The sequence below is a fragment of the Camelus bactrianus genome, chromosome 18 (assembly GCF_048773025.1).
Source record: "Camelus bactrianus isolate YW-2024 breed Bactrian camel chromosome 18, ASM4877302v1, whole genome shotgun sequence".
In the NCBI taxonomy this organism is placed as follows: Eukaryota; Metazoa; Chordata; class Mammalia; order Artiodactyla; family Camelidae; genus Camelus; species Camelus bactrianus.
In genome coordinates this window covers 13,654,711-13,776,606 of record NC_133556.1, presented here as the reverse complement: position 1 = coordinate 13,776,606, position 121,896 = coordinate 13,654,711, and the positions used below count along the sequence as shown (strand labels likewise).

Genomic DNA, 121,896 nt, shown 5'->3' with positions numbered 1-121,896 from the left:
AAGAGCTTTTAGCTATTAAAAACGTTCATAGTTTATAAAAAAACTTTTATCCATTTTACACTTATACATTAATAACTAAGTTATAAACTTTCTAAGTGTTTGTAAAACTCTTGGATGAAAATACAGGCATAAATCTTCATGACCTTGGATTAGGAAATAGATTCTTAGATATGGCTCTTACAGCACAAGCAATAACAACAAAAATAGACAAATTAGACATCATCAAAATTAAAAATGTTTGTACTTCAAAGGGCACCATCAAGAAAGTAAAAAGACAACCCACACAATGGGAGAGAATTTTTGCAAATCATAAGGAACTTGCATCTAGAATACATAACTCTTACCACTCAACAGCAAAAACTTAACCCAATTAAAAAATGGGCAAAGGATTTGAATAGACATTTATCCAAAGATGGTGTCTAAATGGCTAATAAGCACATGAAAAGATGCTCAACATTATTTGCCATCAGGGAAATGCAAATCAAAAACCACAAATTAACACCTACTAGAATGGCTATAATAAGAAAAAAGACAGATAATAACAACTGTTGGTGAAGATGTGGAGACATTGGAACATTCATACCCTGTTGGTGGGAAGGTAAAATCATGCAGCCACTTTGGAAAGCAGGCTGACAGTTCCTTAAATGGTTAAACATAGAGCTACCATATGCTTCAGCAATTCCATTCCTAGATATATACACAGAGAATTGAAAATATGTCCACACAAAAATGCACATGAACGTTCATAGCAGCATTACTCACAATAGACAAAAAATGGAAACCCAAATGTCCATCAGCTGATGAATGGATAAATGAAGGTGGTATATCCATAAAATGGAATGTTGTTTGACAATAAAAAAAAGAGTGAAGAACTGATCAGGCTACAATATGGATGAGCCTTGAGAACATTATGCTAAGTAAAACAATCAGTCACAAAAGACTACATTTTGTATGCCTCCATTTACACGAAATGTCCACAATTGGCAAACCTACAGAGACTGAAAGTAGATTAGCCATTGACTAAGGCTGAGAGAGGAGTTTGGGGAGGAACTGGAATCAATAGGGAGTGACAGCTAATAGGTGTGGAGTTTCTTTTGTGGAAATGAAAATATTCTAAAATTAGATTGTGAATATACTAAAAACCACTGAACTGTACACTTCAGACAGGTTAATTGTATGGTATGTGAATTATATTTTAATAATGCTGTTAATTTTTTAAAAAGTCAGACTGAGTTCTCAGGGAGCAGGAACTAGGGTATGGGATGCTGATGGTGTCAGAGAAGGGGGACCAAAATCAAAAATCAAGTCAGTAGTAAACAAAAGTTCTGCTTCCAACCACCACTCCCCCAGTCTGGTGTCTGTTTCTCTCCTGGAGCCCTTACTTTTAGACTTTGGTCCCAACCTGGACAGGAAGGAGGCCTGGGGTCTGTGCTTGTCCTGCTATGGGAATGGGTATGAGCAGTGAGTGTCCCTGGTCAAACTGGTGCCCTCTTCCTGCAGCCATGACACCCTCGTCCCTGCTGTTGCCATGTGCACACTTCTCACCTTGTTCTGCTTTGGAGAACCAGCATGAGGGCCTGGACATGACAACACTGTGTGAGGCCCCTGACACCAAGGGGATACCTCCAACTTCTGCTCCAGGTGCTACCTGGTGTACCAGTCCTGGGCTATGGCCAGGTACTTCAGAGTCCCCCATGACTGGCATGTGCATCTGGAGATGGGCTGCACATGGACACTTCCTAAGGCTGCCAACTTAGTGGCCTCCAAGTCCACAGATAATAGGATGGGAAGGAGAATATGGTTCACTCTGATTTTTGGCTCTGTTTTGGCCCTAGTGGCTGGAATTTATAGTCCAGAATCAGTTCTTGGGTATCCTTCCAGAAATATCCTATAGGAATTTGAGTACTTATGAGTAATTCAACCCAAATAGGAGCATACTCTACAGTACTTTGCACTTCAGTTTTTTACTTGACATATTTTTTGGATATTGTTCAACAAGACAGATTGATAAGCCTCATTTTTTAAAAACAGTTAAGTAATGTATTTTATAGTGGCTTCATTAAGTTAGTCCTTTGCTAGTGGGCATATGGGGTGTTCACAGTTATCACAAATTTTGCTGCACCGAACAATCTTTTATCTTCAGTTTTGTCACAGAAGTGGGAAAAGAAATCTGTGGTGTAAATTCTTTGAGGTGTACTTGCTGAGTCAAAGAGTTTATGCATTTAACTATTTTTTAAAATGTGTGTTTGATTACTTTTTTTTCCCTCTTCCAGTTTTATTGGGATGTGACACAGCACTGTATGTTTAAGGTGTACAGCATAATGATTTAACTTACATACATCATGAAGCATTTAACTTTTGATAAACATCAAATCATCTTCCCAAGAAGCCATACCAATTTATACTAAATGTGGGGCCTCATTTTTGTTTTTTGAAAAATTACTTTGCAAGGTATGTAGCCATCCAGAGTATGGATATAACTGTAAAGTTATTTAACAGCCTATCCTTTTCCCACTGATTTGAATAATCATATTTATCATAAAATACATTCCCAGGAATAGGGCTGTTTTTGAAGCCTCTCCCTCACTTGGCTGATTAACTTACTCTTCTGTCATTATTTTCCTTTTATTCCAGTGCTTTGGTGTTTGATTATCTAGTGTGTCAAATACATCATCACTACTGTTGTTTTTTTTAAAAACATATTGTACAGGAATTTAGAATTTTTATGTTCTGTTAAAAAGTCCTTTTGAATGGCAATGAATTTAAGGATTAAACTGGGGAGAAGCAACATCTTTTAATAATCTTTCCATTCAGGTATACGATATGTCTTCATTTAGTTAGGTCTTGTATCCTTCAGGACAGAGATAGCATTTTCTTCATATAGATTTTGCATGTTTTCTGGTGAGGTTTAGTCTTTTGTAGTTTATGGGTTTTGTTGTTATTGTGAATGGGACCGCAAGTATATTTCCTAATTTGTTATTGCAATTTATAGGAAATATACTAACTTTGGGCCTCCGTTTATTATTTGTAAAAGGACAAAAGTAGAAGTACTTAGTAAAAGGTCAAGTATGGACTCAACAAAGTTAGATAGATTTGTTCATTACAGGACTTATCAGTGACTTTAATTACTTTGATTACCAAGAATCCCCAAGAAGGGTACAGGAATTTCCTGTACTTACTTAACCATGAAACCCTTGTCACAAGACATTCTGAAACATATTTGGAGAAAATGATGCACCCCAAAGACCCTTCTAGTTTCTAATTTGTCAGTCCAGGGATCTCCACTGAACCTTATCTAATGCCCAAACTCCCACTCACTTAGCCCCAACCAGAACACAGAAGACAACCCAATGTCAAAGTGAATACTTTAATGAATGCTGCTCAGAGAGCCATGTCTCTTACTAGCTGCTGCCAGCCTCCACTGTCCCCAGCTATTTGTCAGGAGGGTGAGCTAGCTGCCTGGGGTGCAGAGATGGATCTGGAGTCTAAAGAGCGAGCTGGGACAAAGGGATGTTCGGGAGGCACCCTGTAGGGGCTCAGCTCCCAGGAGTGTGGCGGAGGGGGCATGGGCCTCAGGCTGGCCCCTCTTCAGGCATTCCTAGCAAAGCCACAAGAGGCTCGAGGGGTGTGGGGGTCCCGATGGGCACAGGGTGGGTGCGTTCGTGCTTGCGCAGGTCACTGGCACTCAAGAAAGCCTTGGGGCAGTGAGGGCAGGTGTAGGGGCGCACAGAGCTGTGGGTGCGGCTGTGCTTGCGCAGCCCAGCCCGATCTGAGAAGCTCTTGCCGCACTGTGTGCAGGGAAAGGGCCGGAGCTCTGGGTGTGAACGCTCGTGCCGTCGCAGCAACGTCAGCGTGGAGAACATCTCCTTGCACTCCCGGCACACAAACTGTGGTGGTTTCTCGTCCACCTCCTCACCCCCGACCTCGCCTGCCGCCCCCAAGGGACCAGGAGCCTCCCCAACCCCAGCATCTTGGCACTCCACGTGCTCCACTGTCATGCCCACAACTTGCCACTGGGTGGCCACCACACCACCGGATTCTGAGGGCAGCCCCAGCAGCCCAGCTGGAGGGTCTCCTAGCCCCGTCCCTGCTGCCGGGGCCGTGGAGCCCTCCCCTGCCACGCTGACGGGCAGCGCCAGCCCCACTACCAGCTCCTGTTGTGGGGGCGCCCCTGCGGCCTCGCTACTTCGATGGGTCCGCTCATGCTTCCTTAGGCTTGACGAGACCACGAAGGACTTTCCGCAGGCGTTGCAGTGGAAAGGGCGCTCACCTGAGTGCACCCGGCTGTGCTTCGTGAGACTGGCCCGCTCCGCGAAGGCCCGCCCGCACTCTTCGCAGCGGAAGGGCCGTTGGCCCGAATGCACCAACGCGTGCCTCTTGAGGTCCCAGGACGCCACAAACGTCTTGTCACACTGCAGGCACTTGAACGGCCGGTCGCCAGTGTGTACCCGTCGGTGCATTGCCAGGTCGGCCGGCTGCCGGAAGTCCTTGCCGCACTTCTCGCAGCGGTAGGGCTTCACGCCCTCATGCGCCCGCTGGTGACGCCGGAAGCTCGAGGGGTCGGAGAACATGCGGCCGCAGCGCGGGCACAGGAAGGGCTTCTCGCCCGAGTGAGTGCGCTCGTGGCTCTGGTAGGAGCTAAGCTGAGTGAAGCCCTTGCCACAGGCCGGGCATCGGTAGGGCTTCTGCGCCGCATGGATGCGCTGGTGGCACGTAAGCGAGGATGAGCGGGAGAAGCTCTTCCCGCACTCTGAGCAGAGGAAGGGGCGCTCACCCGTGTGGGACCTGTGGAAGGGCGGAGGCCCAGCATGAGGGTGGCGGCCCATCACCTGACCCCGCTACCTGTCTGCACGGTAAGTTAGGGCCCCTTAACATCGCTGGGGCTTTGGCCTAATCCCCTAAGGGCCACAGGGCTGTGCCCCAGAGTAAGATACCTTCAGGCCGGGCGTCTAGGTTCCAGACCCATCTGTACACACAACACATCAGGCCCCACTCGCTCCTCCTGGACTCCATTAGAGACCCTCTGAGCCGCCCAACTTCAAGCCCCGCCCCCTGTGGTCCAGGAACCCAGGCCAATCAGACCCTAGTTCCACCCTCCCCGATAGTTCCGCCCCACTCATCTTCCTATTGGCTCATTCTGCTCTGTGGAACTCAATACCTCCACCCTATTGGTACACGCAGCCCAACCCCTTCAGCCGCCCACCACCCAGCCCCACGCCCTCACCGCTCGTGGTTGCGAAGGTCCTTGAGCTCAGCGTAGGCTTTGCCACAGCGCTCGCAGCTGTACGGCCGCAGGCCGGCATGTGTCCGCCGGTGCTTGCGGAACACCGAGGGGTCGGCGAAGCTCTTGCCACAGTCGGCACAGGCGTAGGGCCGCTCACCCGTGTGACCTCGCTGGTGGATCTTGAGCTTGGAGAGCGCGCCATAGGCCTTGGGGCAGTGCGCACAGCGGAAGGGCAGCTCACCGGCGTGGGAGGCCAGGTGCACCCGCAGGCACACAGGCTGCATGAAGCGCCGGCCGCACTCAGGGCAAGGGAAGGGCTTCTCACCTGTGTGGCTGCGACCATGACTGCGCAACTCAGGTGCCGTTTTGTAGGCCTTGGGGCACAGCGGACACGCATAGGGCCGAGGCTTAGCCGCTGCACCTGACACCTTGTCCCCACTGGCATCCTCCACTTTGGGGTCTGTCTCTGGCTTCAGCTTCACCTCGGCCACCTCCTCTGCGCAGTCTGCAGGCCCATGTGTGGCAGCGTGGCGTGCTGCTCGGGGTGCATTCGGAAACGTCTTGGTACAGGACAGGCACTTATAGCGGCGGCCAGCGCGTTTATAGCCAGGGGCTGGGGACCGGTCCTCCACAGACTCTACCTCCATGGCCTTGGTGGGCGGGGCTTCTGTGAGAGAGGCAATGTTAGGCAGAAGCCACACCCCTTTCCCATTCGCCAAGGCCGATCTCCTTACCAAAGCCCTCTGAGGCCTCAGAGAGAACTCTGTCTTATCTGCATTCCCCACACAGGATGCACATCCTTCCTTACAAACATTCCTGCCTCTCTGAGCTCAAGTTTCCTCTCCAGTCTGTTCATTGATGAAAGAAGCTCCACCAGGTGACCTCAGAGAAGCTAAGAGAGGGGGCTGGTGTCTTCAGAAGGTTCACCTGAACTTCCCTCCCCAGCCTCTAGGCTTTTCCAAACCCTGTAGCATTCCCAGAAGGCCCAGGCTCCATTCATCTCACCATCTTCCTTCTTCAGTTCAGAGGCCAAGACCTATGCAAGGATGCAGACACGGAGGCTACCCAGATGTGGATCTGGGCTGAAGGTCTCCAAGTGCCCAGGGAAGACAGAGGTAGGTCCCGAAAAGGGCAGAGCCAGTGGGCTAAATGTAGTGATTAGCACCATCTGTCTGGAAGGGGTAGGTCCCTAGTGTGTATATTTTGTCTTTTCCTTCTGGTTGGTTAGCTTTCACAGGCAGCAACTGTTCACACAGAATTCTGGCCTTGCACAGATGTAAGGTACTCCACCCCAGATAGGAATCCTGGTCCACCCTCTGCTGTGGAATGGCTGTATGGTTCTTGCTCCCATAGCTCTGGTAATGGGGAGCTCAGTTACTCTCAAGGCAGCTTGAGCCATTGCTAGCAGAAGTTAGAAGCCTCTGACTCATACTCAATGCATCTGCTCTAGCCTGGCCTCCTGGGACACTGGCCCTAGCTAAGGCCTCTTCTTTCTCGGTTCAGAGCCCATACACCCTCCACCCAGCTGCTCCTGGGGATCATGGCTGGGAGGAAATAGGATTAACGGCTGCATTAGTCTTAACACCAGCTCATCCTCCCTAGGGGATGAAGGGAAGAGGATTATGGCAGATCCACTTAAGGAGTGCTTGCAGCAGCTGCTGGGGGCAGAAGGGTGGGGGGGAAGGTCAGTGTTATAGAGAGGGGAGGGGAGCCAGGTGTGCCCAGAAGCTGAGCTGGGAGGCATGAGGCCTGGATTCTCGTGCTCCTTTTCAGGCCTGTTTCTTCATCTGTACATATCAGGTGTTGGTGGCTTCTAAGTTATGACCCAGGAAGGACACAGGAGCCCTTGGGGTGAGTGGCAAAGGCTGTATCATTAGAATCAAAATCCTTCTGCCTGGTGGCCCTGCCTCAGTCCCCCACCCCTACACACACAATCTACTGTGCATAGGCAGCCAGAGTCTTCTTCCTGAAGTACCATGTGATGATGCTCTGTCCTCCGCTCAAGAACTTTCCATGGCACCATCTTATCACGCAAGATTCCAGGCCCTTCCTGGCTGTTACAAATCCTTCCTTTGAGCCTCACTTCCCAAAAGAAGCTCTTCTTTCTCCTTTGGTTTTTTGGTCCCCTTCCCACACAATTCTTTTCTACCCTCAGCTTGTTTTTTTCACTTTTCCTACTAAATCCTGAGGCTGGAAGATAAGTTGAAGGGCTTGAGGCCCAACCTTCCCCATGGCTTGAATTCCCCCTACAGTTTCTAGGGGAAACTGTATCTCTGGATGAGGCCCTCACTACCTCCCTTCCAGGCTATCTCTGGACAATCTGACAGATAAAGTTTTTCCTCAATAAAAATGGTAGCTCACATGTACTGAGCACCTACCTGTTAAATAACAGGCTATATCCTGAGTCTTTACATGTATTAACCCACTTGATCTTCATGTCAGCACCATGAGAAAAGTTCTATTATCACTCACTTTCATTGATGAGGGAACTGAGGCCCAGAGAAACAATACAGCATTGTAGTTAAGTGCAGTCTCTGAAGCTAAACTGCCTGGCTTCCAATCTCACCTCCCTCACAGAAAAGCTGTGACCTTGTGTAATTTCCTTCACGCCGTAGGAGCTCAGTTTTCTCATCTGAAAAATGGAGGTAATAATAGTACTTACTTCACAGGGTCGGGTGAGGGCTGAGTGAGATAAGAATAATTACTGCTCTCAATTACTGAATCTTCTCAGAGCCAGACACTCTGCTGAGTGTGCTACCTTATTCTCTCATAGCTTCCTGAGATAGGGATTACTGTCCTCATTTTACAAATAAACTGAGGTTCCAAGGGGGTCAGTGATTAACCCATGATCACACAGCTAGTATGTCATGCGGCTGGGACTTGAATCCAGGTGTTTAATTTGCCTGGCGTTACTGGGCCCTCCCAGACTTGTCTGCTGCCTGGGCCAGTCCCACAGTGACTAGAACCCTGAGCCTTCAGGGTTTCCCCGCTGCCTTCTCCCATGGGAAAACTCTTTTGCATCCTTCAAATACACCTTCAGGTTACACTTTTGTCTTCTCTCATCCCATAGAACTGCCTGGAAACCAGAGCCACCATCTTTATGTTTCTGTTTTCCTCTCAGAGGGCTGGACCCATGGGTTCTGAGCTCTGGGCCACTGTTTTCTTACCTGTGAGCCAGAAACCAGATAGCTGAAGGGGTAAATCCCTCCTCTGAAGGCACTTCCTAGGGGAAATGGTAGGGGAGTCCCAGGTTGGTCCCAGCAGGCCCCAGCTCCATGAAGTAGAGGGCCAGGTTGGTTAGGGCCCTGTCCAAAACCCCACCATCAACTCCTCACTTCACTGTTCATGAAGGAATCTTCCACCCACCCACCACTCCCTAGAGTGATTCTGTGAACTCCCTGCGTGACAATAATCATCCAGGGAGTGTGGGGTAGGACTCAGAAATCTACTCTCTGGGTCATTCCAACCAACACTTAACACTTAAGAACCAAAGTTACATCCTTAGGTCTTCACAAGCTTCTAGGAGAGAGGCATTTTTACTAAGTCTCTTTTTCAGATGTGGAGATTAAGGCCCCCATAAGGGGGAAAAAACTTGCATTAAGGATACATAACTAGTCAAGGAGCCCAGACTCAAACTCAAGTCTTCAGGTCCCTGGGATGGGCTCTTTCTTTACTAGCCTTCATTTATTTAAGGTTTATCAGCCAAATCATGAGCCTTTCCACTGTTCCTGGGGACAAAGACCAGTATCTTTTTTCCGTGGCCAGCAAGGCTCTGAACTACAACTCACCTCCCACTCCTCTCCGCCTGGCTCACTACGTTCCACTCACACAGGTTCCCTTTTTTTCCGTCAAAGACCTAAATTCCTTCCCATCTCAGGCACTCTGCACTAGGAGTTTCCTCTGCTAGAAAAACGATTCCCCAGTTATCTTTATGTCGCTATCTCTCTGATTTCATTTGGGTCTCAGCTCCCTGCCACCTCCTTAAAGAAGGCTTTGCTGACCACCTTTCTTAATGCTATCTGCACTCCTGCTGATCACTCTGTATCCGCCTCCTCTTTAATTTCCTTTATGTTGTTCAACTGGATAACAGTCCTTGCAAATTTACCTTGGCCCAGGTATCATTCTAAGCATTTTATGTGTACTACTCAAGCTAAGCCTCACAACCGTCTGGAAGTCTGTTATGGACTGAATACACGCATGCATGGAAGGAAAGCCATGTGAGAACTTAGAGACAAGGTGGCCATTCAGGAAAAGAGCCCTCACCAGGAATTGAATTAGCCAGCACCTTGATCTTGGACTTCCTAGCCTCCAGAACTATAAGAAATAAATGTCTGCTGTGTCTCCCAGTCTGTTATGGTTTTTTTGGTGGGGAGTTGTTGTTGTTTTTGTGGTAGCCCAGACTAAGTTAAAGAGGTCCCCCCCCTCATTTTACTGATAAGGATACTGAGGCACACAGCAGTGAAGTAACTAATCATGGTCACAGCCAGTATTCAAAGCCAGGTGGTCTGCCTCCCAAACATCTGCTCTCTGTCCTCTGATTATCACTTTGCTAGTACTTAGACATTTTGTGGTTCAGTTGTTAATTCTCTGTCTCCAGCCCAAGAGTCTAGGCTGGCAAAGAGCCAAGAACCTTTATTATTCTGTACCCTTTACACACAGAACCATGCTTGGTGCCCCAAAACAAACTGAGACGGTATTTGAACCCAAGTCTATAGCCTCTGCCTCCCCCATAGTAGGAGTTTGTGAGAATGTCGGTCAACAATTATTTATTAACTGAATTTCTCTGCCTCTCCCAGTTCACAAAGTCCAAAAATCCCCCCTGTATCCCACAATGGATTCATTGCTTTAGTGAGGGAGACTTGTCTTTGGTTTACTATTGGACTCTTATGAGGGGAACGACGTCCTGCTGTCTGAATAGGCTCTAAATGCCAGGGATGCAGAGATTTACTTCCCAGAGAGTTTAGCCTAGAACCCTGTGGCAGGGATGAGGTGAAGAGCCACTTTTTATCCTCTCTGTTCCTCGGTCTCCCCATGTCTAAACAAGTAGTCACCAATAGGTCTCACAGGCCATGAGAGATCTGGTGAGATGGCAGAAGGGAACTGTGAACTATGCAGAGATGACAGCTAATCATCTCCTAGGCATCCAATCTGGTTAGTCCACAACCTAATCCCAGTCTACTTTTCCAGCCTCACCTCCAGCGGCAGGGTGCCGCTCCTGACAGCGACCTTAGCTCCAGGCACAATTTTAAAACTTCCCCACCTAAATGCATCTCCACAGGTAGTTCTCATTGCCTTCTCCCGTGGGAAAACTCATTTGCATCCTTCAAATACCTGCTTCCCCAGTGCCCTCAGGAATACTTAATAGGCAGTAGAGATAAGGGCGCCACGGCACTCTGAGCCTGTTTCCTTATCAGTAAATTGGGGTCTCTGAGGGATGCAGGAGTTTGAAGGGCGTTAGGGTCGAGAGCTGCGGAAACCCTGCCCTTCTCGTTCCCTGTCGGGGCCCCCGCCAGACAGACAGCCCCGCAGGGCAGGGCCCTGGCTGACTCTTCTCGAAGAAGGCCCTTCATCGGAGACTGTGGCAAGAAGGAGTGAACGAAGAATGACAGAATGAACAAATGAATGGACCAAAGGCCGACTGTGGACAAAGGCCTGCAAGATGGCGTTCTCTAGGACCGCGGGAGGGGCGGCCAGGACCTCGGCCGGGGAGGGGGGCTGCAGGCGCCGAGGACCGTGCTAGGCGGGCCGCGCGCCTGGGACAAAAGCCCGCAACATGGCGTGCTCTAGGACCCCCGGGCCCGCAACGCGCAAGGCGGGCAGCCGTGCCGGCGGAGGCCAGGCGTCCGCTGCAGCCGGTCCGCCGGGACAGCCGGCGGGTTCTAGGACCCGCTGGGCCCAGAGCCCGCCCGCGCCCTCCCGGGGCCGCACTCCTCCCGCCCCGCCCGCGCCGCTCGCGCCAGGACAACCCCATCCGCCCTCTGCACCCACAGGGAAACTGAGGCCCGCTCGGGTTGCGTCCGCATTGGGGCTGCCCGGGGGTCCCTGCGGCTTCCCGCCAGCGTTTCCTACCTGAACGGACTTGGGCTGGCTTCGTGGCGTCAGCGGCAGCTCCTCTCATCGACGGATCCCGGGACACAACCAGGGAGGGGCAGGCGCTAGGACCCAGCGGGCGGGGTGGAGGGTGAGGGAGAGGAGGCGGGGCCGGCGAGCGGAAGTGGAAGGGAGCTTTCCCGGCTAGGGAGGAAAGCAAAGTTTCCGAAGCACTCCCAGTTGAAGGTGGCGGAAAAACAGCTTGCAAGGGGGTCTCTGTGGGTGCTAATGACAAGGTACACCAGACAGGCTTACGGGATGCAGCAGCTATTGCTAGCCTGGGGCTAGATCTCCATGAACTAGAAGGTGGGAGGACAGAAAGGCCATGTTCAAGATTTGTAGTACCGAAATCAGCTTATATTCCACAACATTTCCCTTAAGAACAAGGAGTGACTGAAGCTTCCTACGTCTGTCTTGGGAAGTTTTTCAGGCAGCCCCCCACTTTCGTGCAGTGTCTCTAAATTACTGAGACCAGGTCTGCAGAACCCTTTTTTTCCCCTCTTCTGCGCTCAGCCAGCATGCACCGGAACGATTTTAGCGGCTCTTCCCGGAAGTGTGGCTAAGGTTAGTGCAGAAACAACGCAGCATTCTGACCTACGTGGGCGGGGTCAGAGTCGCGCGTCAGCGGCTTTTTACCCAGCGCCGGAAGTGTGTTTGTGTGGAACCGCTGCTTGGAGGCGGGACAGAAGTATTCTCAAGGCGGAAGTTTCGCGGGGAAGCTTTTGAGGCCAGGACACTTCCTGTTTCCTAGTAACAATAGGAAGTGTCCGCGGAGCTGGGGGTAGACTTCTGGCTCGTGCCAGCTGCGTCCTCTTTCCTCTACCTCCTTCTTTCTCCCCCTCTTTTATCCCTCTTTACCTCTCCTCCCACCTCCCAGGAGCCCTGGCGGAGAGTGCGTGTGTGGGAGCGCGAGAGACCCCCACAGCCACCCCTGGGGCGCGCGGCTGCAGTTAGGGTGAGGGTCCCAGTGCGCAGGCGCACTCCCGTTCGCGGTCCCCAACGGACGCACCCGCGGCGGGAACGAGAAGGGGCCACTGGTGCGAGGTAGGGGTCCTAAAAGAAAATTGGCCAAGGAGATAAGTGAGGCAAGTGGACCTCTTTGGTGGTTGATTAGGAGAGGGGACTCTTGAACGAAGGACCTTTGTGAGGTGAGAATTATGGGAGCAGGTTCAGTAAGGGGTTTAGAGTCGGAGATAGGAGTTGTATTAGGGACCCATGGATATGAAGAGTCAGAGTCAGAGAAGGCCAAGGTGATGTAGGAGTCATGGGGGCCTGTTATGGAAAGAGCAAGGGCTTTGGAAAGATTGAGTCAGTGAGTTTGCTCATATGTAAACTGAGATAACAGAGACAATTGCTGTGTGTTGTGAAGATTGACACAACGGATATTCTTTACTTAGCATAGTGCCTGGCACTTGGTAATGCTTAGGTAGCACAGGCTGCTGTTGTCATCAGTATTATGAGAGGAGGTAGAAGGAAAAATGAGAAGGGATGGTGGGGGTAAAGCATGAGAAAGAGAAAGAAAGGAGGTGAAGAACCAGAAATGGATGGAATTTCCAAGATGGAAAATAGTTTGGGATCCAGGGAACCCAAGAGAATCTTTCAGAAAGGAGACTTTGTGGCCTTGAAAGGAGTAGGGGAGGTTGGGAAACAAGCCAGCCCTTCCTCTGAAGGTGGCCTCCTAACCTCACCGCTCAGTTCCTTCAGCTGTCAACTGCAGAAAGAAGCTGCTTTTTCAGTGCCTCTAGGCTACTCTGTTTATTTGGGGAATGAAGAAGGGAGGCTTGGACTTATCTTATTGAAAATCCTAGAAAAGGCTCAGGTTTCCTTTTAAGACATCACAGAAGATAGGTTGTTTGTTTCAGGACTACAGAGAGCAGAGAGTTAGGGACAGTAAGACATTTTTCAGAATAGGTCTGTGATCAGAGATAGATTTCATTCCTCTAGATGTTAGTTTCCTCATCTATACCTCTCTCTAGGGGTGAGTTAGGTCTAGGGGAGCTTCCATATTTGAGGAGCTTGTGTGCAGGGAAGCTTTAAATGGTGGTGCTTCCAGAACAGATCTAGTAGGAAGCCAGTCTCTGGGCATTGCTGCATAGGGGACCTCTCTGTGACCTCTGGTGAACTTGTTGCTCATAGAACCAAGAGGCAAAGTTAACTCAAGCCTTCTTTCTGACCACTACCTCCTCTTCCTAGGCCTTGGACCATCCACCAGAGGAAGATGCTGCTGCCACCTGCCTGCTCTTCCTGAACCTCCAGGTTTCTGCCACACTGCCCCATGGAGGACACGCCCACCTCACTTAGTTGCTCAGACTGTCAGCGCCACTTTCCTAGCCTCCCGGAACTGTCACGGCACCGCGAACTGCTCCATCCGTCTTCTAATCAAGACAGTGAGGAGGTCGACAGCATCCCTCGGCCCTACCGCTGTCAGCAGTGTGGGCGGGGCTACCGTCACCCAGGGAGCCTGGTCAACCACCGCCGAACCCACGAGACTGGTCTTTTCCCCTGTACCACCTGTGGCAAGGACTTCACCAATCCCATGGCCCTCAAAAGCCACATGAGGACTCATGCTCCTGAAGGCCGCCGCCGGCGCAGGCCCCCCCGCCCCAAGGAAGCCACTCCACACCTCCAGGGGGAGACAATGTCCACTGACTCCTGGGGCCAGAGGCTTGGCCCTAGGGAAGGCTGGGAAAACCAGAAAAAACACACTGAAGAGACACTTGGCTCTGAGTCTGGGCCTGACCCTAGGGCAGCTCTGGGCACTTGGGAGGATCCACCTTCCAGACTAGGAGAAGGCTGGGAAAGCCAGCCAGATCCTGAGGAAGGCGCAGAGGGCTGGGGGCCCACCACCAACTCTGCCAGAGACCCACCACTCCCCACCCCAGCTAGCAGTCTCCTTAGCAATTTGGAACAGTATTTGGCTGAATCAGTAGTGAATTTCACTGGGGTCCAGGAGCCCACCCAGTCCCCTCCTGCTGAGGAGGAGCGGCGGTACAAGTGCAGTCAATGTGGCAAGACCTACAAACATGCCGGGAGCCTCACCAACCACCGCCAGAGCCACACCCTGGGTGTTTACCCTTGTGCCATCTGCTTCAAGGAGTTCTCTAACCTCATGGCTCTGAAGAACCACTCCCGACTCCATGCCCAGTATCGGCCTTACCAGTGTCCCCACTGCCCCCGCGCCTTCCGGCTCCCCCGAGAGCTGCTGGAACACCAGCAGTCACATGAGGGTGAAAGTCAAGAGCGGCTGTGGGAGGAGAAAGGGATGCCCACCACCAATGGACACACAGACGAGAGCAGCCAGGACCAACTCCCTGGTACACGGATGCTGAATGGCTCCAGGGAGCTGGAGGACAGCGGCCTGGAGGAGTACCGGCCTTTCCGCTGTGGGGACTGTGGCCGTACCTACCGCCATGCTGGAAGCCTCATTAACCATCGCAAGAGCCACCAGACAGGTGTCTATCCCTGCACCATCTGTTCTAAGCAGCTGTTCAACGCAGCTGCCCTCAAAAACCATGTGCGGGCTCATCACAGACCCCAGCAAGGAGCTGGAGAGGATGGGCAGCCATCGATGCTGCCAGCTCCCCTGCCCCTGGCTGAGACCACCCACCAAGAGAAAGATGTACCCCCTACCACTGTGGACCACCGCCCCTATAAGTGCATTGAGTGTGGTCGGGCTTACCGCCACCGGGGGAGCCTGGTGAACCACCGCCACAGCCATCGGACAGGAGAGTACCAGTGCTCGCTCTGTCCCCGTAAGTACCCCAACCTTATGGCCCTGCGCAACCACGTGCGGGTACATTGCAAGGCTGCCCGCCGCAGCGCAGGCTCAGGGGCTGAAGGTCCCCCCAGCCACCTTAAGGTGGAACTCCCGCCCAACCCAATGGGAGCAGAGGCAGCCCCACACACAGATCAGGGGCCTGGGTGCAAACATGAAGGGACGACCACTGATGTTCCCCCAGCAGCAGATCGGACTGCACCACAGATATGTAGCGTGTGTGGAATGCTCTTTGAAGACCCTGAGAGCCTTGAACGTCATGGCCAGACCCACGGCAATGGGGAGGACAGCAGGACGGAGACCAGGGTGTCGCCTCCTCGGACATTTGCCTGCCGAGACTGTGGAAAAAGCTATCGCCACTCAGGCAGCCTCATCAACCACCGGCAGACCCACCAGACAGGAGACTTCAGTTGCGGGGCCTGTGCCAAACACTTCCACACCATGGCTGCCATGAAGAACCACTTGCGTCGCCACAGTCGACGGCGGAGCAGGCGGCACCGGAGGCGGGCCAGCAGCACCAGCGGCAGTGGGGGAGAAGCCAAACTCCCGTCAGGTGGAAACTGGGCAACAGAGCTGGTGGAAGACAGTGAGGGCCTGGACTGTCCCCGAGACCCTCTGGGGGAAAGTCCTAGAGGAGTCGAAGGCAACATGAAAAGTGATGGGGGCTGTTTGCCGGTTGCAGCTGAAAGGGACGAATGTGGGCTTGAGAGGGATGAGGCCTGTTTCCAGGGTGATAAAGAGAGCAGAGGCACTGAGGAAGGCCTGGAAAGGAAGGAGGCCTGTTTCCTTGACAACTTGGACATCCCAAGCGGTGAGGAAAGCAGTGAGACTCGCTTCTGTGATGGCCTCCCTGGGGTAGAGGAAGATCAGAAACCAGCCACTGGCCAGTCCAGCTCCCCTCCCTGCTCTGCCGAAGCCGCTGATGGCTGGCAGGCTGAGGTCTCCCACACATGTTCTGACTGTGGGCATTCTTTCCCCCATGCCACCAGCCTGCTGAGCCACAGGCCCTGTCACCCACCGGGCATCTATCAGTGCTCCCTCTGCCCAAAGGAGTTTGACTCCCTGCCTGCCCTGCGCAGCCACTTCCAGAAACACGGGCCTGGGGAGGCAGCTTCAGCACAGCCTTTCCTTTGCTGCCTCTGCGGCATGATCTTCCCTGGGCGGGCTGGCTACAGGCTTCACCGGCGCCAGGCTCATGACTCTTCTGGCATGACTGAGGGCTCGGAGGAAGAGGGGGAAGAGGAAGGAGCAGCAGGGGCAGCCTCCACCCACAGCCCCCCACTGCAGTTCTCGGAAGCAGAGCTGCTGAATCAGCTGCAGCGGGAGGTGGAGGCACTGGATGGAGCCGGTTATGGACACATCTGTGGCTGCTGTGGTCAGACATATGATGACCTAGGGAGCCTGGAGCGTCACCACCAAAGCCAGAGTTCTGGAAATACTACAGATGAGGTTCCCAGCTTCATTCATCACCCGGGAGAGTCAGGTGATGCCACAGGGATGGTTGCAGATGGCGTCTTTGAGGGCACGGTGACCTCTCTCTCTGGGGAGGGTGAAGACACAAAGTCTGGAGAGGGGGTAGGTGCTGCGCTTGCAGACAGCCTTTGTGCACAGGGTGGAGAAAGTTCTCTGGAGGCCCAGCCCCGCCCCTTCCGCTGCAACCAGTGCGGCAAGACCTATCGCCATGGGGGCAGCTTGGTGAACCACCGGAAGATCCATCAGACCGGAGACTTCATCTGTCCCGTCTGCTCCCGCTGCTACCCCAACCTGGCTGCCTACCGTAATCACCTGCGAAACCACCCACGCTGCAAAGGCTCTGAGCCCCAGGTGGGCCCCATCCCAGAGGCAGGAGGCAGCAGTGAGCCCCAGAACAGGGCAGAGGAGGGCCTTGGGCAGGTTGAAGTGGAGAAGTTCCAGAAAGAACTTAAAGTGGAGCCCCTGGAGGAGGTGGCAAGGGTGAAAGAAGAGGCCTGGGAGGAGACCACTGTGAAGGGGGAGGAGATGGAGCCGAGGTTGGAGACCGCAGAGAAGGGCTGCCAGACCGAGGCAAGCTCTGAACGGCCCTTCAGCTGCGAGGTGTGCGGCCGGTCCTACAAGCACGCTGGCAGCCTCATCAATCACCGACAGAGCCACCAGACCGGCCACTTTGGCTGCCAGGCCTGCTCCAAAGGCTTCTCAAACCTCATGTCCCTCAAGAACCACCGGCGCATCCACGCGGATCCCCGGCGCTTCCGCTGCACCGAGTGTGGGAAGGCCTTCCGCCTGCGGAAACAGCTGGCCAGCCACCAGCGAGTCCATGCTGAGCGTGGTGGGGGTGGGTGCACCCGAAAGCTGACTCGGGAAGATCGGCCCTTTCGCTGTGGGCAGTGTGGGCGGACCTACCGCCACGCCGGCAGCCTCCTGAACCACCGGCGGAGCCATGAGATGGGCCAGTATAGCTGCCCCACCTGCCCAAAGACCTACTCCAACCGCATGGCCCTGAAGGACCACCAGAGGCTGCATTCGGAGAGCCGGCGGCGGCGTGCTGGGCGGTCCCGGCGGGCAGCTGTGCGCTGTGCCCTCTGCGGCCGGGGCTTCCCTGGCCGGGGATCTCTGGAGCAACACCTGCGAGAGCATGAGGAGGAGACCAAAGGTGGTCAGGGAGGCCCAAATAGCCCAGAGGGCGGTGACCAGGGACTAGAAGACAGACTGGGTGGTACTGATTCGGTGCCCCAGTTGGAGGATGTAGCCACAAGGCCAGTGGAGCAGACTCAGAGCCCCATCAGGGCAGCAGGTTCAGAAGCCACAGATCCAATGTCCTGGGGCCCAGGGAAAGCAGATGGGTGGCAAGGGGACGGGGGATCCGTGAATCATGATGGAGACTGGGTTCCTGGGGGTCACGTACTGACCAAGCCAGAAGACAAGTCAGGGTACGGTGTCCCCAGGAGTCCTTGCCACCTTGGCAACAGCCAGCCCAATGGACCTAGTCTGTTTCCCATGGATAGCTGGGACAGTGGAGACAGCAGCCCTCAGCCCCAGCCAGAGAGCCACTCCTTTTCCTGCAGCCATTGTGGCAAGTCCTACTGCCAGTCGGAAGGCCCCTTGAATCATAACACCCACAAGACAGACCATCACTATTGCCTGCTCTGCTGTAAGGAGTTCCTGAATCCTGTGGCCACTAAGAATCACAGCCACAACCACATAGCTGACCAGACCTTTGCCTGCCCTGATTGTGGCAAGGTCTTTCAGTCCCACCATGAACTAGCCAGTCACCTGCAGACTCATGCTAGGGGCCTCAGTCAGATGCCACCCCAGATAGAGGAGGCCAGAGGTCCCAGAGCTGGGGCTGTGGAGGATGAAGTGGATCTCCCTGGTCAAGGGAAAGCCCAGAAGTCTCCATCAGAACCCCCTGGTGCCCCAGGAGAGAATGCCGGGAGAGCTAATGGAGGCCAAGGCATAAAGTCCACAGGGGCTGAGGATGAGGAGCGGCCCTTCCGCTGTGCCCAATGTGGGCGCTCCTACCGCCATGCTGGGAGCCTGCTGAACCACCAGAAGGCCCACACGACTGGACTCTATCCCTGTTCCCTCTGCCCCAAACTCCTCCCCAACCTGCTGTCCCTTAAGAACCACGGCAGGACCCACACGGACCCCAAGCGCCACCGCTGCAGCATCTGTGGCAAGGCCTTCCGGACAGCTGCCCGACTGGAGGGCCATGGGCGGGTCCATGCACCCCGGGAGGGGCCCTTCACCTGCTCCCATTGTCCTCGCCACTTCCGCCGCCGCATCAGCTTCCAGCAGCACCAGCAGCAGCACCAGGAGGAACGGACAGTGGCCAGCTCTGGTACGGGGGCATGACAGGGTGTGGGCATAGGATTGAAGGGTCCCAGAGGAGGTGGGGACACAGTGGAGGGTTAAAATTGGTCCCAAGGTGCGGGGGAAGCAAGTAGCAAGAGGATCACATGGGTCCCAGGGAGTGGCAGGGGGCTGGGATATGGAGAAAGCTAGTTTGAGGATGCTACCTTTTGAGCGGCTGAGATCTGAAGCCCTGGGTCAGGCGAATAGCATGGTGGGCTGGGGCAGTTGGGGGTGGCAGGGAGTGGTCAGGAGCTGCCCAGGCTCCTCTGCCTTGCTGGAGCCAAAGAGGAATGGTCTGTTTGGGGAGGGGAGGTAGCTGGGTACCATCTAGCTGCTATATCTGGAAACCCTCCTGAACCAGCCAGTTAAGTAATAACTTCCAGAGGAAAAGATGGTCTAGGGTCTGCTCCTTCCTAGAGTAGGCAAGGAGGCAGGGAATGAGGAACAGGGCATGGGAGTCCCCAGACTGGACCGCTTTGTGGCTTCCACGCCGACTTGGTCAGGGAAACTGGGTGGCTAGTTGGCACCCAGCTCCCTGTCCCTCTCCCTGCGTCTTATCTCTGCACCTCCTCTTTTCTTGGCAACTAGACCCTTGGCGCTTTCCCACCTATGTTGCCCCACGTCTCTTCTCCTTCCTGTTTTTCAATCCTCCTCTTCTTTCTTTGCTGCATATTTCCTTTTTATGATCCAATCAAATCACCCTTTTTACCTGCACACCCTGCTCCCCATCAGCACACCTTTAACTGGAACTGAGTCACAGATAATTGTTTCTTTGAAGCCAGGCTCAGCTGTAGTAACAGCAGTCATTAGCCCCTATCTCCTGTCCTCTATCAAGGGGACTCCCCACGAAAGGCACCTCGGCCCAGCCTCCACAAGGCTGTGGAGGAGTGGGACAGCCTGTTCCCTCAGCAGGTCCTGGTCTCGCTCTCCACCTCCTCTAGGGGCCCGTAGCCCTTCTCCCAGGGCCCCTTCCATTTAGTGGCCACCAAAGGTGGGTGTCCCTAAGATGGTGGGCCCTTGAAGGGAGACTGTCAGGGAAGGAGGGGACAGTGGTGAGATGCCCCTGAGAGCGCTGACAAGAGGACTTTCAGGATAAAAGATTTTTTGTGACCCTAAGGGAACGAGCGAGGAGCTAGTTAGCCAGGTCTGGGAAGATAATTGGGAGTTCTCATACAGGCCTCAGGGGCCATGGGCGATGGGGAGTGGCCTGCGGGGCTAGGGATGGGGGTACAAGTTGTATGGAGTTTGCCCCCTCAGTCAGTGACCTCCTCTCTCTCTCCCCAGGATCCCCAGAGGCACCAGCGGCAGGCAGAGGGGACCTGTCATTGCCCCCTCCACCCACCCCCACAGCCCCACACCTGGACCCTTCACCCCAGTGGCCTGCAGACCTAAGCTTCTCCCTCTGAACTTCAGTTCTCCAAAGATCAGAATGTGGGGTGGGGGGCAGGTTTGCAGGGAAAGGCTTGATCTCCTTGTTTTGCTCAGGAGTAGTTTGGGCATCCCCAGCTCTTTTCTCCTCTCACCTGGCGAAGAGGACCCAGATCTGGCTTCTTTCCCAAGGAGGGGGTGAGGTCTTCCTCCTGTCCTGTCCTTGAAGGACCCCCTTTCCCCCAGCCTTTGTCACCACCTTCTTCCCTGTGACCAGCTCTGCAAGTAACCCAGTGGCAGGCTCGGCCATGATGCTGGGCCCCCCTCACCAGCCAGATTCCAACACCAGGGAGAGGCAGATTCAGAGAGAGCCGCAGGTGGGAATGTTGCCTGTGGAAGGGGAGCCTTTTACTACAATTTGTAACTTATTTTCTAAAATCTATTTTGTAACAATTTATTTAAGTTTAAAAAAAAAAACAGGAAAATTGCTCCCCCCCAAAAAAGAAATTTTCAAAGTATGAGGCTGGTGTGATTGTTTCTGAGGGGATGAGGAATAGGGAAAGCTGGGGATGCCTGCGTCGGACTGCAGAGCTGGGTGTGGGGGAGCACCCACAGGCCTCGTCTCCCTGTCCTGCAGGGTGGGGAGCAGGGGCAGCTGCGGGTCGGGGCAGGCTCCTTCCTAGAGCCCATTGTGCCCACCTTTGGGCCTGCCTGGGTGTGTGTGTCAGGGGGATGGGGTAAGAGCATGGGAAAAGAGATGTGGGAATTGCTTCCCTGTAACTGCGGCGTCCCAGAGCCACCTGTCAACAGCCGGCTGGTTGGCCTGTCAAGGAGAGGAAGGAGGGTGGGGTTGATCTTGTCCTCACAGCTTCCCTCCCTCCCTCCAAGGAAGAGGTAGGCAGTGCTCCTTAGGCCCCATGACAGATGGGAAGAGTGAGGTTTGAAGAGGTCAAGAGGCGTGCTTCAAGTCAAACAGAGACGAAGAGCCAGGACTTGAATCCAGATAGGTCTGTCCTCTACTCCACCCCACCCAGGGAAGCTCCAGGTGGGTCAGGACAGATCCTGCCCTAGATCGAGGGAGAAGCGATCTGGAGAGGCAGATGTTGACAGGGAGGCCCCAGGGCCACATACTCGTGTTCACAGGGCAGCTTCCAGGCTCAATCTCAGGCTCTGGCTCCTCAGCGAAGTAGACCTGCCAGTCCAAACTGCTGACCCAGTTCTCATAGGTGGGGAGCGCCGCAAAGACAGCAGGCCTTGCAGGGCCTTGGCAGGCATCGCCAAAGCTGTGCAGCCCAGCCAGGAACCACGTGCCCCTCACCTCATGCACCAGCGGTGCCCCCGACAGGCCCTGTCAGGGGTTAAGGGACACTGAGTGACTTCCATTTCTCCCCAGGTAGCTGCAGGGGGCAGAAGGGGCCTGGGCTGAGGCTCTGGCTACTTGGGAGCCAGATGGCAGAAAGGCTGATTTAGGTGAAAGGTGGGTCTGAGCGCGAGCATGGCAGGAGGTCTGTTCATGAGTGGCAGCGTGAGGGGTCTGTGGAGTGAGGTTTGGGGGACTGGGGCTCACCTCGCAGCCAGGCGGCTCACCCACAACACTGGTACACACCATCCCTGACAGAATGGGGATGCTGTCGCTCCCAAGGGCCGCATGCAGGCGGCTACAGGCCCTGGGCCCCAAGATGGTCACAGGCACCGTCTGAGGGGAGCTGGTGCCTGCAGGACGAGGGAGAAGACCCAGCTGCCTCCATGGCCTGTAAACTGGATGCACAGCTGCTGGTGGCCCTGACCTACCTACATACCTGCTCCTTGGCGGGCTAGCCCCAGGACCCAGCCGCGTTCCCCATCAGGCAGGCGGTGGTCATCATAGGGCAGGCATAGGGGCCGCAGGCTGGGACCTAGTGTTACGGGCTGGGCCAGCAGCAGGAGGGCCACGTCGTAGCCCCCTTCCGGGTGGGTATACGCCCCATGCAGGATGACTTGCTTCAGGCCCCGCTCCTCTGGTTCAGCTGCCAGGCCTACAGTCCATTCCTCTGGGGTCTGGCGCCTGTGCAAGGACAGAGTTGACAGCACTGGGTGGCAGAGCTGCCGGCAAGGGTGCAGGCACAAAGATGAGGGAGACAGGGCTCACCCAATGAAGCAGTGGGCAGCAGTCAGCACCACCTCCTCTGACACTAGGGCTCCGCCACAGGCCAGCTTCCCTTGGTGCTTCAGCCTGGCGTCCCAGGGCCATGGGGAGGGAGCTCCTGCCCGAGGGCCTTCTCTCCTCAAGGATCCACAGGCTGAAACAGACAGATTACATCATCTGCCTTCTTGCTAAGTGCTCACTGCATGCCAGGCTCTGAGCTAAGCGTTTCCCACGTGCTATCAAATATCCTCACAATGTCCTTTTAAGCTGAATATTTGTTACCCTCATTACCAAAGTTATCCAAAGTTTCAGAGAGGTTAAGTGACTTTCCAGCTCAGTAACCACCAGCAGGTAGCCGACTAGGGATTCAAAACCCAGGGCCTAAGCTTTTAACCCCGATGGTCCAGTCTCATGGGAGTGGCCTGCTCATCCTTCCCCCACCCCACCTGTCTGCACCCCTCTGGGCTTGGACTGGCCCCAGAACTCCTGGCTCATTAGTGCTTCTCTTACCATCAAGACAGAGCTTCCTTCCTGGGAATTACTTTACATGCAATTTGCATGTTAGTCACTTAATGCCAAAATTAATGCCCGACTGAGCAGGAGCCCTACCCTGTCCAATCTTGCTGAGTCCCTGCTTGGAAATATGTAGCTTACCCCTAAACCATCAATCAGATCTCAGAAATCCCTCCTTACCCAAACTACAAGTGGATAAAGTTCCAAGGCGTCTATGCCTCTTAGCCTCAACGGGGCTCTTCCCATCCTAGGGGTGGAAAGGGGCCTTAAAAGCCTCTTCGTTAGCCCCTGGCAGTGTGTAGACACCCTGTACCAGTTCTCTATTCTGAGCTGAAATTTGTTCCACTGTGGCTTCCACTCACTGCCCGGAAGTCCTCATGCAGGCCTGGGGAAGGTCCCCACATGTCCCATTCCTAACACCTGCTGCTCATACCTACACAGCTGTCCTCATCACTGATCTCCGGGGTCTCAGGGTCCTGAGCTAGGAAGGCTGCCCCCTGAGCTCGAGCCTGCAGCCAGGAGCTGTGAGTAGCCGTGTTGGTCAGCAGCACAGGAGTGTCTTCCTGGGCACAGCTTGATGCGAAACTGATGATCCCAGCTTGAATCCAGTGTCCATCAGGTTCGCGGCACAGCACTGGGCCCCCGGAATCTCCCTGGAGCCAGGCAGTGTTGTCAAGGGCAGACACCTGAGCACCCACCCTGGGTGGACACCCTCTACCTGCGGTCCTCCCACCCGTCCCTGTGGATTGAGGCTAGGCTCCCTCCCCTTCTTGTCCCCTGTCATCCTCCTCAGACCTGACAGGGCCCCTGCACCCCGGGCTGGGGACCCCCACACAGCATCCCAGACCGGGCCGGGCTGGCCAGCAGCCGCTGGTGCAGCCGATTGTAGAGACAGTTACACGTAGGGCGGCTGATTAGACGCAGGTGCAGATTCCGTAGGGTCCTGGGAGCTGGCAAAAGAGAAGGGGTTGGGACCAGAGAGGGCTCTGTGGAGCAAGGGAGACAGGGAACAGGGACATTTGGCAGCTGAAGCTGTGTGACCCTGGGCAAGTTCCTCTCTGGGCTGTAGTCTGGGCCAGCACTTACCATCATTGGTGTCCTGATCCCAGCCAGTTGCCCAGCAGGAGGTCCCAAAGGGGAAGCGATGGGCAGGTTGGGGCAAGCAGATGGGTGTGTGGGCCACGGGGTGGGCAAGCTGTAACAGGGCCAGGTCTGAGCCCTGGCTATAGTGGTTATAGGCCCTGGGCAGCTGCAGAGCAGTCACCCCCACCTCCTCAGCCCCTGGGCTTAGCCCCTCACGCTGCAGAGATCCCAGAACAACTGACCAGGAGTTCAGTTCAGTCACTGCCGCCCTGGAAGGGGAGGGACAAGACCCAGGCATTGAGTGCAAAGGGGGACACCATGGGAGGCAGCACAAAGTAGGTGAAAGAAGGGCCAAAACCTGTGGCTTTAAGCAAAGTCTACCCTTCTCCCAACCTGTTTTCTCATTTGTAAGGCTTCTACCAAAAAGGTTGTTAATAGTTGTTGATAGTATGTACCTAGCACACAGCGTGTTTTTAATAAATGGTACTTCTTTATTCTAGGGGCAGGGCTCAGTCTTGTGGGGTTTGGGGACAAATCACCCACCCTGAAAGCCAGAAACCCTGTTTGACCGCAGCCATGACTCACTTTTCAAAGCAGTGGGCTGCAGTTAGGACCCAGGTGTCCGCCACCAGGGAGCCGCTGCAAATGTGGACCCCCTGCTGCCTCACACTGGCCTGCCACGGCCACTCGCCAGCCACCGTGTTGCCCTCCTGAGGCTCGGGGGGGCCGGGGCCACGCTGCCCGCATGCTGTGGACAGGTGTAGGTCAGGCTGACAGCAGGCCCCTGTTCTGCCCTCACCCCAGGCCCAACCCAGACCCGAGTATGACCCAGGCCCCATGGCCCCAGAGCTTACCACGCTGAGCTGCTAGAAGACCTGGGGAGAGAGCGACACAGGTGAGACTTGGGGGAGGGAGCCTCACCTGCCTGGCCCAGCCTTGGTGGAGGGGACAGGTTTGGGGGACTTGCCTGGGTCCTTGCCTATGACTCTGGGGCTACCTCACCAGCCCCTCCCAGAATGAAAATATTTATATGAGATCAAGAAACAGTTTTTATTGGAACCTATTCAGAGTGTACACTCAGTAATTAGTTCTCTCTTCGCTGTGCTCAGCACTCTTGGGCCCGAGGGGCAGGGCCTGGGGTTCATCTTGGGGCAAGGCCAGCCCTCCTCCAGGCTTCAGAACCCCCAACTCCTGCCCCTGCTGCTGAGTCAGGGAGGCAACCTGTGCATGTGGAGAGCATTAGCTTAATTGTGCCCTTGGCTGTGGAGGCCTAAGAGGAAGGATTAGAGGCCTGCGTCATGTCCAAGTTGGGGAGGGCGCCGAGAGATTGAGACTCACCCCACCCCTGTTCTGACAACTCAGACTCCCCCACCTTTCCAGAATCTGCCAGAGACTCTACCAAAGGGTTCCCTGCCCTGCCTTTTCCCCATCACAGACACACACAAACATGCCCATTGAACATCTGAGCCAGGAGAGGTGGGTAGTAGGTAAAGACAGGGAGACTGAGGCCAAAGGGCCCCAGAACTTGCCTAATGCCATTCTGGAAGTAGAGAGGTAGACGGGGGCACAGGGTGCACACAGGCGTAATGACAGTTCCCGCACATGTAGACTGTAATCCAGCTCAAGGAAGTCACACCCCTTTGGACACAGGTGGCCATATACACCTCCCCATGCACAGCCAGACACAGTTATGTGCCAAACTGTCACCCCACAGGCAGGCTCCCTTCACACACCTGCAGGGGCTGCTGGGGCAGAGGATGGCTTGTGAACCCCATACCACTTCCCACCCACCCAGATACGGGTGACTCACCCTCTACGAGGACCACCATTCCCAGGATGAGCAGCCTTGGTCCCCAGCTCTGCTTCATGCTGCTCCAGGGCACTCTGCCGCCTGTGCTCTGGTTCCTGGAGAAGCCACCTGGGTCTTCCTAGCTCCACCTTTGCTCCACCCCCAACTTGCTACGACTCAGGTGTCATTGCTTTTCTTGGGCTGGAAGGGAGCCAGCAGTTCCTAGCTCTGGGGCTGTGGTTGTGACCCTGGGCTCTTCACCACCTCTCCCTGAGCCTCTGCCATGCCCAGACTGGGTTCAAATCCCAGGTCCCCCACTGACTACTTGAGTGACCTTGGACAGCTAACCTGCCTGTGCCTTATCTGAAAAACTCAGAATTGTTGAACATAAAGATGTTTAGACCGAAGCCTGGCAGAGTAAACTTGCTCCCAGCATGGAAGCTGTTCCCCAGGAACAGGTGAAGGACCCTCCCAGTTCTCACTTTTCATTTCTGCTTCCCTGCCTCTCTCCCAGGCCTGGGTCCAACTGGATTTTGCATACCTTCCCCTGCTACGTTGCTTCAGAGGCAGGGTGTGCAGGGCTATATCGAGGTGCCAAGGCTGTTTCCTGCTAGGTATGACACCAGCAAATCTCAATGCCTCTCTGTCACCTTCCCGGGAGACAGGGTTACACCTCATAGGTGCTGGAAGACTCAATTAGGAGGGAAGAACACTTGGCGCACCCTTTCTCCCTTCCTGGCTTCTAACTTGGGACAGCCCAGACTGTTCAGGAACCCTGACCCCAACCCAGAGGCAGCTGTGGCTCCAATTAAGAGTACAGATACTGAAGCCAGATGGCCCTGATGGATTCAAGTCCTGAGGGCTCCCTAACCCCCTCCCCAAAACAAGCTGTGTGATCTTAGGCAAGTTACTTAGCCTCTCTGTACCTCAGTCTCCTCATCAAGATAGGGATACAGTCGGTCCTCTGTATCCACAGGTTCTGCATCTGTGGCGGATTCAACCAAACATAGATCAAAAAAAAAAAAAATCCAGAAAGTTCCAAAAAGCAAAACTTGAGTTTGCTGCATGCCAGCAACTAGTTACATAGCATTTACATTGTATTTACAACTATTCACATTGTATTAGATGTAAGTAATCTAGAGATGACTTTAAAGTATAACTTGAAGTATATGGGAGGATGTGTGCAGGGTATATGCAAATTCCATGTCATTTTCTATAAGGGACTTGAGCATCCTTGGATTTTGGTTTAGGGAGTGGGTAGGTCCTGGAACCAGTCCCCTGTGGATACCAAGGGGTGACTTTAATAATAATACCTACCTCATTCCGTTGCTATAAGGATTGAATGAGTCGACACATATCATGTTATTAAACAATGCTTCACATGTGGATGAGTGCTTAGTACACATTTGGAAAAACAAAACAAAACAAAACAAAACACTCACAACCTGCTCCTGGCCCTCTAGGGCCATCAAGACTGGCTTGAGGTGGCAAATAAGGCAGCTGGAGGGATTAAATTTAGACTATAGGAAAAATTTCCCAGCAAGCATGCACAGAATCAGAAGCGCAGCTCACCCTTGCAAATGCACGCTTGGCCCTCCCAGAAGACGAGGCCTGGCTTCTGTAGGCAGCAAGGACAAGCTGCCAGCCTGTTTCCTGGGGGTGGGGGCTGATGGCACCCCAGGTCTTGCTGACTCCACATCCTGGAGAAGGGACTAACCATCCTTCCCAGGTGGGCCCTCCTCTCCCTCTGACTCGTATTTTCTGGTCTGGTCCCAGAGGAGGAAAGACTGGAGAAGGCCCAACGCTAAGGTCCCTGGCCAACAGATGGCTCAGACTTGATTAATTAAGAAATTTTATTGTTCTGAAACTTCCCTCCTTGGGCAACAGCAGGAGCTTTAGAAATCAGCCCTTGGGGACAGAGCCAAAGGCACTAACATGGAGGAAAGAGTGTGGCATGATTGGTCCATTGTCCTGTGGGGGAATATGGTGAGGGCAGGGTGCAGACTCTTCTAAGGACCCAGACCTGGCCCCCTTGGGCAAAGGTCACATGCCAAAGCAGAGCAAATGAGATCAGCCTGGCTTGGGGTGAGGGCTCAGTGCCCCTTGACTTTGCCCTGGGGTCTCTGGACCTCCCGGAAGCTGAGCATCATCAGGCCCACATTGATGGCATAGGTGGTGATGCAAACGATGCAGAAATCATACAGCACGAAGAACAGGATCCAGGCCAAGTAGACAGAACCAGCAAGAGACACCAGGGAACTCAGTACCAGGAGGATAGATGCCCAACGGCCCTGTAGGCAACCTGCAAGGCAGAAAGGGGTCAGTCATGAGCTTCAGGGACTGGCCACCTCTAGAACACTGCCATGACTCCCTGACAGCCAGGGCTACTGGGGAAGAGTCTCTAAAATGAGAGGCTCCCACAGGCCCTGCCAAGGCCTTGGTTCTCTTATCTGTTTACCAAACCCTGGGACCCAAATAGTGAATTTTCCTGCTGAGCTCTACATGAAATGAAAGACAAGCAATCCTTGGATTCCCCCAGAAAGGAACTTCTGAGTCTTTTCCACAAAACTGGGCTCCTAGGAAGTCTTTAAGGTCCCATCTGGTTCTGACAGTAAAGATTCCTGTTAGTTCTCGCCTCCAGGGTGCTCTTTGATGAGCAGTTGGCTGTCAGATGTCTGGGTCACCAAGATTGCGAGGGATGGGCCTGGGCTGGCTAGGAGGGGGGGAGGCTGTCATGAGAGGGTGGGGGCCACTCACCTAACAACAGCTGTATTGTGTAGAAGATGCAACCGAATATGCTGTTGGATTGATTGAGGATGCTGTCCTTGCCCAACACGTGTTCCACCAGTCCAAAGCCCTGGCCCCACCTAGTAGAGGGGAGGGTCCAGGTTAGGAGTGTCAATACAGTGCCGTGAGCCTTGTCCCGGGACGGTGATTTCCAAGAAGCCACCTGGGCTGTCCTTCCCTTTCTCCCCCTTCCCCCAACCCCCATGAGTCCAAGGATCAATGACCTCCTGACATAGCCTCCCTTTGGCCACGTCAGGATTCCATGTCAGTGCTCCTATCCCCACTTCAGGCCTGGCCTTGGCTCCCCCATAGGCCCCTCTTTTCATCCTAGACCTTCAATAATTAAGATGTTTTGCTTTGCATAGTTACCAGACACTGGGAAACCAGGGCAGTATCTCTCTCGCCTGGACGCTGCCTGCTCCCTTCCTCTGCTTTAGGTCATCCCACTACCTAGGACCCTCAAGCATAGCCTGACCTGGCCACCCTATCCCCAGGCACGGCGGCCATCCTTAAGAACATCATCAGTCCCTATATACGGCCCCAGCTCCCTGTCCTGCCCCGTCACTGTTATTCCTTGTCATCAGGATCCATGTGCACTCCCCTGAATAACCCCAGTTCCCAGCACCACCTGCCCCCCTTCCCCACACTCATACTTCAGAAACACCCGTTTCGCCAGGCCACGCCCCCTTGAGCAGCCAGGCCCCCGTGGGTCAGCTCCTTGGGGACCCCGATCTCAGACTCCAGAATCATCTGGCAACCTGGTCGCCATGCACACTTGGTCCACTTGCACCGCTCCTACGAGTAGCTGCTTCCCCCTAAGCCTTCCTCTCCCGCGCAAACCTGGAGGAGAAGACGCGCGAACAGCTGACCGCGGTGCCCACGTCGCAGAGAGCGCGGTAATCCCGGTCTCGGGCGCGCGCTGCCTTCACGTGCAGCGCGTAGAGAGAGAGCACTAAGCCCGCGAGGCACAGCGCGAGCCGCACCCATCCAGGGCTCCGCCAGGTAGTCCCCATGTCGTCTGGTCCCACCCGAGGCACCAGCGGGAAGGGAACCAGCCACGGAGCAGGCCCCAGGAGCGAGAAGGGAACCTGCCAAATCAGGCCCGGCCTCTCCCGCCACTCGGACTGGGCGATTGGCCTGCTAATCTCGCACTCCCTGATCCAATTGGTTGTTTCTAGGACCTGGCAGGCGTGCTGCCTGCGTAGGAAAACTGTTGAGGAATGCTGGGACTGGAAAACCAGCTTAAGAAACGTGGGTATTTACGGCTTTGGCGGCCTGCCGGGAATGATGGGAGTTGTAGTCAGAGCGGCCGCAATGCCTCAAGGGTAATGGAGTTTCTGGAGTTTTAAAAACTATATTAATCTCAGAGTAACAGGATATAACGCTGTTCTATGCCAAGCCTTGTTCTGACTTTGGAACATCAGGACCTAGAGACCAGCGGATCAGGGAATTTAGCGAATACTGTAATCGCATCAAGAACCTAGCATTTCCCCTGAAATTATTATCAGACACTACTACGGCTATAACCTCCAATCAGCCTAGCTTGCTCAGCCTTTCCCTCCTGCCACATCAGCGCCTCCTGCTGGCCGATCTCTCTCTCTCTCTGTTTCTCCCCTGCATTCCCAGCTCCATCACCGTGGCCATACCTTGAGGGTATCATAACCTGTGTTCCAGTGAAGTGGCGCCTGGCAAAACCTGAGCCCTGGTCAACCCAACTGTCCCTCTTTCCAAGCCTTCCGTGAGCTAGCTGAACTCTCCCCTTCACAGACATCGCATCTATTGATGACCCATCTCACCCATACCTTTCCTTCCTTCTCATCTGCATCGAAACTTTTCCCCATTTTGGAAGCTGCCACAAATACCCTTTCACATTCAAGTTTTGGGAGGAAAATTTAACGCTCCCATCCTTTACTTCCTCACTTCCTTGCTGCCCAGCACACCATAAACTAGCTCCTGCCCCCTAGTACTCTCCTGACAACTAATAGCTGGTGTTAATATAGGGAAAATGGGGCACTAGAGGATGGTCATGTCCCAGGTTTCTGGGATGCTCCCTGCCAAATGAGGGTCCTTGGCTTCACGCAGGAAGGAATTCAAGAGCGAGCCATAGTTGGGTAAAAGTTGATTTATTTAGAAAGATGCACACTCCATAGACAGAATGTAGGCTGTCTCAGAAGGCCAAAGAGGCCATGAAGCGTGGAGGGATGTTAAGTTTAAAGTAAAAGTAGAAGTAAAAGTAGATACTCCATAGACAGCGTGCAGGCTATCTCAGAAGGTAAGAGTGAGAGAGGAGGTGCGGGGTTGTTAGTTTTTATGGGCTTGGTAACTTCATATGCTAACAAGTGGGAGGATTATTCCAACTACTTTGGGGAAGGGGATGGGATTGCCAGGAACTGCGCCACCACCCACTTTTTGACCTTTTATGGACCTCCGAACTGTCATGGCGCCTGTGGGAGTGCCATTAACATGCTAATGTATTACAATGAGTGTATAATGAACCTCAAGTTCTACTGGAAGCCAAATCTTCAATTGCTGTGCCATTCCTTTAATGGTTGCACCCTGCCCCCTTCCCTCCTGTCTCAGTGTCACTAGGATGCTAAATTCAGTGGATATTTTTCAGTTCTAATCATGCTTTTATTAACAGTATTAGTCACTGTTGGCCACTCATTCCTGGGAATTCTCTCTTCTTCTGGATTCTGTGATATTTCACTCTCCTGCTGGCCCTCCTCCCTCTCTGGCTGCTCCTCACACCCACTCCTCTTCTTCCAGACAGGGTGGTCAGTGGAATAATGGTCCCCAAAGATGTCTGTGTCCTAATTCCTGGGGCCTGTGAACATGTTACATGGCAAATGGGAATTAAGGGAGGAGGATATATTCAAGTGGTAAAACACATGCCTAGCATGCATGAGGTTCTCGGTTCAAACCCCACTACCTCCTCTAAAAATAAATAAATAAACCTAATCCCCCCCCAAAAAAAGATGGGGAAAAAATGGGAATTAAGTTTGCAGATGGAATTAAGGTTACTAATTTGCTGAGTTTAAAACAATGTAATTACAAGATTCTTTAAAAATGAAAAGGGCAGCAGAAGGGTCAGAGGGAGGTGTGACTACAGAAAAAAATCACTGAGAGATGCAATGCCTGCTGGCTTTGAAGATGGAGGAAGGGGGTGATGAGCTAAGGAATGTAGGTTACCTCTAGAAGCAGAAAAAGGCAAAGAAATGGATTCTCCCCTAGAGTCTCCAGAAAGGAACTACTGACATCTTGATTTTAGCCCAGCGAGACCCATGCCAGACTTCTGAACTACAGAACTATAAGATAATAAATTCATGTTGTTTTAAGCTACTAAGTTTGTGGTAATTTGTTATAGCAGCAATAAGAAGCTAATACAGAGGACTAGGACTTAGGCTAGTTTCTTACCTCTTCCCACAGTCTCCTGGAATGTTGCTTTTATCTATGGCTGACTTCCCCAGAATGAGTGATCTCAGAGGGAGCAAGTTGGAAACCACAGTGTCTTTATGATTTAGCCTCAAAAGTTACACTGTCACTTCTTATTACCCTATTGGGTTGGGTCAGCCCTGTTCAATGTGGGAAGAGGCTTCAGAGTGATACAGCCCACCAAGAGGTGGGAATCATTGAGGATTTATTAGTGTTTGGCAAATAACCACAAACATAATGGCTTAAAACAAAAACAATTATTTTCTTTTCTCTCACAGTTTTTATGGATTAGAAATTTGGGACAAGCATTTTGGCTGGGTAGTTCTGGCTCATATCACTGCAGTCAGATGATGGCTAATGCTGAAACAATGGGAGACTGATAACCTGGCATCTCTCTCCTTGGGGGTCTCAGGGCTATTCGTGAATCCATGTAGCCTCTCTATCCTGATAGAGGCTAGTTTGGGTTTCCTCATAGCATGGCACCCTCCCAGGCTACAACACGCAGTTTCCAAAATTGTCCTCAATGATTTTCACCTCCATACCATTGTGTAGTTTATTCCCATACTAAATAGGACTGACCTGACCCAATAGGATAATAAGAAATGATGGTTTGTGACTTTGGAGGCTAAGTCATTAAGATATTGTGACTTCCATCTTGCTCCCTCATAGATCACTCCCTCTGGGTGAAGCCAGTTGCCATGTCATTAGGACACTCAAGCAGCCCTAGGGAGAGGTCCACTTAGTGAGAAAGTGAGGCCTCCGGTCAACAGACAGCACTAACTTGCTGGGCATATGAGAGAACCACCCTGGAAGTGGATTCTCTCACATCAGTTGAGGCTTCAGGTAGTTTCTGGCACCATCTTGACTGCAACATCATAAGAGACCCTGAACCAGAAACACCTTGCTCGGCTGCTCCCAGATTCCTGATCCAAAGAAATTGTGTGAGATAATGTTTATTGTTTTGAACTGCTGTATTTTTAGGGTAATTTGCCACACAACAATAGATGATTAATATAGGGCAGTCAGATTACTTACCTGGCAGCTCAGGGCCCCAGTAAAAATGCTCTAGGGAGCCAAGTGGAAGCTTTTATGATCCAGCTTCAGAAGTTATCATATAGTAGTCCCTCCACTGTAATCACAAGTCTGCTTAGTTGCAATGCAAAGGAACAGAGAACTCCACTTCTTTTTTTTTTTTTTTTTTACATTTTTTTATTGAGTTACAGTCATTTTACAATGTTGTGTCAGTTTCCAGTGTAAAGCACAATTTTTCAGTTCTACATGAACACACATACATTCATTCAGAACTCCACCTCTTGATGCAAGAAGCAGCAAAGTCATATTCTAAGATGTTCATGTGAGGTGGAGCATCTTTGGAAAATACAGACTGCCACATGAGGCAACATTATTTCCTCCCATGTCTTCTCTTACTCCCTACAGGTCACAGCTTCTGAGCTCTGACCTGAGCCCAGATGTCTCTCCTGGGCTCCAAACCCGATGGTAGAAACATCTCTTAAACGTCACCACCTGAATGTCTCACAGACCAATCAGATGGGATACAATGCACCCAAAACTGAACTCCTTACCTTCCCCAACCCCGTTCCTTCTCTGGGGTTTCCCATTTTAACCAAGTCCCCCCACCCCAATCCACCCAAGTCACTGTTCCTGGACTACTCTCTTACTCCTTGTAATCTATGCAGACCACTACCCTGGTCACCATCATCACTTCCCACCTAGATAAAGGCAGTGGCCTCTTCACTGGTCTTTCAGATATATTTGTCCCTCACCTCAAGATACATTCTCCATACAACAATTGAAATGCTCCTTTAAAAATGTAAAGATGTAGTATTGTCACTCTGCCTTTCAATAGCATCCCATTTCAATAGCTCAGAGGAAAAAGCCCCAAATTTCTTTCATTTGTTTAACAAATGTTTATTGAGCACCTGTTATGTTCCAGGGATTGTGTTAGAAACTCAGGATTAATTGGTAAAGCAGACAGATATTCATACTCTTGTCTTTCATTTTAGGAAAAAAAAAAGAGCAGTTAATATAATAAATACAAAAAGTATATAGTACATTGCTAGTGATAACTGCTACAGATAAAGGGTAAAACAGAGTGAGGGGAATGGAGGTGATTGCAAATTTTAAATAGGATGATCAGGTTGGGCTTATTCAGCTGACATTTGGATAAAAGCTTAGAGGAAGTGAGGGAGTAAGCTATGTGGAAATCTAGGGGAAGGGTGTTCCAGGCAGAGGGAACAGCCAGTGAGAGGCCTTGAGGTGGAATGTGTCTGCTATGTTTAGGGAACAACAGTGGGGCCAGTGTGGTTGGAGCCAGGAGTATGGGGGGTAAGGACGGAAAGGAAAGAGGTGGATGAGTCGTTAAATCTTTCTGGGCCTCTATCCCCTCATCTGTGAAATAAAGATAATAATAGTACGTCTCTCAGAGGGTTGTTATGAAGATGGAATGAATACCTGTAACAAGAGTGCCTGATCAACGGTGAGTGTTCTGGAGGTGGACTCGTGGAGTGCATGTCTAATCTTCACCGCCGGGGGGCAGCAGCGAGTCCCCGTCTGGTACTTGTCCAGCGCGCAGGGTCGAATGGGGTGAGGCCCTTGCTGGATGCCTGCCGCCTCTGTGGCAGCCACAGCCGCGGTCTCCCGCACTCCCCGCCACACCGCGGCCACGTGGGCGTTAGAGTCCTGGGACGCTGCAAGCACTCCTTTGCTTCTCTGCGCACGCTGGCATCCCCACCGGGAGCACCCGCCCCACTTCCTTCTTCCGCTGCTTCAAGCCCTGCCTGCCTCCCAGCCGCCTCCAGAGCAGAGTGGCCTCCCAACTTCACTCCAGGATATTGCCAGGATGTGGGGGGAAAAGGGTGGGAATGGTATGCAAAGAGAAAATCAAGACACTCAGGGATCCCCTTCCTGATAATCTATGCAGACTTTCCCCCAATTCCTCAGGCAGGCTAGCTAGTGGTGAAGGTTCTAATTCTGCTGAAGTTTAAAGATCACTTTGGGCTCCAGAGATACCGCCTGCTTCACTTACCCCTTTATTTTAAAATTTAAAGATATTTATATAGCACAAGGAACTATATTCAATACCTTACAATGGCCTATAATGAAGAAGAATATGAAAAAGTATATACATAGATATGTATGTATAAATGAATCACTTTGTTGTACACCACAAATTAATGTAACACTGTAAATCGATTATACTTCAATTTAAAAAAAGATACTTAGAAAACACATAACCATGGTAAAGAAAAACCCAGTCAGTCCATATACACACACACATACACACACCCCCTGAAAAGTCTCTCTCTCATCATCTCCTGCTTGGAAAAAGTCTTTTCACTGATCTCTCTATATTTGGTCTCATTGATCCAATCCCTACAGCCAGAGTGTTCTGTCTAAGGAGCAGATCTATCCAGTCAAAACCCTTCAGTGGCTTCTTAATCCCTCAGGACAAATGTGATTCCTTACTGTTCAAGACCTGGTTCTGGTCACTCCATTCAGTCTTTCTCCTCCCAGACTCCACATGGTTCCAGGCTCTTCTCTGTCCTGCCATGTCCTTCCTACTCATGCTGCATCTGTACCAATGTCCCAGTCCCCAACTGATGCTTCCATGGCCTCCTGTGCTGCTCTTAGCATGACTGATGACACAGAATTTGTCTTCCTCTTTGGGACAGGGCAGGGTCTATTTGCTTAATTCAACACCCAATCTCTTCTCCTAACATAGAAAAGTCACCTAATCAGTGTTTGTTGCCAGAATGAATGAAATAATAATAATAATAATAATAATAATAATAATAATAATAATAATAATAATAATAATAATAAGTGTTAATTTCATGCCTGGCACTATTCTAGGCATTCTACATATATAAACACATGTAAACACACAACCTCAAGTTTGATACATCCTCGTTATACCAATACGGAAATTCAAGTATTGAGCAGTTTAAGTAACTTGCCCCAGATAATAAGTGGCTGAGCAGGGGTTTGAACCAGGCAGTCTGGTTTTCCACAAATGAATCAAAGAGCTAGAAGGAAATGGACTGGACCTCAGGAGGAATCCAGGTGCGCTTTGCATCTAAGGGTCTTTTCCCATTTGTTTCCCAGGGACCCCATTTTATAGAGCAGAAGACAGAGGCCCAGAGAGACCAGATAACTCCGGGAGCCCTGTGGAGAGAGCTGTGGTATTTATTTGGGGGGGGGGGGTTCCTGGAGCAGGGTCATAGCCCAGGTGGGCTGGTGCCAGGGTTACTAGTGCTTCGTTCCGAACTACAACTCCCAGGAGGCACCGGGCTCCTATAGCCCACGCGACGTCACGGCCGCCTAGGGCGCAGGCGGCTCCGCTAGCCCGGCCCGTAGTCTGTTGGGCCGTTCCGCTCGGACCCCGGCCCTGGCTCTGGCCCCGCGGTAAGTGGAGCGACCCGCGCAGATCTTCCCGCAGAGGCTTCGCAGCTCGCGCCCGCAGCCTCTGCCCTTGCGGCCCTTGCGCTGGATCGCTGGAGCGCGCGTGGACCGGGTGTGGGGGTGGGGGGACTGGCATCTACCATATGGAGGGGACCCGGGCAGAACCAAGTGACCCCGCGGAGGAGGGGACCCAGACAGGGACTCCCAAGCCCCTGCTTTCACGCAGCCGACTTCGGGTGCACAACTGTGTGATGCACGTACGCAGGCCAGGCTCCAGCCCGGGTCTGAAGGCGCCGGATTAGGGGTCAGCCCCGCCCCCTGAACGAGGGTTGCTTGGGACCAGAGGGAGCAGGGGCGAGGTTTTTAGGCTGGTTGGTTCTAAGGATCCCCGATCCTCCAGACTACCGGATAGAGCTTCAGGTTGAAGAATAAAAGCTCTGGAAAGCAAGGTTGTCCAGGCTTGGCCTGTGTTTGGGGACGTGGTTGAAGGGGTGGGCAGAGATTGTCCAGGTCTGAGGATACCAGTGCCCACATGGAGAGATCCTGCAGATTCAGATCCTCACAACTCCTCCTTACCCCGCCCTGGTAGATGGGAGCTGCTCCCTGGGGGCTGAGCTTGTCAGCATCCTCGACCGACCCGTGCCCCTGAAGTCAGAGAAGAGCCCCTGCCTCCCCGCACCCCTCTTGCCCCGTTTTGGGGTCGCCTCCATCTATCGGGTCTGCAGCCCGAGTGGCCCCCCAGTCCGACAAAGGAGCAGAAGAATGATACTGGCATCGGTGCTGGGGAGCGGCCCACGGGGTGGGCCACCACTCTGGCCTCTCTTGGGTCCCGCACTCTCGCTCCGGGCCCGCTCCACATCAGCCACCGATACCCACCACGTGGAAATGGCACGGGAGCGCTCCAAGACCGTCACCTCCTTTTACAACCAGTCGGCCATCGACGTGGCAGCAGAGAAGGTGCGCAGCTAGGGCAGTGAGGCCTGGGTCCCTAGCTGGAGGGCAGTGTCCAGGGGAGGGGTGGAGCTAATGTGGTGGGGGCAGGATGTTGGAGATCTAGTGCTTAAGGCCCCTCTGCTCCTCCAGCCCTCAGTCCGCCTCACTCCGACCATGATGCTCTATTCAGGCCGCTCTCAGGATGGCAGCCACCTTCTGGTAAGCTTCCTGCCCATATTTTTCTCTTGGCCCCTGGACCTCTGACCCAGCCACTCAGGTCCAGTCCCTAACTTCCCTTCTTTTTCTTTTTTCTAGAAAAGTGCCCGGTACTTGCAGCAAGAGTTGCCGGTGAGGATCGCGCACCGCATCAAGGGTTTCCGCAGCCTTCCTTTCATCATTGGCTGCAACCCCACCATACTGCACGTGGTAAGCTGGCCTCAAGGGGACATAGGTTCCCCTAGTAGAGAAGACCTTAGATCAGTGTGCTCACCGCCCAGGGGGTAAATGGGGAACCAGAATGGTAGAGACTTGCCTACCAAAAGGTTTCAGAGCCTTAGAGGACTCAGACCCAAGCCTTCATGGAGGCTTGAGAGGCCATGATGGGGTTTGAACCAAGTGCATTGGAATGAATGGCCATCCCCATAGGTGGGCATGGGTGGCTGTTCTCTACCTAGTGCCCAGAGCATCCCTGTGAATTCCCACATCTCTCCCTTGCAGCATGAACTGTACATCCGTGCCTTCCGGAAGCTGACAGAATTCCCTCCGGTGAGGGCTGGGCCAGGGCAGGGTGAGGGGCTGAGAGGTCAGGGCTGGACCATCCACGCTCATGACTCTGGCCTGCAGATCAAGGACCAGGCAGACGACGCCCAGTACTGCCAGCTGGTGCGACAGCTGTTGGACGACCACAAGGATGTGGTGACCCTCTTAGCTGAGGGCCTGCGTGAGAGCCGGAAACACATAGAGGTCAGGGGTAGCGCGGTGGGGGCCCAGGCCTGTTGGAGAGGCTGGGAAGGGCACAGGGTTTCTGAGGCCCCACTCTTTACAGGATGAGAAGCTCGTCCGCTACTTCTTAGATAAGACACTGACTTCAAGGCTTGGGATACGCATGTTGGCCACACATCATCTGGCGCTACATGAGGACAAGGTGGGGCACTGGGACCTAAGGCCCACCTGGGAACCTCAAGTGGGACAGAGGGGACTGGGCCTGGAGCTCCCTTGGGCTGGGGACCTGGGTTGAGGGCCTGGGGAGAGGCTTGGAGCTGCTTCAGTAGTCCAGAGGTGGCAAGCATTTGGTGGCCAAGGTATGGATGGAGGTGATCCTGACTTTCTTTTTCCTGTCAGCCTGATTTTGTTGGCATCATCTGCACTCGCCTCTCACCAAAGAAGATTATTGAAAAGTGGGTGGACTTTGCCAGGTGAGGCTAAAACAGCTAAGGGGATGGACGTCTTCGGGCAGTGAAGGTTTGGGTCTGAGCCCTTGCCTAGGGCATGGTCTAGGGCAGGGTTTTTCAACTGTGGCACTATTAATGTTTGAGGCCAGATAATTCTTTTTTGTGGGGGCCTGGCCTATGTTTGTTAGGATGTTCAGAAGGATCTCTGGCTTCTACTCACTCGATGCCAGTAATATTCTGTAGTCGTGACAAGCAAAAACAACTCCAGAGATTGTAAAATTTCCCTGGGGGGCTGGGGACAGCGTCATCTCCAGCTGAGAACCACTAGTTTAGGGCTGAACCCTTGCTCCTATCCGCAGACGCCTGTGTGAGCACAAGTACGGCAATGCCCCCCGAGTCCGCATCAATGGACACGTGGCTGCCCGATTCCCCTTCATCCCTATGCCACTGGACTACATCCTGCCCGAGCTGCTCAAGAACGCCATGAGGTGGGCTGACTGGATATGTTGGAAGGGGGCAGACAGGAACTGGGGTGAGACTGGGGTACCACCACCTACTGGTCTTTCCCCCCTGCATAGAGCCACAATGGAGAGTCACCTAGACACTCCCTACAATGTCCCAGACGTGGTCATCACCATCGCCAACAATGATATCGATCTCGTCATCAGGTTTGCCCTGACTGGGAGTTGAGGTGGGGTAGACAGGGGTTCCAGGCAGTTTCTGACTTGCTCTATGACCTCAGGCCAGTACCTGCCCCACTCTGAGATTTAGTTTCTGGTTGGACAAGATATTTTGCTGTCCTGAGATTGCCATGAGCTGGACATGAATGAATCTGGTGCCAGCTGTGGGCTCTGGGGGCTTGTCTTTGTCAGTAATGTAGGGGCTTGGAGTAGGCAAAGTGTCAGAAATAACCAATCTGTGATGCTGGGCTGAGAATAAATGTCAAGTCCTGCAAGAAGTTAGAACTAGTCAGTGGCAGAGGTGAGGATGGAAAAACAGCTTACAAAAATCAAGGCCCAAGAGTCTAGGTGACCACATTTGAACAGCAGGGTAGACCTAGCATTGTCTGTTTGGGGGTTGGTGAGCCCCACCGAAGCTGAGCCAAGCCTGTTATCGTCATCCTGCCAGGATTTCAGACCGGGGCGGGGGAATCGCTCACAAAGACCTGGACCGGGTTATGGACTACCACTTCACTACAGCTGAGGCCAGCACCCAGGACCCCCGGATCAGCCCCCTCTTCGGCCACTTGGACATGCACAGTGGCGGCCAGTCAGGACCCATGCACGGGTGAGGCCCCACCTGGCCAGAATGGAGGGGTGGGGGGCCCCAGGAGACTCAAGCCTCTGAAGCCCGTGTCCTATCCCCCTGCCCACCCCCAGCTTTGGCTTCGGGCTGCCCACATCACGGGCCTACGCAGAGTACCTCGGTGGTTCCCTTCGGCTGCAGTCCCTGCAGGGCATTGGCACAGATGTCTACCTGCGGCTCCGTCACATCGATGGCCGGGAGGAAAGCTTCCGCATCTGACCCCATAGCCCATGGCCTGCTTGCTTGCCTGGGCTGGGTCATATATCCTGCCAGGACCTTCCAGGCCAGGCAGGGTACCACCCTGCTCCACACACTGCTGCACCTGGGGTCTCAGGGCCCCAAACAGATGGACTTACATGGAGCCAGGTACCACCCTCCTCAATGGGATCCACTGCTTCCCTGCCTCCAGACCTCAGAGGGGAGGAAGTGAGAACCCTTGAGGTCTCCAGCACCAGCTCCATTATTCTTGTTCCTGGGGAACCCCCAACTTGACCTGCTGTTTGTTATTAAAGTTCACATTTTGAATGCCCTCTTGGGCCCCACATATGAGGAAGGCAGGTGAGCTTTTGTTTCTGCCCCCATTCAGGTCCCCTGGGCCCTTTGGGTTTAACAAGTTCATGTCCCAGTCTCTAACTGTCCTCAGAGCCTGTCAGACCAGGAATAAAATTGGCCCCGAGTCTCTTGCACATTAGATTTGGTGGGAGTTGGGATGACTTGGGCAGGTTGTGCAAAGACCTTTTATTCATTTCATTTACCAAGTGTTTCTGGATCCCGGACAATATTGAAGGGCCCAGGTTGGCCCAGCTTCAGGTCGCACTTCTGACACTTCCCTTCCCGGTAGTCACAGTTTGTGGAGGTGAAGGTCAGCAGACTGAGCAAGTTTCTGAGCCACCTGATTCCTGAAGCTGAGTACGGTTAAAAAGTGCTGCCTGCCAGCTGTGCCTGCTACTGCTAAGGAAAGAAACACACAAGATTGCGCCCTGGCAGGGAGGCCAAAAGGAAAGGGCTCCAGAGAGCAGGTGGTGAAGTAACCTCCCTGCGCACCTTGCTAGGGAAGGAGAAGGCCTGAGGGCCTGCTTGGTAGGACTGGTGATGGAGGTGGAGGATTCAGGGGAGACAGGGATTATATCTGGAGGTCAAACTCCAGGTGGTGGGAGACTGTTGTGACTTGCCAGGCTGAAAATCTGGCTGGCTGCAGCACAGAGGCTGGAGAGGTAGGCAGCAGCAAGGCTGAAAGGCCTTAAATGCACAGCCAAGAAGCATGGGTTTTATCCTGGAGGCATCAGGGATCATGGAAGGGTTTTAAGCTAGGAAGGGAGGTTTCAGGTTGGAGTCCCTAGAAGCCGCCCTTAAGCGGAGGATTTGTGTCCAGGTGATTTGTAGAGAAAGTGCTCCCAGAAGGGAGCAGGGGAAGCAAGAAAGGGAAGGACAAGAGGCCTGGCGAGAGAGCTAAGCTCCATAGTCACTGATGAACTCCTCCACTTGAAAATCATTGGTTTAATGTCTGTGTTTGAGTGGGGCTGGGGAGGTACTGAAAACTTCTGGGCTGAGAACTTCTGTTTCCAGCTCTTTTGAGGCAAAATAGCTCTATTAGCCACAGGGGCACTTCGCCAAATAAGTCTCTGGTGCTGGCTTCTTAAAGCACATCAAAGGTTACATGAACACAAAGAAGGAACAACAAAAGATTTTGGGGAATCTGAGTGAATCATCATAGTTCTAGGGGTGGGTGGAGAGTGAGAGAAGGTATAATTTTAGTTTTTAATTTTTTCTTGCCTGACTTCTGTTAATTTTTTGTTTCATATGCTGCCAGCCACTGGCATTTATTGTCCCCTCCCAACTCCTTTATTCCCCAAAGCCAAGTTACCAGCACTGCCATTTTCCACAAATACTTAACTTAGATATTTCCTCATCTGTAACCTCATCCTTAGGTCTCGAGCATTCCACCCCTCTTAGAATTGTTTCCAAGCCCAATAACCAAATTACAAGTCAAAGACGACTCAGAGTAGCCAAAAGGAATGTTTATTGGAGGTGTCCCCTGTCTGGCATTGTGCAATACACTTGTTTTATAGGAATAAGAGATAGATACATATATGGTTTCACCTTTATATAGTTATATGGCATACACAGTTTAACCTTTAACGATGCTCTGGGAATGGACACACTTGTATAACCAGGGATTCCTCATTCACTAAGCCTAAGACGCTCTCCATTATATCCACTGCCTTAGGCTGATTTCTGTTCAGGGGACATCTGGTTTGGAGTCTGGTCCTTTCTTTAGAAAGGCTTGATTCTGTGAGAGTTATTTATTGGCTATCCCAGTACACACTCAGTCCTGATTCCCACACCCCAAATGTCTCCTCCCCCCCCCCGAACAAGGAGGGCAGTTTCTTCAGTCTTCAAAAACGGGGTGACTTGTATTTGGCTGAAGGAAATGGGCGGCACCGGGTGGGTGTTGATTCCAGGCTCACCGCCCTAACACTAGGCTTCCAGGGGTGCTGCTCTGGCTCCGCATCGGTAAAATAGGGGCAGCGCCCCCTGATAACTGGCACACCTTGGCTTCCTCAGGCACAAAGGCCTTAAAAAGATCGAGTTGAGGCATCACATCAAGAAAGCCTTTCTCCTGTTTTCAACTCTAGGGTGCAGCCGTAATTCAAAACGGAAAACGAGCAACTTCAGGACAACTGGCACAGTCAACGTCTTCTGCCGCGGAGACTGCCGCACTAGCCAATGAGCTCCTGCCACGTCACAGACCGCACCCTCCAGCCTGCCGCGGGCTCCTCCACGCGTAGCTGACCCGGAGCTAAAGACACTGCGCGGCGCGGGATTCTGGCGTCATTTCCATTACAGCGATGGCGGCGCAGGGAGCAGCTGCGGCGGTTGCGGCGGCGACTTCAGGGGTCGTGGGGGAGGGCGAGCCTGGGCCCGGGGAGAATGTGGCGGTCGAGGGGACCGCTCCATCCCCTGGCCGCGTCTCTCCTCCGACCCCGGCGCGTGGTGAGCCGGAAGTCACCGTGGAGATCGGAGAAACGTACCTGTGCCGGCGGCCGGATAGCACCTGGCGTGAGGGCGGGGCCCGGGGGCGGGGTTTAAGGGCGGCGGCGGGGCCAGAGTAGGGAGAACCGGGAGTTGCGGGCTCTCTCCCGCTCCGCCTACAAACCCCACCACCAGTCGCGCGTTCGCCAAATTCTTCCTGTTGTATCCAGAGCTCCCATTACACTTCCTTGCCCAATCTTAGGCTTGATTCCCTTTTCTTGTTAACACTGCTTGCTCACTGGTCTCCCTTGTCTCTGTGACTTCCCCTTCTGTCCGTCTCCTACAGTCGCCAGCGGAGAGGACCTCCTAGAACACGAAAATGAGCTTCCCCTTCCCTATGTTGCTTTGCTTCATTTTCACATAAACCCCAAATTCCTTAGAATGGCATTGATCTTTGTGGCTTCTCTGGTTTTTAGCAACCCTAGCAAAGGTCATTGCCAGACCAGACCACACTACACCCTATAAAGACTATATGCCTTTTATCGCTGATGCCCTCTGCTTGGAATGCCCTTTCTTCTGTCTCTCCTTATTCAGCTGGCTAGTCCCGCTCATGCATTTAGCATCATATCCCCTGTGATGCCATTCTTGACTCCCTTCAGGCAAAGTGAGTTGTTCCCTTCTGTATGTTCCTGCAACATTTTCTTCATACCTCAGCCACAGTATATGTACCATTATGTTGTTGTCTGTCTGTGTCCTACTTACCCCATCACCGTGGGAACTTCTGGAGGGCAGGACCACTCATGATCCATCCTCTGTATCCAGCAGCAACCCAGCACAGGGTCACACATGCAATGGTTGCCACACTCATTTATTGAATGATCTGCTAATTGTCAGGTGCTATACTGAAAGCTTTAGAGGCATTAACTCACCGTTTGAGGTGGACACTGTTATCCTTATTTTACAAATGAAGAAACTGAGGCCCAGAAAGCCAGAATAACTTGTTCAGGTAGATACAGTTAGGAAGTGGGGCTCTCTGATTCCACAGCTAGCCCTTGTAACCCCTGAACAAATGAACGACGGAGTAAAGTAAAACAAGCATTGAATTTGGAACCAGGCCTAAACTCAGTTAAGTATTAGCTGTTAACACTTTTCAAATAGATGAGCCTGGCTAAACCTTAGTTTCCTCATCTCTAAAGTAAGAATAACAGCCCCAGTCTGGCTCATCTCGTGGGCAGTGATTGAAGGGACTGGCAGGTATGGGCAGATGAAGTTTGCTTACATTTGGCCCCGGAATCTGGGAAACTGCTCCTGAGTGAGAAGGATCAGCCCTGCCTTCTTTCCTGGTGATCCTAGCATTTTGCCTTCACAGATTCTGCTGAAGTGATCCAGTCTCGAGTGAATGATCAGGAGGGCCGAGAGGAATTCTACGTGCACTATGTGGGCTGTGAGTGACTTGGGGTATCCAGGTCTGGGTGGGAGGAGGGGAGGGGGAAGGGCAGCCCCCTCATGGCCCATCCTCACAGTTAACCGGCGACTGGACGAATGGGTGGACAAGAACCGGCTGGCACTGACCAAGACAGTGAAGGATGCCGTGCAGAAGAACTCAGAGAAGTACCTAAGTGAGCTGGCTGAGCAGCCTGAGCGCAAGATCACTCGCAACCAGAAGCGCAAGCACGATGAGATCAACCATGTGCAGAAGGTCCGGGTCCCTCCCCTTCCCCAGGGCCCCAGGAGGCTTAACTGCCTCTGCCAACTCCCTTGGGTCCCAGTGCTGGAACCACAGCAGCTTCCATTTCTTAAGCTCCTACAGCATGTCAGGGGCTTTACCACCTCTTCTCGTGTATTCTTCACAGACAAGAAAACTGAGGCTCAGAGAGGACAGGGGCTTGGCTTCAGTCTCATGGCCAGGAAATGGCACAGCAGGGACTGGAACTCGGGCCTCCTGCACCGATAACCTTTTTTGCCCCCCTATTGGCTGTGCCACATTGATAAATCGACTTGAAGTCTATAAAGGGGAGGAAGAGAAAAAGTGATTTGGGGCACTTGCTTTTGCTAAGCAGCTTGCTGACTACTGTATGTGTGTAAGCTCAACAGATCCTTCTTGACAACTCAACACTACAGGGATCATTGTTTCTCTGTGAGAAAAGCAGGAAGCAGGCTCAGAGAGGTTAAGTAACATGCCCAATGTCACACAGCTAGTAAAGGGGTGGGCCAAAATAAGAATAATAATGGCAAATGTTTCTTGGCTTGTGAGTCACAGTATTAGGCTGAGTATTTTAATACATGATCTCATTGAAGTTTCACAGCAACTTCACACAGTAAGCATTCTATATCCCCAGTTTATAAGGGAGATACAAATAGTTTTAGGAACCCAGTCGGGAATTAAATTTGCCAACTAGATCATCCTACCTTGGGGCACAAGCACTTAACTGTGACTTTGAAACATCCTAGAAAAACTCCTGCCATTTATTTCCAAAACTTGGATTCTTTTCATGAAGCCAGCGTGCCCCTGGTGGGTTACCTTCCTCCCACTCTGAGCCTCAGTTTCTTGATTTGTGAAATGGCCTGTGCAAATGAGAACAGGATTCACGGAGCTCTCAAGGCACCCAGTCATTTTCAACCAGGTTGCGATTTCATTCGTCTGAATGTACATCATGGGCTTTGCAGCAAAGGTTTGCAAACTGTGGGGCACAACTGTTAGGTTGCCACATTAGTTCAGTGGGTTGTGACCATTTAAATTTCAAAAATGGAAAAAATGGAATAGGACAGAAAATATCAGAGTGCATTGTACTTTATTAAAGGTAAGTATTTTCAGGACCTTTTATTTCCCACGTAAATACGTGTGTGTGTGTGTGTGTGTGTGTGTGTGTGTGTGTGTGTGTGTGTGTGTGTGTGTATGTATCAACATGCCCATTGGTTTACAGTGCTGTGGTTTAAAAAAAATTGAAATGCCCTGGATTAGAAAGATCTCTAACATCTTAGGCAGCACTGTCCAGTTGAACATCCTGTGATCAGTGGAAATGTTCTGTATCTGTGCTGTCCAGTACAGAAGTCACTACCCACGTGTGGCTGTTGAGCACTTGAAATGTGTTTTGTATGACTACGAGTGCAACTTTATTTGAATGAAATGAACTTAAATTAAGTAGCCACACATAGCAAGTGGCTCCTTTAGTGGACAGCACAGATCTAAGATTTTCTTAGCTCCCCAACCAGGTTGCACTGACAAATTCAGTATCAAAGATATACCCCTAAGCTGGCAGTCAGCAGGGTGGAGGACAATGGGCCAGTGGTGATAAAATCAAAGAATGAATAATCAGCGAGTTAACAATTAGCCAAGTTGTTCAAAACCAAATTAATGTTTAATTCTAAATAAATTGCAGCATTTAAGAAAAGTAGTGTTTTTGTAGTTCTTTACCGCATTTGCAGAAGAGGATTGTGTTTTGTGAGTTGGAAAATGTGTTTTAAAGAGACAGGTGAGGAGGGAAATCTTCCTTTCCTCATCTTTGCAGGGGTTAGGCTTGGAGTTGGACAGACCAGGGCCCCAGGCCCAGCTGTGCTGAGTACCAGTTCTGTGACCACACCTCTTTGTGCCTCAGCATCCTCTTTTGTGCTGTGCAGATAATGAGCACTCCTGTCTCAGGCTCGTTTTGAGGACTAAACTTAAGTAATGCCTCTGGAGTGAGTGCTTGGCACTCGGAATAAATGGCAGCTGGCTAGTCCCCAAGGGCAAGTGACCTCACCTCTCCCTGCCTGTTTACGTTTCTGTAAAATAGAAATAAGAATGCTGTATCTCAGTGTTGCCCAGAAGGTTTTATGAGGCCATCCAGGTGAAGTGCTACATGTAGAGGGTTCTGGGTAAAATGCTGGCTCCTTTCTCCCTTCTCAACTTAAGGGCAAGGCTGCCGTCTACTCTGGCAGAGGTTATAGGCCTTCCACTGTCAGGCTGGACTTGGTTTCTCCTGCAGCATCTGACCTAGGAACAGGGTGTCCTGTGGGTGCAATGTGACTTGTAGTCCCTGCCTTCCAAGGACTTGGAAAATAGGGGAAACGAAGGAGGGGCAATCAGAGGGCACTGTTGTTGACCACTACATTCCTGACTTGGGAAGGAATGTATTCTGCTTCGGAAGAATCCAGTGAGGGCTTCTGGAGGGGATGGGAATGGTGCTGGGCCTTGAAGGACAGGAAAGAGCACTGTAAAAACAATTACATGTGATTGCTTGCAAAGCTCTGCCTCATCACACACTCACCTGGCTCATGCTTAGGCCAGGCTGAGTAATCATTTGCTGGCAGCAGTAGGAGAGGGACGGGCATTCAGGGCGGAAGGAACTGCATATGCAAACGCATGAAGACCGGAAAGAGGAGTGTTGATAGTGGTGTGGATTTGAAGGTGCTAAGACTCGAGGCTGGGTCTTTGCAGAGGCCTGGCCAACTGTCCAGACCTGAGATGGTGGCAGTGGCTATTTGGAGTGGGGCAGAGGGACTGATTCCAGAGATGACAAGGAGGTAGAGTCGACAGGACATGACCATTTATCGAATGACAGGCTGAGAGAGGAGGAGGAGTCCTGAGATTAGGCTTATTGGTCTTGGGCATCTGGACCGAGGGTAATGCTCCCAGTGAGATGGGAGACCCAGGAGGATGGACAGGTTTGCAGGGAGGAATGGCCGAGTTCCTTTCTGGACACCTAGAGTCTGATGTGCCTGTAGGAGGGGCCTCTGGAAGCAGTCCCATGGCAGGAAAGGGGTCCAGGCACATTGGGGAGTCTGTACCAGTTCCTGCAATGGGTGTAGAAGACCAGATCCATTATTTCATCTGTCTCACAACAACTTTGGCAGAGCTGGATTGATCCCATTGTACAGCTGAATCCAAGGACTGGAACCCAGCCTCCTGATCCTGGCCCTGTTCACCCGGCAAAAGGTCCAAACTGGGGCATCAGAGATGTCTGGGTGGGTGGGCAGATGGGAGAGGACTTGGACCAGCTAGCTTTAAAACCATGTAAAACAAGTGTGCTGTTTGTATGGTGATTACTGTCACTCAGGGGACGAGGTCTAGAAGACAAGAGGGATGCACTGGGTTGTGGGACAGGGGAGGGGTAGCCTGACCACCACTTTGATTCACCTCTGTCCACTGCTCTTTCTTGCTCAGACCTATGCAGAGATGGACCCCACAACAGCAGCCTTGGAGAAGGAACACGAGGCGGTAAGCAGGGGAAGGGGTCCTAACTGTGGGCACCCCCTCCTCGCTGCTTTCCTTGCCCAAACTGAGCCACCCACTGCCTGCCACTCCCACCCCACCCACAGATCACTAAGGTGAAGTACGTGGACAAGATCCACATTGGGAACTACGAAATTGACGCCTGGTACTTCTCACCGTTCCCTGAAGATTATGGGAAACAGCCCAAGCTCTGGCTCTGCGAGTACTGCCTCAAGTACATGAAATACGAGAAGAGCTACCGCTTCCACTTGGTGAGGCTGGGCTGGGCCGGGCCTGGTGAGCTGGGTGGGCGTCAAAGCTGAGGGCTGGCTGAGGCGGTGGCGCTGGGGAGGAGAATCAGACCTGAGCTGTTGAGTCCCAGGACAGGCTGCCCCCGGGGCGGGAGACTTGGGTTCCAGGCCTGACTCTGCCTTTGCTGGAGTGACCTTGGCCCACTTGCTGACCCGTCCTGGTCCTCAGTTTCCTCTTCTGTGGGATGGGGACCCTCTGGGGTCCCTGGCTCTTCAGCACATGTTTACCAGGGCCAGGTTCCTCTGTGCAAAAGAGGAAGGAAGCCCAGCCCCGAGCAGTGGGACCACAGGGTGTGGACGGAGGGAAGCACTGGTACACAGGAGCCGCCAGGGCTGCACAGTGGGGTGTTTCCCAAAGCGTAGACTGCGGCCAATGCATGTGGTTTAGGAAATGCCTTGTCATGGATGGCAGCCCTCCAGAGTCCTCTACAATCACTCTGATCTGGACTTAAAACCATCTAGTTGTGTGCTGTTCGAGCCACACACTTAGCCTCTCTGTGCTTCAGTTTCTCCATCTGTGAAATAGGATGTCTCCTCAGAAGGCTGGGAGGATTGGGAGAATTACTCCACATAGGTAAAGGGTGGAGCCTGGTGTCTGCTGCTGGGGAAGCAGAGGGAAGCAGAGGCCTGCTTCCAGACACACAGGGTGGCATCAGCCCCCCGCGGGGAACCTCCGGGCCTTATGCCTGTGTCTCTGCATCTCCACCCCCAGGGCCAGTGCCAGTGGCGGCAGCCACCAGGGAAGGAGATCTATCGCAAGAGCAACATCTCTGTGTACGAGGTGGATGGCAAAGACCACAAGGTGAGCCACACGGCGGAGGCGCTGTGGGAGGTGGAGGGGATGCACTGGGCACTTCCTGACCATCCTCACTGTCGCCAAAGGGTAGAGGCCAGCCTTAGCATGAGAAGAGGGCTGTGGGCATGTACTCGGCCTGGCACTCAGCCTGTGGTCAGGTGTGCAATAAACACGTGGCCCTGTGGTGCCAGCCTTGGGCACAGGGTTTCCCTTCTGTCCCCGGGGACCTTTCTTCTGATGGGGTAGCTTAGTTTGGGCAGATCTGGAACCCAGAGTGGAGATTGTCTTGCCTAAGGCTGCTCTTAAAAGCACTTTCTCTTTCTGCCTAAAGAAAAGGTGTTTGTTTTTCCTGGGAGGGAATTGCTTTGTGTGAGATTTCCTGCCTGAGAGCTCAGTGGCTCAGACAGCCAAGTTCCTTGTTCCTGGAGAGACACTTCAGTGGGGCAGGGTGGGGCCTTTGGGGCCTACTTTGCTGTCATTGAGAACTTGGCCTTTGCCTAGTCAGTCTCAGAAGGTCTCCCCAAGTGTCCCAGTTTCCCCTGGAAGGGCAGCGGAGTGTGAGACAAAGAGGGCAGGCTTCTGAGTGGCTCCTGGCTTCAAATCACCCTTGTCATTTCCTGGCTGACCTTGGACAAGTTACTTAAGGTTGTTTGTTCCTGTTTCCTCATCTATAAGACAGAAGTCATGGTAACATTTATCTCCTTGGCTGGTCAGTGGAATAAATGAGATAGCACAGTCAAGTACTTAGCACAGCACCTGACATGCAGTAGGGGCTTTGTCAGCATGCGCCTTTGTTATTATTGGTGACCTCTTGGCGCGCAGCCAGCGTTGTGATAGATAGCTTGAGGAATATCCATTCTTAGCCTGGCCCGAGCCTTCTGCTCTGTCTTCCTGAGCGTGAACGGGGGGAGTGGCAGAAAGGGCTCCACCAGGAGACGTGGGTGTTCTTTCCAGCTCTACCCTCTCCAGTTTTGAGGCCTCAGGCAAGCACTTCCCAGCCCAGAACCTCAATTTCCTCCTAAGCTAACTGAGTGTAGCAATGCTGGGCTCACACAATTGTTGGGTCAAATGAGAGTGGATGGGAAAGGTGTCCTTAGTCTGTGCCATGGAGCCAACCTCAAGGTCTTCTGACGTTGGTCTCTGGCCTGGTGGAGCCAAGTGGGCCAACAGCGCAGACCTCAGTCAGGCTCAAGGGTCATCAGTTCAGCAAACGTATGCATGATTAACGTTGTGCTGGGTGCTGGAGACACAGCTATGAACAATCAGAAGTCAGATACCAAGTTGATCCAAAATCATGCTAAGGCTCCTTCCAATTCTAAACATGACAGTTCTGGTGAGGAGCCTACTTCTCACTGGCCTGGCACCAGCTGCTGTCTGGAGCTTGGCACTTGCAGGGCAGGGTGGCAGCTCCTGCCCAGGCCTCAATGGGGCTGAGTGGGAGAGTTGTACCTGCTCCCTGAGCCTGCTTCCTTCTCCCCAACCCCTCAGATTTACTGTCAGAACCTGTGTCTGCTGGCCAAGCTTTTCCTGGACCACAAGACGTTGTACTTTGACGTGGAGCCCTTTGTCTTTTACATCTTAACTGAGGTGGACAGGCAGGGGGCCCACATTGTTGGCTACTTCTCAAAGGTACTAGGTTGGGAAGCCCAGGTTGAGAGAGGGAGGGAGGACTGCGTGGGGGCTGAGCCTCCCCAGAGGCCCTGAGCGTGCACCCCTGCAGGAGAAGGAGTCTCCAGATGGAAACAACGTAGCCTGCATCCTGACCCTGCCCCCCTACCAGCGCCGTGGCTACGGAAAGTTCCTCATTGCTTTCAGTGAGTGGTTCCTGGCTTGTCCAGGAAGGGTGGCTGTGGTGAGGGGTGCCAGGGTGGGGCTGAGTCCTGAGGGTCCTCATCTCCACTGCCACCAGGCTACGAGCTGTCCAAGCTGGAGAGCACTGTAGGTTCCCCTGAGAAGCCGCTGTCTGACCTGGGCAAGCTCAGCTACCGCAGCTACTGGTCCTGGGTCCTGCTGGAGATACTGCGAGACTTCCGGGGCACACTGTCCATCAAGGACCTTAGGTGAGAGAGGCATCCTGGACCCTCAAGGAGGCAAGGACTCTCCTCAGATTGGCCATGATCCCATCTCCTTGCCCCCTTTTGGTGTCCCAGCTAAACCCCACAAGAGAACCCCCTACAGCATCTGCTCTACTCCCTTCCTGCAGCCAGATGACGAGCATCACCCAAAATGACATCATCAGCACCCTGCAGTCCCTCAACATGGTCAAGTATTGGAAGGGTCAGCATGTGATCTGTGTCACACCCAAGTTGGTGGAGGAACACCTCAAAAGTGCCCAGTATAAGAAGCCACCCATAACAGGTGGGTGGGGGGCTGCCCAGGGTGTGTGTGTTGGGGGGGTAGGTGTAAGGACTGCTGGGAGCCAAGGCCTCCTTTTTGCTGTCACCTGATCCCAAACCAGTCTGACCAGCTCCCAGGACCGAAGCCTGGGGCAGGCCACTCATTCCTGGGCTTCCCTGCCCCGCCCCCGCTAGGACTCAGCCTGCCCTTGTTCTCACCTCGGGGTGAAACCTGGCCTGGGCCCAGGGCAGAGCAGCCAGTGTGAGCGGGCCGGGCCCGGGGGCCCAGTCCTCCTCTCACGCCTCTTCTCCCCGCAGTGGACTCTGTCTGCCTCAAGTGGGCACCCCCCAAGCACAAGCAAGTCAAACTCTCCAAGAAGTGAGCGGCCTGTGCCCCCGCTGCTGGACCTGTGCCTCCTTGCCCCGTAGCCTGTAAATATGTACAGACCGGTTTCATCATTTTTTTTTTTAATAAAGTAAGTTCTGCTGGTGGCTGTGGACTTTGGAGGTAGGAGGGAGAGACTTGGAACCGATGTCCTTCATTTCATGTCACACACACATAGCCAGTTTATTCTCATAACATTTTACTCCTTCCTGCTTCATCTAGCCCCCAACCCCAGATGCGAGTCAGAGCCCAGTTCCGGCGGGGGCTCAGTCCTCCGGAGTCAAGGAGTTAGGGCTCAAGGGGGGCAGGGCAGCCAATGGGGCAAGACTAGGGCCTTTTCTGTCCTTGAAAACATGCTGCCCAGAGGCAGCCCCAGCCCAGAAGGCAGTATGAGGGTGCAGTGATGGGGCTCATCAGGCAGAACGGGACGTGCTGGAGCCAGCCCTTCAGCAGCAGTCGCCTGGGCAGTCTTCTAGAAACAGGTGGGCAGCCAGGGCCTGTTTTCATAGCTTAGGGTCCTTGGGGCTCCATAGGAGCCCAACCAGTAGGCTTGTGGACAGATGGAGGTGGCCAGAGGTCCTCACCAGTACCACAGGCAGGAAACTCCTGTGGTGGAGGTTATAGTCCCAAAGAACAACTCAGAAGAGTGGGTCAGAGGTCAGGGTGGTGCTCTGAGCTGCCACAGGGTCCTGGGAGGAAGGAGCGGCCCATCAGGTCCCAGGGCCAGGGCCATCCTGGGGCCAGGCATTTGTCCTCAGGTGTGATGTGGAGGTCCTGGAAGCAGCTCGGCTCCCAGAGTGAGTAGCTCAGTGCTCGTGCCATGGGCGGAGGAGGCCCAGGGTCAGACCTAGTGGCAGCAGAATGGACCACCCCCAGCCCTGGGCTGGGGCAGAGTTTAAGGCCCCATAGTTGCTGCAGAGGTCGCCATCAGGCTCGGACTCCTGGATTTGGGGCACCACTTGAGGCTGGAGCTCTGCCACTTGGTGGTGAATCCAGGAGGCATAGCTGGAGGTCAAAGTGTACACACCAGGCCTGTTGGGTGCCCCACAGGCATCACCCCAGCTTACAATGCCTGCCAGGTACCAGAGGCCCTCCACAGGGCAGGAGAGTGGGCCCCCAGAGTCACCCTGAGGAGAAAAGCCACACCAAAGCTGTTAGGACTAGGTCCCAGGCCTCTAGTCATCCAAGTCAGCGCCATCCAGCCCTCACCTCCCAAGACACACGTCTTGTCTGTTCCCCTGGACCCCTTGCAATTACCTGGCAGGCATCCTTGCCCCCGTTCACGTAGCCAGCACACACCATGTCCTGCTGGATAACGTGGGGCTCATTGGGCTTGGCGTCGATGTTGTAAAGGCAGTTACAGGTCTCACGACTGATCAACGGCACCTCGAGTTTCTGCAGTGGCCTGGGGGCCTGGAGGCTCACTGTCGAGGCAAAAGATGCTTACCCAGGGCCTCCTGCCCTGAGGTGGCTCCCCTCTAGACCTCAGCGCCCACCTCACCTGAGGGGGCCACGTGGCCCCATCCAGTGACAGTGCACTGGAGCCCATTGGGGAAGGAGGCGTTGGCAGCGGGGAGGCAGATGGGCCGGATGTAGCGGGAGAAGGTGACGGGGCTGCTGAGCTGGAGGAGCGCGATGTCACCCTCGGAGCCCTCCTGGAGGTAGCTGGGGTGGGAAATGACCTGCGCCACGGTGCGGACCTCTACCTGAGAGTTGTAGTAGTCCAGCTCGTGGGCCCCCAGCTTTACCTCATAGTGGTCTTTGTGGTAATCCCTGCAGGCGGAGGGGTGAAGGCTGGGACCTGAGAGACCTGTCCCGGTTCCCTGGTCCCTGTTGCCTGTGGCACCCAACCTCAGATTCCGACCTTACAGGTCCCTCACTGCATCCTAGTTTTATCCTGTGACCTGTGACCTCTGGCCTTCCCTCCCGACAGATCCTTCCAGATTTTATTAATAGTCCTCGACTCAACCCAAGAACCCCAACCTCTGACCTAGAGTGACCCCCTGAACTTTCACCTCCAGCCCACTTTTGACTTCCCCACCCTGCCCCCCACCCAGCTCATACCTTGGGAAGCAGTGAGCGGCCGACAGCACCCACTGCTCAGACACGAGAGAACCGCCACACACATGGATGCCGTCGTGGTTGATGCTGACCTGCCAGGGCCAATGGCCAGGGCTTGCATTGCTACCACCTGCGACACGTGCTTGGACGGCCACGCCGCAGGAAGCTGCCGGGGAGGAAGGGGAGGGGGTCAGGCCCTCTGGGGCCCACAAACTGCGTCCTTAGCCCTGCCACTCCCGACACAGCCCAGGAGGTCTGGTTTGGAGCTGGGGAAGTGAGTTCATAGAAGCCTTTGTCCCCATCCCACGGCTCACCAGTCATGGTCAGTTCTGCCCCCTTGCTCTCCTCGACCCAGGACCTAACTAAGGTCTCATCCAGCTTCTCTCCTCTCAGGACTTCCCGCCTTCCATCTGATCCATTCCTTACAAGTCTGAAGATCTTTATGAACCACAAACCTGGCCAGGTCATACCGCTGCTTAAATCCTCCCCTTGCTCTGCACTGCCCTTGAAGGAGATTCCAGCCCTTCCATGGCAGTGCTGTCTACTCCAGCCCTCTGAACACTTGCTATCACATTGGGCCACACACTTGTTCATCTCCAGACCTTTATTCAGATCACTCTGCCTAGAATAACTTTCCTCACTCCTACTTTGCTCAGCAAACTTCTGTTTGCCTGCAGAGATGGTTCAGACATCAGCCTCTCTGCAGCCTGCCTGACCCTGCTGGCTGAGTTAGGTGATGCCTTGGAGCCCTGGTCCTAGGGCCCCTGCTTCCCAGACACGGTTGTTTCTAGTTATGACTGTGCTTCAACCATACCTACTTGGGCATTCCCTAGGGGCAGGGACTAGGGCAGATCCTTGTGTCCCCAGAGCACAGCACAGGGCTGGGCACACAGATGGAGTCACGGATGTGTGTTGAACAAATGAACAGAATAGCTGGGCTCTCAGGGTGTGAACGTCTTGTTTCCAGGACAGCCCCACCCCTGCTAAGGCCGCTGTTTGGAGCAGGACCCAAATGACCTTCAAAAAGTCACCTTCCCAGAAGCAGGGAAAACCGCCCAGCCAGGCTCCTCCTCCTCTCCTCATAAAAGGAACAATAGCTACCATTTAGGGACCAATAGTTCTAGCAATGCCAGGCCCTGAAGGGGCTTTCACTTCCTTTATCTTGCTGACTCCTTGGACAGCCCCAGGAGATAGAATCAACTTCATTTTAGAGGTGAGGGTTCGGGCACCAAGATGCATGGTGAAGCTGGGATTACAAACCTGACTGGCAGTGGGGAAGTGTAACAAGGAGACCCTTGGTCTGTTCCCCTCAAAACAAGCCACCTTTGGAGTCAGACCAGGATTTAAACCCCAGCTCTGTCACTTACTGGTGGCATGCCCTTGGGCAAATCACTTCTCTGCCCGTTTCTTCATCCATAGATCGAGGGCTATAATCACTGCCTCACAGAGATCTCAGGAGACCTAATCATGTTGATCACCACATTACCCAAATCTAGGTGACAGCTGTGTTTCCTCAGGGGCACCTGATCCACAGTGGGCGATCAACGTGATAAGGCAACAGGAGTGGGCGAGACAGCTTTGCAGAGAGAGGGTCAGGCACTCAAACGCTCCAGGGCAATCTGGGTCTGCGGCCCCGCCCCTTCCCCTCCCCCCATCTCCCCCGGCAGCCTCACCTTCGGACCCTTCAGCTCCTGGAGGGAAAGAGAAAAAGGGAGGGTAAGGAGGGAAGTCTCAAGTTCCCAGACCCCTAAGCACCTGCCATTTCTCTGGAGGGCTGCCCAGGAGGCCAAAGCTGAGGGGAGAGGCCAGGAACTAGGGAGGCTAAAGCCAGGGGTTCCTGAACCCAGGATAAAGGGATATGCCCCAGAAAAGGGATAGACCCTCGGCCCCGGTGCACTACCCAGCCCCGCCCCTACCCCGCGCTCCCCACCGGCACATACTCACCCATCCCATTCTGGAATAATCCAAGCAAAAGCGCGGTGGCCACAGCCTCCGGCCACCTAAGCCCCAGGCGCATCCTCTGGGCCATGGCCCAGGGACCAGGGGCCCTGGGAAGGGACCAGGCACCCAAGGGAAGGGACCTAGGGTGGGGTTGGAAGGCAAGATCCAGGTGTCGGGACCAGAGGGAAGAGGGAGCAGGCGTCAAAGACTGGCTTCGGAGGCAGGAACGGGGCATCAAGGGAAACGCTGGGGTCTCCGCCGCCGGCAGTGAGGACACGTCTCCAGCACGTCCTGGGTCTGCAGTACACCTTCCGGAGTGGCAGCTCCCTTGGAAAGGGCACCTACCTGCCCGCCCGCCCCTCCCCTGGCCCCGCCCTCCTCGCTCAGCTTGGCTGGCTTCTTTTGCCGCCACCGAAGTCCTGAGTCCTTCCAGACACCTCGGCTGTGTGTGCTGGTGTGCGTCTGCGTGTGTTGGGGTTTGAGCAGCCCCAGGCAGGGCTGGAAACCCTGATGGCTGGACTCCCAACCCAACTGCTTTTGGGTCCTGTCTTTCTGGTCTCCCGGACCAGTTATGCCCCCCAGCGCCTGGCCCAGACTTTGTTATTGTGGGGCCACAGCTGCTCCTCCCTCCTTCCCTCCGGAGGCCTGGCATTTGAGCCCAGGACACCTGGGTCTGCCTCCGGGCTAGGGCCCTTTCAGGCCCTTCTGTAGAGCCTGCAGCCTCACCTGCATGTGGTGAAGTGTGAGAATGTTTGGCAGTGCTAATCATTCCACAAATATTTACTGAGCGCCTAGTATGTTCTGGGGCAGAGGAGACCGAGCAGACACCCTCCCTGCCTTTCCTGAGCTCATAGTGAAGTAGGGGTGACGGACTTGAATCATCTAATCACATCAGCAATTACAGAATAATTTCAAACTGGGAACTGTGGTGGAGGAAGAATGGGGGCTCTAGAAGCCACTTACAGAGCTTGACCTCGGCTGGCATCAAGAAGGTCTCCTGGGAGAGACGGTTAGCTATAATAGCTCAGTAGTAGAGTGGGTGCTTAGCATGCATGAAGTCTTGGGTTCAATTTCCAGTACCTCCATTAAAAAAAAAAGGGGGGGCTCCTCCAGGAGGTGCATTTAGAATAAGGCAAAGATGGGTAAGGGTGGTCCAGGTGAATTGCCCTCACGTGGAGGATGCAGGTGGCGCGGGTTCAGGGAAAGGAGGCCCACGTGCCTGGGTTGGGGGTCAAGTGCATCCTCTGTGAGTGTATGAATCTGGGGCAATTGAGAATGCATGTTGGCTTCAAGCTTTAGAAAAAGAGCCCCACTTCCCTACCTACCTTCCATAAGACTAGGTGTGTGGCCTTCTAAGCCAGGACTTCAGGGCCTGGGCTGGAGGGCAGGGAATTCCTGGAGTGGGAAAGGGGACAAGGCTGATTCTGGAAGGGGTCTAAGCTGGGGAGCAGGGGGCAAGACCCTGGACATTGTGAGAGGACTTGTGTAGATTATAGGGTATATTAAGAGTCTGTGGTATATGAGTGACTGACCAGGGATGGGGAGCAGGTTAGGGGTGTGTGTCCCTGTGGTGATAGGTACAGGGGAATTCTCTTTGGAATCTGGCAGCTAAAGATAAGCCTGGTCATTTAAGAACCTCTGTCCATCTCACTCTCCCTAGAACTTCCAGCTTCCCTGAAGTCTCTCCTCTCCAAACTGCTGCCTACTCAACCCAGAAATGGTGACTCCAGCCCCAGAGGAGACCCCTCTGCCACCCTCACCAGCTGGTTTCCACCCCACACGCCCCTCCTGCCCCCGATGTGTCCCCACTGCCCTTATTCTATGCTCAGATATCACCCCCTCTATGACTTTTTCCTGACCACCAGCCAGGGGTGCCCACGTGTTCCTTACTATATTGGGAGCATTTTGCAGGCTTGTCAAAGCCCCTGCTGTGCCATGACTTAGCAGTTAAGAGGGAATGTGGTTGAATTAATGCAGGGAGGTGCCCTGGTAAGTGGTGGTGGGTGAGGTAGTAGCAGATACATACAAGGGACTTTTGATGGGGCCCAAACCCTGGGGGCACTGGGCAGGATGTGGTGGACACTTGAAGGGTACAAATGTCGTGTGTGTACTGGACACTGGAGGTATACACTTTAGAGCACTATCTATAGGGTATGTAAATGGCAGTGGCTCCCTGTGGGTATAGGATACAGCAGACAGACGCTAGGCCCCCAGACTCCTGGACCCTTCCTCTGACCTTGACTCTCAGTCTTCCTTGCTCTAGGGGGAGGGGCAGCAGGGCCGAGGTGACCAGCAGGTGCTGGGGATGCTGATTCCACTGAGGAGGGGGTGACACAGAACCAGCTGTCTGCCCAACCTCCCCCGCCCTGGGGCAGGAATGAGGGACAGCTGCCACGTTATCAGGGACAAATTTCCTGGGAGCCCAAGGCCTGACTCACGGAGGCCCAGGAGGGAGGGGCCGATCCCTGGGGCTTTCCCCTGGCCCCTCAGCCTGCCCCCAGCGATGCCACAAAGCCACATGTCTGTGTTTACACCTTTATTGTCTGCTGCCTCCCACTGCCAAGGATGCCAGGGCCCAAAATAGCTGGGCTCTGAGGCCCGATTACCAGAGCCGCTGCAGTCTAGGTGGGTGGGGCGCCTTGGAGGTTCCGGGTAAGAGAACAGAGCCAGTTGGGCCACATTCCAGCCCCACTGGGCGGGAAGTGGTGGAAAGCTGGAGGAGGTAGGGGAGGAGAAGGGAAGGTGATGACGAAGGTAAGGTGGCCCAGGGACCCAGGCCCCCTCAGCCCTGGATCAGGGGGGTCAGAAGCAGCAGGAAAATAGCAGCCTGAGGGGAGCCTGAGGCCCCAGCCATGTCTGGGGGGCAGAGGTCACTGCTTTCAGGGGGCCAGAGGGGGAAGCCACTGGGGGGCAGGAAATGGGCCTCCCCCACTGTCTGGGAGATCCAGGTCTCTTCAGGGCCAATGGCGGCAAAGAGCTCCCGGCTCCCTCGAATAGCCATGCCCACGAGGACCCAGGAGCCTCCCTCAGTCTGGCACAGAAGCGGAGGTGCTGAGGTCACCTGCAGTGTCAGAGCCAAGGCCAAAAGGGTCTCTTACCCTCTTACCCTTCCCCTGGTCCCCTGCATCTTTCTAGGGTCCAGTCACAAAGCACTGCTTATTGCCATCCTCAGACAACTTGATCCCTAGTCTCTCTCAAAATCCAGCTTTCTTCCCATTCGGGGCCCAGCGCCCAAGAATTCCAACCCTGCTCTCTCTCTGGGGTCCAGCTGCCTAACACTGCCTCTCCCCTCCCTGGCCCAGGATACACAGCCCCCCACCACCCCCGTACCTCACACCTGTCCTCCTGCCCCTCTGCATACAGAACACAGAAAGTTCCAGGGGACAGAATGCCCTGATAGAGGCAGTGACAGAGTCGCGGTGTCAAGATGGAGACAGAAGCAGCCACAGGGACTAGAAAGAGGAAAGAAGATTGTCCTGGGGATGCTGGCATCCAGCTGCTTCTTACCCCCAGGACTCAGGGCTCTCACCTCGGTCCTGGGGGTCCTTCCAGCCCAGCACCCAGCAGCTGGACCCCAGGGGGATACCCCCTGGGTGAAGGCAGATGGACAAGGCTGATGGGGAGGGCTCCACCCGGGAGCTCAGCTCTAGGAGGGCCAGCGGGGGCCGAAGTCCCAGGTGCCGAGGCAGGCGGATGCTGATGACTGACCGGGATACCTGATGGCTCTGTGGGAGGGGGCTGGCCCCCGCCCGGCCCAGGTACACTTCAATATAAGGCACTGTTGTAGAGCCTGGCCTGTTGGAACAAGGTCCAATGTCACTTCATGTTCCCCCCTTGCTGATTAAATCCTTCCCAGTCCAGGGGAAAGGGTGGAATGAATCTCCAGGGTCATTCTACTAATTCCTTCATTCTTCCTCCTTCCATATCTCTCTTCTGTCTCAAAACACTTCGTAGCAGTTTCCCTGTGCTATAAGAACCCTAAAGGGAGAACATCCCACTATCATAAGAGTTCTTTGGTCCATCTCCCAATTCTTTCCTCTGGCCCTTAGGGAGATGGGTGAGACCCACCTGAGGACACAGTGAGTGGCTGCCAGGACCCAGCCTGGAGCCACGAGGATTCCAGTGCAGACATGCTCTCCAGCTACATGCACCTCTGCCAGCCAGGGCCACAGGACCCCCACTGGAGCGGGCTCTGGCTGCAGGCCACAAGCTAGGGAGAGGAGGTGACCCCCTCAGTGGGGGCCCCACGGCTGACCCCCAAAGCCTCTAACCTAGATCTAAGCATCCCCAGGAGCCCCTAAGTCCCCCTCCTCACCACCATGCTCTGTGTGCGGGGGACAAATGTGTGTCTCAGTCTCCTCCCCCTCAGGGCCCCAGTCCCAGGCCAGCTGGTCCTCCAGGTAGGCTCCCCGAGTCACATGGCTGATCCACGGGCCGTGGGTCTGCAGAGGGTAGAAGACTCTGGGACGTAGGCAGTCGCTGGGGAAGTTTCTGATTCCAGCCAGGAACCAGGTCCCCTCTTCCCGGCACAGAAGGCTCCGATGAGAGTAGTTCTGCAGAGAGTGTGTTACCAGCCTCTACGGGTGTGTGCAAGTTGATGAGGGGAAACCAAAGCTCCTGGGGCTTTCCTGGACTCCCCTGTACTGGGACATAACAAGTCCCATCTCCTCCAAGCCAGGCTCCAATACTAATCTGTAAGTCGGCCCTCGCTATAGGAGTCATTTTAAACCTAGAGGTAGCGAGAAGTCCCACGGTCCCCCACCGCCGGTCTCAGCCCCTCCCCGAAGTCTTCCAGGGCCAGGCCCCGCCCCCAGGGCATTCCGGTCGCGTTAACCCGGTCTCCGCCCCCCAGAGCGCGGCGCCAGGTTCCCCTTCCCTCTCAGGCCCCGCCTCCAGCCCGCCCCTCCCTCCTACTCAGGCCCGCAGGTCCCGCCCCTGCCGCTCACCCAGCAGCGGCCTGCCACCGCCTCCTCTTGCTGGTAGGCGGGGCAGAGCGCTTGCGGGGGCTCTCCCGGCGGTGGCACTGTCGCCTCCTGGCGGCCGTACAGGCAGTGACACCACCAGGTCCCCAGCAGCTCCGCCTCGAGCAGCGAGCTGGAGCCGGGTGCGGGTTCTGGGAGGGGAAAGGAGGGAACCAGCGCTACGGCGGTGTCCGGCCCGGCTTCGCCCCGCCAGGCCCACGGCGGGCCCCTACTCACCCCCGCGGCCCCAGTGTGCCAGGCGGCAGCGGCTCCCGGGCAGGAAATAGTGGTCTGGGTGGGGTAGGCACACTGGCCGCGGGGCCGCGCCCAGGTTCACGGGCTCGCGCAGCTGCAGCAGCGCCAGGTCCGAGGCGTCGTCCCACGAGGCGTTCTCGTGCGGCACTAGGCGTGCCACGTGCTCCGCGCGCGGGCGCGAGGGCAGTAGCACGCGCCAGTTGTCCAGGTCTCCAGGCTGGTGGTCTGAGCTGATGCGGCTGCGGGATGGGGAGACTGGGGACGTGGGCCGGATCCCACACACTCAGCTCAAAACCTCGCGCCTGTGGCTTAGACTCCGAATCTCTTGGCAGGATTCTACATCCCTGGCCTGAGAACTGTGCTCTCAGACCCCCACGTCCTGGGTCGAACTTACATTACCTCTCTGTTTGCCCCAGAGAGACTAGGACCCTGATTTTCTAGCTGGATCGTGCACCTCCCAGAGGAACCCCACATCACTATCCCTACCCCAACCAGGGAAGGGGATGGGGCCAGTTAGTGTCTCAGACTGATGAATAAAGGGGCAAGAATCTGCCTGAGACTGGGTTTTCACTCACCCCAGAAAGCAGCTGGCAGGTGCCAAGACCCAGCTTTCAGACACCAGTGCCCCATAGCAGGGTCTGGATCCCGGAACCATCACCTGTGCTTCCCAGGGCCAGGCCCCTGGCCGCGGGGCCTTACCGCACTCTGAGGGGTGAGAGGCCTGAGTCAGGGGGCCTCCTGAACTCCCCAGCAATTTCTACACAAACTCCAATTTCCCATATCCAGGTGACATCCAGGGGTCCTGCTCCCCTCACCTGGAAGGGCGATGGTGCAGTTCTCATCCGTGGGCTCCGAGAGGACTGACTGGGGCTGCGGGGACTGGGAGGGAAAGGTCGGTCCAGGCTCTGAACCCATCACCTGTTCCCTTATCCATGCCTCATAGGGAGCCACAGCAGTGAAGACTCCGGGGCGGTTCCTCCGTCCACAGCCAAAGCCAAAGCTGGTGATTCCTGCTTGGAACCATCTGCCACCTTCCTCGCAGACCAGGGGCCCTCCAGAGTCTCCCTGATGATAAATAACTCAGTGTCAGGAGGTCAGCCCAGGGACACACCAGCTTTTACTGGACCACCTCTCAAAGGTTCTACACGTCTTCTTCTTGGCCCTGCATGAAGCCACCTTCTCCTAGAAACCTGTCGTTGGCTGTGCTTTGTCCTCTGTATTTCCTACAACTCTAAACAGAAGAAAGTCTTGTAAAGCAGAATGGCTAATGAGTCGCTGAAGCAAAGAGCACAAAGCTAATGCATTAAGGGACATGCCCGCCAGACAGGGCAGCAAGTCTCATTCAGAGCCAAATGATTCTTGCTCAAGAAATAGTTTAAACAAACCCTGTCTTTGGTTTCTTAGTTGTTAGAGTTCATTGTTAACTTATTAAAGCAAATCAGAGATGCCACCATTCAGGAGGAAAAGTCTGTCAGAAATAGGCTAAGAGAAGGGGGAGTATTATTAGATCAGTGGTAGACTGCATGCTTAGCATGCACTATGTCCTGGGTTCCATCCCCAGTCCCTCCATTTAACATTTAAATAAACAAACAAATAAACCTAATCCCCCCCCCCAAAAAAAAACAGCAAAGAAGAAATAGGCTAATAGAAAAGCAGCAAGAAGCGAAAGTTGAAGGCAAGTCAGGAGGAAGAACTACAAGGAACAGATACTAAAGCAATGGTTCTGGGGCCATTTAATGCTGGAGCATTGCTCCTAAGATATCAGTGTAATCCAGGCCAGGCATCTTAGTGACCTGAGGAGGGTCACAAAGAATCATCTAGAATTTGTGCTGTCCAATATGGTAGAAAACTAGCTGATTTAATTAAAATTAAATGAAATTCATCAGTCACACTAGCCACATTGGCTATTGAACATTTGAAATCACTAGCCACATTTCAAATATTCAGCAGCCTAGTGACTAGCACACTGGACAGTGCAGATATAAACTATTTCCATCATCATAGGAAGTTCCATTGGACAGCGCTGGCCTAAAGGAAGTTGAATTGTTGGAATTCAAGAAGGCAAGGATTATGTCCATATGTCCTGGAGCCTCATAATTGGGAGGGACACTGAAGACCATCTATCTTGAATCCCTATCAGCACCATGCATGCTTGAACACCCTCAAAAAGTGTCTCATTTGAAGACTATTTCTGGGGAAAAATGGTTTAGGCCTTCAGCAGCTTATCTGGAAAATTCCCTTCTCTGAAGGATTAGTTCATTTTAAAAAATACTTATTGAGTATCAACTAAGTAACAAGTACTGTGCAATAGGCTAGCATATGAAATGATAATAGCTAATACTTATTTAGCTCTTACTAGGGACCAAATTTTTTTGTTTGCTTGTTTTTTTGGGGGAAAGTAATTAGGTTTGTTTGTTTGTTTGTTTATTTTTGTTTTTAACAGAAGTATTGGGGATTGAACCCAGGACCTTGTGCATGCTAAGCACACACTCTACCACTGAGCTGTACCCTCCCTGCCAATCTTGTCCTCTTTGTGCAGACGAGGCTCAGAGATATGAGAGAGATGGGATTTGTCTATTCCTCATATTGCCTCCAATGGATTAGGGCTCTGCCTGGCCCCTCACCTGGCAGGTGTCCCTGTGGCCCTCTGCGTAGCCAGCACACAGCATCCCCGGCAATAGCTGGAAAGTGAGATTGAAGGGACCGGGCCGGCTGTAGAGACACTGACAGGCAGCCTCTCCCAGCAGCCTTAGCTCCACCTCTTGTAGCACCCAGGGTAGAGGCAGCGGGTCTGTGGGCAGAACCAGATAAGAAATGCTGTGAGGCAGGAATGGAGTTCCCTGTTCCCCAGGGCTCAGCTTGGTCCCCTTCAGCTGCCTCCTGGACATCTCTGTCTAGATGCCCCTGGCACCTCAGCCCACCACATCCAAAACCCATCAGTCTCCTCCCACTCCTCTCTGCCCTTCTTCCTACAACCTCAACTCCAGAATGACCCCATCAAGCATCCAATGAGATCTGCCATGGATGGTCCTGTACTGCACAAAGGTATCACAAAGGATTCAGGTAGGGGTGAGAATCACTGAGCTGTCAGCCCTGAAGGGGCAGCCCTTTCTGCAAAGATGTGTATAAACTATGTGTGGTCCCATACTGAGTTTCCAAGCATGGAATCTGGGGGTTGCCCCTGACCCCTGTCTCATCTTCTCCCCAATCAGTTCTCAAGTCTGGAAAGCCTCTCATTTGTGACTTCTTGGCATTTTCATGGCAAATGCCCTGAAAGTTCAGGAGGCATGACTTTGGACCAGGACAATAGGCCCAGTTTCTCACTGGTCTGTTCCTCAACCCAGCATTTACTTGTTGCTGCTAGAGGAATGTTTTTAATGCTCAGCTCTGATCTTACCAAGAACAATCAATGGCTCCCAGTGTCTAAACCTGAGGCCTCAGTCCTTTACTTATGTGAATATACTTTTGATGGAAACAAAAAGGGGTGGGAGAAGTAGACAGAGTTCCTTCCTTCCCCATCCAGAACCCTGAGTCAGGTGACAGCTGAGGCTGTACTGGAGGGTCAGACAGGGAGGTTTGGGGATTGGCCTGGGGCTCCCTGGAGCTGGTGGGGTACCCTGATCCTCAGTCTATCCTTGAGGCCTTCATGGACCTGCCCCAGCAGCTAATGCAGTCTCTGTTGCTGCTGCCCCCTGACTCTAGCCTGGCAGCCTGGCCCTTCTCCATCTAATATGCCTCACCTGGGTCCCCAGGATGGCTTCCATCTCCTCCCACATTCCTGTAATGCCAACTTCTATCCTCTCTTCACAAACAGTCCCCAGAATCTCCCACTCTGGGGGCCCATTGTCAGGATGACCTGGCCCCATCCACACAGACTTCCTAAGTGCTCAGAGTGATCCTCCTATGTCACCTCCTGCCCTGATGGAGTCCCTGCAAGCCAAGGTTGTGGCAACTCCTCCTGAAGCATCCTCCCCAAAGCCCCACACTATGCAGGTCTGATCACAGCAGGTTTGGAATTGTGGGGGCCTTGCAAACAAGGGAAGGTAGCAGGGGATGATGGGAAATGGAAAAGTGGTCTGTTTCCCCCTACACCTTCTAATATAAGTGCTTATTTGTTGGCTCTCTGTCTACCTACTAGAATGTAAGCTTGAGAAGGCACGGATTTTTACTTGTGTTCATTGGTGTATTTCTAATGCCTCACATAGTGCGGAATGATGTAGTACTCAAGAAATATCTGTTGCATGAATGAAAAAAGGTCTGAATGAATGAGTAGGGAGAGGACAGGAGCAGAGGGAGTAGAGAGATGGTGGAGAGGATAGAATGGGAGGAAAAGGGACAGGAAGAAAGGACAAAAGCTGACATTTGCTGAATGCCTACTATATGCCCAGGACTGGGCGTTAGTGCACAGATGACCTACGGTAAAATATCTAAAGTATATTAATTACTGCTATGTCAGGCACTGTGCTATGAACTTTACAAGTTTTTTTCTCATTTAATACACTCAACAACTCCATGAAGTGGGCACTCTTCGTCAATTTTCACAGGAGGAACTCGACCCGGTGAAGTGCTTTGGCTGAAACAGCAGAGCTGGGATGGGAACCCTTGCCAGATCCTAAATCCAAGAAAGAAAAACTGAAAGGTGATTCAGTAGTCTTAGTTTGATAGCTGTTGGCGAGGAGATAGATGGAGATAGATAGGCACGTTACTTACCTGTGGCCTAGCAGAGCGCCCCTCTCCAGGCCCGGCCAGAGGCCAGGTCTGGTGGATTCCACCTCCCGAGGCCCCGCCCCATGGGCCCTCCCACCCGAGGGCCCAGCTTTTAGGACACGCCCCTGAGGTCCAGCAAAGAGGAAGGCTCTGTAGGTTCTCAAATAACCCTCCTCCCCGGACGCCCCCCCTTACTCACCCTCCTCCTGGATGTCCCCCCAGCCCGTGGCCCGGCAGGCAGTTCCATGAGCGAAGCGGTGAGAGGCGCGGGGCAGGCAGACGGGCCGCACGGCAGGGCCCAGCCTGGCGGGCGAGGCCAGGCGTAGCAGGGCCACGTCGGCGCCCAGTTCCACGCTGCTGTAGTTGTCCGGCACCAGGATCGCGGCCACTGCGCGGACGTGTGCGCCATCCAGGGGCCCGTTCTGGGAGTGCACGCCCAGCACTACCGTCCACTCGGCGGCGGGCGCCAAGGTCCCGTTCCTGCGCCGAGGCCAAGGCGGGAAGGGGTTAGGTGGACCCTATGGAGGGAGCAGGCCCTCGTGGGGGTCAGAGCTTAGAGCCAGGGAGAAGGTGGGGTCAGCGGGAACCCAGGAGGGGCGGAGTCCGATCCAGATTTGGGGCTGGGGCCATCGAGGTTGAGACAGACTTCTAAAACCGGGAGGAGCGGATCCGATTTGGAGGTGGTTGATTGGGGGCATTGGAAAGATGGAATTCCGACTCCGATATTTGGTGGAGTGGTGGGAGTAGTCGGCCGGCGGCCTCACCACACTCAGAACCTGGATACCCTGCAGAGCACTTGGCTTCGGGGGAGGGTGGGGAGGCGGGAGCAGCTAGGTTCCAAGTTAGCCTTGAGTATGCAAGGTCAGCTGCGTGCAGGCTTGGCTTTTGAAGAAGAGGAGAGGGGCTGGAAGTGGGCAAATACTCACGTCACAAAACAGTGAGCAGCGGAGAGGACCCAGGAGGGGGCTATGAGGGAGCCCCCGCAGATGTGGCCTCCGCCCTGATGCAGGCTCACCTGCCACGGCCAGCTGCCCGGCTGTGCATCTGAGCCCCCCATGATTCGGGCAGAGGGCTCAGGGCGACCACAGTCTGCAATGGGGTACCGTGGAAGTCATAGCCCACCCCTGTCCCCCATGCCAGAGGCCCAGGTAATTTAGGACAAAGCCCCATCTCCCACCCTGCTTCAGTCTGCCCCTCTGATCAAAGAACAAAGAGAATTTCTGATCACTTCTACCTCCCTCATTGCCTAGCCAGCCTTAACCTCCTTTAAGATCTGAGGACACCACACCTCTTCCTTACCCAGGTCTTCAGGTTCTTCTTGGGTAGGACTGAAAGCTGGGAGTCAGAGAGTAAGGAGAGGAAGATACTGGTGACATCCAGCCCCCATCTTCCTGCTCTCCATCTCCCACCCCCTACCTTCTTGTTCCTCATTCCCTGCCCTTTCAGCCCCCCTGCCAGCACCCATACTATCCCTCCCATCTTTTCTGCCTCTGCACATGACATTCCCCCATCCAGCTGCCTTACCTGAGTCTGGGAAGGCTCCAGGGATGGGGCTGATGGCTGGAAATATGGAATCAGGAAGAGGTTGGAGACTTACACTTATGCAGTGCCCTCCCTGATACAGCACACACACACCCCCCACCCCACCACCAAAGCTTTATAGGTACTCCATCCCTCCATGGCAGGCAGGTCTCCTTTCCCCCTCCTCTCATATACTATTCCTCTCCCTCCTGACACCTCACTCCCACCTTTTTCTGATGTCATCCCACTTCCCAGGCAAAAACCAGGAGTCCTGCTTTCCAGATCCCCAGATGCTAGGACCCAGGCCCCTTGCAGCCATCGCCTGTCCCCTGACGTTACCGAGGATCACAAGTGGCAGGAGCAGGTGCTGGGACATGGCGCATTTGAGTCAGTTGGAGGCACAGAAATGGGTGAAGATCTGCTCCTTGCCACAGCTCTGTCACTGCCTAGGCAGCCCGTGACTCCTGATGGTCTGAGGAACAGCCCCACCCACCCTGGCTGAAGCCCATCTCTGGGAATCTGAGTGGATCTGGGGCTGGAAGGAGGAAGTAGGGAGCCAAATGCCCCACCTAGAGCCCTGTGGGCATCTCACATCTCTAGAGGCCCAGGGTGGGGGCAGGAGGCAGATGTCCCAGCTCCTGGACACCTATTGGGTGGGGGAGTTGAGTGGAAAACCCACAAAGGTGGAGGGAGAGGACAGCCAGGGGCTGGGAGGCTGATGTTCTGGGTCCTTGGTGAGGCAGGGCTGCCAGTCAGCAGTGGCCCTTGGGACAGGGAAGGTGGTCCCTCAGTGGCGTGACTCACCTGAGACTTCATCTCTGTTTGGGGTGCGTCTACCTCAATGGCTTGGCCTTTTCTTCTCACACAGCTCTGGTTACTGGAGTTGCTGGCCAGGTCTGGGACGGGAGCCCTAGGGAATTCAATCCCATCCCAACAAAAGGATCAGAGATTCCGGCAAGTTGGGCAGGGCATAGGATTCTCGGAGGAGGATGGGCAGGCTGGTAGCCGAAAAAGACTCCGCCCTGTCTCCGCCCTTCTTTGTGTTAGAGTAAGTAGCCTCAGGTGTTCTGCTACCTACTCTTTGTATGACCTTAGGAAAGTCACTCAACCCCTCTGCATATATGATAGGAGTCTACTTAAGAAATATGGTGCTTCAAAGAGGAGTTGAGGAGAGTTTAATGAAGGAACTATTTACACAGGTGTAGTCAGGAACAAGGGAAACCAACAGGGATGGTGAAGCACCTGGGGGCTAGCAATAATCTGAAGGGGCAAGGAGAGGGAGCAGATACTGGAACTGGGAAAGAGAGATACAAGGCTGTAGGAGAAGGCCAGCCGATAGGAGTGCCTTCAGTGGAGGAATGCAACCTTCATCAACCTGTGGCTCAGCAGGGAGGGAGCTGGGAAAGAAAAGACCCTATCTCATCACCCTTCTTCTAGCCTCTGATCAACTGCCAGCTCTTCCCATCATCTGAAAACTACCAGAAGTCAAAAACAAAAACAAAAACAAGCAAACAAAACTACCAGAAGTCAGAGTGCAAGGGGGCCCATGATGTGGCTCATAAAGGTCACCCTCTGTGAGAACAAATCAGAATGGAGAAAGGTGGGGAGTGGAAGTGGAGAGTCAGACAAAAACTATCCACACACATATATCTATTTTCTTATCAATAATATGAGCTAATAATAACAACAAAAATAATAATACTCTGTTAGCCCAGTTTCCCTAGAAAAGAGAAGCTTAGGCAAAGCCTACATGCTTTTGCCTTTTTTGGGAGGGGAGGTACAATCCCAGGGTAGCAAGAACAAGGGAAAAAAGAGAAGTGATTAGGGAGGGAGGAAATGGAAACACAGGGACCCAACAATTGACTAGATTCAAATGATAATCTTGCTAACCTTAGCTAGTCTGTGACCGACAATGAAAGTCAGCATGGTGATGTGAAAATTTGTAAAGGGAAACCTCACTGAAATGGAGTTGGGAGAACAGCAGGGGGAGCTCTCATGCCCGTACCACTTAACGGCAATACGGATCCCAACAGGAAGACACAGAACTTTGCATCTCCAGCAGGATGTGACACTACTTTCCTACCCCTAGCAGGAGGTAGATTTTCTCCCTGCCTGGCAACAGCTCAGCCAATGAGAGACTGTCACAACTCAGCCAATGACAAGCCACTATACTCTGAACTCCCAGTTTCTTCCAATGAACTTTTTGTTTATAACAGCCCTCTCAACTTCCCCCTCTCCTCTGTAAAAGAGTTAACTCTCCTTTGCTTTACCGGGCTTGCATGTGGTTTGCCGCCATATTTGCATGTTCTGAATTGCAATTCTTTGTTGCTTGTGAATAAATCCATTTTGCTGGTGAAATGACTGGCTGTTGTATTGTTTTAGGTTAACAGGGGCAACAATTTCAGACTTTTTTACACAATCCTGGGGTTTCTAAGCCTTCTCAGGCACTCATTTGTAGGCATTTGCCCCTCCAAAGATAAAACCCTGTAATTTATTCAACAAACACTCAGAAAAATGAGGCAATGGGCAAAAAAAGTCAGAAGATGTAGAGAGTGGTTAATGCAAAGTATGAATACCATGAAGGTCCTCACCTATGAACTGCTTCCTCCAATTCAGCAGTTCTCAGACGTTTGGGTCTCAGGACCTCCTTACGCTGTTAAAAATTATTGAGAAATCTGAAGAGTTTTTGCTTATGTGTGTTATATCTATCAACATTTACTGCATTTGAAGTTAAAACTGAGAAATACTAATTATTAACTCATTAAAAATCCATTATACATTAATGTAAAATAACATATTTTTATGAAAAGTATTTTCCAAACCAAACCAAAAAAAAAAAAAAAATGAGTGGCATTATTTTACATTTTTGCAAACCTCTTTAGTGTCTTGATGAATAGAATACAGCTGGATTCTCATATCTGCTTCTGCATCCAGCCTGTTGGGATATCATGTGTCAAGGATCCTTTGGAAACCTACATTGTACACTTGGCATCATGAAAATAGTTTTGGCCTTAGGCGCCCCTTGAGAGAGTCTTGGGACCCCGCTGGGGGTTCCCAGACCATATTTGAGAACTGGTTAAGAAGTACTAAGGAAAAGACAAGACAATTCAAATTTTTTTAAATGGCAAAATATTTTATTTCAGTTATCTACCGCTGTGAAATAAACCAGCCCCAAACCTAAAGACTTAGAACCCATTTTGTTATCTCTCTTGGTCATGTGGGGTGACTGGGCTCCACCGGGTGGTTGGGGTCCCTCATGTGGTTGCAGTTAGATGCAGTTGGGGCTGGAAACATCTGGATGTTCACTTGGGATGGCTGGGCTTCTTGCTTTGCTATGCAATGTCAAGGTCTCTCCTCTGATATAGTCATGGTCTCTCCAGCAGGGTAGCTGGACTTCTTACTGGTGGCTCAGAAGTCCCTAGAGCTCTAAAGCAGAAGCTGCCATGGCTCTTAGGGCTTAGGCCTGGAACTGGCACAGCTCCACGCTGCAACGTTCTGTTGGTTCAAGTGACACAGCTTAGCCCAGATTTCAGCAAAGAAGGGGACTAGAAAGGTCACGAAGGCTCGAAGGCATGGTTCCTTGAGGGAGTCGGCTTTGGAGCTGATCTACCTCAGGCTTTAACAAGTACTAAAAAAAAAAAGGATATCCAATTGCCAGTATGCATATGAAAAGTTGCACAAGATCACCTGAGGGGAAATGAAAATATAAACCACCAAGAGATGCCACCAAACACCCAGCAGAATGGCTAAAATTTAAAAAGCTGTTCAACACCAAATATTGCTGAGGATGCAGAGCAAGTGAAATGCTCATACATTGCTGTAGGGTGGGGAGGGTGGGTAGAAAATTCTTTGGCATTATTCATTAAAGCTGAACATACACCTGTGTTATGACCCAACAACCATACTCCTGTGGTTAGACACAAGAGAAATGAGTGCACCAAGAGACGTGAGCAAAGCAGAGTGTCTGTAGAAGCTTTATTCATAAGAGCCAAACTCAGAAACAATACAAATGCCCAGTAACAGGAAAATTGATAAATTGTGGTATATTCATACAATGGAATATTATGCAGCAATAAAGAAGAACGAATTACTGATATGGGCATCAACATAGACGACTCCAACAGAACTTATGTTCAAGGAATGTAAGTATCATACTGTATGATTCTAATTTTATAAAATTTAAGAACAAACAAAGCTAATCAAGGGCCTATTATATAGCACAAGGAACTATATTCAATACCTTGTAATAGCCTGTAATGAGAAAAGTCTGAAAAAGAATATATGTATATATATTGAATATATGTATGTATGTATGTGTATATATATATATATATAAAATTGAATCATTTTGCTGTACCCCTGAAACTAACACAACATTATAAATCAACTATACTTCAATTTTAAAAAAGTGAAAAAACTAATCAATGATTGTAGAAGTGAGAATAGTATTTCCCTCTGGTGGAAGTTATTAACTGGGAAGAGCACAAAGGTATTTGCTGGAGTGCAGGAAAGTTCTATAGCTTTGTTTTAAATTCCTTTTTTTTGGGAAAGTCCTGTAACTCGATCTAGGTGGTGGCTACTCAGGTGATACACATGCAGAACTTCACTGAGATGTAAGGTTAGCACACTTTGCACACTTTTACTGTATGGTTGTTACGCCTGAATAAAAAGAGGAAGAAACACATTTTCCAGTTAAATGGATTCCAGGGTCAGTTAAGGAAAAACAACAGAGACAGCTCCAAAAATTCTTTCCTAGACCACAAGCTTTCATAAAAGGTAGAGCATTATATCAGATACACCAAAGCAGGCATGTTATGTAGTTTCTGAAAGTTTAACCAAAAGAATGAAGTCTTGTAGCAATTGGGGAAACAGTAAAAACATGCTTAAGCAAAATTGTTGCTATTACATTCCTGATAACAGATAATTTAAAAAAAATTTGGTAACAAGTTACTTTTTTTCTGAACTGGCTTTCTCAATAAAAAGGCTGATTATCACTGACCTAGAAAAAAAGGACATTCTTGAGATAATCCTTAAAAAATACTGTTTCTCTCAGCCAAGCTTTTGAAAGATACTGAACAGAGGGAGTAGAAGATAGTTCCAACAGGTTAAGGGCAGAGCCACACCCACTCCTCCTGAGCTAAGCTGGACAGTGCTGCATTTCCTTGTGAAAAGAGGATGTGCGGAAACGAAAAGAATCTGGGGTGCCTGCTCTAATGCACACCAAAAGGGTGACATTACAGAGCAAGGCTCCAAACATTTTAGTTTGGAAAACTGTTAAAAGTATATATAACCCCTGGTAAGGTTGTCAGGTAAAATAGAGGACATTCAGTTAAATCTGAATTTCAGATAATCAGTGAATAATCTTTTATGTATAACTATGTTCCATGCAATAGTGGGAAATCATTATTTGTGTTTATATGAAATTAAGATTTCATTGGACAGCCTGCATTTTTATTTGCTAAATTTGGCAACCCTATTCCCTTGGCCAGAATATTGTCTTACTGTGTTGTTGCTTCTCTGCTTAGAAGAATGAGACTTTCTGGAGTGTGCTCCAAAATAACTTGAGGTGGGGTCTAAAAGGCACATTCCATGTTACTGAATGGAGTGACCCTCTGAGTGGGAGTATTTGAGAGACAATTGATAAAGGTTCACATTCTGACAGGACTCTGTACCAGAAGCCAAGTTGACTGGTATGGTCAAGATGTGCCCCCTGAAGCTCCCACTTGTGGCAGGAAGAGTAACTGCTCTTCTTTCCATTTTACTCTGCCAGGCACCCCCACCCCTTGCCTCTATCACCTGATCTCTAGGGGCCACGGTGGCACAAAGTCACCACTTGGGTCTCTCATCCTTTCCCCAGTAGAGCCCCTGATCAACTGAGTCCTATTGGAGCTAAAAACTGCTCCAGGACTCATCGCTTTGGTCTCAAATGAGCAGCCCTAGGGTATAATGCAAAGAAACAATTACTTTAGAACACATTCTGCTGATAGTTGCACAAAATAAATCCAGATAAAGTACAGATGCTCCCAGACTCATTTCAAACCTATGGCAGCTTGATGCTGAAATGCTGAGTGTAGCTGCCAAGGAAGGAGCTCGGTGGTGCCACTTTCACTGTTTGGGGTGGACGCTGCCTTTGTAACAGCTTGCTGCAAAACAAACACTGAACACTATTTTCACTTTTTGCCTTTTTTTTGTAAAAGCAAAAACCCTCTTTGGATGTCTTTCGGTTAGCAAAAACACGTTCTAATGTAGATCTTTTGTAAAGGTGACTGGCACAAAGTGAACTTTCAAGAACAAGGTTTACTTCATTTTGTTTTATTTTATTATCTCGATGTAATGATTCACCAGATTTCACGCAACAGAACATGTTTTATCTTTAGGTCTGTGCCCATTCGTCCTCTAACCTCTTTTTGAGATATACAGTGTTTCCAGGGTACAGAGATTAAAAATTAAAGGTCTTATTCCTCAGAAATCTTAGAGGCTAAAGTAACAGTCTGAATTATTGAGAACCGCTAGTTAAAGTAGGTCCTGCACATCTATTTACTTTTGCTAATGCAGTTGACCCTTGAGCACCTCAGGTTTTCCTGATAAATTCCAATTACTCTCTGGTACTTGAGTATATTCAAATGCTTATCATGTTCTTTAGATAACACCACTGAATAAGAGTTTTAGAAATGAATTTAAGATTACACAGGAAAACTCTTACCCAGAGAGTTTATGCGAACCATTTCATTGTAAACACTACTTCTTGTCTTGGACTAGTAAAAGAAAGTTCTGAAATTCACAGACCATGGTGAATTACAACCCCATCATTCCACTGTGGTTAGATATATTTTGATATGATTATCAGCAAATTTCCACACAATTTTGGTACCGGTTCAGAAGGTTTTTCCTATTGTCATAGAAAAAGTGGCAGATAAAAATTATATTGAGCAGAATTACATTATTTTTCCCTGTGGATGAAAATAAACCATGCCTCTATCTCCAATTTTACACTCATTGGTGGTTAGAGTTTTGGGTGACAGGATAATGTGTTTCTTCTTCTACCGCAGAGGAGAAACGCATCTTCACATAAAAATTACTAAAGCCATATTTACCCAGAGAAATGTCTTCTAATGTCAGTAAGGATCATCAGGTAAAAAAACTCCTGAAATGAGAAGCAAACCTCCCAATCTTACTAAGCCATTTTTTTCACACTTTTTATTTTTTTATTCAAAAATTTTTTCACACTTTATATTTTTTAAAGCAAGGTTTTTCCTAAGTTATTTCATGTGCAGCTTTCAATAAAGAAAGGAGTTGCTAAATTCTCTGGTTTCTAATCAGCTAAGAGGCAGAAGCCTTAGGGCAAAATTCTTAAAAAAAAAAAAAAATCCCAAACCTGTTTAGTTGGAAACAGAAGAATTTATTGTGGAAATTACAACAAAAGCCCTTTCAGATGTGTGCATGTCTGTGTCTGATGGTTTATATGTTCTTGGTGTGTGCAGTCTGGCCAAGCTTATGTTGGAGACCCACCAGATTTGAAGACTTAATACAAAAAAAAAAGTAAAATATCCCACTGATTTGTTTTACTTATTAAAATGTTGCTCCTAGAAAATTTTGGAGTACAAAAGTGGGGGGAGGGTATGTATAGCTCAGTGGTAGAGTGTATGCTTACCATGTATAAGATCCTGGGTCTCCAGTACCTCTATTAAAAAAATAATAATAATAAAATAAAATCAATTTTTAAAAAACTACATAAGTGGATCTTACTGCTGTAGATAGTTCCCATGAGACACTTATTTTTAAAAGTTTTTTAATATGTGTAATTTTCATTTTAGTTGCCGCACAGACAAAGTCAGGAGACCTCTTCTATCTTCCTCTTAAAATATGCAAATAAGTTTGAAAAAGTATATCTTTGGCATGTTAGGGTTCAGGTCTTTGTATAAACAAGGTCAAGCACAAATAAGTGTCTTCAGATTTTTTGCATATTTCTCAGGAAGTCCTTGTCCTGCTACCTTTTCTCTGCCCTTCTCCTTTTTCCTTTGTCTTCAGAGTGAGAGACCCTCCCTGACAGGCGATGATGTGGAAATGCCACCAGAGCCGCTTATGTGTCATTTTCAGGAACCAGGTACCAGTATTTGGGGCTGGCCAGTTTGTTCCCCTGGAACCGCTAATGCATTTGGAAGTGGACGTGCTACAATGACGGGACAGTTGTGCCCTTTGGCTTCACCATGACCACCAAAGTCCTCGCCCGTGCCCTTCCTGTCTCCTGGCCCTGCCTCCTAGGAGACTTTCTGCCATTCTTGGTCAGACCTAGTGAACTGTGTGGCTCTTGTCCAGCTGGTCCAAGCAGGTTCTCTCTTAGTGCAGCCCAATGATCTGCCCAGTATTTATTTTCCCGATTCTGTTGACCATGACAACCTCCCATAGAGACACAAAACCTGAATAGGCACCCTCCCCCACCTCACCCAGGGGCATTTCCTGTCCTGAGTGCTGCCCGAGGAAATAATTAAGCAATAATTCCTTACTTTAAGCCGTGCATCTTGAAGGACAGGTGAGAGAGGAAACGACATCGTGCAACTATGTTCTAAGCCCAGTTACAGATGCTCTGCAGATGGAAATATCATTTGATTTTCATGTTATACCTACAAGGTCACTTTCTTTCATTCTTGTTTTGAGTGACATAAAATAGCAGAGTCATCTACTTAGGGTGGTGTCGGTTTTGTCCTGCAAAAGTGTTGTCTCTGAGAGCCAAATTGGGGCTGAAGAAATTCAGCTCCCACTCTACTTGCTAAGCCCTGGGCCCTGCATGGGCTGCATCAGCCTAGAGGAAGGGACATTTTCCCAATTCATACAAAAATGCACTGCAGCCTAGAAGTACCGAGGTCTGGCCCAAAGTCCCTGCTCTGTCCCTCTCAAGGCTCCTGAGAAGAGGGATGTTGCCTGCTCTCCCCCACACCCAGCAACCCGGGGCCCTGTAGACAAGGACCCAGCCACAGTGCCAGGAAGACAGACCTGCGGTCAAGTTGGCTCCTCCTTCCTTCTTCTGTTCATGCCATTCTTGGGCTGACAGATGCTTTGTTCACCTGGTAGACTCCCAGCTGACATGCCATCACATCAGTTACAGGGAAAGCTGATCCTCCCCACCCTACTCACTGCAAAACTGATCAGCCCTCCTTGGCCCCACCCTATAACATCCTCTTTCTGCCTATTGATTGGTTTCACCCTGTGACATCCTCTTTCTGCCTATTGATTGGTTTCACCCTGTAACATCGTCTTTCTGCCTACACTATGCCACTCTGTAAGAGATAATTTCTTTTTGAATTGGTCAATATACATTCACGGTAAAAAATTAAAATATAAAGGAGGATGCAGGGAAAAGTAAGTTTCTTTCGTACACTCAGTCCCAAGTTTCTCAGACTTCTCCAGACATAACCACTGATACTAACTTTTTCTTCTTCCAGAGGTATTTTATGTATGAACAAACATATATATCAGTTACTCTACCCCCTACACTTTAAAACCCAAAGAATAACATATTACACACATATTGCGTAGTACCTTGCTCCTCTCTCCCAGTAATAATAGAGCTTAGATAGTTTTTATATCTCTGCATTTAGATCCACCTCATTAAAAAAAATCTCATGATATCTGTACACTTAGATCCATCTCATTTTTTTAATCTCATAGTATGGCTGTATCACAGTGGTTCTCAATCTGAGGTGATGATGTAACTGCATCTCCAGCCAGGAGACAATTTTGGTTATTACAATGAGGGATTGTTACAAATACCTAACACAGATAGAGGCCAGGAATGCTGCTAAATATCCTCCAATACACAGGATAGTCCCCCACAACAAAGAATTATCTGGTCTAAAATGCCAAGAGTGCTGAGATTGATACCGTGTTCTGTATAATAACTAAGTTAACCAGATCCTCTGTTGGTAGGCACTTAAGTGGTTTCTAACAGTTTGATATATAGACAATGCTGCAATGACAGTTGTATAAACTGAAGTTCTTGGTTGTGATTGTGGCTGATATTAATGGCAATTGACACTGGCTTCCATGTCAGGAATAACAGGGAGTAAGGGAGACTCTGGTCAATTGCACGCACATGCCCAGTTGCTTCTTGTTTCAGCTGCCCCTTGTCCTGTGGGAAAGTGGAGTGCAAGTTGCAAGTAAATTTGAATTTCACTTTTTGTCCTTGCTTTCACAGGAAGTGAACAGGCTTCAGAACACTGTAAAGTGTTCATATAATCAACAAAAGGAATGTTTTGCAGTCACACATGCCTGGATTTGAATTGGGACCCCTGATCCTTAGTTGTTCTATAACCATGGATTGTACTTGGCCTCTCTGACTCTCACTTTTCTTACCTATAAAATGGAGATATCTTTACTTTCTTCATGAGACTGTAATGGGTAAGCAATTAATTATGCATTTTGAAACAACTTAAGCCCTATACAAGTATCAGTTACTAGTGGCTCTCCATATTGGTTCAGGAAAATAAAAAGTAGCCCTCTATCAGTAAAAGGCTGGGAGATTCCAGATTTAAACTAAACGCTCTCTGAAATCCGGAGGGCTTGGGTTTTTCCATTCCATGGCTACTCAGGGGCTAGGCCGTGAGGTTGTTGGTGGGTGATCAGTGCTTGACCAGACTAGGACCCAGGGGTCCGGGCTAAACTCTATGCTTTCTTTCATATCAAACGTCACAATCCACAAACCCTGGTAAGGACTAAGGAGACGCAACCCTGAAAGACGATGCATGAAAACCTAGACGTAGGGAGAGAGTCGGTGTGTGTAGTCGGGGGAGGAACATTAGAGTTGGCGCCGGAGGGAGGAAGAGTCTGAAGCAGTGGGAGAGCAATGGAGCGCAGGAGCTCCCCATCGTGAATGAAAGTGGGGCCCAGTGAAAGGAGCCAGCCAGAGGAATTTCGGTTCCCGCCCCACGACTCCCAGCTTTGACTACAGTTCCGCCCGCAGACGCCCTCGGCCCCTCGCCCCGCCCCCGGGGGTAATCGGTCCGTACCATTATGCCCTCATAGGGGTGGACGTGAATCGTGAGGCTAGTCCTGCAGAGGAAATCTAAGTTCTCTGACAAAAAATAGGATTATGTATGTTATTGCAAGGTTCGTAGTTATTAAGTTTCCTTTCTCCCTGATAGGATCCTCCATCCTCCCTGAAGGGTGGCAGGAGTCCGGCCATGCTTCTCCCTTTCCTTTCCGCATTTGGTGCATTCCTCGGGATACGTAGGCGGGGAGGCGTACATAAACCTCGACGCAGGAGGCGGGGTTGCTCAGTCCTCGAGGCGTCGGTGCTCTGTAGCGTTGGAATTTTACTGCTACTCGGCCTGTGCGCGCGTGCGCGGACATGGCCTCAAACGGTAGGTGAGGGCGCGAGGCGGTGGTGGCGCGCCGGCCCGGGGCCTCGTTCCCTCCCACTTGGGCTTTTGTTTTTCGGTGGGACTCAGGCGGCGATCGCGTGTAGGATCTTCTCGCGTCGCTGGCGGGGAGCAGCGAGAGGGGTTGAAGGGGGAGGCCAATGTCGCCATTTTGTTTCCCTCTGGCGCCTTGCGCGGGGCGGGAGGTCCCCCCTTCGCAGCTTTTTTCCTTGAGGTGGGGGTTGGGAGGGACTCTTCTTAGTGATTGGAAACGTGAGAAACGGATGGAAATGCTCAGCCCCCGTAGCCTTTTCTCCCCGTGGTCCCCGGGCCCACGCTTGGGCCCGCTTTGTCGCAGTGCTGCATCCGGGCACTCGGTGCGCGCACGCGCTCTGCTAGCCCCTCCCCCCTTTCTGGCGGCGCGAACCCCCCTTCCCGCCTCGTTTAGGCCGGGCTTTTTGTCGCGAGACCCTCGGCTTGAGGCTCCGCGGCGCGCGTCCCGTGTGGGCCTGGCCCCCGGGGTCCCTCGGGAAGGGGCGGGACGGCCTGGTTCCCTCCTGGCTTGCCACGCGGCCGGGGGTGGAGGATCGGGATCAGGGCCGCGTGCCCGCTTAACGGCATGGGGGGGGGGGTCCTCCTGTGGGTATGAGGACTCGGCCCGAGGCTTTTCCCGCCTAAATTTACTCTTGGAGAGGTAGGAACTGAAAGGAACGGCCGCCTGAGGCCACACCCTCTCCCGATCCTTTTCCTTTTCCTGCGGGGGAAGCGCCTCGTTTCCTGTACGGAGGAAGTGATTTGATCTGGTCAGTGCGTCTTCCATGTGGCGTTTTAAAAGCGCTTTCGCTACCTTGGGTTCCCCGAGTCTCCCCACAGCTCCGGGGCAGGCAAGGGAAATGAGAAACGGACTCGTTGGGAGCCATAGGGCCGGGGACTTGAGTACTGGTTAACTTGCCTCCCGAGGCAAGCGCTTTGACGATGATCTCTGTCGTTTGGGATCAAACAGCTCTCTTCTGATCAGCTGGCTTTGCACTAAAAGCCCCCTTTTCCGGTCTCCCAAGACTGGCAATGGATGAAGAATGGCCTCTTTTGAGACATTCTTGTTCTTTGGGTTGAGAAAGTGGAGGCTGCATTCCAAATTCTGCCTCTGGCTAGAATTAAAACCTGTCCTGCTGAAGCATGTGTGTGACTTCAGCCTGATTGTTGGTGACACCTTCCTCGTTGAGCAGGTGTGAGAAGTAAGTGCTTGTAAATTTGTGCAGTTCTTGACATCAGTTTAAGTTGCAGAAAATTGTAGCTGTCCACCAAGACTCTTGGTTTTTCCAGTACTTAAGGCTTCTTGGTCTGTCTAGAAAGGCAGTTTTTCTTTGCGGTTCTTTATTGTAAGAAAACTTGACTTTGGTCTGCCAGCTTACCCCTCTCAACTAGGGTTTCATGAGGGAATTTATGCCCTTTTGGGTAACATAGTTTTGTTTGTTTTCTTATCTGGGAGCCCTGAGGCTGGATTAAGGCCTTTAGTTCTAGTCTACTCTCTTAGGGATGGCTGAAGGTAATATAATCGTATTTTTCTTTTGCAGACTATAGTCAACAAGCAACCCAAAGGTGAGTGTCATTCCTGGGCTTCCAGAGTTTGTAGAGGGCCAGGGTGGCTAAAGTGTCTTTTCCTGAGAACGCTGGTTTTTTTTCCTCCAGCTATGGGGCCTACCCTACCCAGCCTGGGCAGGGCTATTCCCAGCAGAGCAATCAGCCCTATGGACAGCAGAGTTACAGTGGTTATGGCCAATCACCGGACACTTCAAGCTATGGCCAGAGCAGCTATGGTAGTTCTTATGGACAGACCCAGAACAGTGAGTCTCTTTTTTAGTGGGTCACCCCGCCTCTTCCTGTTCTTTCTGAATGTTGCTTTTCTTAAACCTAAGCAGTGCTGAAGTGTTGAAACTGTCCCATGTTGTTTTTCCCTTAACGAGTCTATGACCCTTAAAGCTCTTTGGAGTTTGAGTCCTTTCAAACAGAAAGGAAACCAACCTAATTGGGTTGTAATTGTTTTCTTTTATTTTGTTTTGACTTTTTATTTTTATTTATGCTGCACTTTTACTATTTCCCCTAAGCATGAAAATGAAATGTGAGTGAGAGTATTCCCTAAAGGGAGAAAAGTTTTAGGCATTTGATACTTAAAGGGAGAAAATGATTTGTTTGATGTTTGAAGTTAGACTGCTGTATATTACATGAAACACAAGGAGATGGAATTTTCCCTGAGGTCCTGAAGTGTAAACAATATGGGTTGTCCTATTTGTATTGCACACAAACAGGGAGGTTAAATGCTGTTAATGAGTAGGGATTTCTTGGGTTGTGATTTAGTGGTCCTGGAGTATGGCTTTGGTGCGGGTGGGATGAGATGGGAACTCTGGAGCTGGTAGACTTTGGAACGTTGGCTTCGGGTAGAAGAGAAGGGTAACTCTGAGTTGCAGGGTTTCCAGGCAGCTTTTTAGAGGCTGACTTTCAAGTATGGGTAGCATTAGGTCGTATATAATGTTTTCTTCAACCCATTCCTTGCCTCTTTTTTTCCCTCATGGCTTTTGTGATTTCCTTTTCTTTACCTTGTAGCAGGCTATGGCACACAGTCAGCTCCCCAGGGTTATGGCTCAACTAGTGGCTACGGCAGCAGCCAAAGTTCTCAGTCGTCTTATGGGCAGCAGTCCTCATACCCTGGCTATGGCCAGCAGCCAGCTCCTAGTAGCACCTCGGGAAGGTAAGGAGTTGTTGGGGGGGAGAAGGAGAGGACCGAAAGGTTAGGGGTGACTTAGTAAGGAATGATTATGTGATCAGCAATAGGAGTAATCATGGGAAGTAATTGGGAGGGAGGGGTCTCTATTGGGTACAGAGAATGGACTGTGCCAAAAGTGAAAGGACGTTTTGGACATGTTGACATTATAATTCTTTTTCTTTTTCCTTAGCTACGGTAGCAGTTCTCAGAGCAGCGGCTATGGCCAGCCCCAGAGCGGGGGCTACGGCCAGCAGTCTGGCTATGGTGGACAGCAGCCGAGCTATGGACAGCAGCAGAGCTATAACCCCCCTCAGGGCTATGGACAGCAGAACCAGTACAACAGCAGCGGTGGTGGAGGGGGTGGTGGAGGTGAGAAGGTGTTTTCAGCTTTTTCTCATACCTGTTTTCTGTAAGGGTTTGTGTTTTGTTTGACCCTTACCCTAAAAGTGTTCTTGAAAAATCTTACGTTCTTGTTTCCTAGCTTTCTTATTGTTTTCTGTTACCATTTATCTCTAGGCACTGTTGAATTGATTTGTGCCACTTCGCAGTCTTTTTTTTTCTTAAAGCATCCTTTCTTTCCTGACAGGTGGCTATGGCCAAGACCAGTCCTCCATGAGTGGTGGCGGCGGCGGTTATGGCAGTCAGGACCAGAGTGGTGGCGGCGGTGGCTACGGGGGAGGCCAGCAGGACCGTGGGGGCCGCGGCCGGGGCGGTGGCGGCGGCGGTTACAACCGCAGTGGTGGTGGCTATGAACCCAGAGGTCGTGGAGGCGGTCGTGGAGGCAGAGGCGGCATGGGGTAGGTGTCTTGTGAGCCAGGGAGTAACATTAGTGGGAAGTGTGGAGGGTTGCATGAATCTCCCTTAAAGCCAGTCTGTTAGTGCATGGTTAACCTTATTCTAGGGATTTCTGAGGGCTTTGATTTGGGAACATTGACTGTTTCTTCTTCATACATCCCCGTTTTATTTTTGTGAGAACTTGGGAGCCTGAGCTTCCACACCCACACTTCTATATAGAGACCTGAGTACTGACATCTCAATTTCTAAAGAAAAAGGAAAAACCTGGGGGTATGTGGATTGGAGTCATTGATACGCTAGGCAAGAAACATGGAAGTAAAGGCTTCTTTCTTTGCAAGGGCAACCGATGATCCCACTCCTGGTAGTAGGGAAACTTGTTACTTGTATTCCCACGTGTCCTCTAAGGGAGTTAATGGTTGACCTACTTGAGGTTCCGGGAATTTGCTACTCTCTCTTCCCCTATTCTGTAGTCACTTGAATCCACGAGCTTGATTTATTTGCACTATTTTGACTGACAGTAATGATCTGTGTGTGACTTGGTTTATGGGTCTATCTGAAGTGTGCAGACCTTTTGGACAAAATACAATATGCTTGACAGTGGTATCCCACCTATTTGCTCCACTGTCCCCCTTCCCCTGGTTACTTGTCCAACTGGACCTTCTTCCCCTTCCTGCTGAAGTTGAAGTAAAACCTTAGATTTGATGTTAAAGCATTTATCAAATCTGGTAAATATGATTTGAAGGACCCTACTCTGTCTCCCTTGAGAAGGGGAGGAATGTCAGTGTGTTACTCTTTTTTGGGAAAAAGTAGGATTTTTTAAGCGAATTTGTATATGGTAAGTATTCAGAGGTGGGTGGGGGCAGTCTCAAAAACTGTACAAAACTGAGGAAAACTCTGTTGTGTGCGTGTGTTTAATGCAAAACTTTAAAAAGAAAAACAACTGTTATGTGACTGTTAACTTGCTCTGCATTTTATGTGCCACAGGTATGAAAGGTGACATTGCAAAATACTCCGCTCTTCTCGCAGTGTAGAAGGGGTGACCCCGGGGGTGGGGAGAGATCAAAAACAGCTCAGTAGTTAGGGTAGGGCTTAGCTAAGTTTGTCTCGCTTTAAGGGGAAATTGCCTTTGGTTTTGACTTTTTATGGAATAGGGTTGGGTCTGCTTGCTGCTTTCAAAGCAAAAACCACAAAAATGTGTTCAGGGCTACCCCAGTCTGGTGTGAAATGTCTTCTGGGTAAATCCGGGGGTGTAGGGTTTTTAAACCAACTACTGGGTTGTCAACCACTCGCGACAAGAGGAAAAAACATCTGCTACATCGGAAGAACGACCAAGGAAAACGGGTCTTTTTTTTCCAGAGGAAATAGGCATATAACCTTTTAAAGCAAGAATTCTTAAAAATTGTGTCTGAGAAATTGCACACATGTGTGTGACATGCTCAAAGGTCAGACAAGGGGTGGTCAGGAAGGGGAATGTATTTTAGTAGCCACTTTGTATCATTTTCCCAAAACACCTACCCTTGTTTGGGGAATGTTGAACAAAATCAAAAAACGCCCTTTGTAGCCGTTGGAAGCTTCATGTCCTTTCTTCTAACTTGTCTTCTCCAGCGGAAGTGACCGAGGTGGCTTCAATAAATTTGGTGGTAAGTGAACAGAGTTTCCAAAATTCCCAACTCCCAGCAATGCTTTGTCTGATTGTTCATTTGCAGATGTCTTAGCGTGTTTTAAGTGTCAAAGGTTTGGAAGTGTCCAGAACACCTCTAGAAAGGTGTGGGGTAGAATGCCACCTGCTGCCAAATGTGTGCTAGCCTGGAGGCAGGCAAGGGTAAGACTCAGCAGTCATCTGGTACCAAATTGGTTTGACCCAGGTTAATAAGAGGCGTTTAGTAGGCCTCTGACAGGAGTGTTGCCACACCTGGCACTTAGTGATCACCGTTACGAGAAACTGGAGAGAGTGTGCTGGAACACGTGGTGCCAACTTGGCTTTAGGATCCTTTTGATCAGTGTGTCCAAGGCTAGTGTGTGTGTGTAACAACCTCCAAATGTTTTAATTCTGGACGAGGCATGTGAAATATTGCCCTGCCCTGAGGATGGTGATGTTGGTATATATTTATACGTTAAATACTGAATGGTGTCAATGCAATTCTACATACATGTATTTAAACTCAACTCAGATGGGCAAATAGAAACTAGCTCTGGGAAGGAAGGTGTGCACTACTTCCAAGAAAGGTTGGGAGCATGTGTGGCTCACGGGAAATAACCAGGTCTTATAACAGCACAAACTTGAATTCATGGAAAAATGGCAAATTTGAGAAGTCTCCCAGTAAGCTGGAACTTTTCTGGTTTGGTTAACTAACAAAAGGTTTCTTGATTTGTCTCAACATTTAAAGCCAAAGGCTTGGGTTCATGATTTAGGTGTCATTGAGTGTGGGTACAATACTTATATATGGTGAATTCAGATAAACTTTGGTCAAAGATGGTCTCTGGAAAAAAAAATAGAGGCTGCATTATGGAAATAAGATTTCTGGTCTGTTCCCTGGGACATGCTTAAAAATACAATAGCTATTATGTATGATTCTTATTTTCATGTGGTTTTGGGGGAAACAACATGGTTTTAAGAATGGTTTCTAAAGATGAAATTAAAAATTGTTCCATGAGAGATAAGTGTCTTTGGTGTTAAAAGTTTGGAGAAACTGGACGCATATCACATTGCTGGTGGTGAGCCCATTTCTCTCGGGTGAGAGAACAGGGCCAAGCTATGAGTTGGTTTGTTAACTTCAATGGATCTCCCTCCTGGCCCTCCCAATCTGTGCTGAGGACATTTACCAGCCTGAGCTGGGGGAGGCAGCATTTTCTGAAGTGTGGAGTTGTCCCTGTGGGGACTCAAGTTACATACAGATCTTAAGAAAAGGGGCCTGTGTCTTCCCCAGACCTGCCTAGGATTTTCTCTGGGCGGGCAGCCCAGGACAGGGTTTGGAGTGAGGCTGTGAGCACTTACCCGATACTTTGCAAAAGTTTGGATTTGATGTTATCTTTTTTCTTGAGGTCTCTACCTGTTGACTGACGGCTCCTCTTTCCTTGTTTTTTGTTTTTTGTTTTTTTTTTTTGTTTTTTTGTTTTCATGTCACTTAAGGCCCTCGGGACCAAGGATCACGTCACGACTCTGGTAAGTCCACAGGTGGCATGAAAGAATGGCTAAGCTGGTAGCAGGACTTTGACTGGATGTTCTCTGAAACTTAAAAAAAGGAATCTGAAAAAGCAGGAGTAGAGAAGAAGGGAAATGCGGGGAAGAGAGTTGAGGTGTAGTTGTACTTAGCAGTGGTTTATAAATGAGCATGTATCAGAAATAACTGATAGGGTGATTTTCTTACCCAGCAATTAAGTAGGCCTGGGAGGAGCTGAGAATTTGCATTTTTAACAAGTCTCAGGAGATGCCGATGCATCTGTGTGTGGACCGTAATCCTGAACTGCTGGTTTAATTAGTGCTTTTGTGAACATGGATCATGACCAAATTAGTGAGCGAAAAAGACATAAAGGGAAACATTTAGTGTATTTTTTGTTTTAATAATGTTTGTATACTGGATTTTAGTGTAAGATAAGTTTCTTAACTTGGCTCTTCAACTGAAAGTTGACAAACAGTGGTGTACTTTGTGGTCTTGGGCAGGTAGCTCCTGAGCCCTGTTTTTTTTTTAATGAGCAACATGTTTCAAAGGGTAGTTGTAAAATTAAGCTTTAATTTGTGAAGTGGCTAGCATACAGGCACTCAGATAATGGAACATGAGGAATGGGGCTTTCTTTCATTTGTCTGACTTAAACCAAAATATATTGCTTGCTTTCAGAATTTTTTTCTTTGAAAGCTTAGTATCAAGTATTCCTTAAAGTTAGGTTATTAAGAGTCACTGACTTGTTTTATCTTTTTTTTTCTCTCTTCAAATTCATGTTACCTCCTGCGTTCTACAAGCAGAACAGGATAATTCAGACAACAACACCATCTTCGTGCAAGGCCTGGGCGAGAATGTTACAATTGAGTCTGTGGCTGACTACTTCAAGCAGATTGGTATCATTAAGGTACCTGTGGAGCAGTGGGTGCTTTCTCTCAAGTGTTGCAGGCTTTTGGATTTCACACCTTAGTAAGAATGAAAGTCTTAAGGGCTGCCTGCATAATTTGTTGAGGAAAGAACATTAACTGTTGCCATTTTTAAAAAGACATCACCTTTTAACCCAAAAAGGCATAACTGACCCAGTTGATAAAAAGGGAATGTCTAAAACTTGAATTTGTAGTCTATAACCTTTAGTCTCATCTTTTAATATTGAAGTGGGAAACAATTATAGTTGATAGCTTTAAGTTACAGGTGAGATACGGAAGTATGGTTATGATAGACCTCAGGTTGTGGAGGTGGAAGGTGGGTAGTGCTATATCCTGTAAGACTGATGTTATCTCATGTTGCTTTCTTCAGACAAATAAGAAAACGGGACAGCCCATGATTAATCTGTACACAGACAGGGAAACAGGCAAGCTGAAGGGCGAGGCAACGGTATCATTTGATGACCCACCTTCCGCTAAAGCAGCTATTGACTGGTTTGATGGTATGTGTTGTGAGGAGGCTGGCAGTGGCGGTGGGGGATCGGGCAACCAGCATTGGGAAGCAGGCTACATTTTGAGGATTTCTTTAAGTTGTCTAACACTTTCTACTATTCTGGTGTAGTCTTATTTTTGTTTGTCTCATGAGAGTATGAACTTAAAGGAAGTCCACTTAAAGGAAGGCAGGGTCTTCCCTTGATTGTACCGTGTGCTTTTGGAACCACAGGTCTTAATATATACCTCCTTTATTTCTTTAGGTAAAGAATTCTCTGGGAATCCCATCAAGGTCTCATTTGCTACTCGACGAGCAGACTTTAATCGGGGTGGTGGCAATGGTCGTGGAGGCCGAGGGCGAGGAGGTGAGAAGCTATTTCTGCTGCTCATATAATAGGTGATGGGGAGAGAGGGGAGGCAGGGTGGGTGTTAAGGGCTTGCGTGGAAAAGGTTAGCTTAGCCATACTTGGAAGGGGAGCAGATCCATACTTGTATCTCCACTAGGACCCATGGGCCGTGGAGGCTACGGAGGTGGTGGCAGTGGTGGTGGTGGCCGAGGAGGATTCCCCAGCGGCGGTGGTGGCGGTGGAGGACAGCAGCGAGCTGGGGACTGGAAGTGTCCTAATCCGTGAGTGAAATTTCTTTTTCTCTCAGCCCTCTTACCTGTGTGCTCTTTGATATTATGGTAGAATTTGTTTTCCAGCTAGTAAATGTCAAGGCTACGCTGATGGGGACAGGCTTACCTAGGTAAGGTGGCTATAGTGGGAGAGGCACTGGACTAGGTTCAGTAAGCCACAGTTCTTGTCTGGCTCTGCTCCTGAGAAACAAGCCTTTTTTTGCCTTTCTGAGGCCTCAGTTTTCCTTGTGTGTCCTTAAATTCCTTGCAGTCTTCCTTATTCTAGGTCTTGGCTATTCCCCCTCCCCCAAACTAACTGTCTTATTTTCTTCAGTACGTGTGAGAACATGAACTTCTCTTGGAGGAATGAATGCAACCAGTGTAAGGCCCCTAAACCAGATGGCCCAGGAGGGGGACCAGGAGGCTCTCACATGGGTAAGGAAGAGGCAGAGCTGGTAAGAAGAGTTGGGATCAGATAGACCTTACTGTTTAGCAAGGAGGCTAAAGGGGGAAGGTAGGAGGGATTTGGGGGATATGATACGGGGATGTGATACACCCTGTTTCTTTTTCCCTAGGGGGTAACTACGGAGATGATCGTCGTGGTGGCAGAGGAGGCTATGATCGGGGCGGCTACCGAGGCCGAGGAGGGGACCGTGGGGGCTTCCGAGGGGGCCGGGGTGGTGGGGACAGAGGTGGCTTTGGCCCTGGCAAGATGGACTCCAGGTAAGTCAGACTCTAAATTGAAGTGAAAGTAGAGCAACTGAACAGAAGTCATGGGATTGCAAGGTTTTTAGAAGGTGGTTTGGTTTTGAGGGCTAGGTTGGAAAGCTGAGACTGTAACCACATTGGGTGGGGGAGGAGGGAAGGAACATTGTCTGGGGAACTTATCTGTAGACCCCCATTTACACCCTATAACGTATAGAGATGAAGTATTTCTTGGGGTTAGGTAGCAGGGGCAGATAGGATTTTGGGGGTGGGGTGGGTGGAGAAGTTGGTGACTCAGACCTAATGGATGCTCTTTCTTGCAGGGGTGAGCACAGACAGGATCGCAGGGAGAGGCCGTATTAGCCTGGCTCCTGACGTTCTGGAGCAGCTTTTCTTCCTGTACCCAGTGTTACCCTCATTATTTTGTAACCTTCCAACTCCTGATCACCCACGGGTTTTTTGTGTCGGACTATGTAATTGTAACCATACCTCTGGTTCCCATTAAAAACCATCATTTTAGTTAAATTTTCTTTCTCTTCCCCCTCTTCACTCTGCTGGAGGTTTGATGTCCAGGTCAAGAATGTGGGGAGTTTTCCTCTGCAGGTCAACCTGCCTAGCAGGAACTGGAATAAAGTGTTCGATACTTGGTCCAGGGGAGAAGAGGTCAAGTGGTAGCCTTGAAAGTAGAGATCAAACTTTCCTGTCATGGCAAAAACATGGATGAATGAAAGGGTAAATGAAAAAATACACGATGTATTGCCCCAGGTTTGTCCAACTACATGGAGGTTTTCCTTTTACCGTGTTAATTTATACACTGATTTTAGTGAGTTTATTATTTATAGTGGTTTTGTTTTTTTGTAAGGACTCTTGGCTCTTGTGACACTTTATTGAGGGTGGGGCTCAAACAAATTAGGGTTCCTTTGGGGCAGTATTCAAGCTTCACTCTGACTGGAGCACGATGTTAAGCCAGTTGGGTTTTTTACAGGAAGGAGAGCACCTACTTAATGGTAGGTGTTCTGTGGCTTTGCTCACTCTACTCCTGGCAGAAAGCGAAGGGCATGGGTTATGTGACTCAATCAGAAAATGGTAGATGCTGGATTGAGTCTGTGCTGACTTCATTTTCATTGGCATTTCATTCTGAAATCTTTCTTTTGAAGGGGACAGACTCCTGTCTCAAACATTGTTCGGTTAGGCCTTAAGAGGATGCCAGGTTTTAGGGAAAGAGGCTTGGGAATGAGAGGAGATGAAAAGGGGGCAGGTTATCTGGGAAACTGAGGTAGAGGCAGTTTTTTCTGTTTCAAGGTGAATGGGCTCGCGGCCCCCGCCCCCCCCCCCCCAATTTTCCTTTGGCAGGTATCTGCTGTAGGGAGACTATGGTCTAGTTGGGTAACGTTCACATCCTGCCTATACACAGAGGACTGTCATTGGTATTTTGAGAAAGAAAGGTGGAGCCGATGAAACCTCAGAATAGTGCCCCTCCACTTTGCATACTTCTGCTGACCCCAGCCGTCCCTTCTTTTTTTTCAGCTCAAACTGTTTAAAAAACTTGCCCAGGCCTTCTGATCAGTTGTGCAGCATGAATTTTAGTTACATAGAACTGAAAATTAACAGCCAGCAGCGGAAGAAAAGGCTCTAAGCTGTTGGAAGCACAGCTTTTCAAGTACCTGGGAGCCCTGGTTGGGAAGTGCTTTTCTCTTTGTTTAATAAAATAGTCCAGTGTGCTCTTTGGAGGAGTTGATTTCATCCTCAAATCTCTGTTGACTGGAGATGGAAGTTGCAGCTTTGTCAAAAGGAATAGCTGCTTTCCCCTCCCTGCTGAGTAGGCGTGCTTTACCAAGAGTAGGTGGAGAATGGCTGACGTTCTCCAGGCAGCCGTTTGATTAGGCGCAGTGAGCTTGGTACACGTGAGAAGCCAAGGACGTGGCTGTGGCGGTGGTTCTCTCCCTGTTGTGGTCACGCTGCCTCTGCTGTTTTGTTGATGTGCTGCTGCTTATAACGATGTTTTGTTTGAATGGTTTGATCCATGTCTCTTGAAAAGTTTTTTACGTGTTCACCTGGTAGGGGTTAGGCTTTGGTTGTGTTTCCTTCATCCCTGCTGCTAGTAGTGAAGGGGGGTTGAAACTCTTGGTGAGACCTGAGTACTGACTGGGACTGTTAGCATTTAGTTCTTATGTCCTTTAAAGGGCTTCAGTGATTGATTGGCCTGACGCTCAAGTAAAAGAAAACTGGGCCCCAGGTACCTAGTGGGTAGATCCAGTTTGGGGGGCTTTTCCAGGAGAATGGATGAAGACAACAGAATGTTGGTTCTGAGGCATTGATTCTGGTGCCAACTCATCACTGGTGAGAAAGTAGGCGTCTCACCCCCCAGGGCTTGGATTTTGGGCCCTCTGCTCTGCTGCATTCCCTTGTAAGCACTAGGCCAGTAAAAAGCCACTCATGTTTCTCTGATGAGGATCCTAGGCTAATCTCTTGAGTTGTAAAGAATACATTATTCTTACTGAATTATTGAAAATGGTCTTCAGTGTTGGAGCACTAGGTACCTGGCTTTTTTGAGACAGGCTAACTAGTAGGAAGAAGTGAGGGTGGGATGTGAATGGGGAGAAGTGTGCTGCAGATCTCTGCCTCCTGATTTAGTTCTCCAGTCTTTCATCTATTTCAGTAACTTGGATATAGGGCTGAGGTTAAGTCATGGATGGGTCCAGTGCATATGATTCAGTACATCACATCTTTATCTAGGCGTGCTGCTTCCCACTTCAGTCTCCAATCAGTCATCCACCAGGGGTTTTGAAACCAAGCCCCAATCCCTGGACTAGTCTGCCAGATGCTCAACTCAGTGTGATGTGTGGGATCCCACCTGCAGCCATTCCTCTCCAGTCTGCAGAACTCAGACTCCCTTTTGTACCTTTGGGCCTTCAATACTTAGCCTCTTTTCTTTCATCTTTAACTTTTTATTTTGAAATGACTCAGACTTGGAAGATTTCCACAGAAATCACCTTGTTTACCTCCCCATGCAGACAGTAATCTTTGTGGTGCTGGGGCGTGAGAGCCAGGGAAGTAGTGTCAGATGGATCTTGCCAGGAGATTTGATTTTAGGGCTGGTAGGAATTGGCCCTCAGTCCTGTGGTGGTAGCACAGGTAAGGGCTTTCAAAGACCGTTGGATCTAAGATACCCAACATTCTTCAGGCGGGAACAGACAAGCACGCATCACTGAAGGGAGAAGGAGCCGGGCTTTCCAGGCAGCGCCCTGCACGTGCACCGCAGGGTGGCAGTGTTGCACAGCTGTGCTGATTCCCTGTAGCTGTTCTGTGCAGGATTCTTAGGGCTTGGCTGCAGGGTGGGGGCCTGTCTGTCAGATCTGTCCCAATGGGCTATTTTCTTCGTTTCGTTTTTTTTCAGAAGTTGAGGGAAAGCCAGCCCATCCTGTGTACTGTCTTCCTGAGTGAAAAGCAAGGCAAATCCCTCTGTGGGAAGACCTCTGCAGACCTGCCACAGTCTGAGGTGGCAGAGCTAAATCCTCCCAGTAGCAGTGTGTCTTAAGTTGAATACATACGTGAATCTCTTGGCAGTTTGGTTAGCATGTGGATTCTGATTCGGTGTATGGGTCCAGGTGAGGGGCAAGCTCTCTGGCGGTGTTGACACTTGCTGTTTCAGCAGCACACTTTTAGAGTCTTGCTCTGAAGTTCCGCAGAGACTCCGGTTCTGTATCCCCTCCACCTTCCCTGTGAAAGGGAACTTGATTCTGTATGTGGACAGTTTGAGCTGGGAGCTAAGAGGAAGGTCACTCACAGAAGGCTGGCTCCTTTGGGTTTTCTAATTCTCACAGGCCCAGTGAACACTGACTATTGTTTGTTGTCTTGTGATGCTTGGAGATTTGGGCAACAAATGTCAATTTTTGTTTTGAGGTGTTACTCTAGGAACACAAACATCCTAGAGATCGTTGTTGACACTAATGTACTTGCTGCAGGCCAGTTGCTGTTCGGTGGTGAGCGGTCCAGTTGTTCCTACTTCATAGAAGGGGATGCTGAGGTACAAACTAGCCTTAGTCTCATAACTAAGGGTGAGTGGGGTAGAGTAGGGATTTGAATCTGTCCTTTGGCTGTGGAAGTTGTGTCCTTAACCACCATGCAGTGGCTGATAGAACTCTTAAAGCTCCCCCCCCCGCCCCACCATGAGAAGGAAAAATAAAGCCCCCAAGAAGCCTTTGAACTTAGGGAGCTGTTTCTTCCAACTGTTTCTTTTGCCTCAGGTCTGCACTGGTTTTTGCAGCTGCTCTGCTTGAGAATCAGTGCAAGGAAGTGGTAGCTCCATCCCATGAGAAGTATTAGGTTCCTGTGGTTTTAAAAGAAATCCTGTTAGACACTAGAGATACACAGTGACTTATTTTTTACATCCAAGGCACCGTACAGAGGTTGAAAAGACATCTTTATGGGGCGCACTCTAACGGAAGAGTCCTGTGTGAAAACAGACATGACAGTTCGGTTCGCTCTACCACAGACCCTGTGGGAAGTGCCACTGGAGCGCAGAGGAGGGCCGCCTTGGTGTGCTGGGACGGCTGGATTTCAGGGTGTCTGGAGTTACGGGACCAGCATGTGCTAGGGCGTGGGGCGTGAGCAAGTGTTGGGATCGTGGGGTAAGTGAAGAGGCAGATGAGAGAGGTTCAATGGGATCCTTAAGGGCCAGGCTGGAAAGGGGAGCCTCAGTGTCCTAATGTTAGACGTGAGACAGTCTATTTCCGTGATCAGTTTTGATCACTCAGGCCCTTGAAGGTGGTTGACTAGAAGCAGGGAGAGTCAAGAGATCTGTTGTAAGGCATAAGACAGGTGGGAGCTGTGAAGTTGAGGAAGAAGGCAGTTGGACATGGAAGAGCTGGCATCAGCAGGATGAACTAAATCTGGGCTTTATGGAACATGTCAGGGTTTCTTGTTTTCTGGTTAGGCTGCTGCTGTTGCCATATGTCAGGATACAGGGATGGTGAGAGGAAGACAACTTCAGTTTGGGAAATGGTAGGTCCTTTCAGAATGTTCATCTCAGGGATTGAGTAAGTCTTAGATTGTAAGACTCAAGAAGATTTGGTAGAAAAGGGACGGAATGGGGAGCATCAGCATTTATTTTATGGGGTGGCTGGCTAAAGAAGATGCCCCCACAGGATCCTGAGTGTTAGGGATTGTTCCCAGTTTTCGGGAAGCTCAGCTTTCCTCCTGGAGTCCTGAACAGCATTAGGAGCAGTCCCATGTGACTGTGTAGCTTTGACAGTGGTCATGTTCTTAGCTCCTAGATAGCTTCCTTCTATCACTGTTTTTTCCTGTTGCTCTGGTGATCCAGTAACCAGAATAGGGAAATGTTACACAGACTGTGTGGTGCTGGTTGGGGGTTGGGGGTGGGATGTACATAAACACTGCATTTGCTAATTGTGGCATCTAGGGAGTGAGGGTGTCCCAGGTGGAGTCTTCAGACAGCTTTGTTCATTCTGGGCCAGTGTGTCGTCGTGGATGGCACACCTTGTACCCTCAAACGTGGATTCCTGTGTTTGATGATCTGACTGCTTAGGGTAGGCTGGCTTTCTTGGGGGCCTCCCTTTGCTTTGCATCCTTCTCCGCTGCTGCCCAGGCTAGGTGCCTATTTTACACAGGGTATTGTCCTAGGGTCCTGGTTCCCTGAAGGGCTCTGGAAAGACCCTGGGGAGTGCTGTTTTCTGGAGAGAAATACTATGTTCCTTTGTTGGCCAAAAATCCAAAAATCTATCAAGAGAAGAAAAACTACTAGAACTCATTTCCTAAAATTTTGCTTTTATGATTGGCATGTTTTCTGAGCAAAAGAAACCCCTTTCAGCAAGTGGGAGGGAGCAGAGGGAGCAGTGAAGCCTGCTAGTGTCCGTGCTGGAAGAGGCCATACAGTGACACTTGGTGGCCTGTGCTCTTCTGTCCTGTGTATACGTGATACTCTTGTCTCTTCCCCTGAAAGTTGCTCTAATTTTACAGTTTTTTTCCCCCTTGGAAAATGAAAGAGAAGCAATGTAGCTGAGTCTGTTTCTAAATGCATTTGAGAAATCTGGCCCTCCACAGTCCCAGATCCTTTGTACATATCTCTGTTTTAACCTTTAGACCTTGGCCACAGGGCTAACTGTATTGTCTCAAGGGCAGACCCTTGGGGGTAGCATTTGGAGGAACCATTGTATGGTGACTGGGGCAGGAAGGATGAAGTGTGGAGCCTGCTGCACCAGGAGAACGGGCAGTGAAGTAGAGGGTCACCTGAGCCCTGGTGGCATCTAGATACGTAGCTTAGCTCTGTGTGTGCTTTCAGGCTGGAAGTAGGAAAACACAAGTATGAACTGGTTTTTCATGTATTGTAGATATAAAAAAAATTAGATTCCAGGTAAGTTGGATGGAACAGTGAAGGGTCATATGTAGGGCTGCTGCTGGGGAAGATGCTCAGCTCCGCTCCAGGTCATCCACCAGGTAGGGCTGGGTTTCCCTTAGGCTCTGAAGGAGTAGATCCTTGCAGGTCGTGTTCCAGGCTGGAGCAAAGCTGAAGAGCTTCCTCATCTTGGTTGGGTTGGTGTGCTCTGCCCGCACTGCCTGGTACTGATCTTCTGTCAGGACCTTCCCATACAGGGAATCCAGCACCCCATCCACGTCTGTGACCCGTGCGATGAGGGCCGCCCGATGCTGGTCCACAAAGTGCGGTGCTGGGGCAGGAGGGAGGAGAGCAGGTGAGCTGGCACCCGGCGTGGGTGCTGGGGCCTATCCCTGTTGAACACTGCTTTCTTCAGAAGTTGCCTTGAATGCACCCCTAAGGGACAGGGCTCAAGGTGGGCATTCCCCAGGGCTCTGGGTATAGTGGGAAGTATGTAACTTTGTCTCCCTTTCTCCCAGCCAGGCTCAGCCCCAGGAAGTGTGTGAGTGGGTTGGTGGGAAGGGTTGGCCTAGTGTCATGCTCCCTGGGTGTTCTGGGCCTTGTGACAACAGGTAGACTGCACAGGAGTGCAGTGGGGTGCATCTGGGGAGGTGCCCTGGCAGGTGATCTTGGTTATGAAGGCCTCACCTGGCTTGGCTGCTGCCTGGGGAGGGGCCTTGATCCCAGCTGGCTTTGCTCCGGGGGCTGTAAGAAAATCAAATGATGTCTACAATCTCTGGGGTAAGGGGCCCCTTAGTCCGGAAGCCAAAGTCACTACCAAATGGGGGAAGCCTCCTTTCCCAGCAAGAAGAGCTTGTATTAAGGGGTAGGAGGAACAGGAAGTGAAAGAACCCGAGTGGGTTGGGAGGAGGGTGTAGGCAGGATACTAGAGAAGCCCTGGGGGTCTGGACCTCTGCGGAACGTGGGGGTGGGGGTGGGGCACGCTCACCCTTGCGCATGGTCTCCTGCAGCTGCTCTGCCACCTCCTGCATGCCCATGTCACGGAGCACGAGCGCCGTAAGCTCGGCGCCATATGGCTCCAGATAGTAGCTGACCAGCTTGTCGGTGAGGTCCATGGCATCCATGGGCAGAAGTGTTCCCCGCGGGATGCGCCCATAGCCGTCGCGCAGCGGCACCGAGAGCAGCTTCATCTTGAACTTCTTGAGCTCGTCGGCGGTCAGGCTCTCCAGTGCATCTAGGATGGCATCGCGCGTGCACCCCATGGCTCCAGGATCCCCGCTGGTGCCTCTCACCTCGGGTGTCTGCCGAGCGGGAAGTCTGCTCCAGGGCGGGACCTGAAACTCCCCGCCTTCTCTGAACTCTCAACTTTGTCCCAGCCCATTGCCCTGGGGTGTACCCCGTTCGTTTCCATCCACTCCTGGCCATCGGGGGGCGCCCAGACCACTTCCTTCAGCGGGTCCGGGAGGTGGGACCCAAGAGACCAGGTGGAAAAGGGCTTGTGGCTGGTGCCTGCCTCTCCAGGCTTGCACTAGTTAGGACAGACTAGGAACCTAATTTATTGGAGCGCCAAGGCTTAGAATCTTTGAATTCTAGAACGCTGAAATCTCCATATTTTCCCAAAGCTTAGCATCCTCTCTCACATGTCATAGAATCAGAACCATAGAATCCTAAGAGCCAGAACCATGTAGCTTCCCAAATTTCACATGGGAGAAATGAAGTGTGAAAAAGAGGGTAGAGATTAAGTGTATGTGCTCTCTCTCTGAGCCTGTTTCCTTATCTATAAAATGGGGATAATAACACTTCACTGAGCCACTTAGTAAATATACCAGCATAACATGGGCTACCTGATGGTGCCTGAAACCTTCCTGGGAGAGCCAGGATTTGGTTCCTGAGGAGCTGAAATCCTTGGGAAGTGATGACAAGAAACACTTGCAATGGTTGAGAAAATTGTCTTTTGGAGGGAAAGTCATGGGTGGAGAGCTACTCTGGGGCTAGGGGGCTTGGCCCAGAAGAGAATTTGGAAGTTGGCATGGGTTGGCATTGGAAGCCAGACTGTGCCCAGAATCCTTAACTTGCTCTTAACATGGCTCTGAAGGCCCTGCTAGTCTGCCCCTCTGGACCTCACCCAGCCTTGCCTTGCACCACACCCTGCCCCGCCTCCATCTCTGAGTTCAACCACACTGGCCTCTCAGTTCTTCAAACACTCCAGGCTCCTTTGCTTCTCCAAGCCTTTAAACATGCTGTTCCCTCAGCCTGGAGCTCTTTTTCCTCACTCTTTGCCTGACAAACTCTGGAGGCTTTAGGTCTTAAGTTAAATGCTGCTTCCTCCAGGAGACCAGGTTTAGAATCCCTCCAGTTCAAAACACCTACTTATTTGTAGCTCTCATAGCAATTGTGACTAAATTGTAACTAACTTTGTGAATTTGTTTAGCATTGGTCTTCCCTGACAGTCTGTAAATGTGCGTGTCCAGATCATCGTTATATCTGTGGCATCCGGAAGAGTGCTGGGCCTACAGCAGGTACTCACCAAATCTTCATGGGATCAATAATGGATGAATAGGCCTTGTGGCTCAATGGGGATACCAGGAACTGAAGGTGTGCCTTCCATATAAGGAAGAGGCCGCTTCCAGAAGCGGAAAGACTGGACTGAAGCCATACAGTCTCGACTGAATCCCGAATCTCCTTCCTCGGTGGGTATTGGGAAGCCTTCCTTTTCCCCTCTCAGCTGGGTTGTAACAATCACCTTTCCTTCTAGGGATGTGATCCTGACATTTCGGACATTCATTTCTTCACTGGGCATCCATCTCCCCACCACACGATCCCCAGCATCAAGAGAGTGCCCGGGACATAGGAGGTGCTCAGTGAAGAACTGCTAAATGTCGAATAACTGAGGCCATGCTGCCTGTAACATGTTTTCAAGGGCCCTGCTCCCCATCCTTGCGCATTTTGCCCAATCCCGTCTGGGTCGTACTGTGTGTCAACATCCTTGGTCCCACGGCCAGTGTTCCCAGGCACATGGCTGTTTATTGTGCCTCGTCACTGGTCCTCATCCTTTCAGAATCTCCATTGTGTGCACTGTGGCCAGAAGGCTGCATCTTCTTAGCCCACACGTTGATCCTGTCCCTCCCCTGCTCAGAAACCTGTGACCCCTCAGGGCCCACAGAATCAAGTCCAAGTGTCTTGGCTTGGCCTTCAAGGCCCTTGCCAACTTTCTTGGCAGCACCTTCTACCCTGTTGGCCTCTGGACCTCTGCATATGTGGCACCTGCCTCTCTGCTTGGCCCCTTTTCCCTCCTGATCTGCTTGGGGATTTCCTGCCTGTTCTCCAACATGCATCAGGAGTCACATTTTTAAAGAAATAATAAAAATGTGAGCCCCTATTTATACAGGCTGTGATCCTTCACATGCATTTTTTCTAAGCCTTACAACAATCCCTTTGGTTTAGGAAATAGTAGCCCTATTTTACAAGGAACAAGGTTGAGGCTCAGAGAGGTTGAAGGATTTGCCCAAGGTCACAGAGTTGAGGGATCATACAGCTTGTCTGGAGAGCTCCTGAGTCTGTCCTCTGGATATTCTTTGCTGTTGAGATTTCTAGCCTCTCTGCAAAATGAATTATTCCTTGGTCATGTCTGCCGGATGTCCCTATGATGCCACAGTGTTTATCACACCATAAGTGTGTCTCTTCACTCTGCTTTTCCCACCAGACTGAGGACTCCTTGAGGACCCTTTCAGGTCCACAGCACCCACACAGGGCTTGGCACAGATCCAACTTTGAGAAGCCTTTATGGAATAACAAAAGTATCCTAGAATGTAGAATCATAGAAACCTGCTCCTTTCACATGTGTTAGAATCTTAGAAGCTTTGGGTGTTTGATCCCAATTTAAAAAACAATTGCCTGATTCAACGCCACAATGAGCAGGGATCCCCTTGAGCATATATATGGCCACCATTTGACTGCATCTCTTGAATGCTTGTTCGGATGGGGTGGCCTTGGCCTTGAGTGAAACCAAAGTCACACATTTCCATGGAAACCTTGGGGCTATAGGAAATTGCACTTGGGAGACTGTCTCATGACTCAGAGGAGGAGATGGGCTTCCTGGAGGAGAGGGAGCTGAGTACGTGTGTCATGCTGTGACGCAGTGTCCCTTTCCTTGTTCCTGTGAATCACCACCCAGGACCCTTCCTCTTGGGGGCCCAGCTTTCCCCTGGCATCTGACCCCAGTCACATTCCTGCTCACACATGTTCAGACTGAGACAAGATCCTGGCTGTGATTTTCCACCTGATGTCACTTCAGAGCAAGCACCAGCACTTCAGTGTGATGTCACAGGGAGGGAAGGGACAAGGAGCTGACAGTGCAGGCGCGTCCTCTCATAGAAGTGGAAGCCTCAATCCTGCAGAGGTTTCGGGCCAGAAGTCAGTGAGGACAAGTGACATATTTTTGGCAGGTGGATGTGCTCCAAGAGCACACTGGAGCCTCTGAACTCAGAAGGGAACAACGTTTTTGAAGAATCTATTTTATTTTAAAAAGATGCCCAATCTCATGGAAGTGCCATGGGAGGCTAATGAGAGTAACCACAGTTTCCAGCTTTCGAATGTACTAGATTCCAGGCACTATGCTAAACACTCAACGTGCACAGTCTCATTTAATTCTGCCAACAGCCCTGTGGGGTATGTGTGTTATTTCACCTTACAGAGGAGAAAACTGTAGTTTTCAGAAATTACTCTGGAAGCCTGTACTAGCAGTAAATGAGGGAATTCAGACTGAAGCATCTGACTCTGGGTCCCAAATTCCAACCTACGTCCTAGAAATCCCACTCTCTGTCTTCAAGAACGGACAAATGGCTTGGAGAGATAATGTATACGGAAATGTGTGCCTCCTCCAGGCTGTCTGCACACACCCTTAGGAGGGCAGATGTTGCAATAATAGCAACAATAGTATTAACTTCCTCCTCTTTGCAGAATGCTCTAGAACTCACAATTTAGAAGATTGTGGAATAGTGGGGAGAGCAGGAGATGAGGGGTATCAGACCCACTCAGATTCTAATCCCAGACCCTCTACCTCTTAGCTTGTGACTTGGGGAGGTCACAGCCCTTCTCTGGGGACTGCATCCTGTGTCAATAATGCACTCACATCACCAGCCACAGGGAATTGGTGCCCTGAGAAGGGCAGCAACTTGTCCAGCGTACCCCAGGGAGGTAAGCTCAGAGCCAGCTCATTCCTGGAGACCGCAGTGCAGCTTCACCCCTGGAGAAGAGGGGAATAAGAGCCTTGGGCAACTCTCCGGGAAGCCATGGTAATCCCTTCTACTTTGACCCTCTTTTCTGGGGGTAGTACTCAGAGTTCTGAGCTTTGATCCCTGGCAGGAAAGAACTTCCAAGTCTCACCTCAGGCCCACCTTTGGTCCCTGGACTAGACCAGAGTGGTTGGTGGTAAGATGCTTCCTGGTTGTGACCTACCACTGTCCACCCTCCCCAAAATAACTCTGCTGGAGACAGATTGCACTTCCCAGGGCCAGAAGGACCATAGACTGCCAGGACTTTGGGCAAGTCACTTAATCTCTTTGTGCCTCATGGCTTCCTGATAAGATAGGAACAATGATGGGGGTTATTAAGAGGTTCTGAGGTTATAAATGGATTAAGAATTATGAAGTGCTTGAAACAGACCTGGCAGCATCTAGCAGGTGCTTTTGTTATTGTTAAAGTTTCTTAGCCTCAGTTTCCCAGTCTGTGAAATGGGGATGATGTTATTGAATTTACAGGGCTGTAGGGAAGATTCATTGGAACAATTGGTAGTAGTAATATCACTATCAACATTTATTGAACATTTTCTACGAGTCTGGCATTGTGCTAAAAGCTTTATAGGGATTAGCTTATTGAATCTTCATAACAATCCAATAATCTCGAGAATAATCCTGACATGATCCCCACTTTACAGATGAGAAAATCAGGTTAAGTGAATTGCCCAAGGTCACACAGCGAGGAAAGAGCAGAGGCAAGATTTGAACCTAGTGGTGGCAGTCACCACTTCCAAAGCCCTTGGGTGCCAGCACACTGTCCCTGGTGTTGATTTAGTATATTATCTAGTTTCATCCTCATAACAGCCCTACAGGGATGGCATCATTATGCCTACCTATCCTTATATTGTAGCTGAAGATGCTGAAGCCCAGAAAAGCAAGTGGTCTTCCTGGGGGCACCAGTAGGAGCTTGTGGCACCAGCATTCAGGACCTGCCTCTGCAGTGGCCCTGACTGGGGGGTTTCTGGCTTCTATTTGCATTTACCCTGTAGGAGGAGTTCTCACCTCCCACGCACTTATCACCCCAGCTGTTAGGAAGCTCTCCTTAGGAGAAGCTGAAATCTGCTCCCTCTGAGCTCCAGGCCTGAGGGACCTCACAGAGCTCTGTCTTAGGGTCAGCAACACTAGTCCTCACCCCTTCTCCCCTGGGCATGGTTTCAGGCCCCTTCTCGTCCTCCAACCTGCTGTAGATGATCAGTGTCCCTTCTTGGGTCGGAGGTCAGACCTGGCTCATCTACAGTAAGGGACTGAGTTGACTGTCACCTCCCTGTCCTGGGCACCCACTCCTAGTGACCAAAACCTTCAGCCCTAGCCTGGCAGAGGTGGAAAGTTCAGGTGAGATCTACTTTCGGATGCTGACTTTTTGAGCTGAAGTGAAGTGGCTTGTGGTTTCAGAGACCAAATCCAGATGTGCTCTCATCCCCAACCCTCTCCTGTTTGGGGCAATCGACCTCTGGATTTCTCAGGGTTCCGATAAAAAGCACTACCTTCCTGAGACTCTTCACATAGCCAGGATAGTTAATTGCTCTGATCCCAAAGAATAATAAAGCTTCTCTTATCTCTTCCTGAGAGGCCCAAGTGATTACAGCCTGAACAAAGTTTCTAGGTTAAGCCCCCAAGGTGCCAGGAAGCATGGAACAGCTTCCTAGGAGAATCAGCATGCAGTATGGAAAACTTTAAGCATTTAAGAAGGAATGAGCCCCAGAGCTTGGAAACAAGTTGTAGAAGTAAAGACTTGCTAGGAGCTACCTGGCTGGCTCTTGGGGAGAGTCATTTACCAAAAAGTTGGAGTAAGGAGACCTTTGTGGGGTAGGGTGCGGATCCTACAGGATGTTGGGTGGGGCCAGGTCTTGGTGCCAATGACCCAAGCAAGATGTTAGCCTCCAGGAAGGAGGGTTCACACAGATGAATACTTCCTGATGCCACTGCGTGTATGTCCCTAGGGTGAGCCATGGCCACCCACTACCTCCCCAGGAGATCCTCCCAGACCAGCAGGTGATAAATTGCAATTTATATTCACTAATATTGAGCGTAAGCATCCTGAGAGCCCATTTACGTTTTCCCTGTGCCTAAATGCAGCCAGGGACCGTGAAGTGTGAGACAGTGCTCCTCATCTTTAATGCCCAGCAGAATTTCAAGAAAATGTTAGGAAGACCAACAATTTTTTGCCTTTTCTTGCCAATGTTCAGAAAGCTTTTGCTGCCATGGTTTTTAATTAATGTGTAAATAATATATAAAAACCATTATACCCTATCGTGTATCTCTTAAAAAAAGATCTCATTATTCATTGTTTGTCTATAATCTGTATTTTTGTAACATTTTGTGTGCTGTATTTCTTTAAATTATTTTAATTAAAATTTTAGGAAAGAAAAAAAAATGAGGGGAGGGGGACAGCTGCCTCCTTCTCTTTTATAAGCAGGGAAAATAACTTTTCCTCATTTCTCACCTGTGGGATTCAGGCTACTCTTATAGGACAATTGACCCGGCTCTCTTGGAATCATCCTAGTATACGGGGAGGGGGGCAAAATATTTACTATTTACTGTGAGGTATTTAATAAGAATCCTGTCTCTGATCCAGAACACCTCGTGTGCACATTTGGAATAAAATTAATAAAAATGATCATAAGAAACCCAAGAGAGAGGCAAAGAGAGGGTCCAAAGGGCAATTTAAGAGACTGAAACAGAAACAAAAACTCAAACTAAGAGAGGCAGAGAATGGTGGAGGGAGAAATGAACAAATCCAGGAAAAGGCTGAGGGATTGTGACTGAGAGGCAGAAGAGAAGCACCGAGTGAGTTTGTGTGTTTACTCATTCATCGAGCATTTATTGAGCACCTGCTGTGTGCCACACACTTTATTTGAAGTTGGAGACAGTGAACAAGATTTATGTTCCGGTAGGAGGAGACAGACAAGAAACCAACAAGTGAAATATCTCATGTGTCAGATAGTGATAAATGTTATGAAAAAAAATAAAGCAGGGCAGGGAGATGTGAGATTTAAAATCAGGGAGTTAGGAAAAGCCTCAGTGAGAAAGTGACACAGGGTAGAAAGATCTCAGGGAGGTGAGGGAGGGAGGCATGCAATACTGGGTCTGAGAGAGTGTTCCAGGCAGAGGGAGTGGGAGTGCAAAGGCCGAGGTTGGAGTGAGCAGGGGGAGGGGTGAGTGATGATGGCCTGTGAGGACTTTGGTTTTTATGCTGAATGAGATTTAAATTGAGATTTAAGGGATAAGCATGCAGGAAGGCTTGAGGCTTCCAGGGCAATACTGGACTGCAGGCTTTGGATTCAGTTCATTTATTTGTTCAACTTTCCCTCTGTCATTCATTTTCCAAGGACTTAGGGAGGCCCACTTTGTCCCAGGGCTTATGCTGAGCACCCGATAGACTAACAGGGAAAAGACTCTCCCCTCAACCCTGCAGGAAGAAAAGCTTTCAGGGTTGGGGAAGTCCTGTCCTCTTGCAGATGGAGATAATACTGCCAGCGTGAACTTGGAGAGCCTTAAGCTTGGGGAAAAAGTGGGTGACAAGCTAGGGAGGGGGCCATGGGCAGGGAAGGAGGGGCTGGAGAATGCGGAAGTGGGGGACAAAGGGAAACCCCCTCCAATCATGTTTCTGTCTTTTCCATGGTATGAGAGGCCCTGTCTCTCTGCTGGCTCTGAGCTCTGGCTCCAGGCTGGGCAGGGGAGATGACAGTGGGATGGGCCAGGACAGGTGGCCTTGACATGTGATGCTTCTCCGCTGACCACTCAGTCCTCACTTTTAGAACGGTTTCCAGAAATGATGGGAGGGGATGGGCAGGGCAGCTAAATATAGTGCTGAGGCTAGGGCTCAGTCTGGGAGGGTCTGTCTGCTATTCACTGGGCACCCATCACCCGTGGTGTCCCCTGTCCTTGCTCTGAGCTTGCTGTTTGCCTCTTGCCTGTCTTCAGGCACAGCTCTGATCCCTCTTCGGTTAAGCCTGACCTTGACTGGGCCTCTTGGGAGTCTCTTTTTGCTTAAGATCTCCAATCAGACCTGTAAGTCCTGTGGGTCCTGGGGGTATGGGGGTATGGGGGAGGGGAGGTCTGTGGGTACTGGAGAGGTGAGAGGAAGGTAGGGGGCAGGTGTTCTGGTGAATTTGGGGTTAGGGCTGAGGCCCGGGGCAAAGTCACGAGAAGGACAGTGGGTAAGACCTGTTTGCAACTCAGCCTTGTGCTTAGGAACCGGAATTGAGACCAGGCCCCTGACAGGGGCTATTTTGGGGGCTGGGGCTGAAAACTGCAGTTAAGGCTCCTTTGGGACTGAGAGGGAGTCTGCTCTTCCTCCTTGGCCAGAACCAGAGCCCTTTTCTGTATGAGATGAGAGGCCTTTATAGGAAGGGGCAACTCCCTTCGGGACTGCAGACCCGGCCTGGGGCTGAGGCTGGGCCCGGACTGTGGCCCCGCTAAGGTTCTCCGACTGACCCCTCCTCCCTCCAGGCCTGCCATGTCGGCTGCGCCCGGCCTCCTGCACCAGGAGCTGTCCTGTCCGCTGTGCCTGCAGCTGTTCGACGCGCCTGTGACGGCTGAGTGCGGCCACAGCTTCTGTCGCGCCTGCCTGAACCGCGTGGCAGGGGAGCCCGCGGCGGACGGCACGGTGCTCTGCCCGAGCTGTCAGGCACCCACGCGGCCGCAGGCGCTCAGCACCAACCAGCAGCTGGCGCGTCTGGTGGAGGGGCTGGCGCAGGTGCCGCAGGGCCACTGCGAGGAGCACCTAGACCCGCTCAGCATCTACTGCGAGCAGGACCGCGCGCTCGTGTGCGGCGTGTGCGCGTCGCTCGGTTCTCACCGCGGCCACCGCCTGCTGCCCGCCGCCGAAGCCCATGCACGCCTCAAGGTGCGGGCCCTGGGGTGCCTCCTGCGGGGGCGGGGTTGGATGGGATTTTTGGACCGGTCGCGGCCGGCCCCATCCGGGGCCTGGCCAATCCGGAGGTCGCTGCCTTGACTTTGCATCTGAGCTTCAGGGACCAAGATGCCTGGAGTTGCAGGGGACGAGGGTGGGGCCCGGCGGCTAGGGAATTGGGGGCTGATGAGCTGAAGACAGAGTCTGGTGGAGACCCGAGACTTGAAGTCATGTGCGCGGGGACTGGCCCTGGAGGGATGGGCGCAGCCGCTGGAGTGTGCCTGGAGATGCGGAGGGCGCAGATACAGAGCTGAGTCTGCGGATCTGGGGGCCGAGCCGAGGACTGAGTCGGTGCCCGCGGCCCAGGGGCTCAGGCTCCGCTGCTGGGCGTAGGTCGGGGTAAGAGGGGCTGGGCTGGCCGAGGCCGCTCAGCTGCTGGGCGGTAGCCCTCGCGCCCCTGGAGCCACGGAGCTTTGTGTGCGCGTGATGTTACCATATGGGGCCTAACCCGGGAGGCCAGGGCACGCACCTCTGTGCGCAGTCCCAGGTTGGCACCAAGACCCAAGTCCAGGCTGTTTTTCTAGTTGGAGCCGGAAGTTCCGAACACTTCCGGTGCCCGCACACACCTGTGCGTGCCCCGAGGTTTGCGATCCCCATGGGTGCCCACCAGACACCCAGACACTGGCAAATGGAGACGCAGGTACCCAGGCTCGGCCTTGTCACATGTGTGGCAAATCACACGCATGTAGCTACGGGAGGGTATGTGTCTACACAGGCCCAAGGAGATCTGTCATGAAGCATTTATAGGAAGAGTAAACGACAGGTGCTGGGGCGGGAGGAGGAGGGGTCTGGAGGCATGGAGCAGTTCTCAGTACCCGCGGTGGAGAAGCTGCCACCATCTTCTCGTGATTGCTGCTGTGCTTCAGGAGTGGGGATGGGGCAGGGAGGGGACTTCTGTGAGTTACCTTTGCCCACAAACTGCATTGCACTGCACTTCTCATTGGCCCCCTGATTCTTGTCCTTAGGCTGGCATTTGAGGCCCTCAGACTCCTCCCAGGGGCCCAGCCTCATGGTCCCTCTGACTCCAGCCTTGCCAGTCCAGCCGGGTGCTGGCTGGTGGTCTCCTAGCCCAGCGCAGGCACCTCCTCCTCCCAGGAGCCCTCCCTGCCCAGGCTCACCTCTGCTGATAACCCCAGAACTCCCAACCTTGTCCATTTTTTATCTGCTAAGAGACAACAGAGTCCGTGAAATGGGATGGGGCACCAAGTGGCCCAGGAGCCTTGAGGGGGCAGGTGGGTGGGATAGTCTGTCAGGGTCTGCATCAGCCCAGCCCTAAGCCTCAGGAAAGGGCTAGCTGGAGGTCTGAAGCGGGGATCTCTGAAAGGAGACTAAAGGAGGAGGGGGCAGGAAAGCTGGGGCAGGACTGGATGCCAAGGTCCTTGGTGAGGAAGAAGGGCTGGCTCCAGAGACGTTGTGCCAAGACTTGAGTGGTTGAATGGGATCTGCTAGCACACAGGGCTCGCATCCCCCTGAAGCCATGCTGCCTCCTCCTGTGTGCCTGTGTCATTAGCAAGACTGCCGTGAGCTCAGTACCCGCACCGTAGTCCTCGCATCCCACCCCTGCCTGCCCTCCACGGGATGTTCCAAAAGCCTTTGCCTAGCCACAAACTTTTTGAGCTCATCTGTGGTCTTGAGGTTCTCCCAGGCCTCCAGGATGGTGTCGTGCTTGGTCCCCATGCCTCAGCCCTGTCACCCATGAACCTCCGATGGCTGAGAGCCACCAGGCCCACCCTGTCCTGCAGCAGATGGGGCTGTCACCCTGGAGGATGTCTCCTTTGGGGAGGAGACTGACCTGGCTTCTGGCCATGAAAGCCCTTCATCCAATTCTGTGGCTCCCACGGAGGCAGGTGAAGGGACTCATCAGCAAACAGCGCTTAGAGGGTCTTCTAGTTTCACTAAGTGGGAGCGGGGAGGGGGCAGCCAATTTGTCAGAACCACAGGTGATGTGGAGATGACTGTTCCCATCTTGCAGAAGAGGAAACTGAGGTTGGAAGCCATGGAGGCAGGGCCGTGCACCTCCCAGCAGAGTGACTTTAGCTGGAGGTATTCGGAACTCCCCTTTTGGGAGTCAAACTGACAGACCTAGGGTAGGAGCTGGCCCAGATATGTTTGGTTTGTCCACGCAGAAGATATTTTTATTAAATTGCCTACCCCCAGAGACTACCGGTGTGCAGGGAACATTTTGCTAAGGGTCTGCTTTTAGGTATAGGGTGAAACCCAGGAATAAGGGGAGGCTGCATTTTTTCTTTACACATCCTATGCTAACCCCAGAAGCCTACTGTGTGCCAAGCCCTTACCCCTATGGTGGAGGGGACCAGGCTGCATTTGTGTTTGTCATCTTCACAAAGACCTGTTCTGGAGGGCTGCTTGCTGAACGGATGGAATCAGGGAAGGCAAAGCGAGGGAGGACTTACCTACTTAGACAATGGGAGATGAGGCATTCGAGCCATCAGGATCAGTACTGACAAGGGCTTCTGACCAGTGAGTGTATCTGGGGAGTGGTAGGATGCCAGCCTGGCTGGAAGAGGAGCAGGCATGGAGGCTGAGCCCGAGGGAGCAGGTTAATGTGGGAGGTATGGGTTAAGGTGGGGGAGGTGGTAGCAACGTCACTTCTTTATGTCTTGCCCCCCAGACACAGCTCCCACAGCAGAAGCTGCAGCTGCAGGAGGCATGCATGAGAAAGGAGAAGAGTGTGGCCGTGCTGGAGCATCAGCTGGCAGAGGTGGAGGTGAGGGGCTTAGCATGGAAGAGCCTGGGAACTGGGAGTCCAGGCTGGGGGTCCCCAGCCAAATGCTTTTGCCTATGTGCCCCCACAGGAGACAGTACGTCAGTTCCGGGGGGCAGTGGGGGAGCAGCTGGGCAAGATGCGGTTGTTCCTGGCTGCACTGGAGGGCTCCTTGGACCGCGAAGCAGAGCGTGTGCGGGGTGAGGCAGGGGTCGCCTTGCGCCGGGAGCTGGGGGGCCTGAACTCTTACCTGGAGCAGCTGCGGCAGATGGAGAAGGTGCTGGAGGAGGTGGCAGACAAGCCACAGACTGAGTTCCTCATGGTGAGCACTGGACGGCTTCCCTTTCTGCCCCTCAGCCAGGGTTCAGGCTTCAGAGACCTCATTCCATTGTCAGACAAGGACCTGAGGTCTGGAGAGGGGCAGGGGTGAGCCAGGATCACACCCGGAGGAGGGGTGTGCCCCAAGATGGCCATTAATGGTTCTTTAGGTTGGGCACTGCACAAAGACACTGTAAGTGAGCACCATTCATACCACAGATGTTGTAGGTTTGCCTATTTCTTAGGACAATTTTTACCAGATTGAATTAGTTTCTTGAGGAAGAGGGTACCTTTTTTTTTTTTTTTTCCTCTTCTAATTCACACAGAGGTAAAGGTAGAAGGTAGCTTTGAATTCTGGGTTTCTTTTGTCTTTTCTGATTTTTCCTGACCCTATCCTCAGCCTTTCTGGTGGTCTGCCCCATCCTCAGAAGTCCCTAGTATCCCACCTCCTCCACCTTGCCCCACCTATATCATCTCCATTCTCTTTCTTTGTCTTTCCAGAAATACTGCCTGGTGACCAGCAGGTGAGATCAACCTGGCCCTGCCCCCTTTCCCACCTTGCCCTTGTCTTCCCGGGACACTGGCTGGCTCACCCTCTACTCCCATTCAGTCCACTGTGATTCCCCTGCATTTCATGTGCAACATAGAAACCTGATTTGTCCTTCTCCTCAGGGACCTCCCAGACTGGTGCTGGAGACAGACGTGGGTAGGGACACAGGCATCACTGTGGGCTCAGTACTGCCATGGGGGAAAGAGGGTGGCCGGGGCAGGCTTCCCAGAGGTGTACACCTTAGAGTTGGATGATGAAGAAATGAATGGGAGTTAGCTAGGTAAATAGCTGGTGGAAGAGCATTGCAGGCAGAGGGAATAGCAAGTGCAAAGACTGATAAGAGTGAAGGAAGATGAAGCTGTGGCAGGAGGGGCCAGACTGTGAAAGGTTGGAGGAGCTGGACCTTAACCCAACAGATTTTTTTTTAAAAATGTGATAAAATATACATAACATAAAATTGACCATCTTAGTTACTTTATAGTAACTAAATGTACTTTTTAGTACATTTTAAGTTCAGCAGCACTAAGTACATTCACGTTGTTATGCAACCATCACCACCATCCATCTCCACAACTTTTTCATCTTTCCAAACTGAAACACCAACAGAAGAGTTTTAAGCCAGGGTGTGATGTGGAGGAGATTCTGGAACTCCACCCCAGCCCCGTCCCCCTCTCTTCTGGGGACTGCCTCTTGCCCTGGCCCCACTGGTGCCTCCTCCTCCAGGAAGTCCCTTTGCAGACATCTCCCCCTACCTCCTCACCTCCAGGCTGCAGAAGATCCTGGCAGAGTCACCACCCCCTGCCCGTTTGGACATCCAGCTGCCTGTCATCTCAGATGACTTCAAATTCCAGGTGTGGAGGAAGATGTTCCGAGCTCTGATGCCAGGTATGGGGAGGGGCTCACCTGGGGGTTTTGTGTTTGTAACTGCATGGTTGATGGGATGCCCCAGCTACATACAGAGAGGTCTCCCAATCCTAACTTTCCCCTGGGGTTTCCCTGCATCCTTGTAACTTGTGCTTGGAGAAGGGCCTTGGAGGGCATGGGGTCTCCAGGTGGGTGACCGACGTGGAGAGGACACTGCTTACTGAAAGAGTGCTGCTGCTGACGGCAGCAGGGGAAGCTGGGACCTGGGTTGGAGCCCTGCATGAGCCGTGGCCAGTCCCTGCTCCTGCTGGACAGTGGAGATGATAATCTCTGCTAATGGGGGGCTGAGGACCTGCAGAGCTGGAACCCTGGTGTCAGGGACTGACTTGTGGCTGTGGCTATGGAGGCCCAAGGGTTCAGCCTCCTTTCCCCAAGAGCTAGAGCACACTGGGGCGCTACAGGTCACAGAGCACCGGGACATGCACACATGACTGGTGCAGCCCTCACGGGTGGGAATGGAGGGATCTCTGTTTTATCCAAAAGAAGACTAAGGCCCAGAGACTGGATCAAGACTGATGGAGGTCACACAGCGGAGTGAGGTAGGGACTGACCTAGGACAGGTTTCTTGCTTGTCTCTTGCTCTGGGGCTTTAGATGGCGAATTACACGCCTTGTATCAACTTAATCCTTTCTCCCCACAACACTGGAAGGAGGCAGTTATGGCCTGGTTTTACAGCTAAATACACTGAAGCCCAGGGAGGTGTGATCTTGGGCCCAAGCCAGTAAGCAGAGAGGGGTTCACTTCCCAGGGGTGCTGGGAGGATTGGAGGAGAACAGGTGGGTTGGGAGCAGGCTTGGGGGAGCCAAAGACGCAGTGGCTTGACCCTTCTCCCTCGGCAGCGCTGCAGGAGCTGACCTTCGACCCGAGCACGGCCCACCCGAGCCTGGTGCTGTCCGCCTCCGGCCGCCGCGTGGAGTGCTCGGAGCAGAAGCCGCCGCCGGCTGGAGACGACCCGTGCCAGTTCGACAAGGCGGTGGCGGTGGTGACGCACCAGCTGCTCTCCGAGGGAGAGCACTACTGGGAGGTGGAGGTGGGCGACAAGCCGCGCTGGGCCCTGGGCGTGATCTCGGCGCAGGCCGGTCGCCGCGGCCGGCTGCACGCCGTGCCTTCGCAGGGCTTCTGGCTGCTCGGGTTGCGCGACGCCAAGATCCTGGAGGCTCACGTGGAAGCCAAGGAGCCGCGCGCGCTGCGCACCCCGGAGAGGCGGCCGACGCGCATCGGGATCTACCTAAGCTTCGGCGACGGCGTCCTCTCCTTCTACGACGCCAGCGACGCCGACGCGCTGGAGCTGCTCTTTGCCTTCCACGAGCGCCTGCCCGGGCCCGTGTACCCCTTCTTCGACGTGTGCTGGCACGACAAGGGCAAGAACGCTCAGCCGCTGCTGCTCGTGGGGCCTGACAGCGGCGGGGAGGCCTGAGCTTCCTGTCGGGTTGGGGAGGGGTGCGGGGTCCTGCCCGCCTGGCAGGAGACGGGGTCAGGGGGGCCAGGGTTGAAGGCAGGGCCAAGGGGGTTGGGGACGGGGGACTCCAAGCGTTCTGAGAAGTTGGGGGTTGGCATGAACAGGGACTGCCAGCAAGGGGTTGGGGTGGTGGCAGGGAAAGGGGGATCTGATGTCAGGTCAGTGGGGGACTCGGGTTTGGGAACCAGGGGGCCAGGGGTTCCAGGAAGAAGGAGGTGGGGTTGGGGAAGGGAAAGAGTACTGAGGGGAGGAGCAGGAGAACTCAGTACAGTAAGGAGACCCTGCAGCCTCCCACTCCCCTCTGCTGTGGGGGCCTCTGGTGGGGTCCAGACTCACCATACAGAAAGGCCTTCCACTGGGTGATGATCCTCCAACTTGATCGTGCATCAGAATTGCCTCTTCAAAGCACCTAGCAGTGACCTGTTAAAGCACGGATTGCTGAGTTCCTGATTCCGTAGGTCAGGTGCAGGCCCCAAATTTGCCAACAAGTTCCCGAGTGCTGCTGATGTTGTAGGTCACAAGCAGGCTCCCACCTGAGGAACTGCTGACCTAGCCATCGTCTGTTCAGTCAGATCTCGGTGGTACAGAGTCAGTTATCACAGAGCCACCAGGTACAGAAAACCCAAAATATAGTCCTTCATTCAACAGCCATCTAAAAACTGCCAGAGCCTGTGCTGGGTGAATAAACTGACCCCCAACTGATTGCCCTTGGCCTCTGGAATATGTTCACTGAGTGTCTCGGACTTGGAGGAAATCCCTCTAGTTCCCAACCAAGAGAAAGACCTTGATGCCAGCCCCACCCTGGGCCGGCTGCTTGTGGAGGATGGAGGGCTCCCTGCCTCATTGCCATGCTCCTCCCTCAGTTGGCTCATGGCGGCTTACTTGCTGGTTTTAGCTCAATGGCCCATTTCTTGGGCTCTTGAGTAACCATTGAGGCCAGGAGCAAGAGTCCCTCTTCCCTGGAGGGAGAGGCTTTTGGGGATTCAGGCTGGTGGGATGGAGGTTGCTGCCCCTCCCATCCTAAGGGAGGGTGAAGGCCTGGGGCCATTTGCCATCACCAGCGGGGATGCTGATGTGTGAAAAGGTCTGGTGCCAACGTGGGAATTTTCCTGTGGGGGGTGGGGTGGAGAGAAAGGATTATGGTCAGGGTAGAAAGACCTCAAGTTCTGGCTGGGGGTGCACTCCTGGCTGTGTCTCCCAGGGGAGGTCCTGTGGAACCCTGGGTATTCTGAGACACAGAAGAGAGGTTTAATTTGAGAAGCTCTTTCATGCTAGGAAATAAAACCGTAAAGGAAAAGGATTATTTGGTTGTAAAATCCAGCAGCATTAATAAAAGCGATTATATTCTGACCCCTTCCTCATTAAATCTGTATGAGGAGACAAAGGACCTGTTGCTAAGCAGTGACCTCTCATTGTCTGCCCAGCCTTTGGTCTTGACCTATCAAACCTTTCTGAAATCCCAAGTGTGGTCGTGGGATTCAGTTGCTCAGAACTTTTCAACAATTCCTGGCTGCTGGCAGGAGGAAGCCCGAGCCTTCGGGCACCCTGCTACCCTCTGGCCTCATCTGTGCCTTATGCACACATACGTCTACACTCTGGCCCTACGGAACTCTTGGGGCCCTTGCACCCCCCATCACACAACTCTCTGCTAGGAATGCGTTTTCCCTCCCACTTATCCTACAAGATCCTCCTGAAACCTCACACTTCTTATCCTCTTTGGAGCCCAGCACCTCCTTCCAACCACTGCACTGAATCTTCATCATGGGTGTCTGGGGGAGGGGTGGTGGTGCCCAAAGGCCCCCGGCCCCTTTTTGAGGAAATGGTACTCTGGAAAGCAGATGCCAAGACAGGATTAAATGTACAAGGATTTTTTTGAGGGGAAGACACACCTGTGTGAGAAAATGGGGCTGTCAGATTGTGAGGTCCATTCGATCCTGAGTGAAGGCGAGAGGGAGGGAAGGTTGGGTGGATGTGTCCTCGACTGTTGTGGGCACTCCTTCAGAGAGCTGCCCTCTGTGAGGAGCCCTGCGTGTCCCTGGACTGGGCCTGCCTTTGGGTCTTTGCCAGGCTCGGTCATTGGCCAGGAGCAGCCTGCCAGAACTGGGCTCAGCACAGATACAGGGACGGGTTTCACATCTCTTCAGCTGCTGCTTCATGTGTTGGAGTTATATTGGGAAACTTTCTTTTATTGGAGTTACAGCAGGAAATTTCCTTTTCATAGCCTCCACAGATTCTTTCTGCGTGGCTTGAGCTTTGTGCATTGAGGGGAATGACACGGTGACCTTGCCCCTGGCTGACTGAGTGAGAGACAGCATCCCTGAGCCAAAGGCAGTCATGTGGCAAGTTTATGGAACCTCTGCCTGATCAGGATGTTCCTTGCTGGATGCGGGCCGCCTGGTCCAGCCATAACTTTCCTGGAGGTGTAGGAAGGTGAGATGGGAACAGAGATGTGGATCCCTCCAGCAAAGAATCAAAATCTCCTCCTTTAGTACTTGCCCCTCATGGAGACTCTGGGAACCCAGCACAACTGGCTGCAGAGAGGTTTCCTGTGCTTCCTGACTTCCCCATGTGCACGAAAAACTGACACCTGCCAGGGCCAGGGTGAACCACAAGCAAAACCACTTACCGAGAGCTTGTTATATGTTAGTGACTTTATATTCCATATCTCATTTCTCTCTCTTATCCTCACAACCCTTGGCCTGATGCTAGGCTCGCTTGCTGTAAAGGACGGACCATGGGTGCACAGTGCATCCTGGAGCAGCATCTTTAGACCAAGATTCTTCTTGATAATGAAGGCAGTGGTGGGAAAATTGTATAAGTCAACCAATAAGTTGATTAAAAATATCATGTTCATATCAAAAGAAACATATTATGGGGTCCAGAATTTACATGAATCTTTGGGATTAAACAGATGTCCAGAAAGTTTTGCACTGACGATGGCTGTTTGGAATCTAGACTTTCAGATCCTTAGGGATGTGAGTTCTTAAAATTATTTTAAAAATTTGAAAAATAGTGCATGAATATACTTAATATTTTACAAGGGGCAAGTTCTCTGACCAGGCTCCCAAATCCTAATTTCTTCTCTTCTTCTCTCATCAGAAATAATCCCTGTTGTCTGTATGGGGGGTAGTTTTCCAGTACTTTCTGTACAGATATGTGTCCCACAGAAAATATATTATACTGTTTTTCTTTCTGTATAAATGATGCCACACTCTGTATGAATATGACATTATTCTACATATTCTGCAACATGCTTTTTTCATTCAGTCATACAGTCAGGAGATCTGTCCATGTTACTGTACAGAGTGTACCTTCTTTTTAACTAAGATATTTCTAACTGGAGTTTGAACCTTGAACCCTAGCTTGTTTAGAACCTCCTGGGTTCAATGAAAGCACGCCTTACACAGGTCGTGCTTCAGGACGGTACAGAGTGCTTTCAAATCTGTGCTGATCCTCCTGGAGGACTGGGGGGAAATTGAACTTTTGTCTCCATCTTACTAGAGAAAACTGATAGATGGTGCCGGGTTTGGAGCCCAAGTCTGTTTCTCTCCAAATCCTGGCCTTTCTTCATCTGGTCCCCCACACAGTCATTATTTAACCCTCATCTTAAAAGAAATCTGAAGAAGTTTTGGAGGGAGGGATGTGACAGTGACTTTGAAGTCCTTAGAAAGAATACTGTGCTTGTGAAATTGAAGGTAATCATAGCCAACCTAAGCTGTTGCTACTGGTTTAGGGGCTTTTTCCTGAGAACAGAGTCTGAGCAGAGAATGTAAGAAGGCTGGGGGGAGCCGGCAGTTTCAGGAAAGGACTCAAGATCCAGGAAATACCCCTTGTTCAGTTGCCCAAGGCCTGGATGAATGTATAGAAACAATTTCCTCTGTGTAGATGTGTTTTCTTTTCCTTCAAACCATCATGAAACTTTGTGAACCAAATAGTATGAGATATAATGTCAAAGAGTTTTTAGTGAAATGGGACATACTCATGATATAAGTGAGAGATAACAAAAAAAAGTGTTATCTCAAATTATGTATCCACCATGGTTACAGTTGTGAGAAAAAATTTCTCTGGAAAAAAAAAAAAGACAAAGAAATGGCAAAACGTGTCGCCAATGGAATTCCTGGTGATTTAACTTTTTTTCTTTCTATTTATTTATTTAAAATTTTTCTTCTGTATCTGCTGTCTCCCCATTTTTGGTGGTGAGCAGGTGCCACCTGGATGTCCACAAAGTGGAGGAAGGAGGGCTCAGAGAGAGATATCCCATGGGACCACACTCAAGCGTGCTTTTGGGCGGGGACCATCAAAGCTTGTTTTTCTCCCAGACCAGTGAGGTTACTGACACTCAGAGATGGTAACACAAGCAGGAAGTGGTAAAGCTGATTCTCTCTAACTCAGAGCTGGTTTACAGCTCAAGGCCATGAAGTAAATTCTGTTTCTGGAAGGGATGTTCTCCAACAATAACTTGATGGTTTTCCTGGGACAGCCTTGGCATTCATCAGTGACTCACCCATGAAAACGTTATTCTCTTTTTGGTACGCCCACAATCCTGCTGACTCAGTCCAGGAGAAGGGCTTTAGGTCCTGCTCTTGGAGACCTGAGGGACTCGCAGGTCCTTAGCATCTCTTGGACGCTTACTCATTTTCATAATGGAGAATGAGTTCATCTCAGGCTCAAGAAGAGTCTTTCAGGAATTTAATTTTATTTTGTCTTCATTATATTTATTTTTACCATGACCTTCTATTCAAAACCAAATGACACTGGTTTTTATTTATGGTTTTGATGTAATATTAACTTTAAAAATACACTGTTTTCGGGAGAAAGCACTCGCCTCCTCCCCCCTGAGGGTGAAGGATGTGGGCACTGGACACTGAATCTTGTCAGCCACTGGTGGAGGGTGGCTCCACGGGGTTTCATCCCCCTGAGCTTCTAATCTGCTTTCATAAGGGCAAGGTCACCTTCCGAGATTTCACAGAAAGCCCTCAGGCAGAGAGAAGCAGTGATAGTGTTGGGAAGTCCCCAAGCACACTGAGGTGTGAGGCCCAAGGGACCAGTGGATGTCAGTCACACCCTCCAACTCCAACTGGCTTAGAGCCTCTGAGCCTCACAGGGCTTCCTGAAGTTAAAGTGGCTGCTAGGGGAGGTCTTCTAGAGGATTCTCAGTTCTTGGATGTGGGCAAGAGAGAAGCGGAGAGGCAAGGGGACATGTTGGACTTACGTGGGAGGGACATAGCAGCAAAGCAGGCTCCCTGGGCGTTCCCTGTGGCTGAGCCACCCCTGCTGTGAGGACTGAGTTACCTCTCTGGCCCTGCTTGCACCTATGTCCTGGAGTGACACTGCGGGCCTGGAGAAGGGAGTGTGTAGGTGGCTTCATGCACCACTAGGCCTTTCCCTGGATCACAGGTCCTGAAGGCAAAATGGATTTCCCAAGAATGATTAGGGGCTAGGCCAGTACGTCTGGGTTTCTGGGAGGGGAAGGGAGACTGAAGGGCAGACGTTGAGTCTGGGGACCTGGCAGATGGGCTCAGCACTGCTTATACAGGAGTGAGGAAGCAGGTCGATGTTCTGGCTTTACATTATGATGACTATTATAAATGCTGTTCATGGCTGAGCTATGTAATGTATTTTGATTTTGTTTTCTTTCTTGCGTAACGTTAAAAAAATATATATATAGGTACGGGGGATTGAACCCAGGACCTTGTGCATGCTAAGCATGTGCTCTACCACTGAACTATTTCCCTCTCCGTCGTTTGTCTTTTTCAATGGATAACTTTCTGTTTTCTCTCTGGTGAGTGATTGTCTTTTTTTCTTCTCCTTATTTCTCTCAGTGGCTTTCACTAATTCAGTCACCAGTTGTCTGAATCTCCTCGAGGTACATCCAGACACATTGGGGGTTCCAGCCAGTGTGGTATCTGTCGAGCTCATCTTCTATCTCTCTGTCTTCTAGGCCACAACCCCCAAGGTCATCACCCGCCCTTGTCCTGGTACAGAGACCACAGCTTTTTTTTTGTTTTTTAGCTTATTTTTCAAGCCACAGCAGTCTGGTTTCCACATGCCACGCCTCTGCAACCGCCTTTTGGTGTTTGTGTTGCTAAACTCAGTGGACATGCTTCTGTTTTCATCCTTATGTCTCAGCGTGTTTCACATGGCAGACAGCTGACATCCTTGAGGCAGTTTCTTCACTCTTGCTTTTCATCTGTCTCTGCCTTGGTTTTCATCCTCCCAGCAACAGATCCTGAGACAAGGACTCAGGTCTAAGGAGGGAGGTGCAGGGATCCCTGGCTGAGGGGTGGGGAGGGAAGGCAGCCAATAAAGGGTGCACTTTTAAGTTTTATTTAATTTTAATTTTTATTTATTTTATTTTTTAAACTGAGATATAGTTGATTTATAATATTAAATTAGCTTTAGGTGTACAACAGTTATTCAAAATTCTTATAGATTATACATCATGTATAGTCTTTATATTTCCTGTGCTGTACAATATATCCTTATTGCTTATTTGTTTTATATATAGAGTTTATACCTCTTAATCCTCTTCCCCTCTTGTGCTCCTTCCCTCTTCTCTCTCCCCAGTGGTAACCACCAGTTTGCTCTCTATACCTGTGAGTCTATTATTTCCTTTTTGTTATATTCACTACTTTGTTTTATTTTTTAGATTCCAGAAAGTGTGCAGTTTTTCTCATCCCCAACCCCCCCAGTTTTATTGAGGTATAAGTAATAAATAAAAACTGTATATGTTTACAGTGTATAGTAATGTTTTGATATATGTATACATTGTGAAATGATTAACCATAGGCAAGCTAATTAACATAGCCATCATCTCACATAGCCATCTTTTTATTTTTTTTGTGGTGAGAACATTTAAGATCTTTCTCAGCAAATTTTAAGTATACCAGATAGTATATTAACTGTAGCTACCAAGCTGAACATTAGATCTCCAGAAGTTATTCATCCTGCATAATTGAAACTTTGAACAAAAGATGCATTATTAAGTCAGTCACCTCAGTGAGTCACTGGACCTCAATCCAGAGGGAAAACTCTGGGAAATAATAAAAAACACATACCTCAGAATTATCCCTTCTAAGGTGTGAGGGAGCTAGGTTATTGATATACCAACTTCTGAAATTAATTGGTTGAAAGCCACTTTGGGGAGGGGGTGGGTGTTGATTTCTCTGCATTTCTAACTTAATGGGTTGTGGGCCTAGCAGCCATCTGGAAGTTGACCTGCAGGGTCTGCGGGTGTTAAGATCTGAAGGATTTGAGGGCAGGGTGCTGACAGTGTCTGCTACACTCCCAAAATAGAATGTAAAGTCTGTGAGGGCAGGGACTTTGCATTTTTTGCTCATTTCTAGATCCTCAATGCTTGGCACATAATAGTTGCTTAATATGTAGTATTTGATGAATAAATTGATGAGTCAATAATTCATGAATTCAATTGTAAGGGTCCAGCAAGAGACTAAGCAAACTACAGTAGTAGATACTGTGGAAGCTAAACATTTCAGGTTAATAAACCTCACTTTTATATGGAAAGGGGAAAGCAAGCAGTACCTTTATAGTAGTAAAGAGAAACTTAGGAACAATTCAGTTTTGCAAAATCACGGAACTCAAATGAAATCGCTGAGTCCTTAATAGTGCCACTGAGCTGCTGGCTACCCAGCTCTGGAGACCCACTTCTGTTTTTTTGTTCTGTGATCTGCTATATTGGCTATTGTTTGAATTGGGATCTCTATTAATTTGCAGCCCAAAGCAACCCAACAGATATAAGCTCTGTTGTAAAAACTTGGTATATAATTACACAACTTTTATGGGCTTCAGTTTCTTCACCTGCAAAATGGGGACAATAATATCTTCTTTGTAGGATTTCTATGAAGATTAGATGAGATAACACAAGGAAAGCACTTAGAATTGTGCCTGGCACAGAATGAATTCTCAGTCAATATCAGTTGTTGTTAGTGTTTTATTATTATTATTTAAAATTAAATTTATAAAAATATAATTATTTAAAATTATAATACATATTTAAAATTATAATTATACACATAATTTTATAATTATATATAATTATAAAATTATAATTATACACATAACTATGTGTTAACTATTTGTTCTAAGTTCTTACAATATTTAATTTTCAAAATTAGGCATTTTTAGTTGCATTTTTGATATTTTCTAATTTTTAACCTTAACGTATAGTGATCAGAGAACATGGCATGTATCATTTCTGCCATTATGTGGCATGAAATTGGGATGGTTTTTGTAAAATGTGCTTTAGTGCATAAAAAACTGTATGTCTAAGAGTTAATCTTCCACATACATCTATTAATGCTACCTCATTAGTTGTCTTGTTCAGATCAATCACTTAAATCCCATATCTAGAACTGAACCTGAACTTGTTCTCCATTTCTACTTTCTAAATGTTTCCAAGATCCACCTCTCCCTCCTATGTTCTAACTGGACATGATCCTAACATTTTCTCAAATTCCAGTTTGTTTCTAGACTCAGTAATTTATCTCTGAGACCCTCCTATTCTCTACCACCAAATAACTTTTTTTTTAATGAAGATACTGGGGATTGAATCCAGGACCTCGTGCATACTAAGCATGTGCTCTACCACTGAGCTATACCCTCCCTGCTCCCCCCAATAATTTTCTTTATCAAGATTCTGGGGGAAAAAAACCTCCAGCCCATGGCTTTTCTATCACCAGTGGTGGCCCCACTTTTAAACCAAACTTCCTCTTGCTGTGTCTGTGAGCAGGAAGTGTCTAAAACCAGATGTTCCTCTTTTCTAGATGCCATCAAGACCCAGCCTCCTCCCCTCCCCTGACCATTGCCCTGACACTCAGCTTTTAACCACATGATTGCTCTAGTTTGCTGTTGCAATGGTTCTTACACTTTTCTAACTGCAGAGCATTTTTTTAGAGTAAAAACCTCTATGAAACCATCCACTATTGCTTAACTAGGCTTTGTTGGCATATTTATGACCAGAGAAAGGAGTTTTCAATGTGAACTAAAGAGGTAGGGGCTAAACCGGTCCTGCAATAGGATCTTCGATCCTTCTTGCTATTATTTCCTTCTTTCTACCCCTTCTTTGCTCCCTGGACAAGTGGAAGGTGTTCTTTGTCTTGTCCAAGGCTGAAGTTTCAGTTACTTATTTATTCCATCAACATTTGCTAAGCTCCTTTTAATGTGGCATGTACCATGCTCAGTCTTGGGAATGTACATTTAGATAATTTAAAATTATTGCCTTCACAGACTCACAGATAGAGAACAAACTAGTGGTCACCAGGGAGGGCAGGGAGGGACAATACAGGGGTGGGGAAGAGAGAAATACAATCTGTTGGGTATGAGATTGGCTACAATTGTACAACACAGGGAATATAGCCAATATTTTGTAATAACTGTAAATGGAGTGTAACCTTTAAAAATTGTATCAAAAATGTTATCTTCAATAAGCAAAATAGTAGGAGAAATAGTTTCTTAAACAATAAGATCACAGTGTGAGAACTGTTAACAGAGCTGTACCCAAGACAACCTGGGTCTGAGTAGGAAAATCAGGCAGGCTTCTCAGAAGAGGTGACAGCTTGAGTTTGTCCTTGGAGAGCAAGCAGGAGTTTCTGAGGATGACAAAAAGAAGAGAAGGAAGGCACTCTGGACATGTTCAATGGTGGACTGTACTAGTTTTCTAAAGCTGCGTAACAAATGACCCCAGACTTAGTGGGTTAAAATAACAATAATCATTGTTAGTGGAAATGCAAAATGGTACAGTCACTTTGTGAGATAGTTTGGTGATTTCTTACAAAACTAAACATACTCATGGTGCAATCCAGCAATGGTGCTCCTTGGTATTCACCCAAAGGAGTTGAAAACTTGTGTCCGCACAAAACCCTGCATGTGGATATTTATAGCAGTTTTATTCATAATTGCCAAAACTTGGAAGGAACCAAGATATTCTTCAGTAGGTGAATGGATAAATAAACTGTGGGGCATCCAGACAATGGAATATTACTCAGTGTTAAAAAGAAACAAGCTATCAAACCATGAAAAGACATGAAGAAACCTTACATGCATATTACTAAGTGAAAGAAGCCACTCTCAAAAGGCTACATACTGTATGATTCCAACTATATAACATTCTGGAAAAGGAAAAACTATGGAGACTGTAAAAGTATGACCGGTGGAGGATGTTGATTAAGGGGAAGCTGTGCATATGTGCGGGTAGCAGGTATGTGGGAAATCTTCATACCTTCCCCTCAATTTTGCGGTAAACTTCAACTGCTCCAAAAAGCAAAGACTTTAATTTTTTAGAAAAGAACTCCCAAACTCAACAATAATTATTTCTTTTTTTGGAGGGAGGGGTAATTAGGTTTATCTATTTATTCATTACTTTTAATGGAGGTACTGGGGATTAAACCCGGGACCTCATGCATGCTTGGCATGCACTCTACCACTGAGCTATAACCTCCCCCCAACAATAATTATTTCTTATCTCCCATGATTTCTGTGGGTCAGGAAATTGGGGATGGAGTGAGTAGTTCTAACCCAGTGTCTCTCATGGGGTTGTGGTCACATGTCACCCAGGGCTGCAGTCATTTGAATGCTTGACTGGGGTTGAAGGATCCACTTCCAAAGTAGCTCACTCACATGGAGTGTGAGTTGGTACTGGCTATTGGTGGACAGCCTCAGTTCTTTTCCACCAAGGTCTCTGTACAGGATAGCTTGAGTGTTCTCCCAGCATGGTGGGTGGCTTCTTCCAGCCTCCAGAGAGAGAGGGAGGGAGGGAGAAAGAGAGGGAGGGAGGGAGAAAGAGAGAGAGAAAGAGAGATAGAGAGAGAAATCATAATCCAAGGGAGCAAGACCAAAGCTGAAAAGCCTTGGGAGTCACACACCTTCACTTCTGCTGCATTCTATTGGTCACACAGGTCAGCCATGCATCAGCTTGGAAGGGGATTACACAGGGGTATGAATATTAGGAGAAGAAGATTGTTAGAGGCCATCTTGGATGCTGGCTACGATATACGGCATGCTAAGTGTAACTGATATATTATGCTT

General features: G+C 50.9%; 11 protein-coding genes across 30 annotated transcripts; 5 read left to right on the top strand and 6 right to left on the bottom strand.

Moving 5' to 3' along the window:
* Positions 1 to 222: 222 nt before the first annotated feature.
* On the bottom strand, positions 223 to 11,427 carry ZNF668 (zinc finger protein 668). The gene is made up of 3 exons (XM_010972430.3): positions 11,294 to 11,427; positions 5,225 to 5,891; positions 223 to 4,785 (listed from the first exon to the last, which is right to left on the bottom strand). The coding sequence occupies exons 1-3, from the start codon at positions 11,340 to 11,342 to the stop codon at positions 3,573 to 3,575; spliced, it is 1,929 nt and encodes a 642-aa protein (XP_010970732.1). The 5' UTR covers positions 11,343 to 11,427; the 3' UTR covers positions 223 to 3,572.
* ZNF646 (zinc finger protein 646) lies at positions 11,427 to 20,806 on the top strand. 5 transcript variants are annotated; one of them, XM_010972427.3, is made up of 3 exons: positions 11,427 to 11,550; positions 13,508 to 18,906; positions 20,205 to 20,806. In XM_010972427.3, exons 2-3 carry the CDS (start codon positions 13,590 to 13,592, stop codon positions 20,324 to 20,326), a joined length of 5,439 nt encoding a protein of 1,812 aa, XP_010970729.2. In that variant the 5' UTR covers positions 11,427 to 11,550; positions 13,508 to 13,589; the 3' UTR covers positions 20,327 to 20,806. The 5 variants fall into 5 exon arrangements, with proteins under 5 accessions (XP_010970729.2, XP_045364238.2, XP_010970728.2 ...); XM_045508282.2 differs by lacking the exon at positions 11,427 to 11,550 and adding an exon at positions 11,570 to 11,878; XM_010972426.3 differs by lacking the exon at positions 11,427 to 11,550 and adding an exon at positions 12,034 to 12,269.
* On the bottom strand, positions 20,727 to 27,504 carry PRSS53 (serine protease 53). Of its 4 annotated transcripts, none has more exons than XM_074346038.1 (13): positions 27,371 to 27,504; positions 26,725 to 26,783; positions 25,820 to 25,914; positions 24,864 to 24,884; positions 24,595 to 24,757; positions 24,013 to 24,278; positions 23,722 to 23,912; positions 23,360 to 23,579; positions 22,417 to 22,567; positions 22,088 to 22,332; positions 21,856 to 22,001; positions 21,420 to 21,636; positions 20,727 to 21,111 (listed from the first exon to the last, which is right to left on the bottom strand). In XM_074346038.1, the coding sequence occupies exons 2-13, from the start codon at positions 26,781 to 26,783 to the stop codon at positions 21,092 to 21,094; spliced, it is 1,794 nt and encodes a 597-aa protein (XP_074202139.1). In that variant the 5' UTR covers positions 27,371 to 27,504; the 3' UTR covers positions 20,727 to 21,091. The 4 variants fall into 4 exon arrangements, with proteins under 4 accessions (XP_074202139.1, XP_074202140.1, XP_045364245.1 ...); XM_074346039.1 differs by having other exon boundaries at positions 25,820 to 25,999; positions 27,371 to 27,494; XM_045508289.2 differs by lacking the exons at positions 26,725 to 26,783; positions 27,371 to 27,504 and having other exon boundaries at positions 23,722 to 23,876.
* A 129-nt stretch (positions 27,505 to 27,633) lies between these two features.
* On the bottom strand, positions 27,634 to 29,818 carry VKORC1 (vitamin K epoxide reductase complex subunit 1). 2 transcript variants are annotated; one of them, XM_010972423.3, is made up of 3 exons: positions 29,426 to 29,794; positions 28,556 to 28,665; positions 27,634 to 28,100 (listed from the first exon to the last, which is right to left on the bottom strand). In XM_010972423.3, the coding sequence occupies exons 1-3, from the start codon at positions 29,596 to 29,598 to the stop codon at positions 27,892 to 27,894; spliced, it is 492 nt and encodes a 163-aa protein (XP_010970725.1). In that variant the 5' UTR covers positions 29,599 to 29,794; the 3' UTR covers positions 27,634 to 27,891. The 2 variants fall into 2 exon arrangements, with proteins under 2 accessions (XP_010970725.1, XP_010970726.1); XM_010972424.3 differs by lacking the exon at positions 28,556 to 28,665 and having other exon boundaries at positions 29,426 to 29,818.
* Positions 29,819 to 36,291: 6,473 nt separating this feature from the next.
* On the top strand, positions 36,292 to 40,612 carry BCKDK (branched chain keto acid dehydrogenase kinase). Its single transcript, XM_010972421.3, has 12 exons — positions 36,292 to 36,442; positions 37,029 to 37,396; positions 37,523 to 37,591; positions 37,688 to 37,798; positions 38,090 to 38,137; positions 38,216 to 38,335; positions 38,418 to 38,516; positions 38,714 to 38,787; positions 39,123 to 39,251; positions 39,342 to 39,431; positions 39,892 to 40,050; positions 40,143 to 40,612. The coding sequence occupies exons 2-12, from the start codon at positions 37,202 to 37,204 to the stop codon at positions 40,285 to 40,287; spliced, it is 1,239 nt and encodes a 412-aa protein (XP_010970723.1). The 5' UTR covers positions 36,292 to 36,442; positions 37,029 to 37,201; the 3' UTR covers positions 40,288 to 40,612.
* Positions 40,613 to 41,807: 1,195 nt separating this feature from the next.
* KAT8 (lysine acetyltransferase 8) lies at positions 41,808 to 52,167 on the top strand. The gene is made up of 11 exons (XM_010972418.3): positions 41,808 to 43,128; positions 44,411 to 44,485; positions 44,565 to 44,740; positions 48,185 to 48,238; positions 48,340 to 48,504; positions 49,256 to 49,345; positions 50,828 to 50,968; positions 51,060 to 51,153; positions 51,249 to 51,399; positions 51,543 to 51,697; positions 51,994 to 52,167. The coding sequence occupies exons 1-11, from the start codon at positions 42,918 to 42,920 to the stop codon at positions 52,056 to 52,058; spliced, it is 1,377 nt and encodes a 458-aa protein (XP_010970720.1). The 5' UTR covers positions 41,808 to 42,917; the 3' UTR covers positions 52,059 to 52,167.
* A 75-nt stretch (positions 52,168 to 52,242) lies between these two features.
* Positions 52,243 to 56,408, bottom strand: PRSS8 (serine protease 8). The gene is made up of 6 exons (XM_074346041.1): positions 56,066 to 56,408; positions 55,795 to 55,812; positions 54,125 to 54,287; positions 53,562 to 53,833; positions 53,318 to 53,484; positions 52,243 to 53,187 (listed from the first exon to the last, which is right to left on the bottom strand). Exons 1-6 carry the CDS (start codon positions 56,295 to 56,297, stop codon positions 52,867 to 52,869), a joined length of 1,173 nt encoding a protein of 390 aa, XP_074202142.1. The 5' UTR covers positions 56,298 to 56,408; the 3' UTR covers positions 52,243 to 52,866.
* A 2,175-nt stretch (positions 56,409 to 58,583) lies between these two features.
* On the bottom strand, positions 58,584 to 66,473 carry PRSS36 (serine protease 36). Of its 10 annotated transcripts, XM_074346032.1 has the most exons (12): positions 66,185 to 66,287; positions 65,778 to 65,890; positions 63,903 to 64,069; positions 62,094 to 62,343; positions 61,854 to 61,983; positions 61,261 to 61,517; positions 61,009 to 61,175; positions 60,378 to 60,615; positions 60,131 to 60,272; positions 59,592 to 59,857; positions 59,393 to 59,514; positions 58,584 to 59,123 (listed from the first exon to the last, which is right to left on the bottom strand). In XM_074346032.1, the coding sequence occupies exons 3-12, from the start codon at positions 63,945 to 63,947 to the stop codon at positions 58,845 to 58,847; spliced, it is 1,896 nt and encodes a 631-aa protein (XP_074202133.1). In that variant the 5' UTR covers positions 63,948 to 64,069; positions 65,778 to 65,890; positions 66,185 to 66,287; the 3' UTR covers positions 58,584 to 58,844. The 10 variants fall into 10 exon arrangements, with proteins under 10 accessions (XP_074202133.1, XP_074202136.1, XP_074202130.1 ...); XM_074346035.1 differs by lacking the exon at positions 65,778 to 65,890 and having other exon boundaries at positions 66,185 to 66,473; XM_074346029.1 differs by having other exon boundaries at positions 63,903 to 65,890.
* A 12,291-nt stretch (positions 66,474 to 78,764) lies between these two features.
* On the top strand, positions 78,765 to 88,835 carry FUS (FUS RNA binding protein). 2 transcript variants are annotated; one of them, XM_010972416.3, is made up of 15 exons: positions 78,765 to 78,863; positions 80,435 to 80,459; positions 80,550 to 80,704; positions 81,465 to 81,606; positions 81,812 to 81,990; positions 82,208 to 82,418; positions 84,022 to 84,056; positions 85,547 to 85,579; positions 86,378 to 86,481; positions 86,871 to 87,000; positions 87,253 to 87,354; positions 87,494 to 87,617; positions 87,940 to 88,040; positions 88,181 to 88,328; positions 88,634 to 88,835. In XM_010972416.3, exons 1-15 carry the CDS (start codon positions 78,851 to 78,853, stop codon positions 88,671 to 88,673), a joined length of 1,542 nt encoding a protein of 513 aa, XP_010970718.2. In that variant the 5' UTR covers positions 78,765 to 78,850; the 3' UTR covers positions 88,674 to 88,835. The 2 variants fall into 2 exon arrangements, with proteins under 2 accessions (XP_010970718.2, XP_010970717.2); XM_010972415.3 differs by having other exon boundaries at positions 81,462 to 81,606.
* A 5,798-nt stretch (positions 88,836 to 94,633) lies between these two features.
* Positions 94,634 to 96,002, bottom strand: LOC105082774 (apoptosis-associated speck-like protein containing a CARD). 2 transcript variants are annotated; one of them, XM_010972413.3, is made up of 3 exons: positions 95,654 to 95,993; positions 95,353 to 95,409; positions 94,634 to 94,996 (listed from the first exon to the last, which is right to left on the bottom strand). In XM_010972413.3, the coding sequence occupies exons 1-3, from the start codon at positions 95,925 to 95,927 to the stop codon at positions 94,740 to 94,742; spliced, it is 588 nt and encodes a 195-aa protein (XP_010970715.1). In that variant the 5' UTR covers positions 95,928 to 95,993; the 3' UTR covers positions 94,634 to 94,739. The 2 variants fall into 2 exon arrangements, with proteins under 2 accessions (XP_010970715.1, XP_010970716.1); XM_010972414.3 differs by lacking the exon at positions 95,353 to 95,409 and having other exon boundaries at positions 95,654 to 96,002.
* A 7,733-nt stretch (positions 96,003 to 103,735) lies between these two features.
* Positions 103,736 to 112,203, top strand: TRIM72 (tripartite motif containing 72). The gene is made up of 7 exons (XM_074346026.1): positions 103,736 to 103,973; positions 104,415 to 104,811; positions 107,510 to 107,605; positions 107,694 to 107,924; positions 108,422 to 108,444; positions 109,237 to 109,355; positions 110,234 to 112,203. The coding sequence occupies exons 2-7, from the start codon at positions 104,422 to 104,424 to the stop codon at positions 110,809 to 110,811; spliced, it is 1,437 nt and encodes a 478-aa protein (XP_074202127.1). The 5' UTR covers positions 103,736 to 103,973; positions 104,415 to 104,421; the 3' UTR covers positions 110,812 to 112,203.
* Positions 112,204 to 121,896: the final 9,693 nt, after the last annotated feature.

Excerpts from the sequence above, each read along its gene's own strand:
- PRSS8 (XM_074346041.1), bottom strand. The coding sequence starts at position 56,297 with ATGCCCCGTTCCTGCCTCCGAAGCCAGTCTTTGACGCCTGCTCCCTCT. Across the intron at positions 53,834-54,124 it reads GCCGCTCACTGCTTCCCAAG|GGATTACCACAAAGACCACT; the intron begins GTATGAGCTGGG and ends CTCCGCCTGCAG. Across the intron at positions 53,188-53,317 it reads GGGGCAAGGATGCCTGCCAG|GGTGACTCTGGGGGCCCACT; the intron begins GTAATTGCAAGG and ends TTTTCTCCTCAG.
- PRSS36 (XM_074346029.1), bottom strand. The coding sequence starts at position 64,166 with ATGTCCAGGAGGCAGCTGAAGGGGACCAAGCTGAGCCCTGGGGAACAG. Across the intron at positions 61,984-62,093 it reads CTGCACCATCGCCCTTCCAG|AGTGCGGTAAGGCCCCGCGG; the intron begins GTGAGGGGAGCA and ends CTCACCCCTCAG. Across the intron at positions 59,858-60,130 it reads GCCACTCACTGTGTCCTCAG|GCCAGGCTCTACAACAGTGC; the intron begins GTGGGTCTCACC and ends TTGTTCCAACAG.
- FUS (XM_010972415.3), top strand. Across the intron at positions 81,607-81,811 it reads CCTAGTAGCACCTCGGGAAG|CTACGGTAGCAGTTCTCAGA; the intron begins GTAAGGAGTTGT and ends CTTTTTCCTTAG. Across the intron at positions 87,618-87,939 it reads GACTGGAAGTGTCCTAATCC|TACGTGTGAGAACATGAACT; the intron begins GTGAGTGAAATT and ends TATTTTCTTCAG.
- VKORC1 (XM_010972423.3), bottom strand. The coding sequence starts at position 29,598 with ATGGGGACTACCTGGCGGAGCCCTGGATGGGTGCGGCTCGCGCTGTGC. Across the intron at positions 28,666-29,425 it reads TCGCGCGTCTTCTCCTCCAG|GTGGGGCCAGGGCTTTGGAC; the intron begins GTTTGCGCGGGA and ends CCCCTCTACTAG. Across the intron at positions 28,101-28,555 it reads CACAATACAGCTGTTGTTAG|GTTGCCTACAGGGCCGTTGG; the intron begins GTGAGTGGCCCC and ends TCTGCCTTGCAG.
- LOC105082774 (XM_010972413.3), bottom strand. The coding sequence starts at position 95,927 with ATGGGGTGCACGCGCGATGCCATCCTAGATGCACTGGAGAGCCTGACC. Across the intron at positions 95,410-95,653 it reads GCAGGAGACCATGCGCAAGG|CCCCCGGAGCAAAGCCAGCT; the intron begins GTGAGCGTGCCC and ends ATTTTCTTACAG. Across the intron at positions 94,997-95,352 it reads CCAGGCAGCAGCCAAGCCAG|CACCGCACTTTGTGGACCAG; the intron begins GTGAGGCCTTCA and ends CTCCTGCCCCAG.
- PRSS53 (XM_074346038.1), bottom strand. The coding sequence starts at position 26,783 with ATGCAGAACCTGTGGATACAGAGGACCGACTGTATCCCTATCTTGATG. Across the intron at positions 21,637-21,855 it reads GTGAGCCGCCTGGCTGCGAG|GGCCTGTCGGGGGCACCGCT; the intron begins GTGAGCCCCAGT and ends AACCCCTGACAG. Across the intron at positions 21,112-21,419 it reads AAGCTGCCCTGTGAACACGA|GCCAACCAGCCGGCTGTTGA; the intron begins GTATGTGGCCCT and ends TCTCCTTGACAG.
- BCKDK (XM_010972421.3), top strand. The coding sequence starts at position 37,202 with ATGATACTGGCATCGGTGCTGGGGAGCGGCCCACGGGGTGGGCCACCA. Across the intron at positions 37,799-38,089 it reads ACCCCACCATACTGCACGTG|CATGAACTGTACATCCGTGC; the intron begins GTAAGCTGGCCT and ends TCTCCCTTGCAG. Across the intron at positions 38,788-39,122 it reads AAGTGGGTGGACTTTGCCAG|ACGCCTGTGTGAGCACAAGT; the intron begins GTGAGGCTAAAA and ends TCCTATCCGCAG.
- ZNF646 (XM_010972427.3), top strand. The coding sequence starts at position 13,590 with ATGGAGGACACGCCCACCTCACTTAGTTGCTCAGACTGTCAGCGCCAC. Across the intron at positions 18,907-20,204 it reads ACGGACAGTGGCCAGCTCTG|GATCCCCAGAGGCACCAGCG; the intron begins GTACGGGGGCAT and ends CTCTCTCCCCAG.
- KAT8 (XM_010972418.3), top strand. The coding sequence starts at position 42,918 with ATGGCGGCGCAGGGAGCAGCTGCGGCGGTTGCGGCGGCGACTTCAGGG. Across the intron at positions 43,129-44,410 it reads GCGGCCGGATAGCACCTGGC|ATTCTGCTGAAGTGATCCAG; the intron begins GTGAGGGCGGGG and ends TTGCCTTCACAG. Across the intron at positions 44,741-48,184 it reads AGATCAACCATGTGCAGAAG|ACCTATGCAGAGATGGACCC; the intron begins GTCCGGGTCCCT and ends TTTCTTGCTCAG.
- ZNF668 (XM_010972430.3), bottom strand. The coding sequence starts at position 11,342 with ATGAGAGGAGCTGCCGCTGACGCCACGAAGCCAGCCCAAGTCCGTTCA. Across the intron at positions 5,892-11,293 it reads GCCAGCCCAAGTCCGTTCAG|AAGCCCCGCCCACCAAGGCC; the intron begins GTAGGAAACGCT and ends CCTCTCTCACAG. Across the intron at positions 4,786-5,224 it reads GACCTTCGCAACCACGAGCG|GTCCCACACGGGTGAGCGCC; the intron begins GTGAGGGCGTGG and ends GCCCTTCCACAG.
- TRIM72 (XM_074346026.1), top strand. The coding sequence starts at position 104,422 with ATGTCGGCTGCGCCCGGCCTCCTGCACCAGGAGCTGTCCTGTCCGCTG. Across the intron at positions 104,812-107,509 it reads AAGCCCATGCACGCCTCAAG|ACACAGCTCCCACAGCAGAA; the intron begins GTGCGGGCCCTG and ends CTTGCCCCCCAG. Across the intron at positions 107,925-108,421 it reads CACAGACTGAGTTCCTCATG|AAATACTGCCTGGTGACCAG; the intron begins GTGAGCACTGGA and ends TTGTCTTTCCAG.